Here is a 144,179-nt window from a genome sequence, read left to right on the forward strand (position 1 = left end):
GAGGTCTAACACAAAAGCGGCATACAGTTGCCGACAGAGAGACAGGTGGAGGAACACAAAAATCTTGCGAAAATAGCGCATTGAAGCAGTCCATTACCTCATAACTTTGATTAAGTTTTAATATTTAGGAATAGCTTCGTTCTAACTACATAAGGAGTCCTGAAATAATTTCCACCGATTTCATCTCAACCCTGCATTCTATAGCTTACTTGACGAACTACTGGTAAAGCAAACGCATCAGTGCATTAACTCCTTCATGAAAAGCTGCCAGAATCCCATTTGTTATTTGAACATAAGGTTCTACATATCGGGTTTGTACAAAGCATTTTATTAGCATTTTCAGTTACAAGAAAACAATGATATTGTACATGGGTTTTCTTAATGTGGTGTCCGCTACCTAAACTTAGTTATTTTGAAATAAAACTAGAAGTAGTTCTACACGGCTCAGGTTCCTCTACTTGAGGTTTGAAAAATAATTCACCACAATTAGCAAATTTCAGATCAATTAACAGGGGACAAACATTTGGGTTCAGACACATTTCCTGCTGTAAAGCTCAGTACTTAATAAAAGGTGCGCGCATAAATGGGCCAAACACTTCTTAGGCTGAACGAAAATGCACATGTAAATGAATGCATTATTTCCACAAAAAAATTTGACGTCATCTAATCAAAAAAAGGCACTTCTGTAATATTTATCTATAGAAATGTAACTAGCCCAAATCAGACCTTAGAAAGCAGGAGTAACTATGTAGAACCAATTATTTCATTGTTTGCTTTATGAAGTCAACCATAAAAGATAGCCCTTGAAGTGATTTTTGTAAATTTGTGAAGCACCTAAATAATCTTTAGATTGTAAACACATCGATTTAAAATAAACCATAATATAAACTACAATCAAATCTTACACAATGTTTTGTTTGCTACTGTAAACACTCAAATGTTTCCACATGTCAGAATTTGTTTGTTTTCATCATGTAATTCAGAAGTTTGGGTACAGTATACTAAAGATTGTTTCAACTTGGATTAAATGTGAATCAAAGCAATCAAAGAACAACTTCCAGAAATTTTCCCCAATCTTGCATTTATCTAATGTATATTATGTACACAGATATAAGATCGCTACACATTCAGATTTACCAAAAGAGGAATAGAAAACAAGGGGGGGAAATTAAAAAGTTTTGAGACTTTACTTCCTAAGCCAAGGTGTGACATTGTAATCACTTAACTCAAAGACGTGGACACAGTTCTGGCGTTTAAGCAAAAACAAAATTACTGAACTTGTTAAATTCTAGTAATAATGACATTTATGAATTGGCATTTGGAAGGCAATGGTGCAATCTGGAATAAATCTGAGTCAAGTTCTTTAAAAAAAATGCAGGTGTACAAAGCAATGCAAGCACACAGAACTAATATGGTTGAGATATTTCAAGTCACTGAAACAAAGTGGAATTATGCTTATGTTTATACTGAGAAGAGGAAGAAATTAGGACTCTGCAAAACAACTATACGTTTAAACATACTTTCTAAACACACGTAAATGTTGCAGCTCTCTATCTACCCTCAGAAGTAAAGTTGCTAATTAAATGAAGGTTGCTATTTAACCTGACATCGAAGAGGAGGCAGTTAAAGCTCATGGCTAAAAGTATCAGGGAATATTGGGAGAAGGCAGGATTAGGGTTTTGAACTTGACAAACAGCCATCAAAATGAAGAATGGCAAAACAGACTTGAGGGGGTTGAATGACCTATTCTGGCTTCTATCTTCAGCTAGTGTAGGAAATGAGCCTACGCTACTGGCATCACTATGCATCACAAACCAGCCATCCAGTCAACTATCCAAACCAGCCCCCACAACGAAATTTTAGCTACAATAAATCATTTGACAGAATATTTAGGTTTTAGTTCAAATAGTATGCATGACAGCTGCAGATTTAAAATACCGTTCACCCAAAAGATTTTGCTCACTGCTAATGTTTCAAGGGAAGATTTTCCTTCAGTCTACATCATAGTGCAGAACATAATGAACTGGAAATTAAAGATGAGAGATAATGGGAACTGCAGATGCTGGAGAATTCCAAGATAATAAAATGTGAGGCTGGATGAACACAGCAGGCCAAGCAGCATCTCAGGAGCACAATGAACTGGAAAATTTTATGAACTGGAAATTAAGACTGGGGCAGATTATAAAAGAAACAAATTTTATGACTGTCAATAGGCAAGGACAAGCTGAAATTAAAACAGAAATCAGCGATTAGGTCATTATTGAAAATGTCTTTTGAAAACAAGTCCTAATTTTCTGGACTTAGAAGTAGACACATGGGCTTGCATATTCTAGTCTTCGGAGAAAGCAATTATCACCGTTCAAATATGAAACATACTGTAAAGCCCTTTGGAGATGTCCTGTGAATATAAGACACACTACATAAATGCAAGTTGCTTTGCTTTAGAATAAACAATGCACAGAAAGTGGTACATTCTGAAATGCAGCAATTCCCATCCATTCTATTCTGCCCTTCAATCTGAAGCAGATAATTGTCTTATACACCATTATTGGACTGCATTTACCAAAATTTAAACTTTTAGATTCAAGATCAATGTAGAAACTAGTGTGTACCATTGGAGTGATTGTGCTGTTCTCAATATGCAATTGCAAAGATTAATTAACAATTAGGTTAGTCAAACAGATATCATGTCAACTGTCAGGAAAAATCCACCTCTTTCACTAATGTCATTTAGGGAAGGAATCTACCATCCTTACCTGGTCTGGCCTACACGTGACTCCAGACCCACAGCAATGTGGCTGATCTTAAGTGCTCTCCGGGCAATTAGGGATGGGAATAAATGCCGGCCCGGCCAGTATGGCCCTTGCCCCGCGGATAAATTTTTAAAAATCCGTTTTTACTTAGGTGACAAAAACAGAAAAAACATTGAAACCTATAATAAAGGAGCTATTTTAATACTGGTGGTTAAAGTACCATTACTGAAAAGTTTGGTTATTTTTGTTCCATGTACTCCAGTACAAAGTCTCATCAGCATACTATTATGGTTTAAAAGCAAATTATGCATGTACCACAATGAGTATTAATGCCAGCTCAATTCTTAAACATTGAGATCAAAGGCATACATCACTGAACGAACCATCTCATTATGTTATCTGGAACCCTCTCCACTGGGCTTGGGTCAGTAAGCCCAATACTACAGATGGGAAAGCTCACTATAGAAAATCTCACTATTCCCTCTGTAAAGTTGAGGCCAGAAGACCAAATAGTTCAATGACTAGCCCGAATAACAATACGCAGATTGTTCAACATTACTATCTTCAGTTGTCAAACCAGACTGTAGTTAGATTAGAGGTTCCAATTCTTGGACAGAAAATTATTCCTGTAAACCATCATGCCAAGCAACCAATTGTGAACAGTCCTTGCACCAAACAGCCAGACTGAAAGGCCTTGAATCTTTCCTCCATATTTTCTGTAAGACCACCATGGGAACCATGTTTAATATCAAAAAGGAAAAAAAAAGGATGACAGCCTCATATCTAAACTGAACTCAGAGGCCTCCCTAATGTCAAAACCGACAGCTCGTTATTACCGCATGCCAGAATGACTTTCATAACAAGAATTAAGGCTGGTGAAATTAAATTGTTTTAGATGAGAAGTTTGCGATCAGATTAACACAGACATTGAGATATGAAGAGAAGAGAAAGATTACCACTGTGACCAGTTCATATTTGTTTCTTAACTTTTAAAATCATTGATATCTTCCAGTATTTTTCGACCAATTGACAATTGAAACTGACGACTCACGGTTACATCATAACCAGAAGGAGTATGCTGAATTGCCCCTCTGCTAATGTGGCTTGTAGGTAAAACAGGGTAATAGATAACATGACTCTGTACCATAGTCTTATTGGAGGATAAACCCCCTACACAGGCAGTGAAATGTTACAACGGATAAGTGTCATTACAAGGGTTTGGACACCGATAGATCCCAAATAGATTACAAATCTAACCTGAAACAAGTGGTTCACCTCTCATTGCTCACAGGGGGATAGGTATTATCTAAATTGCACAATTGTGAGGAAGCTGCCAACTGATTATTAAATTTCCTCTGCCAGAATCATGAGAAACAAACATGCTCCAGTGCTCTAAAACATCAGAATTTGGGTCATCTAATACTTGGCCAGTTAAACATCTGTACTGTAGATTGATCATACATGTTTGGGGGCGGGTGATTCTGAGGGTAGAGCCAACAAGGAAGTGTTTGGTGTGAACTTTCCGATGATGATGGTCGGAGCATTGCATCTTTCAAAATCCTGGCAGTAAATTCTGCACTCCTGCACCAACTTTAATAGTGCACAAAGTAAACTTTTAAACAGTTCAGATTTGTAGTTTCCACAGCAAGAAACAGTTGGATTTTGCATTATGATCCAGAAGACCATGGCAGAAACCTCATAAAAGGCCAATTTTGTCTTAGTCACAGTAGACCTTAACCATAGCCGAGATTGGTCTCAGTACCCAAAGCTATATATAGTACATAAAAGTAACCAAACTATTGTACACTAGAAATTCACAAGCTGATCTTATTTGGATATGCTGTACCAGTCATTAAATTAAATCAGCTTCCTTCAATACACCAGCCTTAGGAGTCTGGGGAACTACAAGCTACTTCTCTGCATTAGTATCCTTGAAGGCTGGGGGTTTACTGAACTTGGCAAGCATTCCAGGCTTGATGGAACAATGTTTTAAAATGCTCAGTATTTATATGGTGAATATTAACAGTGAATTGACAGCATACTTGGCAAAATTGGGACACTGTAACTGAACTTCATTTTGCTCTCAACTAACATACACAGGTAGAATTTCAGTCAGGAGTCAGCTGATAGGAATCAGGGCAAGAAATCAGGTCAAGTGTCTCTGCCACCTAAACTCATCTGGACAATCCCAGCTGGCTGCCTTGGCTTTGAGAAGTTACCTCACAGAGACCAAAATTGGCACTTGGAGCATAAAGCCTCAGTGAAAGCACACCAGCCCAGTATGATCAGTTAAACAAATATCTAGGTTTGTTATAAGCAATGCTGCAAAACGCAGGGTTTACATAAACAGCTGGCAGCTACCTGTTCTCTTCAGACCCTTCTCTCCAGCATGGCATTTCTCTTTTTGTTTCAAAAAAGGACACTTTACATTTTGATGCTGCTGCAAAGTCAAACCGAACAATTTATTTTTGTTGGATGAACGGAAAATTATAGTTGCGGTTGCTCCCTTTTATACAGTGTACCAGTTTATATTATTGAAGCTTTCATTACAGCCAAGAACTTGCCCTCTCCGCAGCCTGTCCCTTAACTACCAAGCAATACAGAATTATTTGGCTACAATTGCATTATATCTAGGTAACTGGAAAGGATTCCATCTCAGTTAGCAGATTACACCACAATGCATCTGTTCAAAAACACAGTTACTTGTATTTTCAGTCACATCTTCAAACCCTAAGAAAACCGATTTGGCAGCAAATAAAAACTATTTGTTCTTTCAACATGGTACTTGAATTTGCAGGATTCACCAACATTTCAGCTGATGATTTCTAGTCATCACAAGCAGATATTTTACAGCAGGCAACATTCGCTCAAAATCAGCACAGCACACACCAGTTCGCTTGCCTAAATTATTTACCATCTACAAAGCCCACAGACATTAAAACCTAAGTTTACAGATTACATCAAAAATGGTTGATTGCTGGATTGAAATATGAAATGTTACTGATATTTCCTGTTGCCACAAGCCAAATCCATAATAAATTTGTTAATTAAACTCGGAAATGATCCTTGCCAAAATGGTTCTGATTTGCCAAAACTGGTTTTGCTGGGAAATAAAAGCAGTCTCAGCACTTGGCAGAAATTCAATACTGAATCTGTATTAAGCTTATATGCTATTTATTTGGATACAAATCATACCACCTGTAGACATTAGATTTAGTGATGGTGTTTGACAAGTCTGAATATTTCCCCTAAAACTCCATTGCCACTTTGTTCCAAAATGTAGTGCTAATTCTGTAAATGCTTGGCAAAACCCAACAAGACACAAAAGCATTAACACTGAAGCATAAACACAGCCTAGAAAAACAAGACACATCATGCTTGCAAGTACTGCAAAATTTGTAATGAAAATCATTGAAAGGTCTTCTTGTATAAGTGTGTGCGTGTGTTTTGTTTTACGAATCTGTGGAATGAAGCTTTGGAACCATCAGGACATTCAATCGTGTACTGTTATCACCAAATGGATGTGGCAGATATTTGAAGCAACAAGATGAAGGTTGTGTATGAGGTTCCAGTCAACACTGACAAAATGCAGTAAAATTAGTGTTGTGGACAAACAACACCGGCTGCCCTCCAGACAAACATTTACAACACAGTTAGCGGTGAAGCCTATATAATCTCAGTGCAAATAATTCAAATCCAAAAGATGCCAGTTAAGCCTTTGGCTTCAGTAAACTGCTTTAGGTCATCAGTCCACTCCGGGTGCCGTTGCTTCACAGCACGTGCGCTTTATGGTGGAGGCGGCGCAGGAGGATATGCTGAAGGCTGGGGATGGGCTGGCTGGGAAGTTGCACACTGAAGTGCTGGCTGGACTGGAGGTGGTGGCGGTGGCGGCAGTTGAACCACTGTCTGTGTGTTTGGGGAGGGCGGAGGTGTCGGACGTTTGAATTTGTCAGGGCTGTTGCTTCTTCTCGGGGAAGGCCTCTGCAAAACAAACAGACACATATAAGCTTAAGGACGTGGGGTTAGAACCGTACAGATCAAAAAACTTTTCCCAAAGTCACTTCAAACAGAATGCTGAGCTGGACGGACACAGCAGGTCAGAGGTCGGAGACATCAGAGAAGCTGACATTTCGGGTCAGGACCCTTCTTCTCCTTGACCCCATTTCTGAAGCAGGATCCCGACTCGAAACGTCAGCTTTTCTCCTCCTCTGATGCTGCCTGGCCTGCTGTGTTCGTCCAGCTCTACACTTACTTCAGGCTCCAGCCTCAGCAGTTCATACTATCTCTCACTTCAAACAGAATCTACCCTGCTGCCCAGAATTACTTACAAAAGAACAGCTCTCTGAAACTGAGAGGGGTTAAACCACAGGGATGTGTTGCAAATGATGCCACATGAACAAAAACATCTGAAAAGGTAAACAATTTCACTTCTTTTTCCATTAAAGTTAACTGCTGAATCTGCAAAAGCAAAGTGTACAGTTCCAGTATTAGTGAAGTAGAAGGTGAAGATTCTAAGAAAGGAAATTACTAATGGGAAGGCTAAGGCCATGAAAAACAATTGAAAGCAAAGGGAAAATATTTTGAAGTTCAAGGCTTGCTTGACCAGGAACTAGTGCAGATTAGCAAGTAAGGAGGCAGATATTTACATCACCTCGAGAATGTGTAAATACGGTGAGAGACACTGTGTGCAGTGAGAATGAGCGGTCAGCCAAAAGAATGTTGGCATCATCAAATCTGGAGGCTATAAACACAGAACTGAAGCTTTTGTCAGCGAACTTATGTTTGGGGGTGAGTGGCAATGTTGCAGAGACAGAAAGAGAAAATAGATAAATAATTGACCTTTGCAATAATGTAGATGGGTGGAAATAAGCTTATTAGAGGGTCAAATATCAAACCAAGGTTGCAAACAGCATGGTTCAATCTTAGGCAATTGCTAAAGAAAAGGACGGATTAATGGTATAGGAAGAGAGTCTGTGACAGGGACTGAAAAGATCCTTTCTTTATAATACTGAATTGGTGGAATGTTTTACTTTTCCAAATGCTGAGCATCAGACAAGCAGATAGAGCATGCGGGGAAGGGGTTAAGGAGCATGCATTATAACTAGGTCTAATCTTATATTCACTCAGAACAATACACACATTGCAAAAACATTTATCACAAAGCAACAGTGAAAATCCCAGTTTACACATCTTTCTGTCCAACTCCAAAATCTCCCTGCATAAACAATGTTAAACCTCTCTCCTCACATGAGCGCAACTCTCTACCAAAGCATATTGTTCATTCTTATCCATTAAACCCACTATCGTGTTAAAAACCACTGTTCCACCTCTTGGCCTTTGTGTTTCAGTGGAAATAACCCCAACTGTCATGTCTTGAAGCAGTTGCAAGACTATGAAGAGGCCTGTGTGGAACACAATCCAAGGAAACTCTCAACTCAGTGTTAAGCATATTGGTCAGGTTGATGAAAGCAGTGGAGACTCTAGTTTTGAGACTGACATTTTCCTTGGATTTGTATGGCAACAAAGACAATGTCAGATGCTCTTTCAACAAGGTCCGTAGCAGATGCTGCACCTCTGGATGGATTTCCTTAGCCATAGCAGAATTTGTGCTGTTTAGGGCAAGAGTGCGATGTTCCAATCCCTCCCACAGGATGACTGCAGGGTCTTCTGTTGAGCAAACCCTGACTAGCGTCGAAAATCTCAGCTGAAATACCAGAGACATGGACTTTGTTGTTTTTCATCTGTCCAATTGTTTGAAGCAGCTCTGATTTATGGTGGTTCAACCATTGGTTCTACTACAGGATAGCAGAGATAGCTTGGAGAGCATCAACTGCCATTGCGGTATTACAGGTTGAGTTCATGAGTCCACATGTTCTTGTCCTTCCTGAAGCCAGCTCCACAAGCATTCAAACAAACTCTGACAAAATCAATTATAATTAACAGGACACAGGATGGAAGTAAAGCACCTCTCTCGCTAGGTCCAGTTTTCTCAAGTCTCAAACAGCACCGTTCCGCAGGAAGGACAAAGAAAACGGCAGAGCCACAGACTCTCCATGTGCAGCAATACTTTAGTGAGGGGAGCTTGCTATCAATTGCTCAAAACGGTGACAAGGTACATCACACAGAATCCTAACGCCTCAACAAGACCAAGCTTTGGCAGGGAAAAAAAGCAAGTCTGCACTCTAGGTCTGAAGAAGGGTCACTGGACCCAAAATATTAACTATGCTTTCTCTCCACCAATACTGCCAGGCCTGAACTTTTCCCACAATTTCTATTTTTGTTCCTGCACTCTGGGTCTCTTGAGATATCCTGTCCGTGTACCCAAAGATCTAAGGATCAAGTATCAGCCTAATCAGCTACATGAAGAAACGTACAGACAACATCCTCAAACTCAAGCAGAGTCAAGCTGACATCACCACCATCATCATAGACTGAAATTGTAGATTCACTATCTTCGAGTAAATCGCAATCCATGTCCTTATTCCTGGATTTTTCTAAGCAATATTATGAAACATTATCAATCACCTTTTGAATATCCATTTCAGTCTTGTGACGTACCTGATCAGTCACCTCTTCAAAAACATTAATTTTTCAAACAAGACAAACATTTCAACAAAGCTGTCCTCACTCGCCTAAATGCAAGCATGTCAAAGTGCCCTCAGATTTTGAATACGAAAATACCAAATGAAAACCTGCTTATCCTCCCTCTTTTTCACAGGTACGTCAACAAATCTGTTCAAGTTCAATGCCGCGATGTATATGTTTGAGAACTAAAATAAACCAACATTGTAGTCAAAGTTTCTGCCATCTCCTCCCTAAAAGCATAACAATAAAGCTCTGACTTTGTTTCAAAAGAATGAATTCTTCTGAGTCAACTCAAAAATTTTCCGTATCCTTCTACATTTTCACCTCTTACTTAAAAAAAAAACTGACTTAATATTTAATATTCTACTCTCATCTTCCACAATTGTATTCCATTCTAGTGGTCTTTGTTTTAAATGCTTTTAGAAGTACATCCTTTTATATTTGCTAGCCTTGTATTTTATTTCTTCTAAGCCCAAAATTCTCATCTCCATAATACAACCTTTATATTCATGATAGCTTTTTCATTATGTTTGATTAAACATCATAGCTTGCATCCATTTACCTCAATCCCTTGCAGAGCCCCCTAATCACTTTATGGGGTGTTGTGTTTTGTTCTCAATCCATTTAACATTAATAGAAATTTATAAGAATTATTGCTACAATGAATTAGCTGTATGGAACAAAGAGGCCACTCTTTCCTCAATTATTCATCTGTGTCACATCATTTATTAAACTTTCATTGCATTTCCCAAAACTACAGACAGCCTTTCTGGATAACAAGCAGACTAATCTCAGGAGCAATTCTGAAAGCATTACACAAACTTTCCCTATGGAAACTATTGTTTCCATACTTAGAGAAGGTTACAAATGCATGAGAAGGAGAGCAGAGGGGTTCAGTCAGCTGATTCCTGGGGTTATGCAGAATGGTTGGACACGTTAAGCCTGCATCCACTGGAGTTTAGAAGAATGAGATGCGATCTCATAGAATCAAAAGATTCTGAGGCGACTTGACAGCACTGATGATGAAAGGATGTTTACCCTTAAGGGAGATACAGTAAATGAGGCAGTTTAAATATAAAAAGGGTCCCCCATTTAAGACTGATGAGGAGAAATTCTCTTCTTTGAAATTTAGTCTGTGGAATGTTTCTCCCAAAACAGCAGTGAAGGTAGCGTCATTTAATGTTTTTTAAGATTGAGCTAGATAGATTCTTGACCGACGATGAATGGAAGAGCACCTTTCTTTGAGGAGGAAAGGGAACAAATGATATCTAATTGGTCATAATGATAATTGGTCACATGGAAAATCTACCCCTCTTGGTCCAGAAACACCTCAGTGGATCTCTCTCCCACTGCAACCCACTGGTGACTTCCTCCACCCTGAAGTATATTGCCTCTTCATAGGATATGTGGAACAGTCCCTCTTCCACTGTTCCACTTAGACCATCCCTCACCTCTTCCCTCACGACATCAATGGCTGTATCGCGCTCCCCTGAGGAGCTTGAACAGTTTATGAAGTTTACCAACACCTTTCACCCCAACCTGAAATTCACCTGGACCATCTCGGATACCTCCCTCCTCTTCCTGGACACCTGTTTCCATCTCTAGTAACCATCACAACAACGACGTCTATTTCAAACCCACCAACTCTCAGAGCAACCTGGATTGTATCTCCTCTTACCCACCTACCTGCAAGAATTTGATTCCTGAACTCCCCAATTCCTCTACCACATCTGCTCCCAAGATGGAGTTTTCCACTCCCAGACATCCCCCTATTTCAAGGACTGTAACTCGCCCCTTCCAGTGATCAAAAATGCCCTTAACTGCATCTTTTATATGAGCTGCACCTCTGCTCCTGAACCCCCATCCCCCAACAAAAAAAAGAGAGTCTCTCTCACTGGTCCTTCACATACCACTTCACCAACATCCGCATCCAGTATATCATCCTTCACCACTTCCACCACCTGCAATTCAACCCCAGAGAGATATTTCCCTCCTGACCCTAATTTGTCTTTCATAGAGACCACTCACTCCATGACTCCCTCACCCACTTCCACACTCTCCATTAACCCCACCACACCTGGCACCTTTCCCTGCACTGCAGTTGGTACTACATCTGCCCCTACACCTCCCTCCAAGGCCCAAAATAAATTTTCCACGTCCAACAGGGGTTCATCTGTACATCCTCCAACCTAGTCTACTGTACCCATTGCTCCCAATGTGGCCTCGCGCAGACTCGGGGACTGATTCATGGAGCACGTGCACTCAGCATGCGACACCACCTCTCGGTCACTAACCATTTTAACTCTCAATCCCTGGGTGACATGTCCATCCGGGGCCTCCTCCAGTGTCACAATGACGCCACTCGCAAACTGGAGGAGCAGTACCTCATTCTGCCTCGGAAGCTACAGCCTGCTGGCCTGAACATAGTATTTACCAGTTTCAAAATTGCATCACCCCCACCGGCCTCATTCCACGTCCAACCCTCCCGCTCATCCCTGCCTCCTTGACCTGACGTAACCTGCCCATCTTCCTCCCCACCTATCCACCCCACCCTTCCCACTGAACAATCCCCACTAACCCTTACCCGCATCCACCCATCATCACCCCACCAACCTTCCCCCAGCCTCACCCCCTCCATATCCCGAGACTGCGACTCCTTGTCCAAGACACCACTGCCAGGAGACCAGCACCCTTAGATCCAGTTTGTCCAGCCGTGTCAGAACTTTATTTCGATGAGATTTGTTGTGAACCTTTCAGTCATCCCCGGAATCTCTCTGGTGAATCTTCATTATACTCCATCTATGAATTTCTCTAATATTTTGTTATATTACTCCATGTGAACTTGCCAGACCCTTATCCTTTCCTATCCTCCCCACCTCCTTGATTTAATTGATCAATTAAATATTAAATAGCTGCATTCCACAAATCAGCTTTGTTCAGTTTTCAAGCAAATCTATTTCCAAGCAGAGTTGATACCTTTTCCTTACTATTTAATTTTGCACCCTTTCACAAGCACTGTCCTTCAAGAATCAAGATACTAACGTAAATAAGCTTGCCCTAAAATAAGCATTTCCCTTAATATTGTTGGACAAGGTGGTTATGGTTTATTTGAGGTCAGTGTTCTTGGTCCCAGTACATCATTGGAGGATTTTCTCACGCTGGTGTCTTGGGATAATGGGATTTTCAATTCCTTTGTCAGTGATCCGCTCGCCATCACAAAATCAGAAATGGTGATATTTGCTAGTGATTAGATGCTCAGCCTCGTCACAACTCCTCAGACAGAAGTAATTGCCACACACAGCGAGACCAGTACAATATTCTGACTTGGGCTGATATGCAGCAACTGCATCACGCAAATGGTAGAATCTATTTTGAAGAAGAGAACTTAACCATCACTTCCTGTTATTCAACGGCATTACCTTCGTTGTATCACCCATGAACACCACCCGATACATTCCCAATGACCAGAAACTGAGCTGAACTGGACCAGCCATACAAATAATGCAGCTACAAATCTGCTTGGGAATTTTGGTGACTCACTGAAAAACTCCCCAAAGCCTGCCCACAGGCTGCGACGCACAAGTCTGGAGTGTGACGGAGTTGCCGACACTAGCCTGGATGGGTACGGCTCCAACACCACTCAAGAAGCTTGATGCCATTCAGGGCAAAGCCTGCTTGAGTAACACCAGCCTAAACATCCAATCCCTTGATCACCACCTTCAAAAACTCTCTACAGCAAATCATCAAGCCTCTTTCAACAGCATCTTCCAAACCTACAATTTCTATCAGCTAGAAGCTAAGGGCTTAAGTTGCATGGGAACACCATCACATACAATTTCTCCAAGTCATTCATCAGACTGACTATAATCACTGTTCCTCCCTTCTTATCGAGTCAAAATCACAGAGCCCTTTCAGGACTGCACTGGGCTACAGCTACTTTAACACTGATTGCAGCTTTTCAAGAAAGCAGCCCTCCAAACCTAAAAGCAATTAGGAACGGGCAATAAATGCTGGTCTTGCCTTTGACGCCCATATTTCACGCAAGGATTTAAAAAAACTCTAGTTTTGTATGAACTGCTCCGGTGATTAGTTAGTTATCCCTCTGCCATGCAGAAAACTATATACAAGCAGACCTAATTCACTAATTTCTTAACTCACCGCAATGCCATGTGAAGTTCCCATATGCTGTACATGAAGACCAGGTGATGTGTAATAGGACATTCCAGCACGAGTCAAAGTAGTAGGTGGAGTGAAACCAACACTGTGGCTTGCATAAGATAGTCCTAGAAAGTATTCACACACAGCTCTGGTTATTTTCCATTAACTGCTTTGAGCTGAAATACAATCCAAATTTTATTTGCAGAAATGTTATTAACTTCACAAACACAACAGGTACAGCGGATGCAGTATACCACATTGGGAGATGTGCACAAGCATTGCTATTTTGGAATGCCTTTTCTAACATTACGATTAAAACAGCAAAAGGCTCTGTGGTAGTGAGAAGTGGGTACCAACTATTTATAATTTACAGCAATATCTTGCATGAAGGGATAAAATGCTTGTATTTAAATTTGCTGATGATACAAAGGTACCTAAAAATGAGGTGACAATCTGCTGAAACGACCAAACAGGACTTGCACACCAAACAGCGAAAGCAGTGATAGACGGAGCTAAGTGACTCCACGCCAATGGATCTGATCTAAGCTCTGCAGTCCTACCACAACCAGCCATGAATGTTGGTGGATATTTAAACAACTCACCAGGAAGGGAAGGCTCCATAAATATCCCCATCCTCAATGATGGAAAATCCCAACACTCTCCACATGAGCTTCATGACTAAATACTTTTCTCTCATTCTTTGCCTGTAATCCTGCACATTATTTCTAAATAAACTTATGAGGAAAGGCTGAGGGACTTGAGGCTGTTTTCATTAGAGAGAAGGTTGAGAGGTGACTTAATTGAGACATATAAAATAATCAGAGGGTTAGATAGGGTGGATAGGGAGAGCCTTTTTCCTAGGATGGTGACGGCGAGCACGAGGGGGCATAGCTTTAAATTGAGGGGTGAAACATATGGGACAGATGTCAGAGGTAGTTTCTTTACTCAGAGTAGTAAGGGAATGGAACACTTTGCCTGCAATGGTAGTAGATTCGCCAACTTTAGGTACATTTAAGTCATCACTGGACAAGCATATGGACGTACATGGAATAGTGTAGGTTAGATGGGCTTGAGATCGGTATGACAGGTCGGCACAACATCGAGGGCCGAAGGGCCTGTACTGTGCTGTAATGTTCTATGTTCTATGTTCTAAACAGCATAAAGCCATTTTTGCGCACTCCGCTTTGAATGCAGAATGAAGTGGCTTCTAGCTCCCTCTGGTGTCATAATGCTTTAAAGACAAGTTAAAAAACGTACCGCTTAAACCAGCAAAACTCAACTGAACAATGTTGCACAAGGTACGATATCAAGTAGAATTCAAATTCAGCCCCTCCCAAACACAAACATCAGTTTACTATTGCAACTGTCATGAACATCACTTTACAATGTAATCAGTGTGTGAGAATCCTTTTGTTAAAGAGGAAAAGTTCTCCCTCAATACAAAACGAATCCTCTTAGGAAAGTGATTACAAATATTACGAGTAAATATGATACACTATTTAATTCCAAAAATTGTTAATTCTGCTGCCTCACCACCCTCGCCCACCCCCCAACAATCCCAGGGGTTCCACTGTTACTCGCAGTCCACTGACAGCCTGCCAAATGTGAACTAAACTGCATCAACAGATTGTTATTATAGTAAACTCTGGTCATTAACCAAAATCAGGAACTGTTGATTGATGTCAATTCCAGTACTGAAGAGTCACTGGACTCAAAGTCAACCGTTTTCTTCCCAGATATGCTGCTAGGCCAGTGTTATCACCACTCTCTGTTCAGATTACTGCAAATTGTTAGTCTATTTCCCACTAATGAGTATGAATATCAACTCAGAATCCCTAGCCACCAGGAATTATGCATGACATCTTTTCTGCACAGCTCAGGCGTTACAAGACAACTCCCCTGGCCACTCGGCCACCTGGAATCTTTTCTCTTTGAACTTTTAGATGGATACTATTCTCTGCTTGTCTAGAAGAATGCATTATTGGGAGTCAAGAACAGTTAAAAATTCTTAGTTCAAGTAACTGTATCAAGTTTAATACATACCAGGAGATATTGGCCTGCTGGAACTTGGAGATGGCGTGTAAGGAATAGGGCTGGATACAGTGCGAGGTCTAAGTCCCTGTGCAGACATCTCATTAAAATATCTGGAAAAACATGAAAACTGACTAAGCCACCACATATTACACAAAAATCAGAAGTATTAAAGTGGCTCAGTGGTTAGCACTGCAGCCTCACCAGCACCAGGGACCCGGGTTCGATTCCATACTCGGGTGACTGTCTTTGTGGAGTTTGCACATTCTCGCCGTGTCTGCGTGGGTTTCCTCCGGGTGTTCCGGTTTCCTCCCACAGTCCAAAGATGTGCAGGCTAGGTGGATTGGCCATGCTAAATTGCCTGTTGTGTTCAGGGGTGTGCGCTATAGGGGGATGCTTCAAGGGGCCGTGTGGACTTGTTGGGCCGAAGGGCCTGTTTCCACACTGTAGGGAATCTAATCTAAAGACTCGGCCTACAGAAATGATCAAAATGTCTCATTTACTGTCAAATTCCTCGAACAAAATGTTCAGTAAATTTGCATCTTGATTTTGAAACTGATAATAATGTGAGTTATTGCACATCATTAACCACCACAAAAACAGCAAGCTGCACATCTGGGACCTGGCGTGAAGAATCAACAGCGTGCACCACATCTTACCAAACAATGCATGAAGTACATGGCAGTTCTTTCATAATGGTTCAGAGACATACAATCCATCTGCTTATACGCAAAAAAGCATATTGCTACAACTGCACACGGGAAATTCCACTTCAGGTTTTTTTTGGGAGATATTGAACTTTTTGCTGTAATGTGCAACACCAGAATAGGCTCATGTTTTATTGAATGCTTGTTATCTCAAGTCACCCGTTAATAAAATCAAGGCTATCTTGCATAAATATTACATAAGAATGATGCAACCAACTGATTCCTTTTTATCCATCCCTGAAACACCTGTCACTGAACCAGCAAAAGAATCAGCAAATCCTGTGGTTATTTGAACATCTCAGTCTAATTCTCTATAAATCCGAGGCTGCGTTCAGCCATTCATTTATGCAGCTCTTACATGATAAATAAATTTTGGAGGAAGACTGCCATATATGATGCAGGGAGGAGGAAATTTAATTCAGTCTGCATTTGTACTCAAAGCTTGCCAATTCTGAAGGGGTTGAAGTTGTTTCAGAGATAGTAGGAACTGCAGATGCTGGAGAATCCGAGATAACATGGTGTTGAGCTGGATGAACACAGCAGACCAAGCAGCATCACAGGAGCGGGAAAGCTAACATTTCGGGCCTAGACAAGAAGGGTTTAGGCCCGAAACATCAGCTTCCTGCTCCTGTGCTGCTGCTTGGCCTGCTGTGTTCATCCAGATCTACACCTTGTTATCTATTGCTAATTTTGAACCTTTGTTTCTGCCCACAATGATAGCACTTCAAAAGTGGTTCCTTTACTCAAGTGCTTTAATGTCTCATTCTGTTCCTGCAGTATAACAAGCACATTTACATCTAAAATTTAGACATGTCAACATGATAAAAATCATTTTAACATCTTTCCCTTTCAATGATAGGTTCCAATAGCTCTAGGATTGCATAGGTTGCCAAAGTAGTGTAGATTCAGCCAGGCAGACCAGGAAGTTCCTTGCTTCAACTGCAACACATGCGGTTTAAAAAACTGAATTAAAATTGACCAGGAATTTTTGTTTTTGTTGTCCCATTGCATGTTAACTTTAATAAAAAAGAAATCTGAAAAGAAGCACAAACCTTTCATCATCCATTTCTAAGCTAGATTCGCTTTCTGACAACTGTCTGCAAAGGGCTTCTCTCCTTTCCATTTCTCTTTGTAGTTTTCGCTGGAGCCTCAGATTCTCTTCCCTCATGTGACGTTCCTCTTCTAAATACTGCGCCATTTTCTCCGTATCTGTAAATTTTGAAGTTAGTATCAGCTGAAGGTTGCACAAGGTTTGCGATTGAGAAAAGCAAAATAGGTTGGCATAACATCTCAAACTAAATTGTTTTCATTCTGACAGTTTTGCAGAGTCAAGAGAAATATCATGCACATGACAAATTGAAACTGCTAATGCAGAGGTGCAGGCAAGTGAGAGATTTAGAGATCCAGTGCACAATATAGAAACCATGTGAAAATTACTCAAGAACATCAGTACAAAGAAAAACTGATAAATTGCAATAAAGGCACATAAATAAGTGAACAAAATATCAAGTTCAAAGACACAAAAGGTGTTGGTTTGAAGCAGGACTGTGACAGGAACTACAGCTAAGCATGCACACAGCAATTTCCTGTAACACCAAGGTGATGTAGCACTGGTCAGTGTCCACCTCACTAAGAGGTTCTTCCGAAATGAGAAAAGAGCAGGTTTCTCAAGAGTCCTTATGGATTTGAACTGAATCATCTATTCTGACAACAGCGATCAGAATCTCTGATCTTTCAGAATAAAATCAACGGCTGATGCCTTGAAGGAACTTTGGAAAACAAAGGTGGTTGCCATTTTCATCCATTCGAGTGATAATGTTAGTCCGAACTGGGCAAATCGATTCCAGTTCCATTCCATTCCCTAGCTTTTTGCTGGTAGTACATGAAAAGTATTTTTTTCTCTATTATTTAGTGGAACATGGGCATTCTTGGACAAGATCAGCATTTGTCACCCATCCTCAATTGCTATTCAACTTTTAGCTGCCCTCTGAAGTGACCCAAGTAAGCTAGAGTCAACTACAATGCTGTGGATCTAGAATCCCATGCAGAATCCCAAACTATATTACTGAACCAGACAACTGACAATGGGTACATCATCACCATTAGACAAGGTGTTAATTCAAGATTTATTAAATGAATTCAAATTTCACTATTTGCAATGGATTCAAACTCATGTTCCCACAGCATTAATCAGGATCTCTGGGTTGCCAGTCCAGACACAATGCCACTCCACCACCCACAATTCAAACGGATCTTCATTTGTTAGAACCCACCAAGGGGCTGGGTTTGTTTTAATATTCAACAAACATAGGGCAGGGGAATTAATGAATTAAGAACTGCACCAAAATTTCATTCCATTCAGGTTTTGTGCTCAAGCGAATGGAACAAATGTCATTTCAGGCACCCTAGTGCTAAAATTGAGTATTAATAAGGCAAACAATTAGCCATAGAGCAAGGAACTCTTTCAATTTAGTGACAGCCCCAAAGAACACTTTTCCCAGATCATGACTCAAGAGATACTGGATGTGAGTTTGCTCGCTGAGCTGGAAGGTTAGTTTTTCAGACGTTTTGTCACCATTCGAGGTAACATCATCAGTGAGCCTCCGACGAAGCGGTGGTGTTATGTCCCGCTTTCTATTTATCTGTTTAGGTTTCCTTGGGCTGGTGATGTCATTTCCTGTTCTTTTTCTCAGAGGGTGGTAGATGGACTCCAAATCAATGTGTTTGTTGATGGAGTTCCGGTTGGAATGCCATGCTTCTAGGAATTCTCGTGCATGTCTCTGTTTGGCTTGTCCTAGGAGCTCCATCAACAAACACATTGGCTCCAAATCCATCTACCATCCCCTGAGAAAAAGAACAGGAAATGACATCACCAACCCAAGGAAACCTAAACAGAAATAGAAAGCGGGACATAACACCAGCGCTTCGGAGGCTCACTGATGTTACCTAGAATGGTGACGAAACGTCTGCAAACTAACCTTCCAGCTCAGCGAGCAAATCCGCATCCAGAACCTCAACCTGAGCTACAAATCTTGTCAAAACTCGAGAGTTACTGTTAAATTAGTGGCACGTTTATGCTACAAAGCCTATGTGACATCTAAGTAATGGCTGAAATGGCTTTGAATCCAGTGCGTGAAGGGGGCTAACCAAGCTTCTGCACCAACCAATTCCTGAAAACACATTCTTCTTTCTATATCAGTGAGACACAGTTTAACAAACAGTACATAGAACATAGAACAGTACAGCACAGAACAGGCCCTTCAGCCCACAATGTTGTGCCGACCATTGATCCTCATGTATGCACCCTCAAATTTCTGTGACCATATGCATGTCCAGCAGTCTCTTAAATGACCCCAATGACCTTGCTTCCACAACTGCTGCTGGCAACGCATTCCATGCTCTCACAAGTCTCTGCGTAAAGAACCTGCCTCTGACATCCCCTCTATACTTTCCACCAACCAGCTTAAAACTATGACCCCTCGTGCTAGCCATTTCTGCCCTGGGAAATAGTCTCTGGCTATCAACTCTATCTATGCCTCTCATTATCTTGTATACCTCAATTAGGTCCCCTCTCCTCCTCCTTTTCTCCAATGAAAAGAGACCGAGCTCAGTCAACCTCTCTTCATAAGATAAGCCCTCCAGTCCAGGCAGCATCCTGGTAAACCTCCTCTGAACCCTCTCCAAAGCATCCACATCTTTCCTATAATAGGGCGCCCAGAACTGGACGCAGTATTCCAAGTGCGGTCTAACCAAAGTTTTATAGAGCTGCAACAAGATTTCACGACTCTTAAACTCAATCCCCCTGTTAATGAAAGCCAAAACACCATATGCTTTCTTAACAATCCTGTCCACTTGGGAGGCCATTTTAAGGGATCTATGTATCTGCACACCAAGATCCCTCTGTTCCTCCACGCTGCCAAGAATCCTATCCTTAATCCTGTACTCAGCTTTCAAATTCGACCTTCCAAAATGCATCACCTCGCATTTATCCAGGTTGAACTCCATCTGCCACCTCTCAGCCCATCTCTGCATCCTGTCAATGTCCCGCTGCAGCCTACAACAGCCCTCTACACTGTCAACGACACCTCCGACCTTTGTGTCGTCTGCAAACTTGCTGACCCATCCTTCAATTCCCTCGTCCAAGTCATTGATAAAAATTACAAACAGTAGAGGCCCAAGGACAGAGCCCTGTGGAACTCCACTCATCACTGACTTCCAGGCAGAATATTTTCCTTCTACTACCACTCGCTGTCTTCTGTTGGCCAGCCAATTCTGTATCCAAGCAGCTAAGTTCCCCTGTATCCCATTCCTCCTGACCTTCTGAATGAGCCTACCATGGGGAACCTTATCACATCCTCAGTGTCAATTTCATGACTAGGTATAACCTTGCCATCAATCCAGTAAATGCCTGCATATGGAAGATGTCCCCAGTTAGCAAGGTGCCACCCATCAGCTCAACAGGAAGTTATTTTAATCAGATCAGTACAACAGGAGAGTTTAGTTCAATCCCCTAACAATGACTAAGGATCTGGCTATGCAAGAAGTGATTATGAAATTCAAAGGGATATTTACCAAGCATAAACATGACTGTGGGCATATATAGGAAGAGGTGATACCCGATAATTGAGGGACCAGACTCGAAACTGCAAAGACAACACCGTTTCCCCAGACAGATAGCAGGGGAGGTAGCCACGGTGATTGACAGTCTTTTATAATTAGGAGTGCTGCAACCTGTAGCCTCCCCTAATAATGCTCCAATTTGGCCTGTGGCATTTAACTATTGACTACCAGGAACTCAGTAAAGTCAACTCACTACACCAACAGTAGGCACTAACCCAGCTACAATAATGAAGCAAGCCCCGCCAGCAAAATACTTCACAGTACTTGATATTAGTAACAGTTTCTGGTCCATACCCTTACATCAGTCCTATCAGTATAAATATGCATTTACATTCAATTTTAAAGTATCACCTGACAGCAACAGAAACAGGTTGTTTCTTTCTGCGTCAATCATGACATTTCAACTTAAGGTAGAACTTACGCTGCAACTGGGCAGCTCGGAGTTGTTTCTTTAGCCTCTCCACCTCATTTTTTAAAAATCTGATATGTCGCATCATGTTCTCTGGCGAGTCTATTTCCATGGAAATGTCCCTTGGAGACGGTGGAGCCGACACAGGCTGATCTAGTTTCTCCTGTAAAATACTAAAATTAAGAAATACTTAGAAATTAAGCCACAACAAAACAACAGATTTGTATTCCAAAATATATTACATCAAGCTTTCTTTAAGCAGGCAGAAAAAGACAAATCAGGTGTGCAGATTTTCATGGACAAGATACACAATTGAGACAACTTTTCTTAAAGTTAATAATATTCAAATGACTGCAACATCCAAAATATGCCTAACATCTGAGAGGAGACTGTGCGCCCTGTAAGGTTCTTCAAAGCGAGGCATTTTATTAAAACTTGTTCGCAAGGTGAGGGTGTCACTGGACAGACCAGAATTTATCACCCATCCCTAACTGCCCAGAGGGCAGCTGAGTTAACCACTTTGCTGCGGGTGTGAAGTCACATGTAGGCCAGACTAAGTGAGGATGGCAGATTTCCTTCCCTGAAAGGAATTAGAACCAGATGGGTTTTTACAACAATGATTTCATGGTTATCAGTAGATTCTTAGTTCCAATTTTTTTTTAAAATTCAGTTCAAATTCCACCATCTGCCTTGACAGGATTTGAAACCAGGACCACAATATATTAACTGAGATGCTGGATTAACAGAATGGCAATAATACAACTAGTCTATTGCCTCCTGGCTCGTTGAAGATACCATGAAACAGTTGAAAATGTAATGTCATTGCAGGGGCGATCACATGGTCATCGGACCCTGAATAAAGCTTCCACAACCTATATCAACTTGACAGTTTACTTGGACCTGAAATTGTTGTGAATTAAACACTAACCTGGCCCTCACCCTTCCCAATTAACACCTTTCCATGGATTTTATAAAAAAACCCAAAGAACTGCAGGCGCTGGAAATCCAAACCAAATACAGAAATTGTTGGAGAAACTCAGCAGGTCTGGCTGCATCAGTGGACAGAAAGCAGAGTGAACATTTCAGGCCCAGTGACTCAAAACTGAAAGCCGTTCTCAACTGGAGTCACTGGACCCAAAGCAATAACTGCTTTGTCTCCCGCAAATGCTGCCAGACCTGCTAGATGGCTAACAATTTCTGTTCTTGTCTCATCTTCCCACAGGGATTAGGTTAAGTTGCAGAGGAAGCATATATATTTGCATGTAAGGCAACCCCGCGAAGTAATCAACCTTTCTTCATTTCTCATCTTTCAAAATGAAGGATAATGGTTTTCAAAATTCTATATTTTTTGGGAGGGGTGGGAGGAGAAGGATAAATAAATCTCCCTGACCACCAAAAACTACTTTTGCAAATACGTGACAGCATTAGTTATCACTGTGGGTCTGGTAACAGCTCTCCACTCTAGAACATCTGGAACAATCTAGTTTTGGCTTGATCAGCTATTGCCCTGGTGGAGGAACATGTATACACACAGTTAAAACAAGTTGAACAGTTAAGAGTCAAGAAACTTACCGCTTCTCTGCTTCCAGTTTGTCCATCCGCTTCCACAATCGATTTACTAATGCTTCTTGTTCTTGTTCCAAAGTGTTCTCAAGGTCAATTTTTTCACGTCTCAGCTACGATAAAATTAGAGACTTTAAATAAATATTTTACTCAGTGAAATGCAAACTATTAACATGATAAATTCATACAATAACTATGTCAAGAGGAAGTACACAAAAAAACAGTATATTCTACCCAAATCTTTTGAAGACCACCCAACTTCTAACCTCGCAATGCCCAAATGCCCCAAACATTCTTTATTATACAGTGCTTGTGAAAAATCATGGAAGAACACGCTACCATGGGCCGTTTTATTAAAAAAAAGGATATTGTTGGTCAAATAAATTGAGACAGGACATCCCAATGTCCAGTAGCCAATGTAATGTTTTAAATTTCTATCCCTACATTCATTATCTTGGTTAAGCATCCTTGCAGATACCTAACCTTAACCATTCATTGCGACTGACAGCAAAGGCCAAAACATTTTGGTTTAACAACAGCACATCTGAACTCTTTCAACTCCACGCTCGAAGAAATTCTCTCTTCTCTCCCAACTAACTGGTTACTGGAGAGTGAGAAGAATTTCGATGCAAACCTCCATTCGCTAGTTGATAGGCGTGCCTGCCTAGCAAATGATAAAAGTTGAAGCATACTATTCACAACCTTGGGGCCAGATTTGACACATGCATTTGACGCTTGGGTTGCTGCCACTTCTCTTCCAGGCATGCCCCGCCTTCAAGAAGTTCTGCTCTTCTTGCTAATGAGATTTTTATTTTAATCTTCAGCTCACTTTCTTCAATGCTTTGCATTTCCCTTCTAGTGTTTACTAAAGGCTTTGCCAGCCACATCTTCATCCCCAGTAACTGTCTCCAGCTTAGTCTTACCCACATGGATTCTAACTAAAGATCCATCCATTGTGCTGTGAATCCACCCTGGATTACATGCAGCTTAGACATGCAAAGCTCCTTACGCTGTTCTCTCTGCATGTTGAAATTCACACTCATTGCCATCTCACAGTCTCTCTCTCTCTCTAGCTTCACGTTTTCTCAAATTCTGGTCCCTGGTTCATTTAATTCTTCACCTCATTTGATGCTTTACCAATCAACCTTTTCCTTTCAGATGTTAAGTAACTCCAGCTTTCAAAATCTAAGTTCCAAAGGAGCATAACAGACTTCAAATATTACTCAATTCTTTTTCCAAAGGTGGTGTATCCATCATCATCCTTTACTTGATGCAGATGAGCTTCTGATCAGATATCAATGATATCAAAAAGCACTTGTTTCCACTTCCATAACACCAACCAACTCTGCCTTTGATTCATCTGTGCTTTTATTACCTCTAGACTTGACCATTTCAATGCACTCCTTATGGGCCTCTCACATTTTAAGCTCATCTAAAACTCTGTTGACAGTGTCCCGATGCCCAGCAGGACCAGGGATTTGGTTCTCGTTGTCTCCAGTTTAAAACCATCTCTTCCACATTTTCCTTAAAGGCATACTTGAAAACCTACAACCCTGACCAAAGTAAGCTTGTCGTCAAACGTTTTCAATAATATTCCTATTGGCCACCATGGATATTTTAACCAGGTTAAAATCAGCGATGTTAATACAAGTTACTGCTGTTTCTCAGGTTCTGAAGCCTTCTTCCCTGGACAATGCTAAAAGGTCTTTGTGGTCAGCGGTTGGGCAAGGAGTAGAAAAGTGTGGCACAACAGCAAAAGATTGCCTAATCGGAAAACAGTCCTCCGGGATGCAGGTTTGGGGCATAGCTGCTTATTCATCCTCTTAGGGAGGAGAATCTCCAGTGTTCCGTTGCAGGAACCCAAGAGTAGGGAGACTAACTGGCTCTGCTATAGGATTAGAGTTTGAACTTGAGCTCAAGGAAACACTGCAACAATCAATTAAACAAGCAAAATGGTGCTTCTCTCAGCAGCCCTGCAGGCACAGTGGAACCTCAGCTGGTGTTTCAGACATGAAATCAAACAGCCAGAAGCTACTACAGTTACTACATTCACTGAACGTCTGGCCTGTACAAAAGAAAAATTTGCAGGTCAACAGGGAAAAAGTAGGGGAGCAAGACTGATTAGTTTTTATAAAGTAAGGACTTGGGCACAGAGGTAATAGGAGCCTCATTTTCTGCCTATGAATTGATTTTAGGGTGCAACTGCCGAAGGTACTGGAATGGGAGACAATTTGGTTACAAGGATCTTTCGAGCCACAATCCTGCAAGGCTGACACAGGGAAAGACAGCATAATTCTAACAGCTCTTCAGGTAGAACTGAGCATTGGGTTCTGAAGCAACTACCACTACCATGCGGTAAAGTTAAAGCACAGATTTGCATTTTTTACAAAGCTGCAAATCCCAAGTCAGAAAAGGTTCTGAAATCATGGCCGCAAACTGATTACAAACTATTGTGCTAAAATGGTTTAAAAGGTTACCTGTTCAAGTGTAAATTGTTTGGAAAGAGTATCATTCTCCAGCTTCTTGATCTTCTTCATCAACTTGTTTACTTGAAACTCCTGTTCCTGCTCTAGTGTCTGTTCCAGTTCAGCCTTTTCATGCTGCAACTAAAACAGGAAAGAGCAATGCAAGTGGGAAACAATAATAAACAAACTTTTTTCCAAAATGGGCAGCTATTTAGCAGCCAGGTTATAAGCTAACATGCCAAACATAAAACTGCTGCCTGCCAAGATTTACAGGAGGAACTATGGTTAAAGAGTCACAAGGCTAAAATTGATGCTTTTAAAGCTTTAATGAATGAATGGCCAGCAAAAAGGAAACACCTTCAATTTCTCTGCAACCCAATCTTAATTGACTGCATTGATACAAGGTACTGGGTTTCAACATATTTGAATAACCAGATTGGAAATTGATTAGGTAGAAAGTAAGGGGAGCAAGTTACAGCACTGACGATTAATCTAATAGATGGAGGAAATACCAACTCAAAGACTGGGTGCAATTCCTGATTCAGTAAAGGCTGCAGTTTTGCAGAAGAGGTATGCAATAATTAACAGCTCAATAATAAAACAGATTTGGACACATGGTTAAGACAACAGTACACTGACTTTCTAAGGGAAACCGATCAAAAATTCTGATGTGCATGTGCTACTGTGGACAGTCTGGATGCTGAACAGGCTTTTCAAACTACTGGAAAGAATATGTTCATTGACAATTGGTGCCTTATTCTGTCAAGGAATATGTATTTACTGCTGGGAAATTAAGAAGTGGACATGCTTAACTAGGTGAGATACAAGCACCTCCATGACTTTAGCTATGATTTAATCACAAACACTCAGACCTGATTTTTAAAAAGCCGGCTAAGAGAAATTTCTTTTGCTTAAGGTAAAGATGCTTGAAGGTTCTGATTCTAGAGTGACTGAAATGCATTTAAGTGCACTCTATGCAGTAATTTAGTTCAATAAAAACTTTGACCATTTTAGTTTATTGAAAATTTTGATTTACATAAAAAAAGACAGCTAGTGTATTTCAAAGCATGAGGCACTAAAACATTCATATGCCTACCTGCATCAGTTTGCGGGAGAGCTCATTGGTGAGAAATTCTTCTTCCTTCTCATAATTTACAGCCAGTGTTTCTTTTTCTTTTTGCAAAGCTTGAATCTTCTTAAACAATGTATTACTAATGAACTCTTCCTCCTGTTCAGCTCTTGCTTGCTGTAGAATAATGATAAACAATTTGAAAACTTGTGATTTATTTCAGGACGTTTGAGCTAAGCGATTATGGCCGAGCACCTTTTCGTCCTCAAGTCTTTGGCTTCGCGTATTTCAATTAAACTTGGAGCCGATTTAGTCGACCTTTACCTTATTAGAATCTCGACTGCCATAGGTACAAAGGAGATCCACTATGTCAGAGCACTATCGTTTTCCATTTGCCTAGTCATTCTCTCCTCCAAAAGTGTGGTTAAACTCTGCTGCCTATATCCTGACTTGCATCAAGACCTGTTCACCCCAGCTGTTATAGCCTATCTAACCTACACGGGTTCCTACTAAAGCACTGTCTTCACTTCTCATCCTTCTTCAAATTCCTCTATGGTTTCACCCCTTCCACCTTTGTAATCTCTCCTAGCCGCGTGACATTTGTGATACCTGCACTTCGACTGACTGATGTTGAGAACCCCCAATTCAAAGTGCACTTATTGCCATGCCTTGAGCTGCTTAGACGCTGAACTTCCTTATCTCTATCAGTCTTACATCCTTTCAGATATTCATTAAAGCCTCTCATTGACTAAGCTTTTGGCCATCTACCTGAAATTCACCTCACGTATATCAGTACTGGATTTAAGTTTTGCTTTAAAGCATGCCTGTAAATCCAAGCTTTTTTTTAAAAAAACTGACTTAAAGTTGTAAACCTAAATGTGCAAAATAGAGAAGGCCTGCACCTTTTATGACCTCAGGATCTTCCAATGCTTTTCATAGGTGATTACTGTGGTTACTGTTGTAAGGCAGGAACATTATACAGATCACCAAATAAAATCGATTTTGCCGGTGAAATTAACAAGGAAATAACTGCTGACCAGGGCACAAGGACAGCTCCTCTGCTCTTCTCAAAATAGTTCAAATCCTGTAGGTCTCATCCCAAAGACAGCATCTGCAACATTGCAGCACTGTTTCTGCATGTCACTCAAGTTTCAGCCCAAACTGAGCATTCAGGTGTTTGAAGGGGATTTTAACTCCATATTCTAACTCCGGCAACAGCGCAAGTAAAATAGGGATCTAATGTTGTTCTTGGATTACACCGGCCTATTTGGTCTCCAGGACTATGCACCTTTTTCCAACTGGGCTTCCTAAGTGCCTGGCATGTGGTAACTTTTAAAAAAAATTTCAAACAAATTCAAGCCTTCCCTTTGCATTTAATACTGTCACCCAACTACTTTTCAACTTTCAGGCTTAAAGACAACTATATTAAGAATAGAGAATTAACAGGTTAGACAGGAATCCTTTGTGGGTCAAATTTTATGTTTGAATATCAAGTAAAATTCATGGGCTGAACATCAACTTGTTCCATACTTGACATTTTCTAAGCAAGTGTTTTGTCACAGTAACTCAGTGACCTAGTTCTCGTCTTGGTCCACAAAGACAAATATAGCATCACACTGTTTCAGAAGACAACTATTTGCATCACAATCATGTGCTAAAACATTTACCTTCAGCATAACTGTAATTGCTTTCTTTCGATAGTTTTGCTTCAGTTAGCACACCAAGCTACTAGATGAATGTGTTCCTTATTCAAACACCACCCAACTTAGTTTCCTAGATTTTCAGCTAAATTTAAATTAACCAATCTGTTACATAACTAGTTATGCAAACAAGTTAAACTCAATGTACTGACTGGAAAGACGATCAAAGAATTACAGATTGCATACAATGCACAAAATGCCCAGCCACAACGACATAGACCTCGCACTGCCAGAAAATCCAATCCACTGTTATTTTCATTGTGAATTTTACACTTGTAATCAAAATTGTCTCTATTATACAACATGATATTTCACTGAAGTCCAAAATATCTGTCAAAAGCGACTGGCAACTATTGCATAGTCCTATTCGATCATGGCCATGAGAACTTGCTGGTTGCCTGGCCAACATTCATCCCTCAACCAATACCGTCAAAAATGCATCAACTGACCCTATATCTCACTGACTGCAAGAGCGTGCTATCTGAAAATATTTTCTCCAGAGCTAATCTGCAAAGTGCTCAGAATGAAAAGCATTAAGTAAAAATTCTTTTTGCCTCTTTGCTATTTTAATTTTAGCTTGCACTTTTCTTTGATCATATTTGCCATTTCTCTCCTCATTGCTTTACAAATTCCGTTTGATTTCGGAAACAGACAGAATGAGACAGGGGCAAAACTATCGGCACATGCTACAATGCAACTGGAAAGTAGGGAAACAACAAACCCGAGACTGACGAAAGGGAGGCAAGCAAGAAAATGCCAGAGAAAAATGAGTAATCAAAAGGAAAATCTCGCTGCAAAGTATATAACATTACAATAACTATTTCTATCCCAGCAAAAGAGAGCACATCTCCAGCTTTTGCAGGCAATAAAGCATACACTAAAATACGTGGAATATTCTGTGTGTTGAAACAATATTGGACTTAGAAGCATATTCTGGCTATTGCTGAAATTAATACAATTTCATCAACAAGTGTGAGGTTAGCACTTTAGCAGAAAGAACAGAGGCAGTGATTATTTTCTAAACAGGAAAACTGAAGCACAAAGGCTCTCGGGAGTCCTTGTTCAGGGTGCCCCTAAGATTAACATGTAGGTTCAGCTGGCAGTCAGGAAGGCATGTGCAATGTTAGCATTCATTTCAAATTAGGCTAGAATACAAGAGCAGCAACGTACTGCTAAAGCTGTATAAGGCTCTGGTCAGACTACATTTGGATGACTGAGCGCAGTTTTGGGCCCCATATCTAAAAAGAAAGATGCACTGGTGTTGGAGGGGGTCCACAGGAGGTTCACAAGAATGATCTGGGGGTTGAAGGGCTTGTCAAATGAACAGTGGTTGAAGAATTCAGGTCTACACTCAATGGAGTTTAGAAGTATGAGGGAGCGATCTGATTGAAACCTACAGGGAACTGACAGCATTGATAAATTGGACACGGGGAAGATGTTTCCATTAGTAGGACGGAATAGGACCTGAGGTCACAGCCTCAGTGCGAAGAGACACCCCTTTAGAACTGAAATGAGGAGGAATTTCTTCAGTCAGAGGGATATTGAAAAAATGTTAGTTTACTGTAAGAGAAGTAATAGCACAGCATTTTGAAATATATAGCAGTCAAAGTCAGTTTGACGTCAAGAGAGCATCATGCCCAAGAGTTATTCAGATTCTTGGAGAAAATAAAAGTTAGTTAGATAGGGAGGAAGCAGTGGATACAATATATGTGGATTTACAGAAGGCATACAATAAAGTGCCAAAGATTAGACTAGGTAGGTAGTAGGCACTAAGCATTGACAGCGGTTTGCCTCACTAATAGACGACAGATTGGGATAAGGTGTATTTTGTGATGGCATCCTGTAACTAGTGGAGGGCCATATAGATTAGCACAATTACTTACAAAATATACTACTGGCTTGGATAAGCAAAGTCCACGCACTATCAGCATGTTTGAAGACAACAAATTAGGTGGAAGGCAAATGGTGGGGATGACAGTCTGCTGAAGGATATAGACAGGTTAAGCAAGTGGGCAAAAGCTTAGCAGATGAAATATACTCTGGGAAAATGTTAAGTTACTCACTTTGCAGGAATAAGAGAAGCTGAATACTATTATATGGAGAAGGACTGTAGAAACCAATGCAGCAAAGGGATTTGGGACTCATCCACAAAAAGCTAGCATACAAATTCAGCATGTAATATGAAAGGTCAATGGATATGTTGATTTTTATTTCAAGGATAGAGAATAGAAGTAGGGACATTTTGCTAAAACTACACAAAACGCTAGTCAGATCATAACTGGAATACTGTGAACAGTTGCAATCCCCTTATTTAAGCAAAGATGCACTAGTTTCGGAAGCAATCCAGAGAAAGTTCACTATTTTATCCCAAGTGTAAAGGGGCTGCCTTATGAAGAGGCATTCAGCTGGTTGGGCCTGTACTCACTTGAGTTTAGCAGAATTAGAATTGACATTATTGAAACATACAAGATCGTTAGGAGGGCTCAACCACGGTAGGTATGGAAAGGCTACTTCCACTTGGCCAGAGGCATAATCTCTGAATGAAGGGTCACCCATATAAGATGGAGAAGAGGAGAAATTTCTTCTCCCCGGATAGTGCACCTGAGGTTCTTTACCTCAGTGGGCTGTTAAGGTGGGTCATTAAGTGTGTTTAAGGCAGTGATTAACAGGTTTTTAATGAGTAAGGGAATCAAAGGGGAAAGGCAAGGAAGGTGGAGTTGAGGATCATCAGATCAGCCATGATGTCACTGAATGGCAGAGCAGACTTAAATGAACTGAATAGCCTACTTCTCCGAAGTCTTAAGATCATTTGATTACAGTTGTAAACCCATACATTCATATGGGCTTAACATTAATAATTCAAACAAGGGTCAGGAAATCTCTTTCGTGATTGCGCACCAGCAAGGTGTTTCAAGATTGTTAGCATTTCCAAATCAACAAAAAGCAACATTCACTTATGTTCTAAGGTTCATTTTGCCTGACCTTCAAAAGCAAACCAAACAGAAAATTACAGAAACATTGACAACCTCCTCTCACAAAAAAACATGTAATTTAGAAAGGCAAAAGGTGGGGGGGGGGGGGGGATGTTTTTAAAGAAAATACATCCTGTTAAATTTATAACTATCAGAAAGAGGTAACTACCACTGAATGCAGCTGGAATAAAACAGCTTAATAACATACTCATCACTTCCTCATAACAAAAATCACAGGCATCTATAAATCTCCCTTCAATTACAAACTGACAAGAATTTATTACAAGGCTTGCTATATGACGATGCCTGTAGTAATTTGAAAAAAGTTGTTTGTCGCTCACAATTGAAGTCTGCACCTAATAATGGAAGCCTGGGAAAGGACACTGACAATGTTTCAGTCGGCAACTTCAAAATGTAAACGTGACAACACTGAAGCAGGTGGACTGGAACCTGGGCTTCCTGACCCAGAGGCAAGGATTCTACCTCTGTGCCAAAGAACGCTTGATTCAATGAATTTGGATTGCCATAATTAGAAGTTTCAGTTACTTCTACAACAGAAATATTGGATTTAAAATAAATTGAGTTTAGTACAGTATCAGCATTAAACACACAGCTACAACAAACCACCTTCGGAAGCCATACTAATGCTGCAGCTTAACATTTGAAGTTAATTCCATGAATTAGACATCTTGGGCATAGTATTGATACGAAGGTGTGAGATTAACTCAGATACAATTCTCTCACCCATTTTTCCAAAGAGCTATTTTGGGAACTTGGTCAATAAAATTGAATACTGCGTGTTTTATGAATTTGCAATTGTCGCTCTAAGGATTGAAAAACCTTCTCCATGAATATTTAATACTCGTTTCGGCAAGAGTCAACTATTTTCCTACAATATGAATAACACACTCAGTCCAGTGATATTTATTGCAAGTCATACAACTGATCAAGTTACTGGTGAGAGCCGATAAAACAACCTGCAAAACAATGACTCTTCCCTAAATCTGTGCACATAGCAAGTTCCCAAAATGCATGGTACCAAGACCAGTTTTATATTGAAAAAAAATCTCGTCACAGCACCGACAGGTATATCAGAAATGGCAAATTTGGACACAAAGTACTTACAAATTTCAAAGCATCCTGAAACGGCCTCGCATTTTTAAAAAAATTAATAAAAGGTATTTGACATACAAAGTACACATGCCACTTGCTCATGTTTAACTGTGTCGCATCTTATATTTCCCAAACATCTACACCATGCAAAATACTCCACACGATGCCTGGAGCATCAAAGCCACCTATCATGCTCACAAAGTCACAAAAGTGAAGAATTCTTTCCTCATGAGCTCTGAAAAAAAAACTATTTACAAGTTTTAGGAGCCTCATCCAAAGATAAATCTGGAGCAAACAGTGGTGGCAAAGGGGAATTTGTGAATGGACATTGTAATGGAATACACTGTGGCTAGCAAGCATTGGTTATCAGCAAAATAATTTTCAAACCTACTTTGGTCACAAATTGGAATCATGAAATAATGAAAAGGTAGCAATGTTGCTGAAAATGTACAAATTTTCCTGTTCTGAAAGTAAACTTGGTTCATGCAATTCACTCTCTGGATGGTAGTTAAAAAAATTGATGTACATAACGGAAGTAATAAGATTGTAAAGTGCCACATAACAAATATTTCTCAAGGACTCTGCACTCACTAACCTCTAATGTGCTTCCTTTTCACCGTCATTCATAATATTTTACTGGGCACTTAAAAATGACGCAATGTAAACATTCCTCCTTCATTATTGATCCCCACAACCACACCCATATCAAAGAATGGTGCAGAACGGCATGCCCAAGACATCAACAGGCCTTTTTTTTTTGGGAAGAGTGTGAGCTATCATCATGGTGAAACTCCAAGACAGAGTTACTTGAATGCCAAACAGCAGAAGCATCATACAACAGACAGGACTAAGTAATCCCATGACCAATGGATCAGGTCCAAATTGTGCAGTCCAGCATAATGAATGGTGCTGGATAATTAAGACAGTAACAGGAGGCGGAGGTTTTACAAATATCTCCAACCTCAACTATGGAGGACTCCAGCACATCATGGCAAAAAACCAGGCTCAAGTACTTACATCCAACTTCAACCATAAATGCCGTAGATGTTCCATCTCAGGCTCTTACCATGGTTGTCAGCATCACATGTTTCAGTTCAAACAATTTGATTCACTCTGCATGACAGAAACTGAAGGCACTTCATGACAACATTCCAGTAACAGAACAGAAGGCCTGCACTCCAGACATAATGGGAACTGCAGATGCTGAAGAATCCGAGATAACAAAGTGTGGAGCTGGATGAACACAGCGAGCCAAGCAGCATCTCAGGAACACAAAAGCTGACGTTTTGGGCCTAGACCCTTCATCAGAAAAGGGGGATGGGAGAGGATTCTGAAATAAATAGGGAGAGGGGGGGCAGCGGATCGAAGGTGGATAGGAGACAGACAAGTTAAAGGGGCGGGGATGGAGCCTGTAGAGGAGAGTATAGGTGGGCAGGTAGGGAGGGGATAGGTCAGTCCGGGGAGGACGGACAGGTCAAGGGGGCGGGATGAGGTCAGGAGGTGCGGCTTGAGGTGGGAGGAGGGGATAGGTGAGAGGAAGAACAGGTTAGGGAGGCGGGGACGAGCTGGGCTGGTTTTGGGATGCAGTGGGGAGAGGGGAGATTTTGAAGCTTGTGAAATCCACATTGATACCATTGAGCTGCAGGGTTCCTAAGCTCAATGAGCTGCTGTTCCTACAACCTTCGGATGGCATTGTTGTGGCACTGCAGTAGGCCCATGATGGACACGTCATCTAAGGAATGGGAGGGCGAGTTGAAACGGTTCGCGACAGGGAGGTGCAGTTGTTTGTTGCAAACCGAGCATAGGTGTTCTGCAAAGCAGTCCCCAAGCCTCCACTTGGTTTCCCCAATGTAGAGGTAGCCACAAAGGGCACAGCGGATGTAGTATACCACACTGGCGGATGTGCAGGTGAACATCTGCTCGATGTGGAAAGTCATCTTGGGGCCTGGGATGTGGGGGAGCGAGGTGGTGTGGGGGCAAGTGCAGTGCAGTACAAGTATTTTGCAGAACACCTACGCTAGGTTCGCAACAAACAACAGCACCTCCCAGTCGCGAACCATTTCAACTCATTTGCATTCCTTCGATGACATGTCCATCCTGGGCCTACTGCAGTGCCACAACAAGGCCAAAGCAACGCAAAGCTTTACCTGGTGATCGGAGGGGGCTGGCAGCATTGTCAGCAGCAACAAGACCTCCAACAAAAGGAGGTCTAAAATTATAATAAAGACGGGGAAAATGAAGTATAAGGGCTAACTAGACAGGAACATTAAAAACTGACAATAAGAGCTCCTTTAAATATCTAAAAGGGAAGGGGAGGGTCAAAGTGAACCCTTGGAAGATGAATATGTGGAGCGGTTATGAGGAACAAGGTAATGATAAAGGGCTTAAGCAAATATTTTGCATCATTCCTTATGGTGCAAGATACTTCAAACATTCCATTTATACTAAAGAATGAGGGGCCATCAATAAAAAAACAATATTTAGATAAACTAATAGGGTTAAAAACCGATAAGTTCCCTGGCCTTGATGGCTTGCATCCTAAAATCCTAAAAGAAATAGCTCCAGAGATAATGGAGACATTGATCATAATTTTCTAAAAATAACTGGACTCTGATGTAGAGTTTGCGCTCGCACGTGTGCGTGGCGGGGTGCAAAAATCAGGTAACTATAGGCCAAACAGCCGAATATCCGTTGTTGGAAAACTATTGGAGTCAATTATGAAGGCAATAGCAACATTTGGAAAATCAGTCTAATCAAGTAAAATTAATGAAAGGAAAACTGGGTTTGACTAATTTAGAGTATTTCAAGCAGTGTCCACTTGAATGGGTAGAGGGGAGCCAGTATATGGTGTACTTGGAACTTCCAGATGCATTTGACAAGTACCTCAAGACTAGGATCAGTGTTGTTGCGGGTAGTATATTGCCTCATTTGGCATGGTTATTTAACAAGTGGGGATAAGAGGTTCTTTCTCAGGATGGCAACCTATAACCACTGGTGTTCCACACAGTTCAGTGATGGGACCGCAACTGTTCTATTAATAACTTGGAGGAGGGAATGAATGCACTGTAGCCAAATTTTCATTTGACAAAAAAATAGATGGAAAGGCAGGCTAGAAAAAGGGACACAAACTAACAGTATATAGAGAGGCATCGATCGGTTAAGTAAGTTGTCAAGAAGTTGGCAAATTGAATAGAATACAGGAAAATGTGAAGTCATTCATTTTGAGACAACATGTAGACACTTGGTTTAAATGGAGAAAAGTGCAGGAAGCTACAACACAAAAATGAGATCACAAGTGTAGAGCTAGATGAACACAGCAGGCCAAGCAACATCAGAGGACCAGCAAAGCTGATGTTTCAGGTCTAGACCCTTCTTCAGAATTTCTGGAGGGGGGGGGGGGGCGGTCTAGGCCTGAAACGTCAGCTTTCCTGCTCGGCTTGCTGTGATCATCCAGCTCTACACCTTGTTTTCTCAAATTCTCCAGCAACTGCAGTTCCTATTATCTCTAACACAAAAGTAACTTGGGGGCACCTGTGCACAAAATACAGAAAGCTAGCACACTGGTGCAGCAGGTAATCAGGAAGGCTCATGGAACGTTGGCCCTTGTAACAAGGGAGTTGGAGTACAAGAGTCAGGAAATCTTATTGCAACTGAACAAGGTGCTAGTGAAAACACATCTGTAGTAAGAAAAGACGTCATATGAGGCAGAAAAGGTTCATTAGAATGATCCCTAGTATTGAGGGGCTGCTTTAAGAGCAAAGGCTAAACAGGCTGGTAAGTTACTCACTGGAGCTTAGAAGAACGAGAGGTGATCTCATTGAAACATATGGGCTTGGTAGGGTAAATGCTGAGGGGATGTACCTCTCATAGGTACCAGAGTGCTTTGTCTCAGAATAAAGGGGTACCAATTTAAGACTCATAAGGAGACAATTCCTTAGAGGGCTGATTGTCTTTGGAACCAAATCCCACAGCCCTCTGTGGCAAGGAATCCTTTTGTATATACAAAGCTGAAATAGATTCTTGATGAGGAGGCAAATCTAGGGTTACAGGGAAAAGGCAAGAAACTGGGTGTGAGAAACGTCAGATCAGCTACGATCCTATTTAACAGGCTAAACAGCCAATCCTTATGGTCAAGTTCTAGCAGAACTGAACTCTATGGTTATCAGGGAACTCTCCACAGATTGGGATTATGCCCAACACAAACAAAGATCAAAGATCATTGTGACTGTCGGATACCTCTGCAGGAGTTTTTCAGGGTAGTGTCCTAGGCCCACACAAACTGCTCCTCCATCACAAAGATAGAATTGGGATGCATGTTGATGATTGCACAATGCTCAACTCCATTCTCAACACTTTAAATGCTTAATACTGTCCACCTACAAATGCAGCAACACCTAGGTGACATCGATGCTTGAGCTGGTAAGGTGCAATTAACATTTACGTGAAAAATGCTGATCAATGACCATCTCCGCTAAGAAAAATAAGTCTAACCAGTGTTCACTGAAAATTAACAGCACCATCACCGAAGCCCCCAATGAGTCAACATGCCAGAGCTACTACTGACAAAAAGTTGAACTGGAGCAACAAATAAATGCAATAGCTACAAGAGCCAGTCAGAGAAACTCAACCATCTCCCAAAATAATTTCCTTAATTAAAGTCAGGAAGGTGACAGAATACTCTCCATTGCCTGGATGAATGCAGCTCCAACAGTCCTGAACAGCTTGACACTATCCAGGACAAAGTAATCTACTTTCTTGACATCTCATCCACCACCTCCGACACAAAGTCCCTTCACCACCTCAATGGCAACAACACGCACCACGCGCGAAATGTCCGACAGTAATACACAAAGGGTCCTTCAACAGCAGCTTCCAAATCCACCAACTTTTTCTTCTAGAAAAGTAGCAGATTCATGTCAACACCATCAGCTGCAAGTTTTCCTCCCAGTCACACACCACTCTGACCTGGAATTCACTGTCGCTGGGACAAAATTCTGGAATTCCCTTCTTAACCATACTGTGGCTATCTCCACACCGCATGAATTGCAGTGGTTCAAAGAAACAGCGCATCACCTTCTCCAAGACAAGTGGGGGTCAGACAATAAGTGCTTGTCTAGTCAGCAATGCCTAAGAAAGATCAACAAATAGAACCACCATTACTGGCCACGATTTTTGGCAAGGAACACTACTGGAGGTTAAGCCACAATATAACACAGTGAAGCTGAGGTGCTTTTTCATCAATCTCATAAGGAATGCCTGGATTACAAAAGAAAATAGAAAATTGAACTGCAACAAAGGAAATTCGAGTTAGATGCAAACATTGCCAATGTGCAACAGACCACCTGCTACAGAATGGTTGTGAGGAATCTCAAGAATACTGATGGGCATTACAAGGTATTTGCCCAGGCCACGTGGACACAGACAAAGCAGCCCGAGTGCACACTTTTATCCAAAGTCTAAGCTGAAAGTAGTTAGTAATGGCCAATATCCCCCGCATTTCCCCCCCCCCCCCCACCCCCCCCCCAATGTACTGGCTGCTATACAGCAGTGCACACATGGCAACTTAATGGGAGTAAATTGCGCAGGGCCTGCACTGGGACTTGAGTGTTGCTGCAGTCTGATGGGCATTGAGACACTGACATGGTCTTGGCCAAGTCCAAGCTCAGATGCACTCAACAATGGCGAGGAAATGGAGACTTTGCTGGAAATCACTCCATGCGAAGTGATATGGCACAAGTTATAAAGTTCGAGTTGCTAAGTGAAGTTTCAGGACCTTGTGCCAGTTAGAAATTCCACCCAAATTAGGGTCAGCTTATTTTACAGTGCAAGGCGCGTTAAGTTTCCAGCTGGATACTATAACAGTCAGTCGTTCTCTCCAAACACGATCTTCTTACCAGCAATTTAATCCAGAGGCTGGAAACCTACTTCAGACTAGATCCTCTATACAGTGCATACACAATGACAACATATGAAGAATTTTAGGCACAAGTCTTAGATTAATTTAAAATCTTGTCTTCACCTTACTGTAATAGTTCTAGAAAGAGCTAAAACTTTAGAATTCTCACGAACAGAAAATATTTGTAACTGCACAGAATACAGAAAATGTTATGGATCAAAGTTTGATTTTGTAAATTTTCTTAACTTATCCATCCTGTTAAAAGCCACATTTCCAATACAAGTAAAGACTCCTACACAACTAGCACCTTTCAGGTCTTCAGATGTTCAAGGCACTTTATAGAAAATTAAGCATTCAAGTGTTATCACTGTTCCTCTGCTACTCTGTTCAGGATGGCACATCAAAAGAGGACTTCAAAAGACTAAGAATTCTAAATGATGTTCCCCCCCACTTTTAAAAAAGTTACTACTAAAGTCTACGAATCAAGATTATTTTTGAACTTCAGTCCAGTTTGCCAAATTTTCACTCAAAAATGTGAGCTGATCATTCATGTACCAATGGAAAACTGAAATTCCAGGTGTGGAGGTGGTATTTGGAGGCTGCCTGTAGGTTGTGATACCTGAAGCTCTGGTCCAGGTGCTCCTCCGTTAAGTCTCCAAAAGCGTATGCTGAATTTATGCAGAAGTCCCCAATGACAACTGCAGGTGCTCAGTGCATCATAATGTCAGACTAACACCTGCCTGAATGGTTCAAACTTTATCTTTTTGGCCTTCAAAAACCAAAACTCATTGGCTAAAATGGTTTTTCATTGCCTGGCATGTATACACACGTGTCTGTGTGTTCAAAAGGCTGAACTTAGAGCCCTGGTTTCAGCGCAATTCAAGTTATTTATTCACAGGTGCTATCGATTTCAGTTATAGTTCTGAATACTGACCACACAAACTGCATTCTTTCCTTAACTGATGGTAACTCTTAATCCACACATCACCTATCAAGCCATCCAATCACTGTCAAGGACACGCACAAAACTTTGGCAGAGAATCTGATTTTCAGTATGGGTTCTCTGTTTGAAAATTACCATGGGCTTAAAGTCCGTTCTATAGAACACGCAGGCTAGTAACATCATGAATCTCGTCTTCTCCATTGAAATGTTTACAAACCATTTCAGTTTGCAGTTCGGTTGCTGAGTATGTCAAAATTCAAAAGGTGTTTTACCCATGTTGCTAATGTAATATAATAGATACCCGGCTTTTTTTGACATTGCCTAATAAATCACTTGAAAACTAGCTACTTTGGCATCCATGTTCTTTGGTACTTTGACCAATTTTGGTATTCTGCCAAAACACTGCTGTTGTCGAAAACAGCCACTCCAAGTAGCTGCTACTCTGAAACCTTTGACAAACTCCAGTTTGATTTGGGACACAAGTACATACACAGGCAAGGGTATTCCTGGTGACAATGCAACCATCCTAACAATTTGTAAAAAAAACTAGCTTCAAATCAGATCAGTGGTTATCACTTGTTCTCAGAGCATTTGCTCTCAGGCAGCCTCTTCAGGATAGATTCCTCCATTTTTGAGTCAAGTTTTCAGCCCCACAGATTTCCCCTGCTGTATCATGGTTATTTAATGCATCATGCAAATTTTACACCTGAAATCTGTTGTCAGAGATATTCTTTTTGACCATTCATGTTTGCATATTGGTCACCCAGTGACATCTAAAGTACCCATGCATCATCTTTGGAACAAGGCCTGTATTGCCTGCTTGATTCCATACATAGCTTAGTGGTGAATAATACCTGCATTTTGATCTGAAAAACTGAAGTTACCTCATGGCAACATGGAATTTATCAATTTATTAACAGAAAGTGAGGAGAGGACTACCTTAACTTTCACAGTCCTACACGAGTTTTAACACCAAAAAAAATGTCAACTTACACATCCAGATAAATTACATGCCACAATATGTAGTGGTTGCTTTAGGACAAACTTTATTGAAGTAGGATTATGAACTAAGAATGAAAAATAAAATGTTTGGGCCTGGGTTTACTAGTTTCTTAATAGTGCTCATATCAAAATAGCATGTTTTTATCCCTAATTTCACAAAGTCCCCTGAAATCACTGGCATTATTCTTAGGCATTCATAATTTGTAGCCTCTCAATTGGCTACAAAAAATGTAAAATTCTTTCTAATCTGAACAGGTTAATTTAGAAAACTCAAGACTTCCAGTTAATGTTTTAAATCAATTTTTGTTTACATTCTGCACACACTAGATAAGCTTGTTTTTGCTTCTTTCCTTAAACCTACAATTAATTTTTGAAGACCCTTCTGGGTTAACTGAGTCAACAATTAAGCAACAAACTCAAAAAACGTTTTGGTTCAAGTCACTATTCTGTAATGATCTAGCTATTTCAATCAGACTGGCCTCCATCTTTCTGAACCCAGGAGGACAGGGAAGACGGAGCTACAACTGGCCAAGATGTCTGTCCCTCCAATGCTGCTGGAAATATCTAAGTTTGGATGTTGAACAAAATCAGGGCTGAATTCAATGGCATCCACAATCTCATACTACAGTCTTATCAAGGCTCACAAATGAAAACCAGGTTGGTGTAGCGACAAGGGCACAGGTAGTTGAAATTGTCAGACAAATAAGGATTCAGATGAGAAAGGCTGCTTCAGTAACCTAAGAGAGACAAATCATGGCCTGCTACTTATTTGGCATGTTAACAAAGTTAGGCAAGAACATGAAATTAGGAATAATTATGTTAACTCTTGTACAAGTTTCAAATCAAGACTGCACCAATAACATGGAAGCATAGTGTTGCCTCAAAGCAAGTAGGAGTTGACAGTATGAATCTCATAATAAAGATTGAGACTTAGGAGTCAAGAAGCAACATGAACTGAGAGATTACTATGAACCAGAGGAATGGAGTTTTCTCAGACCGCCAAAAGTGGAAAGTAGCATTGAGATCACAACTGTTCATCATTAAAATTATTCGGACCCAGAAAGAGGGGGGCAGTGTGTTGCAATTTGCCAATACTATCGACCTGCTTTTTCGAAAATATTTACTCAAGGGATATAAACTTCACTGGCTAGGTCACTGTTTATTGGCCATCCCTAACTGCACCCACAGTACCATTCAGAATGAAATTCAATGACTTTAACCCAATCACAATGAAGGAACAGCAATATAATCCAGTCACAATGGTGAGAGACTTGGAGAACTCACTGGAAGTGGTTTTCCCATGCAGCTGACCTTGACTGTCTAACTGGAGAGCGTGCACATATGGAAGGAACAAAGGTGAGGGGCATAGCTAAAAACATGGAAGACGATACCAAAATTCAGGAGTACGAACAAATTTCTTTTGGGCCAATGGCAGATTACACTTAATATTGCCATGTATGAGCTGGTACATTCTGATTAGAGAAATAAGCAGCTCACACTTTTTTTTGAAAGGTCAGTATAAATAGAGACAAGGGAACAAAGAGAGGTCTAGGAAAACTGATATATAAAACATGCAGTGAAACTGATCAGCTGGATCCAATGTTCACGATATTAATTCCACTGACCACAGGTGAGATGAGTAGATCAATTTAAAATATCTTGCATCGATCACTGCGCTGACTAGATATTAGATCATTCTTTCACATTTACTGATTCCCAAATACTGTTGTCAAACAACTACCTTTGCTCTTCGAACAATCAACGCAACCAAAATAAACTGCAACTATGTATAATGCTCAGTGCAGTACTCAGACAGCTGAAGTTTTCATGACTGAGCTGTTATCCAAAGCTGGAATGAAAAGACAAGTCACCCTGTTTCCATCTGTATAACATTCTGTTCTTTTATTTTTCCTGCCAAAGTACATAACTTCATTTCTCCCCCCCCACATTATATTCTATCTGCCAAATTCTTGTTCACACTCAGCCAGTTTATATCCTTCTGCATATTCACCAACTGCCTTCTCAGCTATTTTTGTGGAATGGCAAACTTGATAATGGTACATACAGCTCTCCTTAATCCCAGTCACTCAAACTGTAAATATTTACAGCCCCAGCACTAATCCCTGTAGGATTCAATAGCTAGACTGCTATCCTCAAAATGCCCCCCTTATCCCAACTTGTCTTCTATTAATTCGCAAGTCATGTATCCACGCTAATATACTCCCTGGAAGGCCAGAGTTCTTCAACGCTTCTTTCTGGAAATTCAAACATCTTACATCTACTACTTCCCCTTTATCAATCCTACATGTTACCTCCTCATTAGAGTTCTAATAAAATGAACATTATTTTTTCACCTTCTGTGGAGATCTGCTTTAGTATGTATTATATGCATCTGATTATAGTATGTATTTCTAAATGCTCTACCATTAGATCCTTTACCACAGGCTAACAATTTTTTTTTACGATGATAGATGTCAAGCTAACTGGCCTTAAGTGATTACTTTTTGTCTCACTCTGTTTTTGAATGCAAGTCTTTACACTAATCCTCCAGGGCATTTCCACAATCTAAGGATTCTGAGATGAGAACGATCAGTCCATCCATCTCTGAAGGCAGTTCCTCTAATAGGATCAGAAGCAGAAGTTGCTGGAAGTGCTCAGCAGGTCTAGCAGCACCTACGAAGAGAAATCAGAGTTAACAGCGTAGAACATTGTCCACTGGCCCCTCTTCAGAACCAGACCTGAATTGTCAACTCTGATTTCTCTTCACAGTTGCTGCCAGATCTGCTGGGCACTTCCAGCAACTTCTGTTTTTTGTTTCTGATTTACAGCATCCGCAGTTCTTGCATTTTTTTATTTGGTATTTCCTCTAATAGGATGTAACCCATGAAGGGCAGAAAATTCAGTGGCCTTGAGCCCCATTATTATTCCCAAGTACCCCCAAGCCACTTTTTTTCTCCTTGAAACTCTAGTATTATTTTGGAATGCTAACAGTGCGTTGAACTGTGAAGACTGTTGTAGTATTTATTCAATGCAACAATTTACTAGTTCCCTATCATTACTTCCCCAGTCTCATTCTAAGAAGCTCTGAAAGAGTCAACAACTCTGACTCACTGTAATTGAGCATTTTTTGCTTTCAGTGCAGATTCCAGCATCTGCAGTAATTTCATTTTTCATCACTCTCGAAGAGTTCACTTTTGCCTCTCTTTTCCTCCTCACACATTTTAAAAAAGGGGCAGCACAGTGGCTCAATGATTAGGACTGTTGCGTCACAACACAAGGACCCAGGGTCAATTCCAACCACAGGTGACTGCGTGAAGTTTATATATTTTCCCTGCGTCTGCATGGGTTTCCTCCCAACAGTCTAAAGACGCACAGGTTAAGTGGATTGGCCATACTAAAATCTCCTATGGTGTCTAGGGGCGTACAGGCCAGATGGATTAGCCATGGGAATGCAGGGTTATTGAGGGTGGGGAGGCTGCTCTTCAGAGGATCAGTGGGGATTCAATGGGCCACACGACCTGTTTCCACACTGTAGGAATTCTATGATTCAGACTGTCTATTTTAATATTACCTGCTAGTTTACATTCAAAGTTTATTTCCTGCCTCAATTTTACATTTGGTAATCTTTCATTAGCCTTTAAAATCTGTCTCAATCCTCTGGCTAATCACTAATTTTGATATTATGGGGCAAAGATTAAAGGAAAAAAACATAATTCTTAAACTTACTTGGTAAATCATGGTTGGTTTATCCCCTTAGAATCCTTCATCCTGACTAGGATTAATCCATATTATTCCATGGATACATTGAGGGGCATAAACTATTTTCTTTAATTTATACTACTGTTCAATCATCTTTTCAGCTAAACTCCATTCCTAGTCCATTCCAGTCAATTTGACCTTTATCCCTTTATAATGACCCTTGTTTAAATTTAGCACAGTTGTTTCTGACCCAAGCTTCTCACGCTCAATCTGAATACTAATTTAAGATTTCTTTTCATAAGGAATCTTTAACTGAAATCACTTACTAAACCTGCCTCAACAGACATTAGCTGATCCAAAACAGCCTGATCCTTGGTTGGATTCATAACATTGGAGTCATAGTTCCCTCGAACAATGAATCTTTCTTGTTGTTACCTCTGCCACTTATTTTCCTAATCTGCAAGATTACAGTCAATGATTAACTACAGCCTTTTCACATCCCTCAATAGCTTGATTTATTCTGTCCTACAGTGTGTCTCCTGTTAGAGGGCCTACGGACAACTCCACCAGTATCTTTCTTACGGAGCCTTTGCCTTCTGATCAGAGGTCATTTCTCCCATCATTTATTCGATCTTGTAATGCAAAACTATACAACAATTGTGTTTATCCAGGACATTACAGGGCTCTGGAGTGGGTTTGAGATAGAAACAGAATGTAGGCTTGTGGGAGTGAGAGGAGAGGAAAATGGTTTAGGCATGACAGTGTACGCTTAGCTTCGTGAATCAGCTCACTTTGTTTAAGGTCAACAATTTTGTATATCTGTTATCAGGAGCACTTTCCAGACATCTTGTATATGTGTGTGACAACAGTCAGTTTGATTCAACATTCAGTATCATTGATTGTGTAAGGGTGTGATGAATCAATAACTTATGCTTCACCTTCAACATACAAGTTAAGCTGACTATTCAACAGAGAACTATGGAATTGATGACTTCCTATTAGACCATCTAGTGTTTAAATTCACATTTCAACAAGTTGAAGTGTAACTGATCATCTTTTTTACAATTTCTCTCTCTCTACTGGGCTCACCAATATCACCTGTGACTGGATTTGTAAAGCATTAGCAGCAAATAGTTTTGAGACACCCTGGTGAAATGCTACATTCCGAGGTCATCATGTCAGCTTGACTTCAACAGTCATGCTAAGCACAACCTAAGCTACAATGTTCAGAAGGCAGATAGTCAAAAATATCCTGCACAGTCATTGTCATTATATGACCAAAGGCATATTTGTGAATCACTTTCCATATAAATGGAACATATTGATGTGGATAACAGATAGACATTATAGTAATCAATCTCAACTCAAGTCAGGAAATTACTATGACCTCAGGCCCTCAAACAAAGCTGCGCAGTAGCCGAAAAAATGTGATGAGATCCTACGATTAGATCCTCAAATATCATCTAAATGTACATGTACTCATTTCACAACACGATGTGGCATTTTCCAATTTTAATAGTTTTACTAAGCTTTTAACAACTTTGCAAAACATTTAGCGAGTTTTGAGAAGATTTGTAGCTCAGGTTGAGGCTCTGGATGTGAGTTTGCTCGCTGAGCTGGAAGGTTAGTTTTTAGACGTTTCGTCACCATTCTAGGTAACATCAGTGAGCCTCCGACGAAGCGCTGGTGTTATGTCCCGCTTTCTATTTATCTAGTTAGGTTTCCTTGGGTTGGTGATGTCATTTGCAAAACATTTATTACATCAATCTGGTTGCAAACAACCAAATGTAATTTATTTTTAAAAAATAACATTTTCACTTGTTAATTGATGACCTAAAATCTTTATAAATTATGTTTTATGGTGTGACGCAGATCTAACCTGATACTCTGCAAATTGTTGCAAATAAAGGTTTCAATTCTGCAACAAAACTGAAATTTTCCTGTGGGAACTCAACTGCTTGTCAAATATTTAATGTTACTGAAATCAACGATTCATGCTAACAATGAAAAGTCAAGCCAAAGTGATAACTGGCCTTAAAATGTTTCCTTTGTCCATTCTGCACTTACAATATAGCAAGTGAAAAGTCAAAGCAACAAAAATCAAATTCAAAGTTGATCCAAAATGTCACTGGATTCACAGAACCCAAAATTCATTTTTTAACTCATGCTGTTATAATAGATTGCATAAACATTTTACATATCGCTATTTGTTAAACCTTGCTACATAGAAATTTACTGCCACCTCCAGTAAAGCGGTTTATAAAGTGCTAGCAAATGAATTGACCTGTAATTACACCATGAAGACCTGTAATCCTGATGTGAGTACTATTTCTGAATAAAACACCCTGAGGAAAAGGGGAGGGGGGCTGTTTCCTTTCTCATTTTCCCCGACCAGCACCTGTGTGTTCTGACTGGCACAGCCTCCAACTTGTCTGTTTGATGGTATTCTGGGAGGTTTGCTTCATCACTCAGTCTGTGGCTGCTCTGTGCCATTGACCTGTCTGGACCGAATGGCCAGCTCCTGTTTAAAATCGAACACAGCCTGCTGTTCCAGCATCTCTCATCGCTGCTTTCCCCAACACGGGTTGTTGGAGAGTTTATGTCTGTCTCAATCAGCAGAGAGATTCTGTCCACTGTTTCCTTGTGGCTCTGGTGTATAATGGGTTAGAAAGAGGACAGCATCTCATAATAATGAATTGACAGCCTCCGTTGGTAACTGTCATTGCACTGATCCACAACAACTTAGATTCTGCCTCTGTTCCTCCATGCTGCCCTTAGTTGAACAGTAGTTGAGGTGCTAAGTTGGTCCCACCAACTCTGCATATTTCAAGGAAGGCTTGGCCAATTCAGTTCATGACTGAAATGTCTGTTTGTGCTTCTGGATATGCCTGTGGTTCCATCGGTGTGTGGGAGGACTTGGCTCGTCTCTACCATTTAAACAAGTTCCAAATATTGACTGGGAACACTATAGTTCGAGTACTATAGATGGGTCAGTTTTTCTCCAGAGTGTGCAGGAGGGCTTCCTGACACAGTATGTAGACAGGCCAACAAGGGGCGAAGACACATTAGATTTGGTACTGGGTAATGAGCCCGGCCAGGTGTTAGATCTGGAAGTAGGTGAGCACTTTGGTGATAGCGATCACAATTATGTTCTGTTTACTTCAGTGATGGAAAGGGATAGGTGTATACCACTGGGCAAGAGTTATAGCTGGGGGAAAGGCAATTACGATGAGATTAGGCAAGATTTAGGGAGCATAGGATGGGGAAGGAAACTGCAGGGGATGGGCACATTGGAAATGTGGAGCTTATTCAAGGAAAAGCTCCTGTGTGTCCTAGATAAGTATGTACCTGTCAGGCAGGGTGGAAGTTGTAGAGCGCGGGAGCCGTGGTTTACGAGGGAAGTGGAATCTCTGGTCAAGAGGAAGAAGGAGGCTTATGTTAGGATGAGATGTGAAGGCTCAGTTAGGGCGCTTGAGGGCTACGAGGTAGCCAGGAAAGACCTAAAGAGAGAGCTCAGCAGAGCCAGGAGGAGGCATGAGAAGTTGTTGGCGGAGAGGATCAGGGTAAACCATAAGGCTTTCTATAGGTATTTAAGGAATAAAAGAATGACGAAAGAAAGATTAGGGCCAATCAAGGATAGTAGTGGGAAGTTGTGTGTGGAGTCAGAGGAAATAGGGGAAGCACTGAATGAATATTTTTCAATAGTATTCACTCTAGAAAACGACACTGTTGTCGGGGAGAATACTGAGATACAGGCTACTAGACTAGGTGGAATTGAGGTTCACAAGGAAGAGGTATTAGAAATCCTACAGAGGGTGAAGATAGATAAGTCCCCTGGGCCAGATGGGATTTATCCTAGGATCCTCTGGGAAGCCAGGGAGGAGATTGCCAAGCCTTTGGCATTGATCTTTAACTCGTCATTGTCTACAGGAATAGTGCCAGACAACTGGAGGATAGCAAATGTGGTTCCCCTGTTCAAGAAGGGGAGTAGAGACAACCCTGGTAATTATACACTAGTGAGCCTTACCTCAGTTGTTGGTAAAGTGTTGGAAAAGGTTATAAGAGATAGGATTTATAATAATCTAGAAAAGAACAAATTAAATTAGGGATAGTCAGCACAGTTTTTTGTGAAGGGAAGGTCATGCCTCAGAAACCTTATTGAGTTGTTTGAGAAGGTGACCAAACAGGTAGATGAGAGTAAACCGGTTGATGTGGTGTATATGGATTTCAGCAAGGTGTTCGATAAAGTTCCCCACAATAGGCTATTGTACAAAATGCGGAGGAATGGGATTGTGGGAGATATAGCAGTTTGGATCGGAAATTGGCTTGCTGAAAGAAGACAGAGGGTGGTGGTTGATGGGAAATGTTCATCCTGGAGACCAGTTACTAGTGGTGTACCGCAAGGGTCGGTGTTGGGTCCACTGCTGTTTGTCATTTTTATAAATGACCTGGATGAGGGTGTAGAAGGATGAGTTAGTAAATTTGCAGATGACACTAAGGTCGGTGGAGTTGTGGATAGTGACGAAGGATGCTGTAGGTTGCAGAGAGACATAGATAAGCTGCAGAGCTGGGCTGAGAGGTGACAAATGGCGTTTAATGCAGACAAGTGTGAGGTGATGCACTTTGGTAGGAGTAACCAGAATGCAAAGTACGAGACTAATGGTAAGATTCTTGGTAGTGTAGATGAGCAGAGAGATCTCGGTGTCCACGTACACAGATCCTTGAAAGTTTCCACCCAGGTTGACAGGGCTGTTAAGAAGGCATAAGCATGTTTTAGCTTTTATTAATACAGGGATTGAGTTCTGGAACCAAGAGGTCATGCTGCAGCTGTACAAAACTCTGGTGCAGCTGCACATGGAGTATTGCGTACAGTTCTGGTCACCACATTATAAGAAGGATGTGGAAGCTTTGGAAAGGGTGCAGAGGAGATTTACTAGGATGTTGCCTGGTATGGAGGGAAGGTCTTACGAGGAAAGGCTGAGGGACTTGAGGCTGTTTTCGTTAGAGAGAAGAAGGTTGAGAGGTGACTTAATTGAGACATATAAAATATTCAGAGGGTTAGATAGGGAGAGCCTTTTTCCTAGGATGGTGACAGCGAGCACGAGGGGGCATAGCTTTAAATTGAGGGGTGAAAGATATAGGACAGATGTCAGAGGTAGTTTCTTTACTCAGAGTAGTAAGGGCATGGAACGCTTTGCGTGCAACGGTAGTAGATTCGCCAACTTTAAGTACATTTAAGTCATCATTGGACAAGCATATGGACGTACATGGAATAGTGTAGGTTAGATGGGCTTGAGATCGGTATGACAGGTCGGCACAACATTGAGGGCCGAAGGGCCTGTACTGTGCTGTCATGTTCTATGTACATTTCCTACATCATAATCCAACAAACAAGAAACCACTGGCTGTGAAGCTTTTTGCAACATCCCTCGATACATGACATTTTGCAGACTTAATTAAGGAAGCAATTGATCCTTGTACCATTGCTGCAAAAGAATCTGGAATTAAGAGTCTAATGATGACCATGCAACCACTACACAGATTGTCATATAAACCTATCTGGTTCACTAATGTCCTTTAGGGGAGTAAACTGCTGTCCTTGCCTGGTCTGGCCTACAAGTGACTTCACATCCATAGTGATATGACTGAATTTTAACTGCCCTCTGGGCAATTAAAGATAGGCAATAAATGCTGGCCTAGCCAGTAATACCCACATCCCATGAATGAGTAAAAACTCTCTAATTTACTCTTTTCTACTTCTTCCTGCTACATTCCATTTGACTCAATTAAAAAAAACACCTAGCAGTCTCCAACAGTCATCACTCACCTTCAACAAAATATATTTTGCTCTAACTCTTCCAGAGGCCAAAGGACCCTGTCCAAATGATGGAAGTCTCACTTTCTCAGTTAGGACATGCACGAGAGTCAGAAAGATGAAGGAGCTCCATGTTGAGCCTCAGTACAGCACTGTTTTGACTTTGAAAGTTCACTCTCCCACAGACTGCTTCTTGGCCGCCTGGCACTCTTAGTACCTGTAACAGAATATTCACACAAATGGCTCAGGGATCCCACACCCTTCCCTTGGCATCTGGTCTAAACATTCTCTAGATCCACCATCCCCATGTTGCACTGTCTTTCTACAATTTCACCAAGAGTCAGTGATGCCTTCCCTAGGCACGAATCCAGACTGGCCTTCATGAATATCAACCATTTTTCTCAGCTCTGACCAATGGCATCAAAGCTGTTAGTCCAAGGGCATGAAGGCATTCTCACTTAACCTAACACAATGAGTGGCTCATTCAGGGTCAGGATTCTAAAACGTAACCAGGCAGATCTAGAATTCTACCGTTTGCTTACTTGGTAGTACTTTAGTTCTTTTTGCCCTGCCCTAAGCAAAGGGCACAAACTCACCAGAATTGTTTCAAGCCAGCTGAGCCTTCTCACTCCAAGGGATTCAAGCAACTTTGTAAGTACATAAACATGTATCTAAGAGTGTGGATTGGTAGTCAATTTTCTTAGGCATTAGACAGGCAAGACTGAATTGCAATGACAGGAGGCCTTTTTGCTGGGATAACCCTGAAAGAGTGATCCCAATAGGAGATTTGCTGCAGCTACAGGTTAAAAAGCCACACACCAATACAGTAAGGTATTGGGGAACATGCTAGTGCAAAGTAGATAGTTTGGGATAGAAATGATTTGGCGTGCAGGTAATGATGAGAGAAGCTCAGTGAGGTTTACAGCAGAATGCGAAAGGCAGTGAATCGTAAACAAACTGGATTTGAAACAAGATAAAGTGTGGAGCTGGATGAACACAGCAGGCCAAGCTGCATCTCAGGAGCACAAAAGCTGATGTTTCGGGCCTAGACCCTACAGAGAGGGGGATAGGGAGAAGAAACTGGAATAAATAGGGAGAGGGGGGGGAAGCGGACCGAAGATGGAGAGAAAACAAGATAGGTAGAGAGGAGAGTATAGGTGAGGAGGTAGGGAGGGGATAGGTCAGTCTGGGGAAGACGGACAGGTCAAGGAGGTGGGATGAGGTGGTAGGTAGGAAATGGAGGTGCGGTTTGAGGTGGGACGAAGGGATGGGTGAGAGGAAGAACAGGTTAGGGAAGCAGAGACAGGCTGAGCTGGTTTTGGGATGCATGGGGGGAGAAGAAGAACTGGGCTGGTTTTGGGATGCAGTGGCGGAAGGAGATTTTGAAGCTTGTGAAGTCCACATTGATACCATTGGGCTGCAGGGTTCCCAAGCGGAATATGAGTTGCTGTTCTTGCAACCTTCGGGTGGCATCATTGTGGCACTGCAGGAGGCCCATGGTGAACATGTTGTCTGAGGAATGGGAGGGGGAGCTGAAATGGTTCGCGATTGGGAGGTGCAGCATCACTTCAGTCCGCCTCCCCCTCTCTCCCTATTTACTCCAGTTCCCTCTCCCCATTCCCCCTCTCTGGAGGGGGGTCTAGGCCCAGAACGTCAGCCTTTGTGGTCCTAAGATGCTGCTTGGCCTGCTGTGTTCATCCAGCTCCACACTTTATTATCTTGGATTCTCCAGCATCTGCAGTTCCCATTATCATGGATTTGAAACAAGATTGGAGATTTAAAATCACTGATATAGCCAAAATAACAAACTGAAGCTCTTTGCAGGAGAATCAGGACTGAGACAAAGTTGGATATAAAGCTTTCAACAAGAAAGCAATTAGATGGGAAGGGAAGTTGGACTGCCTGTAAGAATCATAAAATGAAAGCAATCTAAACCAGAGAACCAGTTCGTGAAGTCCTTTTTTGGATTTAGCAGAATGTTGGAGATTGGTCACATTACTAGCAGTAGGCTAACTAATGGACAGGTAAACTTGAAGATTACATTTCAAAGTAGACAGGACCGCATTATATAGTCATTGAGCACAAACATTCCTTGGTCCAACTCATCCACACCGACCAGATATCTCAATCTGACGTCCAATTTAACCACATTTGGCCATTATCCCTCTAAACCCTTTCTACTCATACCCATCCAGATGGTTTTAAGTGGTGTACTAATGGTTTCCATCACTTTCTCTGGCAGCTCATTCCGTACACCCACCACCTTCTCTCTCAGGTCCCTTTTGAATTTATCCACTTTCACCTTAAACCTATATCCTCCTGTTCTGGACTCCCCATCCTAGGAAAAAGACTTTGACTATTCACCCTATCCAAGTCCCTTACAATTTTGTAAACCTCCGTAAGATCACACCTCAGCCTCCAACGCTCCAGAGTGAAAAAAGACCTAGCCTATTCAGTTTTTCCATATAATCAAACCCTTCGGTCCCAGCAACCTTCTTGTAATTTTTTTCTGCACCCTCAAGTTTAACAACATCCTTCCCTCTGGAAGGCCAACCAGGGTTACATGCAGTATTCCAGAAGTGGCCTCACCAATGTCCTGTATTGCCACAACATGATGTCTCAAGTCCAATACTTAATCTTCTGGCCAATGAAGGCAAGCATGCCAAATGCCTTCTTCATCACCCTTCTACCTATGACTCAGCTTTCAAGGAACTACGCACGAGTACTCCAGGTCTCTTTTCAGCATTACAATGAAATAAGTTTGCAAGTTACTTTCTACATAAAAAGAACATATAGAGGGGGATAACAAACATGAAAGTAACCCGGTTCTTTCAAAGGATCACCAGACCTGAAAGGTTAACTCTGATTTCTCTTCACTGACGCTGATTGACCTGCTGACCATCTGCTGAGCTTTTCCAGCAATTTATGTTTTTGTTTCCAACCTGCTCAACCTCTCCTCATTGACAGTCCCCCCACAACAGGTACCAACTGAGGTACCAGTGTGCCAACTTCCTTGTGAAGCCTGTCTTCCAAGTATTCTGAACTACAAAAGGATGATGAAGTTCCGCACTAGCAGACACTGTGGGGCATGAGGCAGGGCTTGATGATGGCAATGAAAATATTCACTGGAGGATATCAGGGTGGAGATGAAGGCTAAATAAAAACTTGCCCTTCAGTGGCTTTTAAAAAATTCAGTCCGAATGGGCACTGCCTTATTGCTCAACCCTAACTGCATTTCAGAGGGTTGCAGCGAGTGGTCTTCTTGAACTGCTGTAATCAATGTGGTGCAGGATAGGAGCTCCATGATTCTGACCCGGGGGAATGAAAGAGCAGTGATGCAGTCCAATTCTCATGACAGTTGCTGCTGTGTTAATTAATTGGCAATTTTGAAAGTATGCCCCTTTGCTCTATAGAACCCTCACAAGGGAAACAGTTTTGAAATAACAAAGTTAAATTTAATACAAGATGAACAAGAGGTCAATTTGTAAGGGCAATGGACTGAGAAGCACAGAACAGAAAGGGAGTTGTGGGTCGGGGGTGGGGGGGGGGCTCATGGGTGAGCACACACAGGCTAGACAACATGGCACAGCAGCCAGGTCAAGGAATTAACAAAAAGAGATCAAATAGAACAGAAAACAGAAGTTTGGAAAGCACATGAGCATCAAACTGAAAATCTACAAGATCTTGCAAAGCAAAATCTGATTTCTACATGTTCCAAATCTCACAAAATGGATTTATGCTAGTAACAAGATAGGACCGTTCAGCGTGTTTCATCATTCAATTTCAACGTGGCTGACCTGAATATCCACGTAAATACAAAAACAGGAATTACTGGAAAACTCAGATCTGGTAGCATCCGTGGAGAAAAGAAAGAAGGAAAGGAGAGCGCGAGAAGTGAAACTTCAGAAGTGAAACAATTTGGGAATGTGTGTTATTACTGCTGCAGACAGAGGGTAAGGAGGCTTAAGTGGTAAGTATTGCAATGGTGGTCAGAGCTAAAGACAAAGCTCCCATGCAAACATTTCGGTTCTGGGCCCACTACGGTGTTCCAACGAAGCACGAGACTAGAGGTACGACATTCATTTTACAACTGGCTACCTTACAGCCTCTAGCATTCAGTATTAAAAACTTGACCACTTCAGAGCCTGGACCTCTCCTCCATTTTTTCCAATATCCTCCAAGTCACAAACCACACCACACTCACGCCACGGTCACATCTGGTTCACTTTGCTCAGAAGAGATCAATTTTGCCCCTTTCACACCTTCATTTTCTTCTGGACTTGCGTCTATGGTTCCGAGAACTCTTACACAGTCTGTTCCACTTGTTCCTCGACACCCTCTCTATCAGCATGAATACCACCATTTTCCAATCCCTTTCGCTTCTGACGTGACTTGAAATATTAACTCTTTCATAGGAGCTGCCAGATTGGAGTGGCTCCAGCACTGCTTTTATTTCAGATTTCCACATCCAGGTATTTTGCTTTTATTTAACTATATCCACGCATTTGGCTCTCGAATCATTAATAGCTTTGTCCATGAAGAATTAATCACTTTCAATTTTGAAAACTAGTTAAAAGCCCATGTGTATTCCTCAAAGGATAGGGTGGCTGTTGTAGTGCAGTGGCAGGGTACCTACTTCCGGGCAAGGCGGCCCAAGTTCCAAAAGTGTCATAACATGTCTGAACAGGTTGATTTAAAAATACTTATGCTTCCCAAGGCGCAGAACTGATCGCAGTACTCTAGGTGAGGTCAAACCAGAGCTCAGTACAGCTGCAACTTCCACCTCTTTGTATTCCAGCCATCTTGATAAAAGGCCAACATTCCATTGGGTTTTCATCATTTTCTGTACCTGCCCACTTGCTTTCAGAGATTTCTCTACTTGAAGCTCCAAATCTTCTGCTAACCCAGGTTTTCCAGCTTATCATTTAGAAAATGCTTGGGTCTGGACCTTTCAAGAAAAAAAGTGACAGCAAATGACTCCACACATTCCCACTTTGAACTCCATCTGCCACAATGTTCCTTTTGCAACTTCCTCTCCATTTTACACTATTTACTATTCTATCTCCAAGACAGTGTCATTAGAATGTCAGATATCCAAGTTTTCTATTTCCTTTGTCCAAGTCATTCATAAATATAGTGAAACGTTGAGGTTCCAACATCTTCCTGGGAGATGTGTTGAGTGCGACAATTTGTACCCATACCCAAGCCTGTATTAAATTAAAAACACTGTTAACATGTGTTCAGGAAAGAATGCAGTGTTATAGCACTGTGCCATGTAAACAGAAGTACTGTATATCAATGAGAAAAGTGTAGAGTTCAGTTGATTGATGTTCATCGGAGGTCAGAGCAAGCAACATTAATCATTTGCCCACCTACAGGCACAATATAATTAGAATGTTGCAACTGTTCACCAGTAAATAAAAGATTGATAGCTCTCATTAATGAGCAGGTTTGCACATGTTTGTGCCCAACCAATGACCTCAACTTCTGTTTCAAAACTGCCTTTTTATTGTTTGAAATGCAGCAACACCAGCTGGTTACTGTATCAACATAAGGTGCAGGGTTTACTAGCGTTCTCCAGAAAAACAGAAATACAATGTTGCAATTTTCAACTAACGTAAAATGAAGGCAATTTCAACAGTCATGTTTTTCACAGGAGATATAATATAATGTCATTTTAAACAAAGAACAGAACACCGAATTATCAGGGCAATTCACTAGGGACAACTAGAACCAGTAAGCTGCTTAAAATGACCAATTAATTTAGACAATGAACCATGTTATAGTGTTTTCAAATGATAACATAGGAATAGGGAGATGTTAATCAGCCCCTTGAGCCTGTTCCGTCATTCTATTAGATCTCTGATCTATACCTCAACTCCATTTACAATGCTTTTGATCCATATTCCCTAGACACCCTTACCCAACAAAATTGCTGAATCTTGAAAACTTGAGATTGACATTGAGCACTGATATCTTCTTGGGAAAGAGTATAAGATTGCTATGATACCTCTTCATTGCACTCTGTGGCCTGGCCCTAATTCAAAGATTGTGTCCGTGGAGAAATATTCTCTCCGTATCTACCCTGGTAAACTCCATTATCAATTTAAAAATCTCAGTTAGACTATATCTTAAATCTTCCAATCTCTCAGGAATACTCAATTTAACTGTTTAAACTCCAATATCCTTCTAGTAAGAATTGGTACTGATCGCCAATCCACTCATTATAATCAAACTGCTTAGATACGTTATAATATCTTGACTACACGTGGGACTTGAGCCCAGAACTCCTTACCCAGAGCTACTTCTGTGCCACACATCCTTCCAAGGCCAATATACCTCTGAGGTTCAGTCCTGGTATACTGATTACAGTATCCCACAAGAGGTTGAACAAAAGCTTTGTTTAAATGCTCGTTATGAATTCTTTTAGATAGTCAATTATATGTTAGTCTTTCTCATTATGATTCTACCTGCACACAAGTCGATGTCTGTACATCTGAAATGCAAAATCCTTGACCCTTGCTTAGGACGTCAGCTCTTACCACCTAGAAAATATGCCAGTTTGTGTCAAACCCAAATTGGATGGCCTCACACATACACCCAAATACCTCACTTTTGGTGAGTCAATTTGTACTGCCCCTTTAAAACTCCTATACAAATTATATTTCTCAATGTACTGCTACATGCAAACTTAAATATATATGCAAACATAGGAAATTGGAGATGTAGACCATTCAGCCCAACAGCTTTTCCACCTTTTCAGAAGATCATGGGTGATCTGTTTCTTTTAAATTCTATACTTGTCTTTCTATGCCAACCCTCAATTCCCTTGTCTAACAAGAATCTGGTCACCTATGCCTTAAAAATGTTCAATGATTCCCACCTTCAGTGTTTTCTGAGGCAGAATTCCAAAGTCACAAACCCTCAAATTTTTCATCTGCCCTTGAAGGATAACAGCTAATTTTAAAACAGTGCCCTCCATTCAGGAACAAAAACAAAGTTGTTGGAAAAGCTCAGCAGGTTTGGCAGTGTCTGCGAAGGAGAAAACAGAGTTAGTGTTTCGGTCCAGTGACCTTTCCTCAGAACTGATGGTGGCTGGGAAAACATCAGTTTATACGCAGAAAATAGGGAGGTGGGTGAGGTAGAGAGTAAATGATAGGATAGAGCCCAAAGAGAGAGAAAAACACTTGGACAAAGGAGTTGTTAACGATCAGGCTAGGAGGGTGAATAGCTGTTAATGCAGACTGTTAGTGACTAACAACAGGGGGTGTGTACTGGCAAGCTATGTGGTTAGAAGGTCTGGTGTGTGGGGTTGGGGTATGGGGCTTGGGAGATTTTAGGCCCTAAAATTATCAAACTCAATAAATCAACTCCAGAGGGCTGCAGGGCCCCCAAGCAGAAAATGAGGTGTTGTTCCTATAGGTTGTGTTGGGCTTCACTGGAACACTATAGCAAGCCAGAGACAGATGCTGGCCAGGGAGCAGGGTGGTGCATTGAAGTGGCAGGCAACAGGTAGTTCAGAGTCTTTTTGGCAAGCAGAACATAGATGTTCTGTGAAGTGGTCGCCAAGTCACCCCAAGTTGAGGATGGACTAAGAAATGGAAACTGCAAACTTTCCATAATAAAACTTTTTCCCTTAGGTAATTCTTAACAAATGTCAAAAAAAACTAAAAACATAGCAATTCCTTTGTAACTCTAGCTGTTGCATCTTGCAATCAGAGAAGCCTCAGTTTGTTTCTACTGTTGCCTGCATCCCAATCAGTAAGCCACCTAGGACACAAAGTTACCTCTAACTCAACACAAATTCAATTTTGGCTAATCTCATGTAAACACTTGTAAAATCCATATGAATAACAGTCATTATGCTTCCCTGTCCACCATGAGACTATTTGGTGATTTACTCACTGTATTCAACACACATACTCAACACCAGTAAGCTGCTTAAAATGGCCAATTAATTTAGACAACAAACACCGTTATAGTGTTTTACAAATGATAACATAGGAATAAGGAGATGTTAATTAGCCCCTTGAGCATCTTTCATCATTCTATTAGATGTCTGATCTATACCTTAATTCCATTTACAATGCTTTTGATCTATATCCCTTGGATATGGATTTAAATAATGACTCCCTTCCATTGGTCAAAGTTTTGTTTCGCTTGGATAATGCTACAGATTCCAATAGCTGCGCTCCAGCCCATGTTGAACTGACAGGTTTCTGTTTTTATGGGTTTTCCGCAGAACAGAGGGGTATTTAGATTTTTAAAAACCAAAAGACACCATGAGTCTGGAGGACTTTACAAATTAACAGCAAATACACCTGAATTTCCTTACTTTTTAATTATTTCATGGGGTGAGAGTATTGCTAGCAAGGAATTTGTTGCCCATCTCCAATCACCATAGGACATTATTAGTGCGTTAACTTCTTGAACCACTACAGTCCATGAGGGGAGGTACAGTGAGGTCAGGGAAGGAGTTCCAAGATTTTGCAAAGTGGCAGGGAAGAAATGGCAATATGTTTAAAGGTCAGGACATTGTGGGATTTGAAAGGAAACTTGCAGGTGACGGTACTCCAAACGAACATGCTGCTTTTGATCTTCTAGATGAGTGAGTTTCAGGGTTAGGAAGATAATAATAAAGGAGCTTAGGTGAATTTAGCATTCTGCAGGCTGAAGTTTTCCAGATGGCACCTAGCCAGGGTATTGAACAGAGGCAGTGCTGGAATATTTTGTAATCTGTTATCCTAGTTAATAAATCCAGGCAGTGCTCATTCTGGCAATAGCTTTGAGGCACTGGTGGTCAGCCTTCAATGACAACACCTTCATTATCCTTTGCTAAGCTGCAGCTTTGAGTACAAAACTTTAAATGGCTTGCACAGGCTTGGCTTTAGTTGCGCCCAACTACATCTTCCTTCTTGAAAAAAAACTGGTAAGTGCCCATTTTTCTACTTCATCAATATCTGCCTGTAACACAAAGTCCTTACTTATAGCTGCAATTGTCTTTGTTGTTGTCTAATTTCATGTTTTCTCCTCTGCCTGAAAAAAAACAGTAACTTATTATTCAATTGAATTTGTGTGAAAGGAGGGGGAAATAAAAGATTTACAGACATGAATTAAGAGAAACACTAGCTTAACTACCAGGATTTCTTATATAGACACCTATTTAAATTACTAAGTAAGATGTGCTATAACTGACAGAGATTGGATGATTTTAAAAAAAGGAAAAAGTGTGAAACGGATGCCAATAATGTGATGAATTTTAGAAACTGGGACAACATGGCACTCCTGAATACACATTACACCAAACATCACTGCTATGCGATGAATTTAAGTCATTGACCTTTGCAGTGTGCTGTATTTTTAAGGTTATGAATACCAAAGTACAACCACAATTTCTACAACACATGAAGCGCAGAGTTTAAAACACAGTAGCTGTATTTCAAGCAATACCAATTGAACAGTGCCTTAATTCAGAAATTAGATCTAGTAAAGTAAGCTTCTTTAACTATTTACCAAGATACACATCAACCTAGAAGATATTCAAATTACCTAGCTTCTCATATTCTTGAGCTATACTTTGCACCTACTTGCACATCATAAAATCTTAGATGCTAATGATAGACTATGACAACAACTTACACCTGATCACCTCTGACTTGTAGCTTGAACCCATAACATTATTGTTCAAGTTTTTACTTTCTTCCCAGGACAAGCTACATAGTTACAACACTAGGAGACAAATCTACAAAATACACGTGACATCTTTGATCATAATCCAAATGGAAGCCAGTTATTTCACATTTTTGAGATGCAGTTGGAAGCTTTTTTATTCAAATGATGAACAAGTGCTTTACAAATGACAGTCACTATTCACTTTGCACAACATGACGAAATGTTTCAATATATTATGCTGTCATTCTTCAATGAGAACCTATTCTGAGCAAACTTTAATAGTTTGATTTCTATAAAGATACTGCAAATGATGAATTTGATGACCAGTTTTTGAGGCCCAGAATCTTTCAAATCAAAATGACACATTTTAAGGGTACTTAAACATCTTCAGCGTAAGGAATGTTAGTGTTGGAGACAGTGCAATTGGCTTCTAAATTATCTGAAGTCAACCAAATTCTGACATCAGACCTAAAATGGGCTGGATGGCAAGTAAAACCTATTTTACACTGGTTCCCACAGGTCAATGCAACATCGCAAGATTAACCAACTCCCTCCAAAATCCAACGATCAGAACCTTTGCACTTTCTAAGTCAAACCAATTGTAGCCAATTCAGCTTTGTGCTGTACCCATACTCAAGGCTGAAAACACACCAACTGATTTTACCTACAATCCCTCAAGTTAGAAAGAGACTTATTCAGTCAAGAGACTCAAACACATCTCTTTACCAAATGACATATATTGAGAAACATTAACCTGAAGGGTGAAGGAAGAAGGGAAAGACAGCATGAACAGTAACAGTTAGGAATTGCAGGAGGAGATACAGGAATGTAACAGTAAGCTGGGACTACCTTCATGGATACACTTGAGGGTCTTCTTTTAGATAACATTACAACTTGGACACACTATCCTAAATTTGTTTGCAATGTTAAAAATCAGCTTCCAAATTACACTTGCACCTTATAAATGCAGTTGCAATCCACAAGGCAATGACTCTGATTACAGACCATACACTGGAGATTACTAAGTGGTCAATCACACTGCTGCCGAACAGAAAATTGTAAGCAACCCAATCAGACCAGTACAGTCCATTTGTTAACAAAGGGACTGGCACAGAAGCACTAATAGCAAAAAAAAGTTAATAATGTTATTATTTAATTTGCACAGCATGCGAAATATTTAGAGAACTACTGAATCCTTAAAAATTGTGAACAAATTGCTGATGAACTGGTTCGAAGGAGGAATGCCAAGATACCCCTCTTGGCCACTGCAACTGACATTGGTGACACATGGCAGCTCAGTATCGCACATGCCCATGACCATGACCAAGCTACATTCTTATCATTTCTTTAAAACCCAGGCCAGCCAGTGTGAAACTCCAAGGGACATTTCCCCAAGCCTGACATTAAGCATTTCCACCACTTAATGTAGAAAATTTGAAAACAGTAGGATCATAGTTACATAGACTTGCATTTGATTGATACCCAGCCACAACAGAACATGCATTCTTACTGTGGTGAGACACAAAGTTGCATACATTAACATTTGAAAATAATTAACATTTGAAAATAATGAACATCAGCAAAGCAGTTACTCATTGGGGTGGAATAGCGATCATTTATAACTTCTTCTCCCCAGTGCCAAGAGAACAATGTCACACATGTTGTTAAAAAAATTAAATCTGCATTATGTAAAATGCATTGTATAACATTGTGTACACTTTCATATAGGATGGGAATCTGCTTCCATTACACCGTACATCTCAACTTTTCATCATTTGTTCTTTTTCCCCTAGATTAGGCAGTGGGGGTTCACTTCAACACTACTGGTTTTGTGACACCAGACAATCATACACTTAAGTCACGAAAAGATTAACCATGACAAGCTATAAGATACTCAGTCAGAAGAAATGGAATGCAACAGCCGAGTCATAAACACAGAATTAACCAATATTGCAGATAAGGCAGATCCTACTGTAATTGGTGACAGCTATTATGTTGTCAATGTACTTAGAACAGCAACACTGGTATGATGATAAAGTCATTCTTGACATCAGTCCTATTTTAGCTCCACATCTCATTACAAACACATCTATTTTAGTTTGCAAACTGATTCTTGCCCTACAAACGGAATTTTTACAGCATACCATTCCACCATATATAACAGCTAATAAGAACATAAAGAATTGCCATTTTTGTTTAGAAACTTGGCCTAAGGCTGGGATAGGTCATTCTGCATTTTGATCTGGAGACACGCAGAAGAATATTCCTTTCTGATTTTCCACTCTACTTCTGTGTTTTCTTTTAAAATATTTGCTCTACAGTATGGCCAACAAACGCAAATGCATGCAAGTCCAGCAACTACACACACTCTCACTTTCACTGACTAGGCACCCCGGCGGTGGTGTGAACCATTCCTGGATCATTTCTTTTTTTAAAAAAAAAAAATCAGCCTGTTCAGAAAGGTTATGACACACTTCTGGAGCAAATGGAATGCAGCCCAGGCTTCCTGGCTCGAAGGTATGGATACTACTGCCATACAATAGAGACGCTCCCATTCTTAATTTTAAAATTTCAATATGTTTAAGCTAACTCCAAGATCTGCGGAATCTTTATTATGTGCGGCCATACATGGAGAGCAGCAGAGGTTTGCAAATTCTTTGGGGATGAGTCCAAAAGGAAAGAACTTTAAAAGGTTTTTAAAGAACTTGACAGGGAAGTTGAAGCAACTATTTCAATTAGGATAGTCCAGCACAAAGGGTATAAAATTTAAATTAGCACGAGGCTGTTCAGTAGCGATTTTGGGATGCATTTCTTCAAACAATAGTGTCATAAAAACCTGGAACCCTCTTCAAACAAGCTTTGGAGCTAGACTGACTTAAAACGTATGAATTTTATTTGAAATTTGCGTTAGGGAAGGGTGTTAAGGCTGACCACTCCAAAGCATGTAAATGGAGTTCAGAGCCAGCTGTGTCACTGTTTGATTGAAGCACAAACGTGAGGGGCTGAATGGTCTTAGCCTCTTGAGCTGCTACCATTTACATCCTGTGTAAATGAACTTGCCCTCTGTACCCCAAATAATTTTCACATTAAATGAGCAAAATTACTCTTCCTATTCAACATAATTCAGTCCACCACTGAATTATACATTCCATCAACTGATTACCTCTTGTAGTATTCATTGTTTCTTAATTCAACATACCTCCTTCTCTAATAGCTGCAAACTTGCCACTCTTTACTGCACTCATGATTGATAGTCAGCAAAAAGGGTCATTTTTACAGCAGTTTTTAAACTATTTAATACCAGACATCTAATGCTCCAACAGTCTGCTGGATGGTAACTTATCAAAGGATTCCCCCCACCCCCGTCAATCCCTTCAAGACATATTGACACACGATCTCATTCTTAAATCTGTGAAATTGATCATAGTGAGACTAGAGGTCCAGGGGTGTAGGCAAAGGATTAAGTTAGAAAGAACAAAGCAGTCCTTTCTACACAGGGTTATCCCACAATCAAACAAAAAGTATTCCTATAATGCATTGGTAGCCCTTTATTTCAGGTTAGTCAATGGACATAGAATTAATAAAAACAAACTTGCTTAAAAAAGTCCAACTTCTTTTAATATACAAAACCCCACAGCGTACATTCCATGCTTGGCCATATACTAAGGGAGTTGCCAAATCATTCAATTCAAATACAAGTAGCTTGTGGATTGTATTCATGTCTGTGGTCCTTGTGAGTTTAATGGTTAAAATTCAGCACAAAGAAAATTAGCGAACATTGCTTAGCATTGTTTAAACGGATAGCATACTTGTAACCTCCAAGGTAGTAGATAAGTCAGACTACACAGCAACTGTTAACATTTCAACAATTCAGAATCCAATTTACCTGAACAACACGGCTGAGTTTTAAAAAGACCTTTAAGGAGGAATAGTTGGCAAACTGGTGTAGAGATACAGGATGTCCTTGTTCCTGTTTATCAATCCTTTTATTTGACATTTACTTATATTGTATGATTGTATGATACCACAAAAATGCTTAGAATAAATACTCCACAAGTTACAAACTATATGAGAACACAACAAAACTAAAAAGACAAAAATCCAAAATTTTTCTTGTCTCAAAGTCATCACAAAATTATCAATATATTGCATAGGTAATGGCACAGACTTGTCATTATAGGAAGCAAGTGCTTGCTGACAGGAGCGTTCCAAGATATTGAAAATACATCCACAGTCACCATTTCATTTCTTTTAGCAAAGTCTGAGAAAAACACTGCCAAGTATTCATACAGCATAATTCTTTAAAAACAAAATGTCGAAGTGAACATTTTCAATTCCTGTTGGTAATTGGTGGTTGGCATATAAACAGATTGGAAATGGTACACCTCAGCTATTTATCTTAGCAAACGACAGTTTTCATTGACCAGCTGAAATTAACCAGTAATTCAGTTTCTTTTCTTACAATTCTTTATTCACCCAAGTGTGGTTCCAGGGTTCAAAGTTCACTGTTCCATGATACAGTTCTCCTTTAGGATTCCCAGAATGATTAATTGAAATAAATGGAACTAGCTAAGTGATTTATTTACATTTTTCACATCAAGATCAACTGCACTGGACAGAAAATGAATCCAAACTTTTACCACAAATTGCCCATAACTGTTACTGGTTTAAATAAAACCTTTAAAAAACTGAAGATTAATTAAAACTGCGAAGAAAATCAGGCAGCTACCAGCTTTCTTCAAAAGACAGTTTCACACTAGAACAGGACTTTATCACTGTTCCCTTCTCAACTTAAGGAAGCTTTACAATGGGTAGATGAGATAGTTTGAGGAACACACATGCCAACACTGGAAACAAAAGGCCCTGGGTCAGGATATTTTCTAATCAACCTGTTCAGCAATGCAGTTATATACCTCCAGAAGCAGATAGGAATTGAACCCAGACAACTTGACAGAGGAAAGAAAACCACTGCACCATAAGAAATGTTAAGGCTATGATTCTGGATTGCTCAGTCCAATGAGATTTAATCTGTATCTTATCAACACCAGCCATTCTACCCATAGTTCCTCCTAGTTTACAGCAGTACAAAGGGCAAATTTAAAACAGAATGACTGATGTGGGTGACAGTGGAGGGGCTGTTAACACTGAATTTCTTCACAGAATCAGAATTCCTACAATGTAGAAGCAAACCATTCAGCCCATAGAGTTCACACTACCCTTCCAAAGAGCAGCCCCCCCCCTAACCTGTCTCTAATTCCCATGGCCAATCCACCAAACTTGCTTATCTTTGGACTGCGGGAAGGCACTGATGCAGGTACGGGGAGAACATGCAAACTCCACACAGACAGTTGTGCCAGGCTGAAATCAAACCTGGGTCTCTGGGGCTGTGACACAGCAGTGCTAACCACTGCATTTTCCAGGAGTCCATATGACTCACACTATTGGAAACAAAAACATAGAATTTGATTCTGTTCAAAATACTTCCTTTTCCAGGTTAGGAAGTGACTTTAAGACTGTCAACATAGAGTGCCAACAGTACTCTCCTTGACATGGCTCTCCAATGTCATTTTTTATAGGGAATTACTTTTGTGTATCTAGACAGACTGAAGTGCAAACACAGTACGTAACTGCCCAACATTAGGAAACCACTCTCAGGCAACGAGTCATTCCATGTTTCTACCTGAAGGAGTATTCCACTGTCTTTCCATGCCAAATGTACACAAACATTCACAAACAATAATACCTGAATATAAGAAATAAAGGAAAGTTGATATTGCTTATTTTCTCATTCCTCCAAACAAAATTACACTGTTAACTTTGGTGAAATCAACTTTGCAGAACCAACCCTGTCCCCAACCCATTCATAACAATGAGTCAGTGCAGAATAGTCACTAATTCTTTGGGGCACAGTTAGGCAATTAAAAATCAAACTCAAAGAAACCTGGAGTATAACTTTCTCACAATACTTCTACTTAAACAAACCATATCACAAAACAATTTTACAACCCATAGAAAGTGATATGTCCAAAGTCGCTGGTCTAACTAGCAACTTTGCACAATTAGACAGGGTAGTCAAGGGGCGGTGTTTGGCACATTTGTCTTCACTAGTCAGTGCATTGAGTGTAGAAGTTGGGACATCAGGTTGCAGCTGTACAGGTCATTGGTCAGCCACTTTCAGAATACCATGTTCAATTCTGGTCTCCCTGCTTGGAAAGACATTGTTAAACTTGAAAGGTTTCAGAAAAGATTTGTAAGGATATCGTGAGGATTGGTAGATTTGAACTACTGGGAGAGGCCGCAGAGGCTTGGGTTTTTTTTTCCTGGAATGGAGGCTGAGGGGTGACCTTAAAAAAGTTTATAAAATCATGAGGGGCATGCAGAGGGTGGACACCCAAGGCCTTTTTCCTAGGTAGGAGAGTCCACAACTACAGGAATAGGTTTAAGATGAGGGGGGCAAGATTTAAGAGAGATCTAAGGGGCAACATTATCATGTAGAAGTTGGTGCATATATGGAATGAGCTGCTGGTGGTAGTGGTGGGCAAAGGTACAATTGTAACAGTTACAAACGGATATATAAATAGGAAGGGTGAAGTGGGATGTGGGCCAAATGCTGGCAAATAAGACTAGATCAGTTTAGGATATCTGGTCGACACAGTTGAGTTGGATCAAAGGGTCTGTTTCTGTACTGTATAACTCCGACTCCGTGACCTAATGTTTGCTATTGCCCCCCTTTTCCCTACTTTCCAGCTTCATTAGCAAGTCGCACAGAAATTCTTTTGGTCTACAAATTATCAAGCCTAGCAAACTATAAAAAAATTGGTTATTTCAGGAGTAGAAAGAAGCTCCTGCCAGGCAGTGATGGAAATAAAAGCAGACATCCAAATTTTTGGAAATCCTATCAAGAACACACAGTTCAAGCCAAATTTTACAGCAGCATAAATTTCATTCAGGCGACAAATAAATGCTGCTGTATCAGTATTTGCATTGTTCAAGTCAGACATGACCATTCTTTTGCAGAATACCAAGATTATTCCAGTATTTAATAGCTTCCCTGCACACCCAGCTTTTCTATTCCAATAAAAATAATTCTTTCCAAGACTTGACAATAGTTGGACTAGGACAGATTAATTTTCCATCCATCTGATCTTGATTGCAATCTGCATGAAAATGCAATGGATCTCACTTCATCTGAAAAGCTCAAAGTTAAATGGAGATGGAGAAGGACTAAAACAAATTTCTAGAGCATGGTCCATTGTCCTTCGATTACATCCATTAAAAATTCTTAGGAGTTGTTTACTCTAACAAAGCAAGATTCCAATAGGCCTCAGTCTGTCATGTTCACAAGTAGCTGTCAAAGAACGATAATCCCTCTGGTCGCTCTTTTTGTGTTTCAATATTTCAATTCGTAACATTTCCCTTGCAAGTTTACTTCAGCTCACTTCTGTTGAAGAGTGCAGACTTAAAGAACTATCAGTGGTGGAGAATCAGACATGGGAGTTAATTCAGAGTTCCAACCCCTAATCCCCATGCAAGGGTATCCTGGTATTATCCAATGTACTGCCCTCCCCCGAGCCCACAAGTGACCTGGGCAACTTTGGCTACCTGCAATGCCAAGTGAAAATCCCAATTGATGCAGCTACAAGGCCTTAACAAGCCCTTTAGTTAAATCTGTTTGGATTCAACCAGCTCCCTGCTGCTTGCTGGTGGGCTGCCGATCAACCTTAAGGAGCACTCTTGAAATGGCTCAGGAATGTGTTAAGCAAGTAGTCAGTAACATTTTCTAGTCCAAGCACTGTTCAAAACACTACCATAAAAAAGGGACATGCTGGTAACATTAGATCAGTGTTTGGCAAACTTTACATCTCACATTTAAGCAACAAAATTGCAAATATGATTCTTCAAATGACAGGGAATGAAGCAGGTGGAAGTAGAGGGAGGGGCAGGGAGACTGGCTCTGAACACAGGTGCCCGTTACAGTAGGTGCCCAGATGTTCGGGTTTCGGCTGTCTGGAAACCATTGCTGCATCAGAACTTGCAATCTTAAAGCTGAAGTTTTGGGAAGCTCCAATTAGATGAAGGAGAAGGAAGAGTTCCATGAAGTGCAGCAGAGACTAGTTGGACAAAATAACCTATCCCAGCAAAAATGTTTCTCAACAGTTTGTCATTTTGCCCTTTTGAATGCCAGAATTACAATTAACTTGAATGGGAATCTACCAGCACACATTTATGAATAGCAAAAACTATCCCAACTTGTGTCAACTGGGTAAACATCAGGTTTGATGTATTGTTCTTGTCTGACCTATCAAGTTCTTGATACAGTTCATAGATTTGAGATATATTCAACTCAACTGTCTATTTGCAAACATCAGCACTGTACTTCAGTACTGTAAGCAATGAATTGCTGCAAACTGAAAAATGATTCACCAAAACATGCAAACTTCAATCACCTTTCTGTATAAAAATACCAATGGAGAGTCATAAGCTAATGCTGCCCATCCCTCAAACACCATGCCTCTTTAAAAATTAAAGATTTCACTGTCTCAATTTAATCTTTCTAGTCCAAAGAGAATGACTCGTTTGAAACCAGGAATGGCAGAATGTGATCTGAAACACAGTGCAGAGGACTGGGCAGAAGGTGTGCGGAAAAATGCAGCTAGATTTTGACCACAACAAAAAAAAACATGGAGGCCCCGACAAATCAAACCCAATGCTTCAAATGGTGAATTATATCTCCATCATTCCAAACCTGCAGTTATGATTTCACACAACAGGAACAAAGGAACACTGTTTACAGGCACCACCCCTCAGAATTACAGATTTTTGGGAGCTAATTACTTTAAAAATCAATGCAATCACTGCCTGCTTCTTTTCGAAAAAAAAGAGGAAACATTTGCAAGCGGCAGCCACCGTTTACTGCAACGTGACAGTCGGGCTATTTAGTCGTCGAGATGGCATGTCAGAAGCACTTGGAGGCAAACCAGAACGTTATTTTTGGATTCCCACAGCCCCGAAAACATGCCACAAAACACACCGAATCCTGGGAGCACCTGTTGCAGGTTTTGTTTCCTACAGCGTGGGTTAAAAGCAGGCTCATCCATCGAATTCGGATAGAGCATCAGCCGGGAAACAAAGTGTGGGATTTGCTTTAACAAAATAAAAGAGGCAGGTACGGATGAGTTAATAGCAAACCAGTGCAAGCTTTCCATTCGCTCTTAGGTTTGCAGAATCACTGCTTCACCCGCCACCCAGAGCACTGAAGGTGCTGGATCTCCTTCGTACCATACTCCCCAAGCCTTGCCTTGCCCAAACCAGCCCCTACGCCCCGGGCCCAACCCCAGCCTCAACTGTGTGGCCTAGCCCTCAATGGTCAGCCAGCAGCCGACTCCAGGTGGGGCCGGGCAGGGCTGTGCTGGGCTGGTCTGGGAAGGAGGCCCCGCAGACAGGGAGAGCAAGAGTGTCCGGGAACCCGCGGCCCAGGGCCTCGGGCTCACTTACGATGGTAACGCTGGCCTTGCGCAGGTCGCGGTTCTCCTCCTGCAGGGCCTTGCACTTGAGCTTGTAGGTCTCCAGCTCGATCTTCAGCACCTTGTTCTCCTGCTGCAGCGAGGCTAGCCGGTTGCTCAGCTCCTCCAGCTTGGAGGCCGAGATCACGATACCAGCCTTGGAGGCGGCCGACGAGTTGGCGGGCGGCAACGCCGATGAACTGCCCGCCGCATCCGTGTCACTCTCACTGGCGCTGTCCGCCATGTTGGAGCCCACTCGCTGCCTGATCCTGGGCTTGTGGAGGGTGTGCGGAGCAGGGCGGGGCCTAAGGGGGCGGTGTTCCACGATGGGCTGTGCCAACGCGAAGGGCAGCCCCCGGGCAGGGGGCGGGACTATAGCACGAGAACAGGGGCGGGGCGGAGCATAGGGAGAGGGCGGGGTAATTATGGGCGGGTGAGGCCCATTGCGGGGCGGGGAGATTGCCGGCGCTGGTGCACTGATAGGGGCGTGGCACGGTGAAGACGGCGCCTAAAGCCCACTGCAGCGGAAAGCGGTGGGCGGGGCACAAGCATGGTGGCGGGGCCAATGATGAAACTGGGCGGCTTGGAAAGCGGTGGGCTGTCCTGTCCTATGGAGTCGTGGCTTGGAGGGAACGCGAGGCAATTAGTGGGACGGAGGGCTTGTTCTGTAGGGGCGGGACTTGAGTGGTGGGGGCTTTGGGGTTGAGGGGCGGGGCCTATCCGTTAGGAGGAGTGTGCGCTTTGGGGCGGGGCTTGTGTCGCGGGTCCTCCGTTGTAGAGGCGGGGCTTGTGTGCAGTGCGGGACTTTCGGTTGGGGCGGGGCTTGCTTGCAGGGGCGGGGCTTGTGAGGGGAGATTTCTGGATGCGCAGAAAGGTGGAGGCCTAGGTGGACAGGGCAGTGAAGAAGGAATGTGGTATAGGTGTGAGGCTGGAAAAGCACAGCAGGTCCGACAGCATCCAAGGAGCAGGAGAGTCAACATTTCAGGCTGAGACCCTTCGTAAGGGCATTTGGACTGAAACGTTGACTTACCTGTTCCTCAGATGCTATCTGACCTGCCGTGCTTTTCCAACCTCACACCTGTACCACATTCCTTCCTCACTGTTCTATCTACCTGCTGTGCTTTTCCAACCTCACACCTGTAGACTCTGGCTTCCAACACCTGCAGTCCTTATGGTCTTCAAGGAACTTAGTATGCTCACCAATGCATTGAGTATAGGTGTTGGGAGATCATGATGTGCCTGTAGTGGACATTGGTCAGGCCAGTTTTGGAACACGTTTGGGCTGAATGTCCTAATGAAATGTTTTGGCCTGAAACATTGACTTTTTGCTCCTCGGATACTGTCTGATCTGCTGTGCTTTTCCAGGCTCACAATTCTGATCTCCCTGCTATAGGAAGGACGTTGTGAAACTTGAAAGGGTGCAGAAAAGATTTACAAGGATGTTTCCAAGGTTTGAGGGTTTGAGCAATGGAGCAAGGGTGGCTGAATTACCTGGGGCTATTTTCCCTTGAGCATCGGAGGCTGAGGGCTAAACTTATGGATGTTCATAAAATCATGAGAGATACGGATAGGGTAAATAGATAAAGTCTTTTCCCTGGGGAAAAATTAAAGGGCATAGATTTATGGTGAGAGGGGAAAGATTTAAAAGGGACCTAAAGAGCAACTTTTTCACACAGAGGTTGGTGCGCGTATAAAATGAGCTGCCAGAGGAAGTGGTGGAGGCTGGTACAGTTACAACATTTAAAAGACATCTGGATGGGTATATGAATAGGAAGAGTTAAGACGGATATGGCCCAAATGCTGGCAAATGGGACAGAATTTATCTAGGATGTCCAGTCAGCATGGACAAGTTGGACCAAAGGGTATGTTTCCACATTGTACATCTCGAGGACCCTATGACTCTAGCTGGATTACTGTTTCCTCCCAGTTCCAGGTGAACTGAGGGTTATAGATAGTTTAAGTGAGTGGGCAAAGGTCTGGCAGATGGAGAGCAATGTTGATAAATATGAAGCCATCCATTTTGATGGGAATAACCATAAGAAGGGCTATTATTTGAATGGTAAAAAATATTGCAGCATGCTGCTTTGCAGAGGGACCTGGGTGTCCTTGCGCCTGAATAGCAGAAGGTCGGTTTGTAGGTGCATCTGGTAATTAAGAAGGCAAATGAAATTTTGTCCTTCATTACGACAGGGATTGAGTTTAAAAGCAGGGAGTTTATGTTGCAGCTGTATAGCACACTGGTGAGGCTGCACCTGGAGTACAACGTGTAGTTTTCATCTTCTTACTTGAGAAAAAACATACTGACACTGGAGGAGTTGCGGAGGAGATTCAGTAAATTGATTCCAGAGTTAACATGGTTGGTTTATGAGGAGACACTGAGTAGATTGGGATTATTTTCACTGGAATTTAGATAAATGAGCAGGGCTGGTCTTATAGAAACATATAAAATTATGAGGGGAATAGGAGCAGGGAAGATGGTTCCACTGGCAGATGACTCTAGAACGAGGGGGTTCAGCCTCAAAATTGAGGAGGAACTTCTTCATCCAAAGCGTTGTGAATCTTTGGAATTCCCTCCCCAGTAAAGTAGTTGAGGCTTCCTCATTGAATGTTTTTAAAGCTAAAATAGATAATTTTTTGAACAGTAAAGGAATTAAGGGTTATAGTGAGTGGATGGTGAGTGGAGCTGAGGTCACGAAAAGATCAGCCATGATCTTATTGATTCTGGATGTGAGTTTGCTCGCTGAGCTGAAAGGTTCGTTCCCAGACGTTTTGTCACTTTTTTTTTAAATTTGAAAAAATATACTTTATTCATAGAATGTACAAAAAATAAAACATTTATACATCTACCCAGTCATGCTAGCCACTCCGGGTTACCCAGGGGGTACGTACACCAACTAAAGGAAAAAACAAAACAGAAAAAAAAACAAAGCAAAGAAACCACACCGGCAGTCGTCACCCCGCACAGTCCCAGTTGGCCCCCTGACCAGTTGGGGAAGGTGCCAGCTGGGCCCAGTTACCAGATAGGGTTCTTTTTTCTATTCTGGACGAGGGGTTTCATATGGTGGTCTTTCCCCACCGCGCCTTGGCGGCGGCTGCCCCAAGCTTTAGCGCGTCCCTCAGCATGTAGTCCTGGACCTTGGAGTGCGCCAGTCTGCAACACTCGGTCGGGGTCAGTTCTTTCAGCTGGCAGACCAGCAAGTTGCGGGCAGACCAAAGAGCGTCTTTAACCACATCGATGGTCCTCCAGGCGCAGTTGATGTTGGTCTCGGTGTGCGTCCCCGGAAACAACCCGGAGAGCACGGAGTCCCGCGTCACGGAACTGCTCGGGACGAACCTCGACAAATACCACTGCATCCCCCTCCAGACCTCCTGCGCATAGGCACACTCCAGAAGGAGGTGATCAACAGTCTCGCCCCCCCGCAGCCACCTCGAGGGCAGCGTGCAGTGGCGCAGAGATTCCGGGCATGCATAAAGGATCTCACTGGCAGAGCCCCTCTCACCGCCAGCCAAGCAATGTCCTTGTGCTTGTTTGAAAGTTCTGGCGATGAGGCATTCTGCCAAACGAGTTTGGCAGTCTGCGTGGGGAACCACACGACGGGATCCACCCTCTCCTTTTCCCGAAGGGTCCCGAGGATACTACGTGCTGACCACTGCCTGATGGCCTTATGGTCAAAGGTGTTTCCTTTCAAAAATTTCTCCACGAAGGACAGGTGGTACGGAACGGTCCAACTACTCAGCGTTCCACGGCAACGAGGCCAGGCCCATCCTTCGCAACACCGGGGACAGGTAGAACCTCAGGAAGTAGTGACACTTGGTGTTTGCGTACTGAGGATCTATGCACAGCTTGATGCAGCCGCACACAAAGGTAGCCGTCAGAGCGAGGGTGGCATTCGGTATGCCCTTTCCCCCATTTGCCAGGTCTTTGTACATGGTGTCCCTGCGGACCCGGTCCATCCTCGACCCCCAAATGAAGTGGAAGATGGCCCGGGTGACTGCAGCGGCGCAGGTCCAGGGAATAGGCCAGGCCGGCGCCACATACAACAGTACCGAAAGCCCCTCGCACCTGACAACCAGGTTCTTACCCGTGATGGAGAGGGACCGGAGCGTCCACCTGCCCAGCTTCTGCTTCAATTTGGTGATACACTCCTCCCAAGTCTTAGTGCACGCTCCAGCTCCACCAAACCAAACACCCAGCACCTTCAGGTAGTCTGTCCTGACGGTGAAGGGGATGAAGGAGCGGTCGTCCCAGTTCCCGAAGAACAAGGCCTCGCTCTTACCCCTATTGACTTTGGCACCCGAGGCCAGTTCAAACTGGCCGCAGACGTCTAACAGCCTACTCACCGACCGACGATCGGTGCAGAAGACGGCAACATCGTCCATGTACAGGGAGGTCTTGACCTGAAGGTCTCCGCTGCCTGGGATAGTCACGCCCTTCAGGCTCACGTCCTTCCTGATGGAGGCGGCGAAGGGCTCCACACAGCACACGAACAAGGCAGGAGAGAGCGGGCAGCCCTGCCTGACTCCAGATCTAACAGGAAAACTGTCTGATTCCCACCCGTTGATCGAGACTGCACTAACGATGTTGGCGTAGAGCAGCCGGATCCAATTGCGGATGCCCTCCCCGAACCCCAATTTGGAGAGGACGTCCCTCGTGTAAGCATGAGAGACCCTGTCGAAGGCCTTCTCCTGGACCAGGCTGACGAGGCAGGTGTCCACCCGCCTGTCCTGTACGTAGGCGATCGTATCCCTGATGAGCGCGAGGCTCTCAGCGATCTTCCTGCCCGGCACAGCACAGGTTTGGTCAGGGTGAATCACTGACTCCAGGACAGACCTGACCCGGTTGGCTATGACCTTGGCCAGGATTTTGTAGTCCACGTTCAAAAGTGAAATGGGACGCCAATTCTTAATTTCTTCCTTCTCCCCTTCCTCTTGTAAATGAGGGTGATGATGCCCCTCCTCATGGACTTGCACATTTCCCCTGCCCGAAGCGCACTATCGTACACTTCCAGCAGGTCCTGGCCGACCAGGTCCCACAGAGCGGAATACAGCTCGACCGGTAAGCCGTCACTTCCGGGAGTCCTATTCCTCTCCAAGGACTTGAGGGCTCTGGTCAGCTCGTCCAGGGATATCGGCCGGTCCAGCCACTCCCTCGTGCCATCGTCTAAGACCTCCGTGATAGACGACAGGAACGACGCGGAGGCCGTGCTGTCCGTGGGCTTCGTGTCATACAGTCTGGCATAGAAGGATCTGCTGATCCTCAAAATGTCGGGCCGAGACGACGTCACTGAGCCGTCGTCCTCCTTCAGCCGGCTAAGCACAGAGCTCTCTTTGTGCACCTTCTGAAAGAAGAAACGCGAGTACGTCTCGTCCTGCTCCACCGAGCGGACCCTGGACCGGAAGATTATCCTGGAGGCCTCCGCGGCGAAGAGCGAGGCTTGCTGGCCCCTCACCTCGCGGAGGTCCTCCGTGACATTGACCCCCATCAACTGCAGAAGGAGCAGGTTCTGCACCCTTTTCTGGAGTCGCGACAGCTTTCCCCGCCTCTCTCTTGCCTCCTGAACACCCTTGAGGACAAAGAACCTCTTGATGTTCTCCTTCACCGTCTCCCACCAGTCGCCTGGAGACTCAAAGAGGGGTTTCACGGTTCTCCAACCGGCGTACTCCCTCTTAAGCTCCTCGACGTTCTCTGGGGTCAACAGAGTCGTGTTGAGCTTCCACGTCCCCTTGCCGGCCGGCTGGTCGTCCTGTAAGTGACAGTCGGCCAGCAGGAGGCAGTGTTCAGAGAAGACCACCGGCTCGACGCCGGTGGACATGACCGAGAACGTCCGTGACACAAACAGGAAGTCTATCCTTGAGCGGATAGACCCGTCTGGCCGCGACCAGGTATACCTCTGCTGCGCTCCACCTGCAGGGGTGCTGAAGATGTCGAGCAGCTTGGCGTCCTTCACCGTGCCCATCAGGAATCGGGACGTGACGTCCAGTTGACTCCCCCCACCCGCTGTCCCCACGCCGGATCTTCCATCTGCATCAATAATGCAGTTGAAGTCTCCGCCTAGGATGACCGGCCTGGACGTAGCCAGCAGGGGTGGAAGCCGCTGCAGGACGGCCAACCGCTCACTCCGTACCGCTGGGACGTACACATTGATCAGCCTCAGGGGAGCGTTCCTGTAGGTGACGTCAGCCACAAGGAGGTGCCCCCCCCAAGTCCAAGGTCCAGCCCCGCTATCTGTCCCTTCATGCCCATTGCTCGGGCTAACTGCTGGACGCTCTCCGGGCTCCGGAAACCATCCGTACTGCCTTCCGGGTGGCATCCCCCCGCCAGGGGTGTGGAGGCAGGAGGGTCCGGCTCTGGGTCAGGCTGGGGATGCGCCGTTTCCTCCTTCCCGCCTGGAAGTTCCGGGGTCCCTCCAGTGCTCCAGCGGCACTTGACTGGGTGTCGGAGGGAGCCTCAGGACGCCTCCCGTCACCTGGAAGCGGGGTGCTGCTTTCCTTCCCCCTCGAGATCTTTAACTTCTGCTTCGGGCGGGCCCTCTCCGAATCCCCTCATCAGAGGAGCTCTTATAGCCCCCCTGTAGCTGCCTCTTCCTGCCTGATGGTTGCGGTTCCTGGGCCCGTCGACGCACCTTCCTCCTCGCTTTCCGGACTGTTGTCCACTCCCCTGGGTCGCCTGTCACCGCCTCCATCGACTCTGGGTTGTCGGGGGGGATCGGAGCCTGCAGGGGTGCTTTGCTGGCCTCGGGCCCATCCTGCGGGGCTGGGCCCTCCTGCACGGCCTGGCCCTCCTGCACATTAGTGGGGTCCTTGCTGGGCCCTGGTGCCTTCCTCTCCTCCGGAGGGGCTGGCCCCACATTGCCCCTGCCGGTGACCTGGGCGTAGGTGGTCCCCCGCCGCGGGCATGCCCTATAGAGGTGGCCCGCTTCCCCGCAAAGGTTGCAGCTTCTCTCTCGTGGGCAATCCTTTGCAAGGTGTCCCTCCTCCCTGCAGTTCCTGCAGATGGTGGCTTTGCAGTCGGCCGCCACGTGACCTGACCTACCACAGGCATGGCAGACTTTAGGTTGCCCTACATAGGTCAGGTAGCCCTTGCTCCCGCCGATCGCGAAGCTGGACGGTGGGTGTACGACACTCCCGTCCGCGCCCATCCTCAGCGTCACCCTGACCTGCCTCTTACTTGTCCAGATGCCAAAGGGGTCCATGATGTCAGTTAGGTCCCCTTCCACCTTCACATACCTTCCGAGGAAGGTCAGGACATCAACTGCTGACACATGCAAGTTATACATGTGTACAGTCACCATACGGCTCCTCTGCGCTGGCATCACAAACAGTGGGACAGCGGTCAATACAGAGAGGGGGCCCTCACCTCCTTTCTCCTTGAAAACCTCCAGGAAGCGCTCGCAAAGCTTGGCACTCCGGAAGGTCACATCGTAAAAACCTCCTCTGGGGAACTCCTGCAGGCAGTAAATGTCCGCAGCACCGAACCCACAACAGTCCAACAGGACCCTATTCACAAAGAAGGTGCGGTCCACAGGTGCACCTTCATCCACCTTCTTTACAGAAACACGGATGGTGTTCCGGACCCCCTGACCTGGGGCACGAGCACTTGTCGCAGCTATCGTTGCAGGTTGGCTGCTCCCCTGAACCAGAGTTAGGCCGAAGCCAGCATTAAGATCCACTGGTCACAAGGGTGCACAGCCAACCCGACATCCTCCTTTCACCTCCAAGACAGCACTCTCCTTCTCTCGGTCCACAAGAGAGTGGGTCTCTATTTTGTTCCGGATGTAAGCTGGTTCACTGAGCTGTAAGGTTTGTTCCCAGATGTTTTGTCACCATTCTAGGTAACATCATCAGTGAGCCTCCAATGAAGCGCTGGTGTTATGTCCCGCTTTCTATTTATCTGGTTAGGTTTCCTTGGGTTGGTGATGTCATTTCCTGTTCCATCACCAATGCAGGAAATGACATCACCAACCCAAGGAAACCTGACCAGATAAATAGAAAGCAGGATGTAACACCAGTGCTTTGTCGGAGGCTCACTGATGATGTTACTTAGAATGGTGATGAAATGTCTGAAAACGAACCTTCCAGCTCAGCGAGCAAACTCACATCCAGAGCCTCAACCTGAGCTACAAATCTTCTCAAAACTCGCTATCTTATTGATTGTCAGAGTGGGCTTGAAGGGCCAGCTGGCATACTGCTGCTCCTGGTTCTTATGTGCCTATGTTAGGGCAGTTGAGGAATAGCTTGGGCAAGGAGGTCGTTTCAAAAGAGTTTCGTAAAGGAGTTGTGAGGTGTGGGGCAGTTTAGAGAGTAAGTCCTGGAACTTCAAATCATAGTGCAGCCCCCAACGTTGTGGTGTGATACCAATTGGAAATGTTCCAGAAACCAGAATTGCAGGAGCACAACTATATCAGAGTGCAGTCGGGCTAATGGAGATGACGACAAATATTTGAAAACGGGAATGATGACTAGCCACTGGACCTGTCAAGACCTGCCGAATTTCTCTGGCAATTTCTGCTTCTGTTTCAGGTCTCCATCATCCGCAGTTTTATTTTAATGAGAATCTCTTTCAAATTTGTGATTTTAAATTTTAGGTCAGTGTTGGACAGCAAGCACAAGGGTGATGTGAGCATGAGACTTGGTGTGAGTAAGGACTCAGGCAGCAGAGTTTTGGGTGGGTAGAATGTTGGTGAGGAGTTGTGCTGGATGTTATTACAAAGATGGAGATAGTCCTCATGATGGGTGTAAGTATGCAGTCAGAAGAGGATCAGCACTCCCACTAGGCGAACCAGACACTCACCATTTTTTATTCAATCACTCACAGGATGACAGCATTGCTGGCCTGGCAGCATTTATTGCTAATCCCTAATTGCCCAGAGGGCAGATAAGAGTCTGCCACAAGAGTCACATGTAGGCCAGACCAGGTCAGGATGGCAGTTTCCTTCCCTAAAAGGGATTTGTGAACCAGATGGGTTTTACCCCAACAATGATTCATGGTCATCATTAGACTCTTAATTACAGACTTTCCTTCATACTGAATTCAAATTCTCCCATCGACCATGGTGGGATTTGAACCCAGGTCCCCAGAACATTAGCTGTGGCTCTGCATTAACTGTTCTGTGACAACACCGCTAGGTCATTGCCTTCTGTTAGCCCTCCTGTCCACCTAGTACAACAGAATTTGAGGAGGATTGGTGTGACAAAAAAAACCTGGCAGACTTGGAAAGAATCAGAGCTAAAACCTATTGTTTTAATCAAATAAACCCCATAATTGTTTAATAGAAACGAAGGGGCAAGAAACTCCAAGTCCCATCAACACAAGGGTATATTCACATGGTGACATCCAGAACACTGTCAGCCAACCAAATCCAAGCTTCCTTACGCTGGGAAAAGCCAGGTGGATTCCAATTGATTGGCATTTTGGTGGGCAGCGACGTTATTGGAGGGGTTTGAAATTCTTCAAGGGATTAGTTGTGAGCAGTGAGCAATTGTCAAACTCTGAGTGTCAGTGAGTATTTAGATCACTCTGTTTGGTCAGTGATTTCTTTTTGAGGTTTTCTGCAAATGGTCTCACATTCTTTCTGTGACTGGAAGTTTAATATCAGAGTTTGAACCGACAGCCCATTCGGGTATATTCATACAGCATGCAGTTTGAGGTCCATCCATGGAGGCAGTGAATCTACATACGAACTTCTTAAGCTGTCCCTTTCAAGGTTTATGAGGTGAATAGCCAAGGCCTTTTCCCCATGGTGGGGGGAGTCCAAAACCAGAGGACATAGGGTTAAGTGAGAGGAAAATATTTAAAAGGGACCCAAGGGGCAACTTTTTCACGCAGAGGATGGTGCGTGTCTGGAATGAGTTGCCAGAGGAAGATGTGGAGGCTGGTATAATTTAAAAGACATTTGGACAAGTACATGGATAGGAATGGTTCAGAGGGATGTGGGTCAAACACAGGCAAGTGGGACTAGTTCAGTTTTAGGATATGTGGTTGACAGGCACAAGTCGGGCCGAAGGGTTCGTTTCAATGTTATATGACTCCAAGCTGACGATTCGCCTGGGAGGCACGAAACTTGGTCGGTAGCTCATTGTAGGGTAAAACAAGACAATCTCCCCTTCCCCTACTGCATCCCAAAACCAGCTCAGCTCGTCCCTGCCTCCCTAACCTGTTCTTCCTCTCACCTTTACCCTCCTCCCACCTCTAGCTGCACCTCCAATTCCTACCTACTAACCTCATCCCACCCCCTTGACCTGTCCATCCTCCCCGGACTGTCCTATCCCCTCCCTACCTGCCCACCTACACTCACCTCTACTGGCTCCATCCCCGCCTCTTTAACTTGTCTATCTCCTCTCACCCTATCTTCTCCTCTATCCACCTTCGATCCACCTCCCCTCTCTCCCTATTTATTTCAGAACCCTCTCCTCCTCCCCCTTTTCTGATGAAGGATCTAGGCCCGAAACGTCAGCTCTTGTGCTCCTGAGATGCTGCTTGGCCCACTGTGTTCATCCAGCTCTACACTGTGTTATCTCACATGACATTGAGTCTGGTTTCACCTCAGATTGTTGCCAGGGAGAAGGGTGGTTTGGCGAATGGGGAATGGAGGTTGTGCGTATCAATGATAGTCGTTTCAGTATTCTTGATACTTAATTGAAGGAAAAATTGTTTCTTTTCACCAAACGTCATCTTTTGCAGAATTTGGCAGTTCATGCATTGAGCAAGATTTCAGTGTAGCTGACATTTGAAAGGGAGCTGGACAGGCCATTTGAGATGCCTGACATTGGAGCTCGTGGCTGGGTACTGTGTGTCAATTGATTGCTGAGCTCAAGTCCTCTGATCACATGTTCAAATCACATCCAGGATCCGAGAGGCATTTCCACATTTTCTTTTCCATGGTTTGCCGAGGATTTTTTTCTCATTGTAGGGCAGAGACGGGCACTGTCTGGATCAGTCGCAACATTGTGGTACATGACAGGTTTAAGGACCAACTAATCCTTTGGGTGTCTATCTTAATCCACCTACACAAATGTGTAGAAAACATGAGAACTCAATGGGAATTCAATGGGAAACCAAACAATTAAAAATCTTGCAAAGAAAGAAAGGAAAGAAGAAAGAACTAGTATTTGTATCTTAGATCATCCACAAGTATTTTACTTGGTTGGCAGATCAATATACAACCCAACTGGGAAACTAAAAATCACCCTTAATGTGCATTGCTCCCCTCCTAGTCCAATGCGTGGCTGATTAACTGCAGTGGTTACAGCAGACGTGCTCCAGACACCAACTTGTTATTCAAGAGTGATTATGACATTCTCAGTCCCAGTGTGTGGAGTACCCCTGTGGAGAAAAGCCACCACAAATGACACTCTCACTGAGTTAAATAACAAGGCTTCATTTTTGCTCACTCCCCACATCATGAATTCCTGGCCTGCAACTTGGAAAAGCTGGTAACTTTAAAGGCAGAGTTGTCTCCCCAGTCAGAAAATTAGGAAAGCTATCTGTCAGAACATGCCACTTATTGGTTCCATTCTAATTGGAGCTTCCTGCTGAAAGACAGTACTGCTGAAAAAAGTACCATTACAGACCGCTGTAAAAATTGATCTGATGTAAATATCAACTCTTGATTTTTGGTGTTCAAAATTATAATTGTTCATGTATATCATATTAAATTCTAGTTTGCTTCTTTTAAAATAGAGCAAAATCCAAAAAATTTATCACAAAGCTACAATCCCTGAAAATTATTCATTATTTGATTCCAGTGTAAATCTAAAAATAAGAGTAAATAAATGCTTAAGCATTTATGATCTTTTTCATTTATTTAAATAAGTGAGCTTATCAAATCAGAAACAATAAAGCTTGTTTCAGAGATAGCAGGAACTGCAGATGCTGGAGTATCTGAGATAACAAGGTGTAGAGCTGGATGAACACAGCAGGCCAAGGAACATCAGAGGAGCAGGAAAGCAGTTAAGGCAGTTAATAAACCACTGCAGTTAATCAGCCACGCCATTGGACTAGGAAGGGGAGCAATGCACATTAAGGATGATTTTTAGTTTTCCATTAGGACTGTATATTGATCAACCAACCAAGTAAAATACTTGTGGATGACCTAAGATACTAACACAAATACTAGTTCTTTCTTCATTCTGAAGAAGGGTCTCGGCCCGAAAAGTGAGCCTTCCTGCTCCTCTGATGCTGCTTGGCCTGCTGTGTTCGTCCAGCTCTACACCTTGTTATCTCACACTAAAGCTTGTTGTGGATTATCAATCAATTTACTAGTTGCTATAGTTCATTCATTTCAGGGCATGTTTGCAAACTTAGGATTTCAGCCAATTGACAAGCTTTTATAGCCAATGAAGGGGTGGCTGAAATTTCGGTTACCAATCATGAAGATGCCTTCAAAAAAGAATAACAAGCTCAATTTAAAATGGACATTGGAACATTAGCCAAATAGGTACATTATGGTGCAGCATCAACAGTGTTTGATGTTTCTGGGAAATAGATTAAAAAAATGGAGTATGATATCCAAAGAGGAAGACCAAGTAATGACCTCACCCAGAGAGGAAAGTGACAGAATAGTGTAACGAGTATCAAAGAAATGGTGGTTTTCCCAATGACCAGAGAGTTACAGTCTAAGGAATACGGCATAGACACTAGGCCATTTAGGACTGGGATGAGAAGAAGCCTCTTTACCTAGAGAGTGGTCAACCTGTGGAGTGTTCTACCACAGAAAGCGGTTGAGGCTAAAATGGTGATTGTTTTCAGGAAGGAGATATAGTTCTAGCTAGAGGAAGAAAGCAAGAACGGAGTACAGAATTGAATGATCAGCCATGATCATGCTGAATGGCAGAGCAGGTTTCGAATGGCCAAACACCCTACCCCTGCTCCTATTTGCTACGTTTCTTACGATTTCAAACTCACCGCTGTTCAACTGCATGCCTTTTAGAGAAGTGAAGGAAGGTGATATTGAAGACTTTGATGTGATATTGAAGGGCATGATCTGATGTCCAATCAGGAAGTCAAAATTCCATAGCACCTGACACCTGAACACAATGACAAATTTACCAAACTCCATCGATTTGCCATGCTGAGCAAAGAATTACAACAACACCAATGAATTTACAACATGTCAAGAAACGAGGCCATTGGCAACATTGAGAAACAATTATTATAAGGATCACCAGCCCACAAGAAGATGCAGTTCCCAGTGGTTCACTGTACACAAAATTAAAGTCCGGGGTGATACTCAAGCAAAAGCCTCCAGCCAAAGAGAAACTTCAGAAAAACGTTGTCTTCCACATGCATTAGAGAGGCTGGATGGATGAAGGCGGTCATGAGAAATGGATCAAATATGCAAGGAATTTGAAACCAGGAAGACTATGCAAAGAACAAACATTTTTCTTATCTGGAGAAGCCATTATTTGCACACTGAGTGGTCAGGAATGTGTGGTGGAGGCAGATTCATTCATAGCTTTCACAAGGAAGTTAGAATGTTATCTGACAGGGAAATAATGTGCGGGAGAAGTTCCGGGCACTTGAATAAGCAAAAGTGATTTTGGAGCACAGCTACAAGGCAATAAAGCATTCCCAAGGATGGAGAGAGATTTACAGTTGGAGAGACATTATGCAATAGCTCTGTAAGGCAAAGTATTTCCTTTACAAAACAGAAGAAGGAAAAATTGTCAATCTACATTGTGAAAGTGGCGGTTAGAAATCAGATCAAACTGTGTAGTAATTCAGATCAGACTGTGATTTTGCCACATCTAATACAGCAGTCCTAGTAGAATGCATAACTCAACCTAGCATGATGTCGACTTTGATTTCCATGAATCTTACTCGGAAGTATATTCCTTTATAAGTATGAATCTACCTCTAAATTAAGAATGGACATGCCCAAGCCATGATTTTTTAGTTGATCACATTTGAACAACCTGGCAGACTTCTGTTGGGGTGATATGGATAATATTACGCAGCGGGCTCCATTTGGCCAACAGGGTAGGGAAGCAATTGTCGGAGCTACATTTGTGAAAAACAGTGTCACCATTCTGGGGTTTTAAAGAATCTGTCTGTCAGCGGTTGTACCAGGTTCTCGTCAAGTGAGCCTCATTTCTCATACTGACACCAATGCTGGCCCAGGCTCTGATGCCCATGAATGAATCAAAGAAACTTGCCTCATTTGCTGTTTGCCTGATCAGAAAAAATAAGACCTGCATTTATATAGCACTTGCAGGATGTTTCAAGTCTGTTTACAGCTACCGGAGCGCATTAGATGGTCAGTCCCTGTTGTAGGATATTTAGCAGTATTTTGTTGGGAGGCACTGGGTAATGTCACTGGACACATAATCCATATTCCAGGCACGGGTTCAAGCCATAGCATGATGGATGTTGAAATTTGAAATCAATAAAATTTGGAATTTAAAAATAATATTAGTGGTGGCTATGGCAATTGTGTTAAAACTGTCTCTGCTTCAGTAATGTTCTTCGGGAAGGGAACTCCTTACTCAGTCTGGTCTACATCTGATTCCAGAGCGACAGCAATGTGGGCAACTCTTAACAACCCTCTGAAAGAGTTTAGCAAACCATTTAGCTGCATCAAACTGCAGCAAAGTGTGTAGGAAGAAATGGATTTGGATGAGCCACTAGGCATCAGCCTAGGCACTAGAAATGATAACAGCATAAACAAAGCTCTGTTGGGGCGGCACGGTGGCTCAGTGGTTAGCACTGCAGCCTCACAGCGCCAGGGACCCAGGTTCGATTCCAACCTCAGGTGGCTGTGTGGAGTTTGCGCATTCTCCCCGTGTCTGCATGGGTTTCCTCCGGGTGCTCCGGTTTCCTCCCACAGTCAAAAGATGTGCAGGCTAGGTGGATTGGCCATGCTAAATTGCCCGTAGTGTTCAGGGATGTCTGGATTATAGGGGAATGAGTCTGGGTGGGATGATCCAAGGGGCAGTGTGGACTTGTAGGGCCGAAGGGCCTGTTTCCACACTGTCGGGAATCTAATCATATAACCTAATCAAACACCACAAAGTGTTACCAAGATCTTTCCCATTTTTTGAAATTCATTCACAGGATGTGGGCATTGCTGGCTAGGCAGCATTTATTGCCCATCTCATTAGTGCCCAGGGGTCAGTTCAGAGCCAACCACATTGCTGCGAATCTGGAGTCACATGTAGGCCAGACAATGTAAGGATGGCAGCTTCCCTCCCTGAAGACATGAGCAAACTTTTTTTTCTGAAAACTGACAATGAATTCATGGTCATTAGACTCTCCTAATTCCAAATGTTTTTCAAAGGCTGTTTTCAAATTCCACCATCTGCTGTGGTGGGATTCGAACCCGGGGTCCTTAGAACTTTACCAGCTGAAAGAAGTGCGGATGCTGGAAATCAGAAAGAAAAACAGAAATTGCTGGGAAACTCAGCAGGTCTGGCAGCATCTACGGAGAGAAGAGGTCAAGAGTGTGCAAATGATGATGCATGGCCGCAAGTGTGGATCTCAGGATGTTGTGTGTGGAACATTGAGATGCCTATGATTGTGATTGGATTTGAAACACGAAGGACAAACTTTCAGTTACAATCCAATTAGTTCCAAGGAAGGGTCACTGGACCTGAAAAATTAATCTGATTTCTCTCCACGGGTGCCACCAAACCTGCTGAGCTTTTCCAGCAATTTCTATTTTTGTTTTCTCACAACATTACTTGGGTCTCTGGATTAACAGTCCACCAGGCTGCCACTTCTCACCTCTGGGGTTCTGTGCCAAAGCCACCAGACAGACTAGTCAAGCAACAGCCTGGCATAATCATACTCATGGAATCATACAGACCATCTGCCAGATACCACCACTGCCATTCACGGTCAGAGCAGACCCAGCAGAGGTCGCAGCACAGCGGTAAACATTTTGGACAGAGTTATCCTGGGAGTTCTTAGCATTGACTCCGGACCTCATGAAATCTCACATCAACAGGCCAAACATGGTCAAGGAGACCTCCTGCTGATTGTCACCAAGTGAACCCCTAAGCTTGGTCAGTTCTCCTTTAAGTTGAATACCACTTAGAGGAAGCACTGAGGGTGGAAAGGACACCAAATGGATGGGAACTTCAGTGCTCATGGCCAAAGGCTAATAATCACCCACCCCCTCCCCCCAAAAGCTGGCTGAACCTTAAAGGTTAATAGCTGCTAGACTAGGTCTGCAGAAATTAGCAGAGCAACCGATAAATGGGAAAAATATATTTGACCAAATTCTTACTAATCTATCTGTGACTGTATTAGTTGAGAGTGACCACTGCACAGTTGTTGTGGAGTCGTATTCCTGTTTTCACATCGAGGATACTCTCCAGAACATTGTGTGGCACTATCAGCGTGCTAAATGGGACAGACATCAATCGGATCTAGCCACTCAAAACTGGAAGCCATGAGACACAGTGGATCATTGGCAGCAGCAGAATTTAATTCAACTGCAATTTGTAACCTCATGGCCCAGTATATTCCGCACTCCCCCATTACCATCAAAACAGGAGATCAGCTCTGGCTCAATGGAGAATGCAGGAAGTAAGGAGCAGCATCGAGGCATATCTGTAATTGATGTGCCAACTTCATGAAACTGCAGTGTAGGATTACTTGCATTCCAGACAGCATCAGCAGTAAGTGATAAATAGAAGCAAGCGATTCCAAACCAAAGGGCCAAATCTAAGCTCTGCAGCCCTGCAACGTCCAGTGATGAATGGTGGTGGACAATTAAACTGCTAACAGGAGATGAAGGGTCCAAAGGTATCCTCATTCTGAATGATAGGCAAGCCGGGTACATCAGTGTAAAAGAAAATGCTAATGTTTTTGCTTCCATCTTAGCCAGAGACACTAAATGGATGATCCATCTCAGCCTCCATTTGAGGCCCCCAGTCTCACAGATGCCAGTCTTCAACCAATTTGATTAATTCCATGTGATACCAAGAAATGGTTGGAGGCGCATGATATTGCAAAGGCTATGAGCCCTGGCAACATTCCGGCAATAGTACCGAAGGCTTGTGCTCCAGAATTTTCTGTGCCTCTAGCCGAGCTGTTCCAGTCCAGCTACAACACTGGAATCCACATGATAATGTTGAAAATTGCCCACTTACGTCCTGTACATAAAAAGCAGGACAAATCAGACTCAGCCAATTACCGCTGTAACCATCAACTCTGGTTTGTGATAAAATGGGCCATCGATGATGTTATAAAGAGGCACTTCATAGAATTTCTACAGTGTGGAAACAGACCATTTGGCTCATCGAGTCCACACCAACCCTTTGAAGATCACCCCACCCTGACTTGCCCCCTTACCCTTGCATTTCCCATGGCTAACTCACCTAGCCTGCACATTCCTGGACACAACAGGCAATTTAGTATGGGCGATCCACCTAACCTGCACATCTTTGGACTGTGGGAGGAGACCAGAGCACATGGAGGAAACCCACATAGACATGGGGAGAATGCACAAACTCCACACAAACAGTCACACAGCTATGGAATCAAACCTGGATCCTTACGCTATGAGGCAGCAGTGTTAACTGGTGAGCCACCGTGTTTCTACTTGAAATGCGTAAAGTGATGCTCTGTTTGGGTTCTATCAGGGCCACTCAGCTGCTGACCTCATTACAAACATGGACAATAAAAAAGAGCTTCAGAGGTGACTGTCCTTGACATTAAGGCAACATTTAACAGAATATTACATCAAGGAGTCCAAACAAAACTTTGCACAGGGTGGAGTCAAACCAGCCACAAACAAAGATGGTTGTGATTGTCGGAGATGTGTCAATTCCTTAGGGTAGTGACCCATCTTCAACTGATTCATTAATGACCTCCCTTCTACATGTTCAGCACCATTCACCACTCCTGAAGTACCAAAGCCGCCTACGACCAAATGCAGCTAGACCTAGATAACATCCAAAATACCAAGCAACATCCATGCCACACACACGTCAGGCAATGATCATGTCCAACAAAACAGAATCTAACCATTAACTCTGGACATTTAATGGCATTAACTTTGCTGAATCCCCCACTATCAGCATGCTTGGTTTACCACGACCAGAAACCAATCTTGATCTGTCATATAAATGCAATCACTACAAGACAAGGCCAGAGGCTAGGAAGACTGGGATGAGTAACTTATCTCCTGACCCCTGAAGCTTGTCCAGCATCTATACATGTCAGGAGTGTGTTGGAATACTCCCCATTTATTTGGATGAGTGTAGCACCAACAACACTCAAGGCTTGACACCATCCAGGACAAAGAGCCATTTTTTTTTAATGGCACTCCATTCGCCATCTTCAACTTGCAGTACCTTCAGCATTGACTAATAGCACACAATGCTGCCACTGTCTCCAGTCCCTCAGCAAAACTAATTGGTCAGAAATTTCCAAATGCATAAACTCTACTATTAAGAACAAGGACAACAGATGCATGGGAATAACCTCTTCAAGGCACACACCACCCTGACTTGGAACTGTATCACCATTCCTTTACTGTCACTGAATTAAAATCCTGGAATTCCATTCCTGGCAGCGCTGCAGCTCAGTACCACTTTCTTTAAGGCAATAACACCAGCAAGCCACGATCTAATTAAAAAGATCGCTTCACCAGATTCTCACTATCATTCGTCAATCCAGAAAGCTGAAGGATCCCCACATAAAATCTGATTTTATTGTTTTAGATTATAATATTTCATACTGTTGGAATCATTAACAGTGGCAAAGAATCAGACAAATTGTTTTGGCACAAATTTTTCTGCACTACTTCAAATAACTCCTTCATGACATTCTCAAAATGACATCGTGCTACAACTAATTTAGAGATGCTGGACTACCTCCCTTCTTAACTCTATTCACGAGTAGGTTACAATAGAAACAAAAACAGAAATTGCTGGAGAAATTCTGGGTCTGGCAGAATCTATGCAGAATAAAAGCAGAGTTCATGTTTTGAGTCCAGTGACCCTTCTTCAGATTGGGTTTCAACAGAGTTTGAATCTAAAAGGATATTGTGTTCAATTCTGGTCTCCCTGCTAAAGGAAGGATGTTTTTAAACTTGAAAGGGCGCAAAAACAGATTTACAAGGATGTTGCCGGGTTGGAGGGATTGAGCTACAGGGAGAAGCTGAATAAGTTAGGACAATTTTCCCTGTAGTGTCAGAGGTTGAGGGGTGACCTTGTAGAGGTTTATAAAATCATGAGGGACATGGATAAAGTCTTTCTCCCAGGATAGGGGGGTCCAAAACCAATGGGCATAGCTTTAAGGTGAGAGAGGAAAAGCTTAAAAGGGACTTTTTCACACAGAGAGTGGAAGTGACCTGCCAGAGGAAGTGGTGGGGGCTGGTACAATTACAACAGTTAAAAGGCATCTGGATGGGTTTATGAATTGGAAGAGTTTAAAGAGATATGGGCCAAATTCTGGTAAATGGGAGTAGATTTATTTAGGATAAGTTGATTCTGATAAAGCGCGATAGTGGTGTTCCTGTGCAACATCGTGTTATAGAAAATTGCGCTATAGAAATAATGTGGCCTATGGGAAAAGCAGGATTAGGGGGCAGGACACAAAAAACATTACTCAAGATTGCTTAAAAATGACTCAAAAGCCTAACACAAAGGGTAACCTAGTTTGTATAATTTTAATTTGCAAAAGTAAATTTAACACCTTGATGGGGGAGGAGGTTTTGACGGTGATCTGTTGTTAATGCTGGGGCTGAGAGTTGTCATCGTCACCCCGTTCAGGTGCAGTTTTGTTTGCAGGGTTAGGGAAAAAATACTTAATCCAGAAGTGGATGGCTGCAGTTCATTGTCTTCTGACTGTTTCTCGGGGGTTGGCTGAAAAAAGACATCCAGTTTCATGAAGAACCTGTTCATAGGGAGCCAAATGAGATCTTGTTCCACAAACTGCTACCCTGTTGCGTTCTGCATTGTAATCATTGTCCTCTAACAGCTGCAACTGCTTCTTAATTTCCCTCAGGATAGAAGGCAAAACAGAAGTGGGAAGTTCTCGTGGTGCTGCATCCTGAACTTCATCTTCTTCATCTCCAGCTTCCACTCGCCCCTCAGTGACACGTTGTTGTAGATCAGCTGTAGAGAGGCCTTCACAGTGAAGAGCAACTCTTCAACATCCTCACTCCACTTCTTCAAATCCAACTTGCTTTGCAAGAGCAATACAATGTTCTATGATTCTTAGGAGCATCTCTGATGGATCAAAGCCTTTAAAATCTTGAAAAAAACCTGGGAGAAGCTTCCACCAAGCTACATGCAAAAAGGCCTCACGGACATCACCCCAGGCCTCCACAATAATGTCAATTGCATTCCTGGTGTTAAAGCTCTTCCAAAATTGAAGAACACTGTCCTTACCCCACACCCGCTCAGTGGCTACAATCATCATCTTAAATCTGTGCCTTAAATAATAAGCTTTAAAAGCTGTTATTGCACGCTGGTCCATGGGTTGAAGGAGAAAGGTTGTGTTTGGGGCGACAAATAACACTTTGATGTTTTCAGACAGCTCACCAATGGTGGGATAATTTTGAAATCCAAATTTCTTTTCCTGCAATACTTCAAAAACATCTTCCAAAACATCAACAATAAGGTCAGAAAAAATTGTCCCATCATCCAACTTCTTTTGCTTGACTTTAAATAGACACCTGGAGTAGACTTAAGGTAACCTTTCAAGGCTCGCAAGTTGGCAGAGTGGCACACCGCCACTGGCTTAAGCTTTAAGTCTTCACTGGCATTGGCATCTAGCAGTACATTGATACAATCCTTTACATCTTGAAACCTGGACTGTGTGCTTCATTCATAGAAATGTAGGTTCTTGATGGCATTCGCTTCCAGTACAAACCTGCCTCATCCAACATGAAAATTTGATCTAAGTTGTAGCCTTCTTCGTCAATTAATTTTTTTTTACTTTGGGAGGAAATGCCATCACATGCTCCTCGTCTGCACCAGCAGCTTTGCCACATAACTCTATGTTATGACTCTTTCAGTGCTAACATTGCATATGCTCAGGGCAAAGCAAGCGAAATGGTCATATGATGTCAACTTGTACTCCTCTGTGCACCGATGGAATTGTGTTACAGCCGATAGAAGTTTGTGTTTTAGAAATAGCATTTGTCAGTTGCATTAACAGCCAATTTGCATTGCCGGAACACGCATTATAGCAGAACTGACTGTGTCTGGTTGGCATGGACAAGTTTGACCAAAGGGCCTGTTTCCATGTTGTACTACTTTATGACATGATAACTCTGAGACGATCTTGCCAAATCAATGAATATGGATTTCACCATGTGTAGCTTGGTGTTAGAAACAAGCCAGTGAGGTTCATGAGTTAAGAAGTAAAGCAAAGCTGCACTAATTATTAACAAAAGGTTTGAATTGTACAAAGCAACTATAAACAACATACTCGATTCCACCTCTCCCCTTGATGAATTGGCCAGAGACTTGTTTACAGTTGGATGGCCATCTATAGAAATGGCAGATACTGAACTTTCTCACTGGAGCAGTCACCCTGCAGTTGGGCTGGGACAAATCCTTGTTTTCCTGAAGACAACGGTGTTAACTGGAATCTCCCTTAGAACTCACAGTAACTGAGGAAGTATAACAGAAGTTTCTGCAAAAGCTCAGCAGATATGGCAGCATCTGTGGAGAGAAAATCAGAGTTAATGTTTTGGGTCCGGTAACCCTTCCCAGAGGTTCTCAGTTCTGAGCAAGGGTCGCTGGACCTGAAACGTTATCTCTGATTTCTTTTCTTCACAGATGCTGCCAGATCTGCTGGCCTTTTCCAGCAACTTCTGTTTTTGCTCTTGACTTACAGCATCCACAATTCTTTTGGTTTTTAAATAAGGAACCATGTTGGGTCTTCTCACGACAACGATGAGAGAGGTTTCATCCAAAAAATAAGAAAGAGGTTTAAGGCTGTTGCCCCTTTTGTCTTGTAGTTTTCTCTCTGTCTGGTAGTTCCAAATTCAGTATCTTTTTTACACACCATCAGCATGGTAACATGAACTCTCCCTGAGAGCTTTGTGGATTCCAAGTTTCCCAGAAAGCAGTTTGTGTCCTTCACAGATGCCACATCTTAGCTGCTGTGGGACAGTGTCATTTTCTTTAAAAGCTTCTCTTCAAAAAGTCCATGATACATACAGATATCCAGCTAATGATAAATGTAGAAATTAATACATCCAGTAAATTACACCTTAAATTGATACAAGACAAACTGTCCATTCATGCAACCCAGTGCATCGGCTATAGTAAGAACTGGAGTCTAAGGTAACGCAGTGTGGAGCTGGAGAAACACAGCAGGCCAGGCAGCATCAGAGGAGCAGGAAAGCTAATATTTGCGGTCAGGACCCTTCTTCAGAAAAGAATGCATCAGCTACTGGGTCAGAACTGCTTCCATCGACATTTCCATGTGACTTTATTCAGTAATTCATTTGAAGACTGAGCTGTTAATTGAAGGAAAATAACATTGAATCTTTTAATAATTTTAAAACCACTTCATGGGATGCTAATTAGAGAGAAAACTCGTCTCTGGAATCTGCTTCCACATGTAAATTCTAATTAATACTGATGATGAAACAACAATTAAGACATATTTTTGATTGATATTACCTGGTTAACAAAATATGTCAGCAACACAACCAACATCACACTAAACTATTAGCTTTAAAGGACACTGGGGTGCACATTTCTGAGGACGTGATCTATTTATGTTAACTGTGATGAACACAAGAGAACCTATGAAAGGTAAGTATTAGCCTGGACAGGAAGAATATAGCACTTCACATCATTAGCCTTCATAAATCTTACATATAAGTTTCTGAGTAATTATTCAGGATGGTAAGATTCAAAGGCACTGCTTGCTTTCATTGGAATTAAGCACACAATGCAATTATTATGAAGAATTTTCCTTAGTTCTCTCTGTCCCTGGAGACAAAGCACATTATTAAATTAGCAAAGAACTGCAAACGTTGGAAATCTGAAACAAAAGCAGAAATTGCTGGAGAAAACCATCAGGCGTGGCAGCTCCTGTGAAGAGAAAACAGGGTTACTCTTTCCAGTCCGGTGACATCCTTCTAGAATTGATAGTGTCTGGGAAAAGTGGCGTTCATGTTGATGACAAGGGGCAGGGGGAAAGGAGTGAGCAGACAGATGGAAACAGAGCCCAGAGAGGAAAAAGTGTAGGCAGACAACAGGATGGCCAATAGACAGCTGGGGAGGAAGGAAAATGAGAAAGGTGATAATGGAGTCTGTGTATGCGTGAGAATGTGTTGGCTGTGCTGAAAACAACCCCACGTCATGACCAAGAGATGTTCAGGTTTTAAAATTATTAAATTCAATACTGAGTCCTGAAACACTTCCTTACATCTGTTTGCCCACTGAGCTTCTTTTTCCCCCTGGAACAGGTTGTCAGTGTGTTACCTGAGGCAATAGCTTGGAGCCACCACTCCACATCAGGCATGGCTGACCAAGAAGCACTCCTGCTCTTACCATCTACCATCAGTGGGTTAGAAAGCATGGAGTGGAACGGAGTGGCCCAAACTGCAACAGGCTGGCGTCCTGGAGCAGAGCAGGGTAGGGGTATGCAGTGGAGTGGAGCGGGTACGGTTGTTGGGCTGGGGACCAGTGTGCACAGTCAGTAGATTTCAAACCTGATCAGACCATGTGTAGAAGCCTCTGTGCTGATCGACTACAACGTCAGGTTTATGTGTAATCTGTTTATCTGACTGTTTGTACTTTTAAATTTATTTCTTATTTTCTAACTTATACAATGATTCACTAAAAGGTAACAAAACCTATTTTTGATAATTTCTCCATTTTGTGTCTAAGATTTGTGTTTATGAATATTATACCTAACATGGCAACTTGAGAGGTGACATTGTACACTTTTCGCTGTACTCCTATGCTTCTGTACTTGAGTACACATGACAATAAACTTAATTCTAAATCCAGTAATTCTAAGAAGAGTTTGCAGATTGATAATCAGCCTGTCTGGCTGTAATATTAATTGGCTGTCATGTCCTGGAGTGAAACTCAAACGAGAATCTCTGGCTCAAAGGCAATGACACTACCCAACACATGATAAGACTTCCTAATTGAATAACTATCATTTACAACTTCCTTACAACAGTGTACAGCATTAGCAAATTACATTTATATAGTGCCTTTCATGTAATGAAACATCCCAGGATGCTTGACAGGCGCATTAAAAACAAAATATGGCACATGAGGAGATACTAGGTCAGATGGTCAACAACTTTGTCAAAGAGAAATATCTTAAAGTTTTATGGCAATCCTGCCTCTGAATCCAATGCTCCAAACTTCAAATCCTCCTCTGATACTAGGCTACAAAAATCCAGGGTGATGCTCCAGAGCAGTGCTGAGGAAATGGGAAATGAGAAGTACTGCCAGAGATGCTGCTGTTCAGATGAGACGTGGATTCGAATATATGATGCAATCAGAATTCACTGTTTTGGCTGACATACAGAGAGAGACCTGACTGTAACACTTTGCATCAAGCTTCTGGCTTCATTTTTCGTTTCATTAAGTTCCTCTGGTTGCAATGCAGAACTCCTTCACAGGCTGTAGTTGTGAAAAACATTCCCATTAATTGCATGTCAACATAATACTGCAAGAATACTGGAAGGCCAGAGAACCCAAAGCATTTCACAGAAAGTGCTGACATGTCAGTAGAGTTTTGAAATTGAAAACCAGAAAATGCCAGAGAAGCATTTGCTGGCTACACCTGTGGGGAGAGAGAAGCGGCATTAATATTTCAGGCTCAGTGGCTTTGTTTCAGAGCTGAAAGGAAGCAGAATATGATGTGGAGGTGCTGGTGTTGGACTGGGGCGGGCAAACTCAGAAGTCACATGACACGAGCTTTTAGCCCAATATGTGAACTGATGAAGGGGCAATGCTATGAAAGTTTATGATGTCAAATAAATCCATTGGACTATAACTTGGCGTGTTGTGACTACGGACTGGAAAATGATAGTTTTTATATTGTTCGAATAAGAGGGGGAGGAGTAGGAAGAACAGGGCATCCAGAACAAAAAGAGTGTAAATAGTGGTAAATGAGGGATAGAAATGCATAATAGGTGTTAATGATAGGTGCATAAAGGATCAAATGGGTCCACTGTACTGAGTGCAAAGCCAACAAGACACAAGTAAGATATGGGAGGGGGATTGTAATCAAAATAGAGAACAGAGATCATGCTCTGAATTTGCTGAGCTCAATATTGAGAGCTAAAGAGGCTGTAAAATATGTAAGTGAAAATTGAGATGGTGTTGCTCCAGCTTGTGTTGAACTTCGTTAGAACATTTGCAGCAGGCCAGTGGCCGGGACTAAAGTGGCTGATTGAAATGGCAAATTCTCAGTACCCAACGCATGATAAGACTTCCTAATTGAATAACTATCATTTACAACTTCTAAATCATCTTACAGACATATTCTGCAAATTGGTGACCAAGTGTGTACTTGGTCTTGCCGGCGAACAAGAGACTGCATTGTGAGCAGTGAATAGACTAGACTAGATCGAAAGAATTATGAGTAAAATGTTGCTTCACCTGAAAGATGTGTTTTGATCCTTTGACACTGAGGAAACAGGAGTTGAAAGGGCATTGGTGAGGCATCTCCTGAAGTATCGTGTCCAGTTCTGGTCACCCAGTTCTTGGAAGCATATTATCAAGCTAGAGAGGGTTCAGAAGAAATTTATCAAGATGTTGCAAGATATGGAAGATTTGAATTATAAAGAAAGTCTGGGACTTTTTTTACTGGAGTGTAGGAGGCTGAGAGGTGACCTTATAGAAATTTATAAAATCATGGGGGTATAGGTAGGGTTAATAATAAGCTTTTTTTTCCTGGGACTAGGAGACGTAATTTTAAGGTGAGAGGAGAGAGAATTAAAAAAAAGAGGCGCACATTTTCTACACAGAGGATAGTTTGCTTGTAGAATGAATTCCCCAAGGAAATAGTGGATGTGGGCACAGTTAAGAAGTCACTTTGATAGGCACATGAACAGGAAAGGTTTGGAAAGAGACAGTAGGAACTGCCGACGCTAGAGAGTCGGCGATAACACGGTGTGAAGCTGGATGAACGCAGCAGGTCAAGCATCATCAGAGCAGCAAGAATGTTTGACATTTTGGGTTGAGACCATTCTTCAGAAGGTTTAGTGGGATATGGCCAGGAGCAGGCAGGCAGGATTAGCTTAGTTTGAGATTATATTCGGCATGGACTGGTTGGACCAAAGGATCTGTTTCCATGCTGTATGACTCTATGACTGCTTTTGTACTTTTTGGAATTTAATGGGAAGGTGGCATGAAAAGATTTTCTGACATTAATACCAATCCATAAAAATTGGAGCTTTATACTTCCTCGATAGAACCAAGCGCCCACAAAATGACCCAATCAAATCTTGTTTTACTCATTTGTACCAATGAGTGGGAGCAAATGCTTTTCCTGCTGGAACACAGCAAACCTCATGAATAGCCCGCATCTCAGCTGAATACTGCTGCCATGTTAGAAGGGGTGATTTGTTGTATTGATAAAATGTAGAGGTAGAGAAGCACAGCAGGCCAGACAGCCTCAGAGGACCAGGAAAGTCAATGTTTTGGGTCTGGACCCTTCTTCAGGACTAGGGATCGGGGAAGGGAGCTCGGGAATAAATACGGGCTGAGGTACGGGTAGGTGCGATGGTGATTGGTGGGTGCAGGAAGGGGGTTGTAGAGATTGGTCAGTGGGATGGGTGGGTCAGATAGGTAAAAAAGAGGTGGACACTTGGTGATAGGTCCAGGAGGTGGGGATGAGAAGGAAGACTAGCTATGGGATGAGATCCGGGGTTGGGGGGGGTGGTGTTGGGGAGACTTTGAAGCTGGTGAACTCTATATTGAGGCCATTGGGCTGTAAGCTCCAGAGGCAGGATATAAGGTGTTGTTCCTCAAATTTATGTGTGGGCTCATTGTGATGTTAGAGGAGGTTCAGGATGGAGATGTTGCCAAGGCAGTGGGAGGGGGGAGTTGAAATGGTTGGCAACAAAAAGCTGGTGTTGGTTGGAGCATACAGAGCGTGGGTGCTTTGTGAATCTGTCACCGAGCCTGCGCTTGGTCTCACCGATGTAAAGGAGACCACATCAAAAGCAACGGATGCAGACACCAGGTTAGAAAATGTACAGGTTTGGAATTTGCTGGATTTGGAATAATTGTCTGGGGCCTTGGACAAGGGTGAGGGTGGATGTGGAGGTGTAGGAGCAGTTGGAGCATTTCCTGCGGTTGCGGGGAAAGGTGCTGGGGATGTTGGGGATAGTGGGGAGTGGGGAGTGGGGAGCAGATGAGGCAGTTGCAGAGTGAGTGGTCCCTACAGAAAGCAGGTATGGGTGGGAAGGAACTATCTCTTTGGTGGTGGGGTCTGATTGCAGGAGGTGAAAATGGCGGAGGATGATTTGGAGATTGGTTGGGTGGTATGTGAGGACCAGGGGTCTCTATCCTTAGAGGAGGGGGTTTGAGGACAGATATGTGGGAAACGCAGGAGATGTGGTTGAGGTCATCATGAATCACAGGAGAGGGGAAATTACGATTCTTGAAGTAGGAGGACATCTCCGATGTCCAGGAATGGAATGCTTCATCCTGGGAGCAGATGGGGTGAAGGTGGAGGAATATGGGATCACATTTTTGCAGGAGGGTGGGTGAGAGGAGATGTAGTTGGAGTAGCTTTGGGAGTTGGTGAGCTTGAAATGGATGTCGGTGATAAGTCAATTGCTGGAGATGGAGGTTAAGAGGTCCAGGAAGGAAAGGGAGGTGTTGGAGTTGGTCCAGTTGAATTCGACTTTCCGGTGAAAGGTGTTGGTGAAGTGGATGAACTGTTTGAGCACCTCATGCTACTTCCACTTCCACCCACGTGACCGTTCTCACACACACACCCACTCCAGAGGCAGTCTCTATCCCCCACTCCAAACACCAGCTTAATCCTAACAACCCCAGGCCAAAGCCCTGCTGTGCATTTACCATCCCCCCAGACCTCCCTCTCACTGAAGACAGTCAGTCAGTCCTCTGCAGAGGACTCACCTTCATTTCCCTGAGCCCACACAGCAGTGAAATCTGTACAAGCCTAGATGTCAAAAGCTTTCTCCGCTGCCTCTGCCTCCATGTCCATTCCTTTGAAATGGAGTCCGACACACTCTCTGCAGCCCCGTTCTCCCACCTCCAACAAACCCCATCCTCCTGGACACCACCCCCTGACCTCCTACCCTCTGTCAACCTCTTCATCTCCAACTGCTGTCGGGGCATCAATCACCTGAATCTCTCCACCCCTCTCACTCACTCCAACCTCTCTCCATCAGAATGCACAGCCCTCTGCTCCCTCCACTCCAACCACAACCTCACTATGCTGACAAGGTGGGGCGCAGTGGTAGTATGGCGCATTGACCTCTACATCACTGAGACCAGACACTTACTCTCTGACACCTCCTCCTACTGTCTCCTTGATTATCACCCCACCCCGATCACCAAACCACCATCTCCCAGATAATCACTAACCTCATTATCTCAGGAGACCTCCCACCCACAGTCTCCAATCTCATCACTCCCCAACCCTGAACCGCCTATTTCTTGACCATCACCTCCCTCAGTAGATGCCAGGATCTCTCCCACAGATTGGGTAAGGAGCCGATCCTAGACCAATCCCCATATGTTTTGTGCCAGGAGTTACAGATGGGAAAGGTAAAGGGTCCCTTCCTTTCTCTCACATAGCTGAGCAGGAGTTACCTCTGCTCAAACAACCCCCTCCTCTAAAGATAGAGACCCCTGATCCTCACATACCACCCAACCAGTCTCCAAATCATCCTCCGCCATTTTCATCTCCTGCAATCAGACCCCACCACCAAAGAGATATTTCCTCCCAACCATACCTGCTTTCTGTAGGGACCGCTCCTACCCAAAATCTACAAGCCTGCAGGCCCCAGTCAACCCATTGTCTCTGCCTGCTCCTGCCTCATTGAACACATCTCCTCCTATTTTAACTCTATTTCTTCCCTCCAGGCCAGGCCCCCCCCCCCCCCCCCCCCCCACCACCACCACCGCCAACCTATGTTCGGGACACTACCCTTGACTTCCACCTTCTCAAAGACTTTCAATTACCTAGTACCCAATGCCTCATCTTCACCTAGGACATTCAGACTCTCTACACCTGCATCCCCATAAAGAGGGCCTGAAAGCCTTCCATTTCTCCCTCTCCCTCAGGTCCAACCAGTCATCCGCCACTGACACTCTCATTCGCGTCAGCAGTGCCAATTCTCACCGTCAAAAAATTTTCCTTTAACTCCTCCCATTTCCTACCAACCAAAGGAGCGGCCGTGGACCCCCACATGGGTCCAAGCTAAGCCTGCCCCTTAGTAGGATATGGGGAACAGTCCCTCTTCCGCAGTTACACTGGCACTAACCCCCACCTCTTCCTCCACTACATTGATGACTGTATTGGTGCCGCCTTGTTTTCCCACGAGGAGCTTGAACAGTTCGTCTAATCCACCAACACCTTTCACCCCCAACCTCAAATTCACCTGGACCATTTCTGACGCCTCCCTCCTGGATCTCTCCCTCTCCATCTTGGGCAACGATCTTGGCACTTACATCTGTTTCAAACCTACTGACTCCCCCAATTGCCTCAACTACACCTCCTCTCACACACACCCTCCTGCAAAAATGCGATCGCATATTCTCAATTCCTCCGCCTCCACCCCATCTGCTCCCAGGATGAAGTTTTCTACTCCTGGACATTCCAGATGTCTATTTCAAGGACCGTAATTTCCCTTCTCTCGTAATTTATAATGCCCTCAACCACATCTCCTCCATTTCCTGCATACCTATTGTCAAAACCCCTCCTCACAACAACAACAAGGATAGAGACCCCTGGCACTCACATACCACCCAACCAATCTCCAAATCCAACGTATCATCCTCCACCATTTTTTCCTGCTGCAATCAGACCCCACCACCAAAGAGATATTTCCTTCCCCACCCATACCTGCTTTCTGTAGGGACTGCTTACTCCCTGATCTGCTCCACACTCCCCACCAGCCCTTCCACCACACCCAGCACCTTTCCCTACTACACTGCCTACACACACACCTTCTCACCTCTATTCAATGCCCAAAACAAACATTCCAGCAGATATTCACCTGTACGTCATCTAACCTGGTCTACTGCATCCATTGTTTCCAATGTGGTTTCCTCCATATCGGAGAGACCAAGCGCAGACTTGGTGACAGATTCACGGGGCACCCATGCTCTGTATGCTCCAACTAACATGACCTTTTGGTCGCCAACCATTTCAACTCTCCCTCCCACTGCCTTGGCGACATGTCACTCCTGGGCCTCCTCCAGTGTCAAAATGAGGCCACACATAAACTAGAGGATGAACACCTCATATCTGCTTTGGGAGCTTACAGCCCAATGGTGTCAACATAGAGTTGACCAGCTTCAAAGTCTCCCCAACCACACACCCCCATGGCCTCATCCCATGTCTAGCGCTCCCTCTCATCGCTGCGTCATTCACCTGACACAACCTATCCACCTTACTTCTCACCTATCCGCCCCACCCTTCATCTGCCCCACCCTTCCCACTGACCAATTTCTACAACCCCCGATCTCCATCCACGTATCACCATCCCATCTGCTTTTCTCCCAGCCCCACCTCCCTTCCCTGTATTTATTTCTGAGCTCCCTTCCCCCTCCCCAGCCCTGATGAAGGACCCAGACCCGAAAAGATTAACTATCTTGCTCTTCTGGTGCTTCTGGTGCTTCTCCACCTCGACATTTTATTGACTAACTTCCAGCATCTGTGTTCCTTACAATCTCCTAACTAACTGTATTGGTCACATTATACCAAGCAAGTGTGAAATAGTTTGTATGTTTACTTTAATCAATGTAATCATCGTAATGGTTGAATAAATATCATAACAATAAGTACTTCATGTTTAATTGCATCAAAATTTAATTTTATTTCAATTATTTGATTCTTGAGCATTTATAACATCTACATAAAACATTCTATAGGCAGATCTGCTTCACTGACTGAAAGATTTGTTCACAAGATGGTCCAGGGCTTAAACCTTGGGTCTGAGATTCTCTTTCTAAGCATCTCCAAGTTTGTATCCTCCCTTCCTCTTCAGTTCTCTGCCCACTGGCAAATCCAACTGAAATCCTTTATTTATTCACAGGATGAGAGCATCACTGGCTGGGCAGCATTTATTACCCACAGCGCATTTCAGTGTCAATCACATTTACTACGGGTCTGGAGTCACATGTGGGCCAGACCAGGTAAGGAAGGCAGTTTCCTCCCCTAAAGGGCATTTGTGAACCAGAGGATTCACTAGATTCTTAATTCCAGCTATTTATTGAATTCAAATTTCACTGTCTGCTGTGGCAGGATTTGAACCCGGGTACCTGGAAGGTTATCCAGGTCTCTGAATTAACAGTCCAGCGATAATACTGCATGACCATCACCTCCCTCAGTAGGTGCAGGATCTCTCCCACAGAGTGGGTAAGGAGGCCAATCCTAAACCAATCCCCATGTGTTTTGTGCCAGGAGCTACAGATGGGAAAGGCAAAGGGTCCCGTTCCTTTCTCTCATACAGCTGAGCAGGAGTTACCTCTGCTCAAACAGCCTCCCATTGGTGTATATTGAAAAGATTCACTGGTTGATGTTGATACTGTTTGATTCTGCTATGGATGGCCCTTCTTTGGTCATCCTCTTCTAAGACATTTCTTCAAACTCTCTGAGAAAGTTTGAGCTCACCAGTCCGAATATGCCTATATTCAGTTTGTGTCAATTTTTTTGTTTGATAATGCTCCTGTACTGTCGCACTTTGGGATGTTTTATCACAGCAGAGATGTAATATAATTGTTATTCTAGAGGGAAGAAATGGAATCAATGAACAACTGAGATTGAAAACTGAAAGAACTGCAGATGCTGTAAATCAGGAACAAGCACCAAAGTTGCTAGAAAAGCTCAGCAGGTCTGGCAGTATCTGTGACCCTCCCTCAGAACTCAAAAAGATTGTCCTACTTTTTTTTGTCCCACCAGCTCTCAGTGCTTTGACATTTCCCTGTACGATGTTGCTTAGTGACGTCAGGGAAGTTGGGAATGTCTATATGGATGCTGTAAAGTTGTATTCTGCAGTTGTAACAAACCCCTGTTAATGGCACTCTGGGAAGCATCTCTGTCACACTTCCTTCACAATTACTAGATTTCTTTATTTCATCCTGAACACCCAATACCTTCCTCATCCCGATGATTCATTTCAGAAAATCTGAAGCAACAAAATAAAGTCAAACTGGCTTCCCCATCCCAGTAATGACCCAGGCTCAGTGCCCCACTTCCACCATCCATGAGGCATTTTACCCTCTTCTGGAGTGTAGCCAGTGATGCAGAATTTGCTTTTATTGGGCTGAGGCTATGGAATTCCTGGCCTTGGCATCCCACACCCTGGCTCTAATCCCTTACTGTTAATGGCCTCTTAAGAAGCAAGTAATGTTTCTGCCTCTTAAAAGGCACCATGGAATTTTCCAAGTTAGGGCCGGGGGTACTCAGGTCCTGAAGGGGCACTTGTGTTGGCGAGTTGGTGCAATTGGTGTGTGAAACCACCAGATTGGCCAACAAGGTTTCATCCTGTTACATTTGTTTCCTGGGTTACAGCTATCAAACACTACTAGGGTCAACTACATTGCCGGTGTACATGAACGTGTGGCACATTCAGTTGAAATTCCTTAGATTGCCAGAGTCTGCTAAAACATCAGTGAAAGGAACAACACAAAATACTGTTACAGTCTGATGTCTGGCAATGCAATTTCACCCCACTGGTGTCTCCCTGCCTCATTGGCCTCAACATGCTTCCAATCACAATAGTGAGCTCATCCTTCTTTCTCCTTCAGTTGCTGCTGTATTTAGGATTGGCTGATTGAACTAAAACAATTGTTATGGACTGCCCATCAAAAGTTACATTGTCTGTCTTGTGAGAGGGGTAACATTTTCTGCTATGTTCTATTCTCCATTCAGACAATGGCTTAAGTGATTGAACGCCGTTGCTTAAAACTAGCTCAATGTATCAGGAGTTGATATGGTGTAACATGCCAAATCTTTACTTCGCACATAGCATCAATAACAGACAATGTCCTGTAATCCCACCCCATAATAGTCAAGAACTATTTGAAATTCATTAAGTGGAACCTATACTCACACCACTGATTCGATGAGTAAAGGAAAAAGAGCCAGGCAAGAATTACAGATGGTTGCCCATGAGCAAGCGAACAATTGTATATTTTGCAAGATCATTAACAAACTTTCTCTGGATGCCTGATAGAATCAATGTTGCCTCCCAGTTGTTCTTGAATGATGCAACATTATTAAATTTGAGGTGGATCTTTGGATTGAGTAAAGTTGTTTCTGGAGCTTGTGCCTCATTCCTATGCAGGCAATTTTCACGATATATTAAGTCTTTCGAAATAAGAGAGGTAACGTGTGCACAAGAATAAATTGGATAAAAATAACTCCGAGCGGATGATGTGTCTGAATTGGACTAGGTACAAGTATCAATTTCTATGCTTAAAAGCCAAAGAAATTAGAAACGATTATTGAAAGCTTTGTCCAGATCGACTCTTGAAAGAGTTCCTAAGGGATTTCAAGACTCATGTCTCTGCAGTGAGCGCAGGTATTTGCTCTCAAATTGGCATGAACTGGCTTGGATGGCATTGAGAGAGATTCATTCTGGGACGAAACTGATACAGGAAACAAAATGGACATTCTTCATACATTTGAAGTGTGGCAGGCACTACGAGACTGCTGGCAAACATGTTGCATAACATTGGAGCAAAGCCAAAATTTGTTGGCTTCACATGTTGAAGCCCATAATGAAATGCCCAGATAAGCAGATGAATACTTGCAACTGTTTGCATTACATTGGTCTGCCTACAGTTTTAGAAGTAGTGCTAACTCATTTAAAATAACAGCATCAACATCAGTTAACATTTCCAATAAATAACAGGGGATTGACAGATGAATGGGTTATGAGATCACCTGCTGTGTAAGCAGTTATTTCTAAGCTTAAATTACTCACCAACAAAATACAGTGGCCTAGAAATGATTGCAGTGCCCTTCCTGTATTTGAAGTTGGTGGAGGGGTGTGGAGGGGTGTGGAAGGGAGGGGGAGACTGGAGCAGGGTATTAACCATGCCCCTGAAAAGTGACTTCTTCCAACATTGGGCCTTTGACTTTTCATTTTCATTAAACAGATGCATTGCAAAGTGTCATGGATGTTGATTACAGATAACAGGTTATAGTTTGCAGACTTCACCTATGACAAGGATCCTTAATGTTGAGGAGAAAATGAAATGTATTTGATTTCCAGAGGCTGCACAGGCCATGACATTTCCAAACTAGAGAACCAGGTGCAGGGGAAATCACACGCGGAAATTGTTTGAATAATTTGTTTCATTGGTATCAAAGAGAGAAAATACAATTGTCGGCTAGTTAAAATTTCATGAATGGAAATAGAGGCAATATCACCATTAAAAACTCCCGAAGATTTAACTAAAGCACCTCTCCTCAGACATTTTACACTCTTTCATTTTTAATTTTTCTCAAAATAATAAGTCCTCCTGAATTGCCTCGGGTGAAAAACATGCTCATACTCGTTTCAGGGTAGCTGTTAGTTAAATGAATAAATTACACAATAGCTAGAATAACATATGTACGAACTTGTGAGATGAGAATAATTCTTAATAGCAAGGCGTAGAGCTGGATGAACACAACCGGCCAAGCAGCATCAGAGGAGCAGGAAGGCTGCTGTTTCGGGCCTAGAGCCTTCTTCTAGGCCATTTTCTGAAGAAGGGTCTAGGCCCGAAATGTCAGCCTTCCTACTCCTCTGATGCTGCTTGGCCTGCTGTGTTCATCCAGCTCTACACCTTGTTATCTCAAAAGAGAGAAGAACTTGGAATAACTTAGTTAAACTGAAAAACCCAAACAGCATAATAGATACAGAGACTATTACTAACTAACTGTTCCAATGAAGTGACATCCCCTAAACACAGCCTTGGCAAAAAGACAAATTCAGCAAACAGTTTGTCTCACATGCAGTTCTCCAGGAGGAAAGAGCATTATGGGAGGTGGTGTAGCAGCCAGAAGAGATTCACTGCTTTCCAACCGTGGTGGAACCCCAGCAACAACTGCTGAAAACGAAACTAAAAACCCTGGTTTTGTGGGTGTTTGGCCACATGCACTCAAGCTGCTTCTAATGTTCCAACTTAAAAATACCTCAAGGCCTCACAAGTTGTTTATCTTTCCATAGACTGTTCTTCACCTGTCCTCCAGTCTGTCTCTAAAAGAAACCAGGACAAAACGTACCTCTTAATGGCACAGTACTGTCACACAAAGCACAAGTCAGGAGTGTGGTAGAACACTCCCCACTTGAATGGGTGTAGCTCCAACAAGAAGATTGAAACAATCCAGGACAAAGAAGTCCATTTGATTGGCAACATCTACAACTCTCTAGAATTTACTCCCTTCACCACAAACACACAGTGGTAGCAGTTGGACCATCTGAAACATACACTGTTCCTTGACTGCATCTTCCAAACCCATATCCTCCAACATCTAGAAGGACAAGGGCAGCAAGTACAAATACACCTCCTGCAAGTTCCTCTCCAAGCCACTCAGCATCCCGACTTGGAAATAAATCACCGTTCCTTCACAGCCTCATGGTAAGAGTCTCAGTGCTTCTTCCCTACAGCACTGTGAATATACTGAGCCCTCCAGTCCTCAACCAGATGGCAGCTCACCATCAGCTGCTCCAGTGCAGTTACCAATAGGCAATATATGCCTGGCTGGCCAGTGGCACCCAGGTCCAGAGAACAAACATTAAATAAACATAATCACAAAGACAGTTCTGTTTAGGGACTAATGTGCAGGTGGCTCACGCCTAGTGAGTTCCAATTCTTTTTGCTTTATTCTGGTCTCTGCGGTGTCAAGGCTTACTGGAGTGAGCTTTCTCAGTGATAATTGCTGCCTTTTGCTGCCTTTAGCAGATTGAAGGTGACTGGGGGCCTCCTCTGAATTGACGCTGTCTGTGACAAGAGCTCGTCTGAAATTACAGCGTTTTCAGGCAACTGAACTTTTAAGGATTTGCAGATAAAACTATTTTTCTAATGTACTTATGATATACTATTCACGTTCCCAGTACTCTCCAATACTCTCACATACGTTTTCACACACACAATTTTCGTCTCTCTTCATACTCCCACAGCAATGGCACAAAGTTCTGGTTTGATTTGATTTATTATTGCCACACATGTACCTAGGTACAGTGAGAAGTCTTGCATTCAGGACAGGGAGATGATACCATACAAAGTACATCAGGGTGATAGAACAGAGCGAAGAATACAATGTTACAGCTGCAGAGAAGGTGCACAAAGAGTGAGATCAACATTAAATTTAAAATTTGTGAGGTCTATTCGGAAGTCTAACAGCAGTAGCAAAGTGACCAGTGACTGATTCCAGAGGGGACAACCTACCACAGACCAGGAGGAGTAGGACAGCCTCAGAGGAGATTACTGGAAATAGGAAAACTGACTCCAAACCATCTCAAATCTACCTGCTTCTGGTTTAAATGGAGATGGTTAGAGTCACAAGGGAATGCTCCTGATGTACTGCGATAAGGTGTGATTTAGATTTGACATCTCCCGTGCAGATTTTGGGAAATCAACCAGCTAAAGAGGGGGAGATGTTGCCAGATCCAACAGGTAAGTGTCGTTCTCACACTCCGTGTGGATCAGGAGAAACTGGAGTGCCCCTCACTGCCCCTGTCAGGTTCACTCGCCTAAACGCAGTGTTCATTCCCTCTCACAGTCTGACACGTTTAGTCATGTGTCAAATTCTTCGACACCTTCCAGTCCTCCACTCACATTCTCGCTCAGACAGAATCAGTGCAGTTTTGACAGTCTGACTCTGAGGAGAAGGACATCAGGACCCAAAGATTTAAGTAGAAGTTAGTCTTGTGGCTTTTTAACTGGGCCATGGATTTAGCAATTCACCTCCAGGTTTTCTGACAAATTGGAGCAGCTGGATGTGATGGTGGCCTACACCTGATAGTTGAAGCTTCTCTCTTTAAAGGGACCCTTCAATGGTCAAAATGGAACACTTGCCAATTGAGAGATGGTGTCTCAATGAGTGAAGACCACTCTATAGTTCTCTAATGAATCCTTAGACATCAGGTGTAGAGCATGAAAATCTGGCAGGGAGATTCTTTCAGAGCTGTATCACTCTGCGGCACTGTGTCAGAAGATCTTCAATATCCATACAAAGTACAGGCCCTTCATTCTGACTTCAACACCCTTCTCCTGCATGGCACACCTCAGATCAACAGGGGCAACAATTCCTCTTTTCTGAGGTATCTCCTCACCTGACTGGCCACCACTCACCCTCAACCTCTACACATTCGCTCATCTCACATTTCAATTGGTAGCACCCCCATGCTTCGGGATCACAATGATGTGGGTTTGGTTGGACACGAAAATCCAGGTAGGCATTCCAGCAAAGTTCCTGAAGGAGCGCTGCACTATCATCTTCTGGATCCTCCTGCCTGCAAACACCAACCCTGACCCCGGTGGATATAAAAGATCGTATGCCACTATTTCAAAGAACAGATGGCAAAGTATTACCAGCGCTGAAGCAATATTTATCCTTAAGTCAACATCGCAGAAACAGATGATCTGGTCATTGCCCCATTGCTTGTGGGAGATCGCTGTGTGCAAATTAGCCCCACATTCTCAATTCCAACAAAGAACAACAAAGTACAGTACAGCACAGGAACAGGCCCTTCGGCCCTCAAAATCTGTGCCGACAAACGTTGCCCTTCCATATTAAAACTGCCTTCACATACAGGATCCCTATCCCTCTATTCCCTTTCTGTTCATGTGCTCCTTAAATGCTGCTATTGTGTCTGCTTCCACCACCTCCTCTGGCAATGCATTCCAGGCACTCCAGGCATTCCTTTGTGTAAAAAATGTGTCTTGCGCATCTCTTTTAAACTTCCCCCTACCCCCTGCACCTTGAACCTGTGTCCCCTAGTAATTGACCCCTCCACCTTGGGAAACAGTCTCATACTTTCCACTCTATCCATGCCATTTACAATCTTACACAGTTCTATCAGATCACCCCTCAACCTCCTGCCTTCAGTGAAAACAAACCCAGTGTATCCAACCTTTCCTCATAGCTACAATCCCCCCATACCAGGCAACACATCCTGGTAAACCTTTCCTGTACCCTCTCCAAAGCACCCACATCCTTCTGACAGTGTGGGGGCCAGAACAGTACGCGATATTCCAAGAGTAGCCGAACTAAAGTTCTATGAAGCTGCAGCATAGCTTGTCTATGCTTATACTTAATGCCCCTTCCAATGAAGGCAAGCATGCTATAGGCCTTTTTTTTACTACTTTAACCTACCTGTGCCGCCACATTCAATGAGCTGTGGACCTGCACACCCAGATCCCTCTGCACATCAATACTCCTATAGGTTCTGCCATTCACTGTATGATTTCCACTTATACTTGACCTTCCAAAACGTATCACCTCACATTTGCCTGGATTAAACTCCATCTGCCATTTTTCTGCTCATGCCTCCAACTCATATCCAACTATATCCTGCTGTATCCTCTGACAATCCTCCTCACTATTTGCAACTCCACCAATCTTTGTATCATCCGTTACACTTCAGAAGAATTCCCTTGACTATAAAGCACTTTGGAAAATCAGTTGTTAGTGCTATATAAATGCAATATAATTATTTTTAATCCCTTGCAGAGATCATCCACAAAAGCCTCCCTTCCATCCCTCCAAAGAGGAGCGGGAAGTCTTTCGCATTGTCAATTCCAATTGATACCTCTCATCTTCCACATTTAGTATCATTTAAGAGCTAGTGCCAGAGGATAGAGAAGACTCTTCAAGGGAACTTGCCCTCTCAGAGCAATCATTATTCCAGGACTCAGCCACACCTTCCATCAGCCCTGACACACATATTCTCAAGCAGCTTTCAGGACAGGCAGCTGAGAGGGCACATGATGGGCTGTACTTCCCTAATAGTGGGAGCTATGTACTTATGTGCTGCCCTGAACATTGGCCTATGCACTCAGTCTGTCAAGTTAAAAAGAGCAGAAGGAAGCCTGATGCTGGCCATTCAGCTGACGTGCAGCAAAGTGCTCACCAGCTCTTGGTGAGCAGAGATGTACAAGTGATCCACAAGATGTTAAAAAAAAGGTGGAAGTGGGGAAGCTGCTGAAACAGTTTCCATTCCTGATCTTTTTGTCAATTGTGGTTGACTCATGCAGGCGGAAAGCATTGTTTGGGTCATTACTTGTACACAGATAAAGGGAGGAACCATGTGGTGTACACTGGCAGTCTTAAACCTTCGCTGACCTGCGAGCACTGGGACATAATCTTAACTCACACACTGACACACACACAACACACACACACACACACACACACACACACACACACACACACACACACACACACACACACACACACACACACACACACAATAGCATACACACAAATATTTTATTCTAATTTTTGTCTGCTTTGTTTGAAAGGTTGATTTTTACTACAATGTCCCATTAACAGCCTGTTGCTCTCTCGCTTCATTTGGTCTAATTTATTTCATTTGGTTAAATTACTTTAACAAAAATTAAAAGTTGATCTACTTTGATTAACTTTGTTATGTGATTACATTCATAAGTCCTCTCACTTTAAGATGTGGCCAACTTGATAACCAGGTAACTTGATTTTCAAAAGAATATGAAGAGACATTAGGGTGAGAGTTCACCAGACCCCAAACATTAACTCTGTTTCTCCTTCATAGATACTGCCAGACCTGCTGAGCATTTCCAGCAACTTTGTTTTTGTTCCTGATTTACAGCAGCCGCAGTTCTTTCGGTCTTTTTTATTTATGAGCTGTATGCTTGTCATCTTCCAATTGGCATGAATCTAATCTGTGTAAAGATTGACTCCTGGTTTCGTTTTTCACCAACAAACTTTGAAGAGTTTCATGCAGTAGCGGAGAATGACTGCCCAAAAGTGATATTTGGAAAACAAGAAGAATACATTTTCTTTTGAGGATTACAATCAAAATAGCTTATGTGAGGAACAGCAACAAGTAAGTCTAAGGGCATAGAACCCCAACAGTGTAGAAGCCGGTTTATTTGGCCCACCAAGTCCACACTCGCCATCTGAAGGGCATCCCATCCACACATACACCCCTAAAATATCCCTGTAACCTTGCATTTCCCATGGCTAACCCACCTAGTCTGCACACTACAGGGAAATTTAGCATGGCCTAGCAATCTAACCTGCTCATCTTTGGATGGTGGGAGGAAACCAGAGCACCCAGAGAAAACCCACGCAGACATGGGGAGAATACGCAAACTCCACGCAGACAGATAGCCGAGGATGGAATTGAACCCCATCTCCCTGGCACTGAGGCAGCAGTGCTAACCACTGAGCTATGGTGCTGCCCCTTTTTAAGTTGTCAGGTTATATTCTCAAAGTTCAAACTTTTTGAGAAAAACAAAGTAGGTATCTGGACACACATTGTGTCTCCACCAGAGAGAAAGCAAGCTATGACCTTGGGATTGTTGTTTCCTGAACAAAGTAAATCAAAAACAAAGCATTTTATGAGCTGTGTGCTCATTAATTGGACATTGAAGAAGGTTTGATTCATGAATGAAATTTACAGAAAAAGGTGATGTTTTTAAGGATACCCATGAGACACAGTCAGACTTTGGTAGATCTTGAAAAAAACATCATGTGGCTATTCCATAGAAAGCTATGTCATGGGCTGAACAGACACCAGATAAGATTGAAGAAATTCAACAGATTTAGTGGTACCAATCCAAATTACCAGATCTTGTGAAGGAGCCCCAGTGTACAGGTCCCTGGTTCTAACTGGGGCTCAGGTCATGGGAACCAGTTAGATCAAATGCTAGCTGGTCATTTATGTAGAGATTGTGTGCTGAAGCTATGGCTCTAAGAGGCTATTTTGTCCATTTTTTGTAAAACAAGAGACTGAGGAACAGGTATGAGACCGGTCTATGAGGATATAAATAACTTGTGAAGTCTTGGGTTTTTTAAAGTTGGAACAATAGAAGCAGCCTGAGTGGGTGTGGTCAAACTCTTATAGAACCAGAATTTTTGGTTTAGCTTTAAACAGTTGCTGTTAGAGTCTTGAGAAGTGAAAGCTTTTTTTCCCTCTCTCAGTTACAGCCAAAAGCTGTAGATTCTCTGCCTGCTATGGGAGGTGTATGTGAGACAATCTATGTTCTGAATTTGCCTTTTGCCAAGGGTGTGTCTTTTGGATGTTACTATATTAGAACAGATAATTAGTAATAGCTAATATGGCTCTTATTCTGTTAAGTTTTCCAAAAGAGTTATTCAAGTATTTGAATAAATTGTGTTTTGCTTAATGTTGAGTAGTTTGACTAACTGAATTGCATCTGAAACACAGCACCTCACATTTACCTTTATAGTAAGAAAATGTTAGGGGTTGGGCTACCTTCTTAATATATTTCAACTGTGTCTACTCTGGTCCATAACAATTATAATGTAGTCAGCCAAGTGGACCCCATAGGGTATGAGTTCCCCGATTGGGGCTATTAATTTGGTCCAATCAGGGAGCCCTGGCTGACAGATACAAGCAGGAATGTCCGGCGTCTTGTTCACTCTGAGAGTTTCCTCTGAAGGAGCTGGATCAGTGTCGAGAGCTCTCTGCATGTAAGTAAAGTCGGACTTGGTACATTGGCCTCTGTGGAGTTATTTCAATTTCCAATCGTCTTGATGAGACGAGTGGAACATTCAATAGTGTTACTAAGAATTGAGGACTTCATGATTTTGAGATTGTCCTGATGCCTGATTCAATGTAGAACATAGAACAGTAGAGAACAGTACAGGCCCTTCGGCCCATGATATTGTTCCGACCTGTTATCCTACTAAGATCAAAGAATATCTAGAATGAGGATGAGAGAACTTTAGCAGGTTCAGATATCACAGTGCAAGGCAGGTTTGGAACAGCAATAATAGGCAAATGAACCCTAGGAATGCCTTGGAAACGAATAATCGGTATTTCAGGTGTAACACACTCAAAGTTGAAGAGACACAACAGAGTGAATTCTGAGGCTGATGAGGATGATGATGGTCAATTTGGAATAACTATACATGACAAAAGGAGTTTTAATTTGCATTGGCCATGGATCTATTCAACATTGCTGTGTTTGTGTTTGTACCACAGCAATGTATGAGACACATTGCTTATAATGATGTCTCTCATTGTGGATCAATGAAAGGCTAAGGAGCATGTAAATTTGGTTTGATGATGACAGCACATTGAGCTCACTATAAAGAATGGTGTTTCAATGCAACAATAGCTGGAGCGAACCACTTTATCAGCGCTTACAAAGCCAAGTATCCCAGATGCTTTCCTAACCTTAACTCAATGTTCCTATCTGGATTAAATTGTATTTTTTTAAATAATTCTTTCATGGGGATGGAACCAGCATTTGCTATCCCTCCCCAATTGCCCCTAATGCTTGCTAGGCCATTTCGGAGGGTAGCTAAGCATCAACCACATTGTGGTGGGCCTGGAGTCACATGTACTCCAGATTGGGTACAGATGGCAGAGCTCCATCCCTAAAAAGCATTAGTGAATTTGATGAGTTTCTAAACAATCAACCAAAACTTCACAGTCACCATTGCCAAGTTTAGCTTTCAATTTTGAGGTTTCTAAATTGAAATTCCACCAGCTACCGTAGTGGCATTTGAACCCCCACCCAAACAGCACTAGCCTTAATCTATAGATTACCAGTGCAGTAACATCGCCACCACACTACTGTCTTTTTTCCAAAATCTATCACTTCACACTCGTCCACATTCAACTGCAATGTAGACATCTGCTATCATTAGGCACACAGTCCACCGTGCTTCATGTGGTTTTCAAGTTTTGGAACTGTGCTCAAACATAACAAGAAAACAGTGATCTTAATACGAGCAACTGAGAAACAGAAACTGCTGGAAACATTCAGCAGGCCTGGCAGCATCTGTGGAGAGAAATTAGAGTCAATGTTTTGAGTCAAGTGACCCTTCCTCAGAACTGAGTCACTCGACCCAAAACATTAACTCTGATTCCTCTCCGCAGGTGCTGCCAGGCCTGCTGAGCTTTTCCAGCAAGTTCTGTTTTTTTGTTTCTGATTTACAGCATCTGCAGTTCTTTTTGTCCTAATCCTAGCTGCTGGCGGAATCCCCACTTTGTACTACTCGTCAGTTAGAAAAGAACAGCCACTCTTTTTTACTCTCTGCCTTCTATCCCTCATCATCAAACTTATCTAAGCTTCTACACTGTCATATATGTTTCCACTTTCCGAATATGCTCTGTTTTGTGCCATTTATCAAATGTCTTTTGAATGTCCATATCCAACATCCCCTGCCTCGTGTCAGACAACTCTCTGCTTTAACCACCAATTGAATGAGAATAATCGCATTTTTGTAGTAGTTTTTAATGCTGGTGGACAATCTTTCACTACCACAAGATTAAAGTACTGCAGGAATTTTGAGATAGACCAAGGTGCTGGAAATACACAGCCGATTAGACGGCACCCTGCGGAGACAGAAGCAGCATTTAAGATGGATATCCTTAAGCATTTTGAAAAAGGGTGAACATAAATATCACCTCTATGTGTGGGTGTGTATCTCTCAGTCTTTTAGCTGCTACGTGACTCGAGAGCTAGTTTTTGTTCCTGTATCATCTTGATGTTGGAGGTTTAAAGACAAGTGTCAACAAACATATGGAGAATTTCTGAGTCGCATTTTTAAGTGTTCAACCATAGTTAACATTTATTCCCAAAATTGAGGGCTTCACCTAAGCAGTAAGTGCAGCCAGCATATTGGCTCGCTGTCTGGGAGTAGGCAGAAGTGTCTGGTTAGTGGCACCTTGCTAAAGTTTCCCTTTGGATGTGCAGTGGGACTAGGAGGCCAAGCAAAGTAGCAGGAGAGAGGGCAGAATGGGAATGGTGGACCCTGATTTCAGTGCACCTCCCTCCGGGTGTTTTACTTGTCGTGACAATGCCTTGTTAGCTCCTGTGGTACAAGAAAGTGGGCGTGGATATCATGGTACTGAAGAAGCCAACAGTAATTCATTATAGAGATAATAGGAACTGCCGATGCTGGAGGATCTGAGATAACACGGTGTGAAGCTGGATGAACACAGCAGGCCAAGCAGCATCAGAGGAGCAGGAAAGCTTGACGTTTTGGGTGAGGACCCTTCTTCAGAAAATTCCGACCCGAAACGTCAAGCTTTCCTGCTCCTCTAATGCTGCTTGGCTGCTGTGTTCATCCAGCTCCACACCGTGTTATCTTAAGTGTCAGCCTTTCTGCATAACTGGGTGTGCGATGAGCTCACATGTACTATTCAAAAATACAGCATTGAAACAGTCATTGGTAAAGGGATCTTGTTGTGATGTCCTTACCTCTGGGTCAGAAGGCCTGGATTCAAGTTCTACCTGCTTTAGAGGCGTGTCTGAACGTGTCTGAACACGATGTTTAAAAATATCTCAACATCTAAGTGCTAAACCTGTACGTGTCTGGTTTCACACCTCCAGACAAATTTTAATAATGCAATTAAGACAAAAACTGCATGCTAAGACCAGACTTGAAGAAAACAGGAGATAACATGGCGTAGAGCTGGATGAACACAGTAGGCCAAGCAGCATCAGAGGAGCAGGAAAGCTGACATTGTGGGTCGAGGCCCTCCTTCAGAAATGGGGGAGGGGAAGGGGATTATCTCAGATCGGCAGTTCCTACTATCTCTTGAAGAAAACATGTTTTATTCTCACAATGCCCACCTTTTACTGAAATAAGGCCCTGAGGCTCAACAAACCCTGGAATATCAACAACAGTCACCTGTCATTATAAAGCACCTTCAACATAATAAACTGTCCCAAGAAGGTTGATTGAGGTATTATAGAACAAACTATGACTGTAAGCACAAAGCAGCATTTAAGGCAGGTGATTGAAAATTTGGTCAAAGCATTTGGTTTTAAGAAGGGTCTTAAAAGTGTTTCCAGATCAAAATTGTACCCAGCAGTGGTGGAACAATTAAAATTGAGGGGCACCAAAAGTAGATGAAGGCAGATATCTTTGAGGGTGATAGGACCTGAGGAGATTAAAGAGTGGAGAAGAGATTACAAAGGTAGGCGGGGCAAGGACATAGTGAGGTTTGAAAACAAGGATGCCATGTTTTAAAGATAATAGGAACTGCACATGCTAGAGAATCCAAGATAACAAGCTGTTGAGCTGGATGAATTAAGCAGGCCAAGCAGCATCATAAGAGCAGGAAAGCTGACGTTTCGGGCCTAGACCCTTCTTCAGAAGTGGGGGAGAGGAAGGGGACTCTGAAATAAATAGGGAGGAATGGAGAGGTGGATAGAAGATGGGTAGGGGAGAATGGCCTGCTGTGTTCATCCAGCTCTCCACTTTGTTATCTCAGATTCTCCAGCATCTGCAGTTCCTATTATCTCTGATACAATGTTAACGTCACTGCGAAGCCTCTTCCAAGGATGCCTACCCTGAAGAAGTTACCCTCCTCCCTCCGGACAAACCTCAGGGGATCGCTGTCCCACTGCAACTCTCTCGTGATCTCTTCAGCCTTGAAACTGCTCGACCATGTCCTGAAGCAAACGAGGTACTCCCCGTCTCTTTGACTTGTCTGTCTCCTCTCCACCTATCTTCTCCTCTATCCATCTTTGATCTGCCTCCCCCTCTCTCCCTAGTTATTTCAGAGCCCCCTTCCCCTCCCCCATTTCTAAAGAAGGGTCTCAGCCCGAAACGTCAGCCTTCCTGCTCCTATGATGCTGCTTGGCCTGCTGTGTTCATCCAGCTCTACACTTTGTTGTCTCTGCCATGTTTTAAACTCAAGAAGTTGATTAGTCAGGACTCAGTGTATATTAATGGGCACAGGAATGGTTTTCAATGATTTATGGAATTAGTACAGGAACAAGTAGCAGAAATTTGGATGGTCTCATGTTTACGGAAGCCATGTGTGAGGCTGGCCAGGAGTATCTTAGAATAGTCAAAACTGAAGGTAAAAGGTGTGTCAATGTTGTGGCTTTTAAGAGATAATTTTATCCTGGTGTTTTCAAAGAGAAATTGTGAGGCAGACATGCTGAGCTGCCTGGAAGTAAACAATTTGTTAAGCCTTGGGTTTTTTTAAGCTGGAACAATGGAAGCGGCCTAGATGTGGCCAGCTCTCACAGACCAGGTTTTCGAGTTGTTTTTTGTAGTTTTTTAAATTTAGCTTTAAGCAGAAGCTATTGGGGTCTCAAAAGATCTGGGAGCTTCAATGAAAGTCTCCTAGCTGCTACTCTCTCTGAATTTTTTCTTTGTGTGTTTTCCTCCTGGATTGGAGAACTGCACGTGAGAATTTGTGCCTGAATTTTCCTCCTTCCCCAAGGGGTGCGCTTATAGGATGTTACTATATTGGAACAGTTAATTAGCAATAGTTACAGCACCTATTATTCAACTTCATCTCCCAATAGAATGACGTTATTCAAAATTCCTCATTCTTTATTTTAAATAAATTGTGTTTAGCTCAACATCAAGTAGTTTGACCAGTCACATTGCATCTGGAACAGATGAAATTGGCTAATGTTTTCAAAGGTGGTAATAGGCATTCTTAGTGATGGCACAGATGGTTGGTTGAAGACTCATCTCATGGTTAAATATGACAGAAAAGTTGTGAATAGTTTGGTTTGACCTCAGGTAGTTGTCAGAGAGAGGGACGGAATTGGTAGTGAGGGAGTGGAGTTTACCATAATGGCTGAGAGCAAGGGCTCTAATCTTCCTACCACTTAATTACAAAATAATTCTACTTTTCTGACAGGAAACCATATAAGCACAGACAATTCCACGATAATGGCGGAGTCGAGGTCTGGAGAGGAATGCGCACTTGGGCGGTAGCATCGAGGGGTAGCAAGCAGATGAGGATAAGAGGATACCAAGAACAGATGAGGTGGCTCAGTGGTTAGCACTGCTGCCTCACGGTGCCAGGGACCCGGGTTCGATTCCAGCCTCAGGCAACTGTCTATGTGGGCTTTCTCCGGTTTTCTCCCACAGTCCAAAGATGTGCAGGTTAGGTGGACTGGCCATGCTAAATTGCCCGTAGTATTCAGGTAGGTGCAGGCTGGGTGGGTTAACCATGGGAAATGTGGGGATTTTAGGAACAGAGTGGGGGGTTGGGGGTGTGGCATGAGTGGGATGCTCTTCGCAGGGTTAGCATGGGCTCGATGGCCTGCTGCCACACTGTTGGGATTCTATGATTCTAATTAGATCTGTAGGAAAGTCATGAGGAAATAACTATGCAAGGAGAAGAACATAGATCACTGGTAAATTCTCTAGCTATGATTAAATTGTTCAGAATGAAACCAGATGATGGTCAAAGTGTTGGAGGAAGATAACATAAACACTGTGCCAAATGCCGTAGATAGGTGCCGAAGAATGAGAAGGCATATTTTACTTTGTCTCACAGTCATATAGAACTTCTTTTGTGATTTTAATGTCAAATAATATATCTGCCATGGACTGCTACAGTATCTGGGGAGTTACAAATTGTGCTGAACATTGTCCAATCATCAGCAGACATGCGGGCTTCTGACCTTGTGTTGTGAAGAAAGTTACTGATGAAGCAGCTGAAAATAGCTGGGCCCACAGCACTACCGTGAGGACCTCCTGCAGAGATGATCTGGAACTGGAGTGCAGGGTTTCGAACCACCGAAACCATCATGTTGGTCTGAAATCAGACAGTGGAGAATATTGCCCTTAATTCTCATTTTGACTTGTGTTTAGTTCAATCTCCTCGATAACACAGTCCATTAATTTGTCCTTTGATAGCAATCACTCTCACCTCACTTGTGCTGTTCAGCTCTTTTGTTTAATGAAAACCGAAAGAACTGTGGACGCTGTAAATCAGGAACAAAAACAAAGTTGCTGGAAAAGCTCAGCAGGTCTGGCAGCGTCTATGAAGGAAAAAAACTGTTAATGTTTCAGGTCCGGTGAACCTTCCACGGAACAGTTCTGAGGAAGGGTCACCGGACCCAAAACGTTAACTCTGTTTTTTTCCCTTCACAGATACTGCCAGACCTGCTGAGCTTCTCCAGCAACTTTGTTTTTGTTCTTTTGTTTAATGTTCTGACAAAGGCTCTGACTGGATGTGTTGCTGAGTGGCCCTTCTAAGTTTTTGCTCTGTGTAGCTCACTTTGTCAACAGCACCTTTCAATTCAATGGGGAGTCGTGACACTGAAGCATTTTCTAATGGTGAACATTCTAGCTGGCATTGAATCAAGTGACCTTAGTAGGTGAGAGATAAGTAAGCTGCAATATGGGGACAGCCCTGCCTCAGGCAACAATAACCGCTAATGCTATTCTGCTTTTTATACAATTTCTTAAATAATTCACCAAGATTAAATACTCCAATCAGAACAACTCCCAGCCTGGAAGAAAGAAGGGCAGAGGTATGATTCAGTTGGTGATTGGAAAGAGGTGAGGGATAAGCAGTAGGATGGACACCTTGGTAAGCGTAAGCATTACTTGGATCATAAGAAATAGGAGTAGCAATACAGCATTAAGCCCATCAGCCTACTTCCCAGTTTTATGAATAGCTGCACTCCTTTGAAGTTTAAATCTACATGTCTAATTGTTCACCACAATCTGAGCCTGCATCAATTTGTTGTAAGTTGCAAAAGAGACAGAAACAATTATGCCGGCTTTGTTTTTATTTATAGACAGATAAATGAGGCTAACCTGTTGCTTATTGCGGACACTCTGTTCATTAAACGGTAAAACAATACGACAATGTATGGACCTAAAATGAATATTCGGCCAGTTTCTTTTCATTTTTCCATTGCCAATGACTTTGGAGGCAGCAAACTGAACCTGTGGGCTCTCCTTTATTATATAGAACATACAGCACAGACATGGACCATTCAGTTCTATTTATCGTCTACACAAGTCTCCTTCCACTCAGCTTCGTTTCTTTTTACATATTCTGTTCAAATACATTTCAACACATGGGAAAATCTCCAATATTTTATTATACTCAAAGATTTACATTCAGACAGCCACTATCAGGGTGTTCCATTGTGCTATTCTTTCAAGCTTTTGTTTTAGTCAAGGCAGTGCTACACAGCAAACTCATACAAACAGCAATGTGACAATACCAGACAATACATGTTGCTGATGTTAGTTAAATACTACATAGGTCTTTAGGAAGAACTTGCCAGTTCTTCTCCTGAGTACTGCCATGGTGGGAACTTTACATCCATCCAGGAGGACAGACCGTTTCACATTTCAGCTAAAGGACTGCATCAGCGGCAGTGTAACATGCCATCAGTGCTGTACTGGAGTGTAAGTTTGGACCCTGTGCCAAGTGGGAGGCAGAGGGAACTGTAATAGGCCAATACATCTATTAATTGGGAGATAGCAATGCTGGAGTCAGAGACTACACAGTGTAGAGCTAGAGAAACACAGCAGGCCAGGCAGCAATAGAGGAGCAGGGAGGTCGACATTTCCGGTCAGGATCCTTTTTCAGAAAATCTGTCGATTAATTAGTGCAGATTAAGGCTCGAGTAGCAGAACAGCAGTGGTGGTAGTGAATACAGCTAGAACTTGGGTTGTACTCGATGCTTCCAATGTCACTGTCCAATCACTTTTGCTTCGATTTTATTGACTGGAATCCAGAGTTCTAGGACAGTGATAACACATGACCTGAGGTTCCTGAAGTGGATAAATTTGAGCAAACACTTCACTTGATGCCCAAGTTTTAGAATCCAAGATTTGTAAACTCAAAGGCAATCCCATTTGACAAATAAGTTCAACAACAAATTATATATCACCTCTACCATAGAAGACATCCTCATGGTACTTGACACTTCATTTTCCTTCATTCATATTACATGGGCATCACTGGTTCAGTCAATGTTTGCTGCTCATTCCTAATTGCGCTGAAACTGAGTGGCTTGCTGGGGCAGGGAAGAGTCAAACACATTGCTGTCAAATGGAGGCCAGGCTGGGCAAGGAGATTTTTTTCCCTAAAGGACATTAGCCAATCACATGGGATTTTGCAGCAATCAAAAATAGTCAATGATGCCTTTAGATTAGATTTTAATTCCAGACTTTGTAAAAATAGGATTCAAGTACCTGCATGTGCCCTGGTGGGTTTCAAACTCACGTCTGCACAGAACTGCCTGGATTACTAGTTCAATGACATTACCACTAGGCCACCGTGTCCAGGCACTGAGCTACATCAGGGCTTCTGCTGAAAATCTTGACAGTGAAGCTTTGTCTCAAGCAATATTCAGTGGAGGGAATTCCAGAGCTTAGGGCCTAGGTAGTAGAATGCATGGTCATCATGACGGTGACCAAGTGGGGAATTGCTTAAAATCTGGGAAGCTCAAGACATCAAAAGTGGCAGTGCACAGAGATCCCAGGAGGTTGTAAAGCTGGAAGAGAATAGAGATAGGGAAGGGAAAAGGGGTTAGCAGGGAGGAGAATTTTAAAATCAAGATGTTGCCGAATCAGAAGCTAATGTAGGTCAGCGAGCATACAGGTAGAGGTAATGGGTGAATCAGACAGAGTTTTTAAGAATCACAGAATCCCTGCAGTGCCGATAGAGGCCAGTTGGCCCATCAAGTTTGCACCAACCCTCCGATGAGCACCCTATCCCCCAAACACCACACCATGTTATATGTCTTTATGGCTGTACCACAGTTAACACGCCTGACTTGCACATGCCCTGGACACTATAAGGCTATTTATCATGGCCAATGGCACCTAACTTGCACATCTTCGGGCTGTGGGAGGAAAGGTGAGCACCCAGAGGAAGCCTGCACAGACGGTAGGGGCAGAATGTGCAAACTCCACACAGGCAGTTGCCCGAAGGTGGAATCAAAGCTGGTTCCCTGGTGCGGTGAGGTAGCAGTGCTAACCGCTGAGCCACCCAAATTTCCGATTGAATACAGAAATATAAAAAATGGCTCCTGAATAGCCACATACTTTTTTTAGATTTTGTACAGTGGCTTTTAAGTTTTATTTACAGTAAACCTCCATTAGAAAGGTCCTATTGTTTACCTCTGATGACTATTTTCCTAACACAGATTAAGACAGGTCTACCGAGAAATATTCGTTTCTATGAACATGAAAACGTAGTCCAGAAAATGCTCAAATTGTGATTTGTTTCCTGATCTGACTATACAGCTTAGATCACGGTGTTAATTGTGCTTCTATTTCAGGAAACGGTCTCCTGTCAGTCAAAGCTATTGACAGGAATGGAAAGGCTGCCATATGGTTACAGGTAATAATTAGCAATAAAAGTTCAAGTATTGAAATGCCAGACTTAACTGTGTACAACTGAGGAGTACTGGATTTGAGATGTGGACAGCCGTGGCAATGAGATAGGCAAACTGATCCTGAATGGAATCTTACGGTGCAGTCAACACCAGGATTTTGGATTCCTGAGTGGAAGAGGGCCGAAAATCTCAGACTGGATCTCAGAGATGGCACATTCTCTTACCTTGAATGCATGGCCTGGCAAAGGGTGCATAATTTTGAAGCTGGTCGCTTGTACCGAGGCCACTGTGACTATCAAACTGAAGTAATCTTGACAAGACAAAGAGAAAATAAGGTTTTGAATAAAAGGGAATGTGAACATTGCTGCCTGGGTTGAGGCATTCATTGCCCATCCATAATTACCCTTGACAAGCTGGTGGCGAGCTGCCTTCTTGAACCACTGCAGTCCACGGGATGCTGTTAGGTTGGGCTTTCCAGGAATTTGACCCAGCGGCAAGGAGGAAACAGTCAAATCGTTCCAAGTCATGGTGTTGTGTGGCTCAGAGGGGAACTTGCAGGAAGTGGTGTTCCGCTGCCCTTGTCCTTCTGGATGGTAGAGGTCACCAGTTTGGAAGGCATTGTTGAAGGAGCGTTGGTGATGAAGGTTGCAACTTAACACTAGAATCAGATTTGCTGAACAAAATGCACAAATGCTAGTGATTGAACACAATTTATTTTTGCTTGAATAATCAATTGGATCATTCAGTGGAGTTTTGTTGTTTTCATACATAGTTATAAGAGCTATCTTCAGTGACTGCTTAATGTTTTCATATGAATATAATCAACAAAGGAGAGTAATTCACCAAATTCAAATGTAGAACGCCCTTTTAACCACAGCAGGTCTTAATAACCTATTATTACACTGCTAAAAAAGATTACAGATGATCGGCTTATGGAAAGACTTCTACATCTTATCGCCAATACACATGATACAGTAATAATTTTACACCGTGTTGCAAGTCTACAAGCATGTACATCCTTATTGTCTCAACTCAGTTTGTCAATACTGTGCCTGCAAGAGAATTAGTTCAACTACTGCATTGCAAGCAATAAACCCTTCTAGAAGCAAGTACTTGAAACACCTCCCCTTTGCATAATGTATGGCATCTTTTAAGATTGTTTAGTTATTTCATAAAAAAAAGCAAGAAAAAATAAAAGGGAATCGTGTGATAAATCCTGTGTTAAATTCCGACACCAAGTCTGCAGACTGCAGGGGCAAAGAAAATTTAATTAAAATGAGGGACACATGCATTGGAATATTGGTACTTCGAAGAAATCTCGGTTTTTAAGAATACTTTTTTGTATGTAGATTTACACATTTTTCCCCATGTTTTTGAAAATCATTTTAAACTGTGCAGTGTAGTCTGAAAGAAAGCTATCTTAGTTAAAATGAAGCCAGTGTTTTTGCATATACAAAGATTATACCTTTTCTATTAATTGTACAAGAAATTGAGGAGTCACACTCAAAACATTTTAAGTAGGTGGAATCAATTTCTAAATCATGAATCAGACACTAAAACAGTTGAGGTGCTGTCAGTGCGTTTGCATTCTTCCAGAAATGCCACCTGATCAGAATTATTTTTATTGTTTTTTACAGAGTTCTTTATGTACAGCAAAACCATTTTTTTGTTTTTTTAAAATTTTTTTTAAATAAGCAAGTAGATTTGTTTAATACCCTGAAACCATGGGTTCAAGAAAATTATAAGGCTAGATGTTGTGTGTAATTAGTGATTTGTACACTCCTTGCTGGAATCTCAACATGTTGTGGACACATCCTCAGTCACAGGAAATGTATCAAAAGCGCTAAATTGAAAAAAAAACTCCTCAGCTCAGTTTGAAGAGTTGCTCGTACCATTGTTGTGCACCAAGTGCCCATGGAGCACCAATCACACCCTCTTCAGATCAACGAACGAAAAGTGATTTCCCATGCGGTTTTAAAGTTGCTCATGCTAAATTAAAATATCCTCTTGTATCTAAACCATGCTTTAATGTGTGAAAGCAGCAGGCAGACACTTCATGTGCAGTCCCCTCGGCCTCTGCTCCAGCCATCTCCTTCCTGAACACTGGCAGTAGTAAAATGCTTTTCTGTAAAAACAAAACAGGCATTTACATTTATATCAGCCCTGCTCCACACAGGATACCCCGCAAAGTATTTACTGCAGGAAATGTGGTAGCCAACTTGCGCAGACTTAAGTTTGACAAACAATGGAAAAATAAATCAAAGAACTGCGGGTGCTGGAGATCTCAATCCCAAACAGAAATTGCTGGACAAACTCAGCAAATCTGGCAGCATCTGTGGAGAGAGGTGTAAAGTTAATGTTTCAGGTCCAGAACTCTAAGTACTGGAAATGCTTATTCGGTTTCTTTCTCCAAAGATGCTGACAGATCTGCTGAGTTTCTTCAGCAATTTCTGCTTTCGGTTTCTGACAAACACTGTATATTGTCAGTTTTCATTACGTTGGTTGAAGGATAAATATTGGCCGAGGAGGGAACTCCCCTGCTCTTCCTCAAAATAGTTTAGTTTAAAGGGCACGCCTCCGTTTAATGTCTGATGTGGAAGTGGTCTTTCCATCATTACAATATGAAAAGAGGGTCAGTGTGAGTAATGTCCACAAGTCCCCAGAATGGAGCAAGAGCCCCCAACTCAAGGATGAGAGTGCAACCACTGAGCCCAAGCTGACACCGAAAATCCAGAGTAGTACAAATACAGTCCTCCTGAAGCCATCTTACAAAGTGTAACACACTGGATTTTCAATCATTGGCAATAAAAGGGCCATGTTTTTAAACAGGGAGTATTATCACACAATCTCATTCCAAAACAGGGTACCTACCCCTTTCAATAATCTTTATCGTCCATTATCTTATCTTTAGACCGGCAAATTTCTCTCTGTTATTTGAATCTAATACAACAAGGAATGATGTCCACTTTTATAGAGGGTACTGAAGTAAGGCAACAGTCTAAGTATGAAAGAAACTGCAAGGTAACAGTGGATCAATGGGTACAAATGTGGCAGATAGAATTCAAGGTCACAAAAAGTGAACTGGTATGTTTTTGCGAAAAGAGAGTCTATACATTGGTGAAAAGCAGAAAGACAAGGTCTGATGGTTGGTTCACTGCCTCAAATGAAGGTGGTCATAAAACAACGAATTGCATGTTGCATTTTATGCCAAGAGTTGTGGAATATATAAGTGGCAATGTTATAAAGACCATGTATTTCTATTTCTGTACTTTTTAAAAAATTCTGGGGAGTAAAACAAGAAAAAACTGTTTTAAAACTCAACTTTTAAAGGATTATTACTGATTTTGAAAAGCAAATAACCAGACACTAATGGCAAGCATTACGTAAACAATTGTTTGAATGAGCAACAATGGAAGTGGATGCCAATGTATCGGAGCTGGGGGGTTTCCACGTACAAATGTAAGATGACGGCAGCAAGGCATTGATTGGTCTCGCTGGAGCATCCCAAGGCCAAAGGTGGCACAAGATGGCTGCCCATCGATTTTTTTTTGTTGGCATAAATCTGGCGGAAAAAGAATTTTAGCTGCATTAACCACTGAATTCAGAATTGAAGTGAGATCGTATGTTAGGACAATGGTAGCTTACCAGACAGAACAAAGAACCTGACAAATTAAAATACAGGAAGTTCTGTACAAACTCACAATGGCAGATATCTGTAAGAGGCAGCTTGATAAGAGATGTTCGGGAACTGACAGTTTGTAGTTTAGCAAGATTTGAAAGAAACATATGATACCACAATAACGTAAACTCTTTGGCTTATTCAGTATTGAGAAATTATGAAACGCAATCTACACCAAACATAAAGAGATTTTGTTGAATTCCTTTAAAACGAAGGGCTACAGATAGTGGAGAGAGGCCCCATCACATTGGCATGGAGGAACTGAATGACAAGTGGGAAAGTAAAGCAAATGGGAAAAGGGCAGCAGCTTGAATTTGAGAAGATAAACAATGATAGTTTCCCAAACTAAATAATTATTCTTATATTTGAGGATCAAGGGGGTAAGGACAGATATTGGGCAAAACCTGAGGAATTCAGACAAGATTCTCGAGCTGGGTAAGTGATTGAGTTTCAGTCTTATTAATGGAATTTGAATAGATGCTGTTTCATTACACGAAATAGTTATTGTAGAAATTTTTGGATTAGAGACTGTAAATTTCACCTTAGAAACAATCTCCTGTTTAAAACCCACTTACAGACAGTATGTAAATGGAAGGAGTTATAATTGCAGCTACAAGATACATCGGCAGTATTTGTTTCACATTCCAAGCTCAGGTCGGACAGAAGCTGCACACAATTTGTTGGCTAAAGGATTCTAACATTAGGTGTAACCATATGACATTTTATATAATTAATTCTGTGATAAAACTGATCTTTTGAATTTTATAGCAATTAGCAGGAATTAGCATTTTTTGTATCTCCTGCAATTGGGATTGTAGGAAATATAAGAATAGTAACAGAACTTGATAAGGACAGCAATAAGTACAATGAAGTCGAACACTTCTTAGAGATAAGCAAGTCTGGCAAATGTCTGAGAAAGAGTACAACCAGGAACATTAGAATGTAAATTAATACGATACTTTGTAAGACCCCAAGACCCGATGATAATGATATCTGGTAAACTTCACAATGTCATGGGGAACCTAAGGTTGACCATGAAGTTGTCCACCATTGATTGTGTATTCACAGAATTGGATGTGTAGGTCAGAGGTGATATGGCAAGCACTAATGTCATTGTCGTTGCATGTAACCACTGTAACACAGCATGTATAAATACCCTGTACTTTACTGGGAAAGGTAGAGTGTCACTGACCTCCGATCTGCACTGTACTTAAGAGGGCATTTGGGTCCCACGTGAAAGCCAGGCTTGGAACAGTCTCTGGGCTCTCCCCCACATGCAGTAAAAGATCTCTGAATAAAGATCGGTTATACTGCTGAGCACAGAACTCAAGACTCCTCTTGAAATCTCTCTAACAGTCCGTGGATGAGTACGATAAAATCCTTTGCCTGCCACAACTATGTGATTGGTTTGCAGGTGACCAAACAGCTTGGGGTTGGGAACAAGATACAGAGATGTGTTTTGATTTCCATCGGCAGAGAAGCAGTCTCTCTGTTCTCTGCAGTCAAAGTCCATTTTAAATCTGAGGAAAACCAGGCCAGCAGTTGTTGTGAATTATGATTTTGAAGTGACAAGTCAGAGACCTTTCATAAGTGATCCAGTCACCCTGCATCTCTTGCAAACCAACAGAAGTATCTGAAGATTCTGTGGAAGACAACTGAAAAGCAACATTCTAACCAGCATTATCTGCATCTCAACAAGCTATGAATAGGAATCAATGCACTGCCTAACCAGTTTTCCTCCACTCACTACCAACATTTCCCTGTGCGTGTGCATGGAGGTTACTTTGTCGTTTTATATGCCGATGGTTTATGACTGTTTCTTGTTGTCACAGTCTATTCAGGTGTAACAAACAGTAATTCTTGTTCAGTCCAGAAACCTGGAATGTGCTTTCTATCAACCTGGCTCTGAAAATACTGTCCATTGGGGAATTTTGTGTACATTTTGTGTACAGTGGCTCAGTGGTCAGCACTGCAGCCTCACAGCGCCAGGGACCTGGGTTTCAGACCACCCTCAGGCGACTGTCTGTGTGGAGTTTGCACATTCTCCCTGTGTCTGCGTGGGTTTCCTCCGGGTGCTCTGGTTTCGTCCCACAGTCCAAAGATGTGCAGGCTAGGTGGGTTGGTCAGGCTAAATTGCGCAGTATCCAGGGTTGTGTACGTTGGGTAGGTTAGATACGGGAAATGCAGGGGCACAGGGATAGGGTCAGGATATGGTGCTGGGTGGGATGCTCTTTAGAGGTATGGTGTGGACTCGATGGGCCAAATGGCCTGTTTCCATACTGTAGCGATTCTATGATATTTTACACGTCTTTGTGATGACTATGAAAACAGCAGGGCTCAATTTCCAGTGCATTCCTCAGTGAGTCATGAAACATACCCAACATCCCAGGACAACGACACTGTCAGATGGACATCAGGATAGTACTGTGCAGATTCAATGAGATGTTGCGTGGTATGAAAGAAACACAAAGAAAGCCCTTGGGACAAAAAATGGGGTTGCTTCCATTAAAACAGAAATGAATAGGAGTAATTTGATGAAAGTGTTTAACACAGTCAAGGGAAGGGGGAAGAAGGGACACATTGAAACAGGCTGGTTCCAGTGGATGAATGATAAAGCATCCTTACGGAGCAAAGTGTGCAAAAGACACTGAAAGTCTGCAGAGGGATATGGATAGTCTAAGTGAGTGGGCAAAGGTCTGGCAGATGGAGTATAATGTTGACAAGTGTGAGGTCATTCATTTTGTTGGAATAACAGCAAAATGGATTATGTTTTAAATGGTTAAAAATTGCAGGACGCTGTTGTGCAGAGAGACTTGGGTGTCCTTGTGCGTGAATCGCTAAAAGTAGGATTGCAGGTGCAGCCGATAATTAAAAAAGCAAATGGAATTTTGTCTGCCATTGCTAGACGGATGGAGTTTAAAAACAGCGAGGCTATGTTGCAGCTGTATAGGGTCCTGGTGAGGCCACACCTGGAGTACTGTGTACAGTTTTGGTCTCCTTACTTGAGAAGAGATATACTAGCACTGGTGCGGGTGCAGAGGAGATTCACTCAGTTGATTCCAGAGTTGAGAGGGTTGGATTATGAAGACAGACTGAGTAGACTGGGATTATACTCATTGGAATTCAGAAGAATGAGGGGTGATTTTATGGAAATATACAAGATTATGAAGGGAATAGATAAAGTGGAGGCAGGGAGGTTGTTTCTGCTAGCAGGTGAAACTAGGGCAATGGCTCAAAATAAAGGGAAGCAGATGTAGGACCGAGGTCAGGAGGAACTTCTTCACCCAAGGGGTTGTGAATCTGTGGAATTCCCTGCCCAGTGAAGCGGTTGAAGCTACTCGTCGAATGTGTTTAAGGCAAGGCTAGATAAACTTTTGAACAGTAAAGGAATTAAGGGTTATGGTGAGTGGGCGGGTAAGTGGAGCTGATGATCAGCCATGATCTTATTAAATGGCAGGGCAGGCTCAACGGGCCAGATGGCCTATTCCTGCTCCTAGTTCATATGTTCTTAAAAAATTAAACATTGGAGATTTTGGATGCAGAATGACAGGAATGTATTGAACAGAGCCTATTGAAAGTCCAACTGGAGTTTATGACAGGAGGAAAGAGAGGGTTTGAGTCAAAGGAGAGGCTGGGTAGCTTGAGGCTATTTTCACTGGAGCGTAAGAGGTCGAGGGGTGGTCATATTAGTGGTTGATAACATCATGAGAGATACAGATAAGCTGAATGCCTGGTGTCTACTCCCCAGCGTGGGGGATTTCAACAATAGGGGGCACATTTCTTAAGATTAAAAAATGGAGAGAAAGATCTAAAAAAAGCAAGGGGCTTTTTATTTTTACACAGGGTGGTTTGTGTGTGGAATGAACCTCCAGAGAAAGTGGTGGATACATGTACAATTACAGTGTATAAAAGACATTTAGATAAATACATGAATAAGAAATGCTTGGAGGGATATGGGCCAAGTGCGGGCAGGCGGGATGAGTTTAGATTGGGAAATGGTCAGCATTGACTGGTTGGACTGAAGGGTCTCTTACTGTGTTGTATGACTTTATGAAAGAAGGATATTGAGGTATGGGAAAAGTGTAGGCACATGGGATTAATACAACTGCATGTGAGGGACAAACACCAAGGAAGACTGGTTCAGCCAAACTGCATGACCCATTTTGTTATTTTTCTGTGTTTCTAACAGATTCTGACAATTGGATAAAATCGTAAACAGCTGCTATAAGCGATCAATGTATTTTCACTTAACATCATAACTGCTCTTCATCCCCTTAGTTCAGCCAATTCCAAAGTTCTTGTGACGTGATTATTAGATTACCTCGAATGAAGTGGTTAGAATAACACTAATAAATCAACTGGATTTAAATCCTAACCATTTTATTCCCAATAGCCTTTGTTTTATTGTTAAACTCTATGCACATGCTTTTAAAATCATTCACAGCTTCCAATCATTCTTGATCTGGATTATAGATTAGGCCACAAATGCTAACACCCTGACCTGCAGCATGCGCACTAGCAGTTCAAAGTTATGTTAAAAATTGTGAGAACACCTAAAAACATGGAACATAGAACATAGAACATTACAGCACAGTACAGGCCCTTCGGCCCTTGATGTTGTGCTGACCTGTCATACCGATCTCAAGCCCATCTAACCTACACTATTCCATGTACGTCCATGTACATAAAAAAGAAGAAAATGTATATTGATGAAGAGAAAAAAAAGTAAAACAAAGTGGTTTTCTGTTTGCAAATTTAAAAAGAAAATCAGCTCGCAATTGTGCATACATTCTTGGACAGAAGCAGGTTGACGGGAGATTTGAAAGAAGTTTTCAAACATTTCTGGTGTTACTCAGGCAAAGGTCTAACTGAGCTGCTCTGATAGGGAGCCAGTATGGCTGTGTTGAATCAAATGGTCTTCTCCAATACAATGAGCAATTTGTGAAAAGCAGAATAGCCTATTTGAGAGTGTCCTCTCTGCAATTAGCCATGTTGTTAAATTTCGCACCAGTGGCAACTGCAAGTCAGTGACTGCATTACATATGCTTCCACTCAATTTCATCCAAACTTCAAACAACAGGTGGCACTATCACACCACTATTCGCTCGAGATTTCTGTACCTGTGGCCTTTCTTGTGTCTTGTCAGACCATTAATGAGTCTTCTTGTCAGCCTGTCTCGTTTCCTTTTTCACTCTGATAACTTTATAGCCTTCAACCTGCTGAGGAGCAAAGAGAAAAGGAGGTTGATTTATAGAGTAAGAAACAGCCTAAAGAGGTAGGGTAGTCACTCTGCACTTTCACAAGAAACTGCTGCCTTAAATCATTAAAACATCAGTGTAATGAGTAAAGGCTGTTTTAAAAAAAAATTTCCACACTTCAGTCCCCACATACCAGCAGGTGGCAAGGGAGAGTCCTGTAAGAAAAAAATTCATTAGCGAGTCAGAAAAAAATTTCAATGCAAGGACACACCAGCACAGTGTTAGGAGAATCATCACACAAGGAAATCAAAGCATCAATAATAATCAGATTCAGCTTCATTCCTGAAATATTAAATTCAGATGTTATTTTGAATGGGAGGGCATGGGCTCCAAACAAGTGTGAGTAGGTGGCTTGTCAGCTTGTACAAGGCAGAATCGATTACCTGCACCCCAGCATCCATCAGCAAATTCCCAACCTCTCAAGGAACATGAAGGGATTAGGCAGAAACTCCACATTCGAATCAGGCGGATAGCAGCCCTATTGCGGTGCTGGGAATCAACCGAGCTGTCATGACAAAAATCTCGCTGAGCTCATGTGCAAAGCGTAACAAAGCTGGAGGTTTTACGCTGAAGCCAGGCACACTTTTGCTAGACTTGATTTGAGCAGCAGAAGCAGGTAGATCGCAAGATGAAGTGAGCTGACACCCTCATTACAGGAAGCACTTTTAGTCACAGCACATCTCAGCAATCAGTCCACTCCAAACAGCTTGAAAATTGCATGTACAACAGAATTAACAAGTAGCTGCGTGATACTAACAGGACCAGTTCTCAAAATAGAATCATAGAATCCCCAGGGTGTGGAAACAGGCCACTGGGTCAACTGTGACTCTCTCAGCATTCAACCAAGACCCGCTCCCTCTGCCCTATCCCTGTATCTCTCCATCTCCTATGTTTAACCCACCTGGCCTGCATGTCCCTGACACTATGGGACAATTTAGCCAGGCCAATCCACCCTAACCTGCACATCTTTGGACTGTGGGAGGAAACCCATGCAGACACAGGGAGAATGTGCAGACTCCACGTAGACAGTTACCCGAGGGTGGAACTGAACCCAGGTCCCTGGTGCTGTGAGCAGCAGCGCTAACCACTGAGCCACCATTAGTAATATTGCTACCTTTACCAAGACCCCTCCAAACTAATTTTCTGGGCAAATGAATATTATACAAAGACATAAGACACGGGAATAGAGTACTTTCTCCGTGGAAAATCCAAGACTTGAAAGCCTTCACTAAACAGAAGTACTTTCTGTACAAATGCCAGCATTCAATAAAAAACAAAAATCTCACCTTCAGAATATACGTCAAACATCATTGGTTTAAGCTATTAACATGGAACCAAACCAGAATGGCCAGATTCAGCAAGACTCCTGAGTTAATGGTGAGGATCAGTAACATTAACTGGTTAAGTCAGGGCTTCAGATACACTAACAGGTTCACTCACAGATTCTGAAACATTCACCAGTTAACTTGCAGATTCACAAATAACTAATGCCCACCAGCAAATAAGAGAATTGGCAAAATAACTGAGAGGTTCAGCAATCCTAACTAGTTAAGTAAGCGACAAAGCAACGCTAGCTGCTTAAGACCGTAATATACAGGAGCAGAAGTGGGCCATTCAGCCCATCGAGTCTGCTCCACCATTCAACGAAATCATGGCTGACCTGACAATCCTCAACTCTAATCTCCTGCCTTCTCCCCATCGTCCTTGAATCCTTTACCGATTACAAAATGTCAACCTTAGCCTTGAATATAGTTAACGAGCCAGCCTCGACAGCCCTCTGCAGTAAAGAATTCCACCGATTCACTAGCCTCTGAGAGAAGAAAATTCCTCCCCTATTTCTGAAGAAGGGTTCTGACCCGAAACGTCAGCTTCCCTGCCCCTCTGCTGCCTGGCCTGCTGTGCTCCTCCAGCTCCACACTGTGTTAGCTCTGACTCCAGCATCAGCAGTTCTTACTATCTCCTCCTGCACACTACTGCTTAAGTCAGTGATTCAGCAATGCTAATTGGCTGAGAAGTCTTAATCCAGGCAATCTAAATTAGGCAGCTCCAAATTCCTGCATACATGTTTCTTTTTCCTGTAAGACGTGCGTTTTGCAACCTGTAGAATAATTAGCCGATTTCTAATTGATGGGACAGCTTGCTGCTTTGTTTCTAAATACCTGCTGAAGACGAAGGGAACAAAGCTATCAAAAAGATGCAGGGCTGTGCGGAGAAAGCAGGCAAGTGGGGTTTAGTGGTTGAGGGACAACGAGCCGACAGGCTTCTTTTTCAGATCGGTAACTGTCTGCGAAACATTTTTTTTCCACTCTGCCTGCTCAGATATTGATCCAAATAAGGACAATTTTAAAGTTGAGCTTTGGCGTGCCTCAACATCTTCAATCCTGATCCAGATTAAAAGTGCCTTTCAGTTCCGAGAGAACGGTCTCTGGTTCGTGGCAGAAGCGAAGGTGAACAGCTTTTGCACGGACCGCCCCAGCCCCAATTCTGCCCCCAAAGCAGATTGCTCACAGTCACTTCACGGCTAATAATTAATTCTGCCATTGTTCTTTCCCTCAGAATTAGCTGCAAACCTCCGGTCCTACGACACCACTTCCAAAGTAGCCAGCTCCATCCTCCGCACCTCGGCCCAGATCATCATCCTCACGCTCCCTGTCAGGAGACAGCACAAGTCGACTCACCACTGTCCGGGTTACCTTGATGAAGGGCCGGGATTGAAAGGAAGTCGAAAGATTAGAGAAAAGGACGGTTTAAGGGCCAAACCGGCTAACTCAATGAGGAAAATGCATTTTTTTTTAAAAAAAAGCATATAAAGCCGAGCCTGCATTACTTTTCTGGTGACCACATTTCCATCGTCGTCGACGAACTGCTCTTGTGTGACCATCTCTCCAGGAACTTTCTTTGCATCCTCTCCCTAAGGGATGTGAAAACGAAGGTGTCTTTTTAAAAATGGGGAACAACATACCAGTGAGCTCGGCTAGCCATGCACACCCCTGTTGCGAGCCATTCTGATCATTGTTGGGCTTATTCAGTGAATTTAATGCAGCTCTTGTGGACCTGGGTTTACCAACCCTACAAGAGAGGCCTGAAGTGGCCATGAATTAAAACATTGATCCCTAGGATACCACCATCATCAATACTTTTTTAACATTTTTATTAGTTTTAAAACTATTTGGAACTAATTTAAAGTTTTATGCAGAAGCACTGGCCTAGTGATATCATCGCTAGATTATCAGACCAGAAACTCAGCAGATGTCCTGGGGACCTGGGTTTGAATCCCACCGTGGCAGGTGACAGGATTTTAATTCAATTTTAAAAAATGTCTTAAGTTAAGAATCTGCTGATGGCCATTGTTGGTAAAGCCCATCTGACCCAACTAGCAGGGAAGAAAATCTGCCATCCTCACCTGGTCTGGCCTTCGTGTGACTCCAGACCCACAGCAATGCCGTTGGCTCTCGAATGCTCTCTAAATGGCCCAGCAGGCAGCTAGGGATGGGCAACCAATGCTGGCCAGCCAATGATGCCCATGTCTCATGAATGAATTAAAAAATATTCTCTTCTCATTCCCCCTTTCCCAGTGCTGGGAAGCTTTATTGGTCCCATCCCAGATACTGACAGATCATCCCGATCCCCACAAACGGCATCACCATGTTACTTTGAGGAAGTGCAAATTCCATCTCAATCGAGGTTGCATGGAGATTTGCACTGAAGACTGGGCCCTAATGATCCTGGGTCCAGAGCCTTCAACCACCCTCCTGTGTGAGATATTGCAGCTGTGAACTGGAAGGCCAATGGAAATTCAACAGCTTCTTTGTTATGGTTATTGATTAACAGATGGAAGGGATTGATTAGGTATCCGGAGCACATATAAAGAGAGATTGCTGGGACACTGGCCACACAAATAGGAGGCAATGCTGCATTTTGTAAATAAACCAATTTTCAAGAAAATGACTCGTGTTTACTTTCATGCATTCTCATCCAGCTTGGGATCCATTTATCAGTTATTAATGAATAACCTTGTGCTCTGAAGGAAAGAAAGAGCAGTCATTATAAATAAACTCAGCACATCTTTAGAAGATCCAAAACACTTAGTGGGTCATTGTTGCAGTGCACGATGTCAGTAACAACACTGTTAAATGCCATGCGTTAATTCAAACGGTAGACTGGTTCAAAATTTGTTCATTCAAACCAAATATTCACACAAGCTAATACAAAATCAAGTTGTTGCAGACTGCTAACATTTCAAAATGTGCAAAGCATTTTTCTGGAGCAGTTTCATTTGGAACACTGAAAGGTAGGTGCAGAGGGAGATCAGAAGAGGAGCACGAATGGGACAGACACAGAAGTCACCTTCTTCCTCAAGCTTCACTGTTAAGGACTGGCTTAATCCACCTATACCATAGCACCTACCGTCCCTACTCCCACACACGTATACACACACACTTGTACACACAAACACGCTCTATACACACACACTCGTATGCATGCGCAAGCATATACACATGTACACACTTGCACACATTTGTATGTGCGTACACACACACCACACGTACACACATGCCATACATATACAAACACGTACACACATGTATACACACACACGTACATGTACAGAAGCGTGCACACATGTATGTGCATGTGTTTACACACACACATACACACGTGTACATGTACATGCATACACACGTACACAAATGCACGGACACGTGTACACACATGCACGTACACATGAGTCCACACGTGTACACACATACACAAGTCCACACGCACACACATACACAAGTCCACATACACAGGAGTCCACACACACACATGTACACATGTCCACACACACGTAGGTGCACATACACACACATGCACAATTGTACATACACACGTACAGATGTACATACATGCATGCATACACATGTACAAACAGACACGTACACATACACATGGACACACGCCTACAAACACACGTACACATGTGTACACACACACGTACACACGTGTACATATACAGACACGTACACACATCCACACACCAAGACACAGAAACATACGATTCACACACATACACACATTAGTCCACACTCGCACATATGTACACACACACACACGTATGCGTGTGTTCACATACACACATGCACACATACACATGTGTACACACAGGTACACATCTGTACACACATGCACGTATGTACAAACGTACACATATGCATATACACATACGTGTACACACACATGTACACACGCAGACACACACACGTACACATGTATACACACATGTACACGTATGTACACACACGCACACGTATGTACACACACGTACACATGCACACACACGTACACATGTACACACACGTACAGATATGTACACACATGCACACATGTACACACACGCACACACACATGTACACGTATGTACACATATGTATATACACATATATGTGTACACATACACGAGTGTGCGCACACGTGTTTACACACACACGTACACACGTGTACATGTATATGCGTACACACATGCACACACACGGACACGTGTACACACATGCATGTACACGCGTACACACATGCATGTACACGTATACACACACACATATACATGAGTCAACATACACACACGTACAATTGTACATACACACACACGTACAGGTATACATACATGCATACAGATGTACATACAGACACGCCGACATACACACGTACACATGTGTACATACGCCTACATACACATGTACATGTGTACATATACAGACACATAGACACACATACGATTCACACACATACACGTCAGTCCACATTCGCACACATGTACACACACACAAGTATGCGTGTGTTCACACACACACATACAAATGTGTATACAAAAATGTACATATGTGTACACACACACGTACACAGCTGTACACACACAGAGGTACAGGTACACGTGTACACACACGTACACACATGCAGACACACACGCGTACACATGTATACACATGTACACGTATGTACACACACGTACACGTATGTACACATGCGTGCACATATGTACACACATGCGCATATGTACACACACGTACACATGTACACACACATACACATATGTACACACGCGCATGTGTACACATGTACACGCACATACACACGTACACGCACATACACACGTACACGCACATACACACATGTATATACACACATACGTGTACACACACAAAAACACACAGGTACACCCACATATACACACACACACACGTGCACACAGACACACACACACCGGTACACACACACACACATGTACACATAGTCGTATATACAAACACACGTACATACACACACTCGTATACACACACACACACGTAGGTACACAAACTTGTATACACACGCATTCATACACACACACTCTCACATTTGTACGCATGAACACACACTCCCAAATTTGTACATGCACACACACACTTAAACACAGGTTCATACACACACATGTACACGCACTCTCACACTCATACTTACACATACACATGCACACACATGCGCGCACACACACACGTACATGTATACACACACAAACACAAACACACAGACAATACACTGTAACACCCATACTGCCAAATACTTCTATTCCAGCCAAATCAAAGACTTCTACCTTATTGATCAACTTGATCACTTCAAACGCCACTCAACCTGCAACCCCTTTTCCCACGGTCCCAATAGGGTTCCATCTTCAGGGTCTGGGCCCAAAACATCATCCTTCCTTCTCCTCTGATGCTGCTTGGCCTGCTGTGTTCATCCAGCTCTACGCCTTGTTATCTAGGGTTCCACTCACTCTGGTTTACAGTTTACTGCAGTGAGAGCATCCTCTCGCAGTCCCTCACTGTGTGGGGACAATGCACAGCAAAACCCTTTCAAGACACTGCCCAGCGAGAACTAAAAATTTTATCAGTGTAAAGAAGAGACGACATTCTAGGTCAGACAATGCATGTTAAATGTGAGGTCAGTGACTTGAAAGGAATTTGGCGATTTACATCTGCATATTAATCAATTAAAGCCTTCTAACTGATTAAAGATCTAACAGCATCTTAGGTTTGTTTAATGCATCCTCATCAGTGGTGTGACCCTTTGATCTTTTATGTACAAGTCCTGCGGTTGATAGCACCTCACTAACGCCTGAAGAAGGAATGACGTTCTGAAAGCCTGTGTTTTCAAATTCACCTGTTGGACTATAACCTGGTGTTGTGTGATTTCTGACCTTGTCCACCACAGTCCAACACCGGCACCTCTACATCTCACACAGGGGTAGAGCAAGAACCACCATTCTGGACCATGATGCGTCCTGTAATCGAACCCATTGCCTGAACTCATGTTTAAAGAATGACTGGTTGGTTTAGGTCCCAGAAAATGCAGGCCTGAGTCCAAAATCTAGCCGAGGGAAAATAACCATGAGGAAATGGCTAGAAAAGGTTAATAGGAGTTTCATCAGGCACAGTTGAAAAGATAGTCACTATAAACATAGACATCGGTGGACTGTTCATTAATGCATATGAAATTCATCAAACTGATTGAATGCGCAAAAGCCATGCTCAAAATCAGGAAGCCAAAGACACAGAAAACTGGAGAACACCAAGCAGTTACACAGCAAATGTTCTAAAACGTTCTCGAAGCAAGGCTGAACTCAGCAGACCAGGTACCTTCAGAACTACTTTGCGGCGAGTCACCCTGGTCGTGATAATCTCCTCCTCATCCGAACTAGTCTCGCTTTCCCCAAGTTCCTGATTGATGCATTTTAGCACGTCACGTTAGGAGCTGGCATTATAACATGGTATGTGACACTGGCAGATGTGCTTGCTTTCAGCCAGTGGGAACAAGCTGGCATTATCATCACTTACCACTAACATGTCATTAGGTACTGGGTCTTTTGCCCTCCTTTAAATGGGTCCCTTTTACAAGGCTGGCTTTTATACAAAACTGCCAAAATAACGCATCAACTCTCTCAATCACTTGCAAGGTAACGCAATAACTATCTTAAACCTAAACATTTCACAATTTTAACTGTTTCTTTCATTTAAAGTTGCTTTTCTTCTTATTTCTCATCCACCTTCTGCAGATAGAGGACCAATTGTTTTCGTTAGCTAAGGGAGTCTGATCCTTTCCACTCGAAGTGTTAACTGGAATATTGTGTACTCCTCAGATACAGAAAAGAAAACATCGACTTATTTTGGAAGAGAATTTCTGTTTTTTTTTAGCTGGGAGACTAAGATTTAAACACAATTTCACACATTATTGGGTGTAATTTTATTCAGCTTAAACTTTGCACTCATTGAAAGGATAACTTACATATTAAATCGTGTGAGGGGAAGGAATGTGGCCAAAGTGAGGCCATGGAAGTATCTAAATTAAAACCTTTCACATTGTTTCACAGTTTAAGTTGGAGTTATGGGCTCGCTTGAATCTTTGTTAAAGGGAAGACTCACGTGGTTTGTACATCCTGCTCCAAACAGAACCCTGTGTCGCAGAACCAGTGCAGTCCATGATGCCATTGTAAGGAAATCTCATGCCAAGTAATTTCACTTGTCGATGACAGTGAAAAGCATCGGAGAGTAATCCTGCCTTATCATGAACAGATGATCCACCAGTGTGTACCAACTGTCGGTCGGTGTTAGGTCTTTTAATTATCAAAAGACAGGATCTCACTCTGATCTAAGTCCCAAATAATCCTCTGGGACCTCTGTTTAAAAAAAACTACTGACTTTCTGTGGTAATACCCCATCTCTGTTGAGGACACAGATCTGTGAGTGGAGCAAAGAGATTTGACTGAAGGATTGAGATGTGAGGAAATCAGGATATCTTAATGTGTAAATACAGTTCCAGGTTTGAAGTTAATATTTTTCTTAAACTTTATGTCCAAGATACATGACAATGTATTCACCATTTCTGACACATTAAGATCGCTTTCCTTTCACGTTAATTGTGTATCATATCAGTTTTGTCATGGAAAATTAATTTTGCTTCTGGTGGATAATATCTATTAGGTGGGAAGTGAAACTGGGAAGGGAAGGATTGTCTGTTATCGGTGGCGAATAACAAAAATACAAAACCAGCCGTTGGGAAGGAGAAAATGCAGCCAGTGAGCAAGATGAACAAAAGAACTCAGTCATCCAAAAGTTGGATAAATTAATTTACCAAATTAAATACATATCATCACACAGATGAAGGGAAGTTACATCACCTGAGCTTTGTGTTCTGCTGGTGAGGAACCATCATCCCTGAAGTTCGGTCCTGATTTAAGAACCTCTGATGACCAACTTGTTTTCCTCTCGCTTCCGAACAGAGGGCTTACATACTCGTCTACACCCGGCCGCCTCGTCTCTGCCAGGTCTTTCTGCAATTCCGTCACGGGCTCTGCCTGTTCAGTGATTAGCACCGAACGCTTATGGACTTTTCCATTCAGTGTTTTCCTGTCTTGTGGTGTTACAGGCAGATCACCGCCCACCTCCTGAATCAAAGGCCCAGATGGAGCATGGCCTGACTCCCTTTGACGGTCCAACCTATGTATATCATGGTCACCATTTTCCTTAGGCTTTAGAACCTGTCCTTTCATGTGAAACATAACGGATGCAGCCAGATCATTCTTAATTCGCTGTTCTTGGAGGCTGCAAAACATGAGAATAACTGTAAAATATCCTTTAAGCATGGGGCAGTACAACATACACGTTTCTTCAATTCTCAATCCTAATGTCAGACACTGAATCTGAGCTAAATTAAACAAAAACTGGGGATTTGGGTGTCACAGTTCAGGTAAATATTTAATGCCCGTTATTGGAAGCACAGATTAGAGATACTGAACATTCTCCTCTTGGCACTGAGTCACAGCTTAAAACAACTGAGTAGCTTGTGGTACACTTGGGGAAGCAGTTAAGTGTCTAACGTCACAGGTAGATCAGATCAAACAAGGGCAATAGTTTTCCTTCCCTGGGAAACTTCACTGAACTCCCCGTGAGCTGTTATTTAAACATATCCAGTTTGTTTCAAAGCTGAGTTCAGATCCTCAAACTGCCAGGCAGCCCCTGCTCTTTGACATGACCAAACACGTTACTGCCGTTCACATAATTCCCATCACAAAACCAATATGTAAGACTTTGCAAGTGCTATATTCAATTCCTGTCCTTGATAACCAGAGGAACAATCAGTTAGAGATAGAAAGGAAGTGCTGATGCTGGAGTCAGAGATAACACAATATGGAGCTGGAGGAACACAGCAGGCCAGGCAGCATCAAAGCAGCAGGAAAGCTGACGTTTTGGGTCGGGACCTTTCTTCAGTTGAAACATCCGCTTTCCTGCTCCTCTGGTGCTGCCAGGCCTGCTGTGTTCCTCCAGCTCCACACTAAGCAATCAGTTAGCCTCTGATTATGAGTGGAGAAGCGGGGGAAAGGATTGAGTTAAACTGTCCAAGTTTTCAGTCAAAGATACAGATGTCAGTAATTTGGATTCTTTTAAGAAGGTTTTCATGTTTAATACTTTCTGAGGACTTGAGATTTGCAGGATGGTGCAGAAATGGATCGATTTTAAACTCTGCAGATCCTCAAACATTCTCCTTTGATGAAGTATTTGGAGTAAAGGAAAGGGTTCCAGTAAATTGCTGGAGGTCACCTGCCACGGTTTTCTGACTGCCTGAGAGGCGGTTCCTGCTTGAACTGCGCTGCGCTTAGGAGGTAGTTCAAGTTGGTGCCCATTCTGACGAAGGACAAAAACTTGCCAGCTCAGCACTCGTGTTTCTAACAGAAATTGTTTGTTGTGCATCTAGTGTGGTTCCTGGAAAACTGATTGAGTGGCCCTCATCAGAAGCCTCTGAAGGAGTTTGTCCGGATGGTTCCAAAACAAGTGTATTTACAAAAATCTGAGAAAAACACAACATCCTTTCCTGCTTTCAAGAACCAAATCATTATTGGCCAGAGATGTTTGTCTCCAAAGTGGTCTTTTGCTGAGTGTATGTGTGTGTGAACCAGAGGAGTAGGGCAGCAGACGTAGAAATTGAGGGAGAGGTAGGAACCAAGGCAAACATTACCAAACTCAGGCAGGGAAATACTGTTAAAAAGAATAGGGGAGATGGTCTGAAATGCACGTGTTTCAATGCAGGAAGTAGGCAAGGCAGATGGACTCAGAGCATTAGTTACTACTTGGAACGATGACATTACGGCAATTATGAAGACGTGACTGAAAGAAGGACAGGACTGGCAGCTGAATGTCACAGGATTTAGATGGTTCAGGTGTGATAGAAAGGGATGTAAAAGGGGTGGGGGAGTTGTGTTACTGGTAAAGGAGTATCTCACAGCTGTACTGAGGGAGGATGTATGAGAGGACTCATGCAGTGAGGCTGGGTAGAACTCAGGAACAAGAAAAGTGAAATCACAATGTTGGGGGTATACTCCAGACCTCCCAACAGCCAGAGGGAGACAGAGGAGAATATGTAGACAGATTTTAGAAGGATGTGAAAACATCAGGGTTGTTGTGGGGGTGATTGTAACTGCCTCCTGTATTGACTGGAACTCACTTTGTGCCAGGGGCTTGGATGGAGCAGAACGCGGTGCGTGGACAGAGCAGAACACGGTACGTGGGTGGAGCAGAACACAGTACGTGGTCAGAACGCGGTACGTGGATGGAGCAGAACAACTTCCTGACACAGTATGTAAACATTCCAACCAAGGAGGGGGCTGTACCGGATCTAATTTTGGGAAATGAGCCCGGCCAGGTGAATAAAGTTTCAGTGGGGTAATATTTTGGGAGAAGTGACCATAACACCGTGATAGGGACAGCAGCAGTCCTTGGGTGAAGGTGTTAAACTGGGGAAGGCGAACTAAAACAATATTAGGCAGGAATGGACACTGTTGATTGGAGGAGGCTGTTTGAGGGTAAATCCACATCGGACATGTGGGAGCATTTCAAACAGCAGTTGATAAGAGTTCAGGAGCGGCATGTTCCTGTGAGAATGAAGGATAGGTATGGCAAGTTCGATGACCAGGAATATTATGACATTGGTCAAAAAGAAAAAGGAGGCATATGTAAGGTCTAAAAGGATGGGAACTGATGAAGCTATATAAGGAACTATATAAGGAAAGTAGGAAAGAACTTAAGCAAGGAATTAGAAGGGCTAAAAGGGCTCATGAAAAGTCGTTAGCAAACAGGATTAAGGAGAATCATGTATAAAAGCAAGATTGTAGCCAGGGAAAGAGTTGGCTCACTCAAGGACAAAGGACAGAGTCTATGTGCAGAGCTAGAAGAGGTAAGTGTTTTGGTAGTCACCAGAGAGAAGGAATTGGCAGAGGATGATCTCAGGGAAGACAGTGCTGAATTTCGATGCCAAGTTGCTATTAAAAAAGGAAACAGTGTTATGCGTCTTAAAAAGTATTAAGGTAAATAGTTCCCCGGGTCCTGATGGGGTCTATCCCAGAATATCAGGAGTGGCAAGAGAACAAATTGTTGGAACACTAACAGGCATCTTTGTATCCTCATTGGCCACAGGTGAGGTCCCAGAGAACTGAACAGTAGCCAATTCTGTCCCATTGTTTACTGAAGAAGTTGAAACTCTTGTCAAGAGGAAGAGGGAGGCTTATGTAAAGATGAGGCGTGAAAGCTCAGTTAGGGCGCTTGAGAATTACAAGTTTGCCAGGAAAGACCTAAAGAGAGAGCTGAGAAGAGCCAGGAGGGGACATGAGAAGTCTTTGGCAGGTAGCATCAAGGAAAACCCTAAAGCTTTCTATAGTTATGTCAGGAACGAAAGAATGACCAGAGTAAGATTAGGGCCAGTCAAGGACAGTAGTGGGAAGTTGTGCATGGAGTCCGAAGAGATAGGAGAGGTGCTAAATGAATATTTTTCGTCAGTATTCACACAGGAAAAAGACAATGTTGTTGAAGAGAATACGGAGATACAGACTATTAGACAAGATGGGATTGAGGTTCACAAGGAGGAGGTGTTAGCATTTCTGGAAGGTGTGAAAATAGATAAGTCCCCTGGGCCGGATGGGATGTATCCTAGGATTCTCTGGAAAGCTAGGGAGGAGATTGCAGAGCCTTTGGCTTTGGTCTTTATGTCGTCATTGTCTACAGGAATAGTGCCAGAAAACTGGAGGATAGCAAATGTTGTCCACTTGTTCAAGAAAGGGACGAGGGAGAATCCTGGTAATTACACGCCAGTCAGCCTTACTTCGGTTGTGTGTAAAGTGTTGGAGAGGATAATAAAAGATGGGATTTATAATCATCCAGAAAGGAATAATTTGATTAGGGATAGTCAACATGGTTTTGTGAAGGCTAAGTCGTGCCTCACAAAACCTTACTGAGTCCTTTGAGAAGGTGACCAAACAGGTGGATGAGGGTAAAGCGGTTGATGTGGTGTATATGGATTTTAGTAATTTGATAAGATTCCCCATGGTAGGCTACTGCATAAAATACAGAGCCATGGAATTAAGGGTGTTTTAGCGGTTTGGATCAGAAATTGGCTAGCTGTAAGAAGACAGAGGGTGGTGGTTGATGGGAAATGTTCATCCTGGAGTTCAGTTACTAATGGTGTACAGCAAGGATCTGTTTTGGGGCCACTGCTGTTTGTCATTTTTATAAATGACCTGGATGAGGGCGTAGAAGGATGGGTTAGTAAATTTGCAGACGACACTAAAGTCAGTGGAGTTGTGGATAGTGTGGAAGGATGCTGCAGGTTACAGAGAGACATAGATAAGCTGCAGAGATGGGCCGAGAGGTAAATAATGGAGTTTAATGTGGAAAAGTGTGAGGTGATTCACTTTGGAAGGAGTGACAGGAATACAGAGTACTGGGCTAATGGTAAGATTCTTGGTAGTGTGGATGAGCAGAGAGATCTTGGTGCCCATGTACATAGATCCCTGAAAGTTGCCACCCGGGTTGGTAGGGCTGCGAAGAAGGCGTAAGGTGTGTTATGTTTTATTGGTAGAGGGATTGAGTTTCGGAGCCACGAGGTCATGTTGCAGCTGTACAAAACTCTGGTGCGGCCGCACTTGCAGTATTGCGTACAGTTCTGGTCACTGCATTATAAGAAGGATGTGGAAGGACTGGAAAGGGTGCAGACGGGATTTACCAGAATGTTACCTGATACGGAGGGAAGGTCTTATGAGGAAAGGCTGAGGGACTTGTTTTCATTAGAGAGAAGGAGGTTAGGAGGTGACTTAATAGAGACATACAAGAAGATCAGAGGATTAGATAGGGTGGACAGTGAGAGCCTTTTCCTCGGATGGAGATGGCTAGCATGAGGGGACATAGCTTTAAATTGAGGGGGTGATAGATATAGGACAGATGTCACAGGTAGGTAAGGGTGTGGAATGCCCTGCCTGCAACAGCAGTAGACTCACCACGTTTAAGGGCATTTAAATGGTCATTGGATAAACATATGGATAATAGTGGAATAGTGTAGGTTAGATGGACTTCAGTTTGGTTTCACAGGTCAGTGCAACATCGAGGACTGAAAGGCCTGTACTGCGCTGTAATGTTCTATGTTCTATGTTCTAAGGGTAGCAGGGATAATCCAGGAAATTACAAACCTGACAGACTCATGTCAGTGACAGGGAAATTATTGGAAATGATTCATGTATTTAGTAGTGAATGGACTAACTGGTGATACACAGCACGGTTTTGTACAGGGGAGGTCATGCTTCGCTAACTTGACTTTTGAAGAGGTGACAAAGGTGACTGATGAGGAAAAGCTGTTAATGTTGCCTCCATGGACTTCAGTAAAGTCTTTGACAGGTCTCTCATGGCAGATTGGTACAAAAGGTGAAGTCACATGGTGTCAGGGGTGAGCTGGCCGACGGATATAGAACTAGCTTAGTCACAGGAGACAGATGATAGCAGTGGAGGGATGCTTTTCAGAATGGAGGGCTGTGACTCATGGTGTTCCACAGGGATCAGTGCTGGGACTTCTGTTGTTCGTGGTCAATGTAAATGACTTGGAGGAAAACGTGGCTGGTCTAATTAGTAAGTTTGTGGATCATACAAAGATTAGTGGAGTTACGATAGTGAGGAGGATTGTCAGAGGATTCAGTAGGATATAGATCTGTTGGAGGTATGGGCAGAAAAATAGCAAATGGGGTTTAGTCTGGACAAATGTGAGGTTATGCATTTGGAGGGTTAAGTGCAGGTGGAAATTATACAGTGAATGGCAGAACCTACAGGAGTATTGATG

General features: G+C 42.8%; 2 protein-coding genes across 5 annotated transcripts in view; both read right to left on the reverse strand.

The window, feature by feature from the left end:
* Positions 1-312: 312 nt before the first annotated feature.
* Positions 313-68,977, reverse strand: ccdc6b (coiled-coil domain containing 6b). Of its 2 annotated transcripts, none has more exons than XM_059653158.1 (9): positions 68,668-68,977; positions 26,388-26,537; positions 25,304-25,432; positions 22,836-22,939; positions 21,276-21,436; positions 17,287-17,443; positions 15,540-15,640; positions 13,497-13,621; positions 313-6,734 (listed from the first exon to the last, which is right to left on the reverse strand). In XM_059653158.1, the coding sequence occupies exons 1-9, from the start codon at positions 68,917-68,919 to the stop codon at positions 6,540-6,542; spliced, it is 1,374 nt and encodes a 457-aa protein (XP_059509141.1). In that variant the 5' UTR covers positions 68,920-68,977; the 3' UTR covers positions 313-6,539. The 2 variants fall into 2 exon arrangements, with proteins under 2 accessions (XP_059509141.1, XP_059509142.1); XM_059653159.1 differs by lacking the exon at positions 68,668-68,977 and adding an exon at positions 68,204-68,304.
* Positions 68,978-120,774: 51,797 nt separating this feature from the next.
* Positions 120,775-144,179, reverse strand: part of ank3b (ankyrin 3b) — a 372,799-nt gene continuing 349,394 nt past the window's right edge. The window contains exons 44-49 of one of the 3 annotated variants that reach the window (XM_059653155.1): positions 138,208-138,631; positions 136,670-136,750; positions 131,845-131,928; positions 131,588-131,710; positions 128,880-128,978; positions 120,775-122,205 (exon numbers count right to left, since the gene is read on the reverse strand). In XM_059653155.1, the coding sequence (XP_059509138.1) occupies positions 128,910-128,978; positions 131,588-131,710; positions 131,845-131,928; positions 136,670-136,750; positions 138,208-138,631 (781 nt within the window). In that variant the 3' untranslated portion in view covers positions 120,775-122,205; positions 128,880-128,909. The remainder of the gene's footprint in view (positions 122,206-128,879; positions 128,979-131,587; positions 131,711-131,844; positions 131,929-136,669; positions 136,751-138,207; positions 138,632-144,179) is intronic. The other 2 variants (XM_059653157.1, XM_059653156.1) reach the window with 2 other exon arrangements.

Source organism: Stegostoma tigrinum, chromosome 20 (genome assembly GCF_030684315.1).
Source record: "Stegostoma tigrinum isolate sSteTig4 chromosome 20, sSteTig4.hap1, whole genome shotgun sequence".
Taxonomy (NCBI): domain Eukaryota; kingdom Metazoa; phylum Chordata; class Chondrichthyes; order Orectolobiformes; family Stegostomatidae; genus Stegostoma; species Stegostoma tigrinum.

Excerpts from the sequence above, each read along its gene's own strand:
- ccdc6b (XM_059653158.1), bottom strand. The coding sequence starts at position 68,919 with ATGGCGGACAGCGCCAGTGAGAGTGACACGGATGCGGCGGGCAGTTCA. Across the intron at positions 22,940-25,303 it reads AACAATTTACACTTGAACAG|CTGAGACGTGAAAAAATTGA; the intron begins GTAACCTTTTAA and ends ATTTTATCGTAG. Across the intron at positions 6,735-13,496 it reads GAACTTCACATGGCATTGCG|AGGCCTTCCCCGAGAAGAAG; the intron begins GTGAGTTAAGAA and ends TTTGTTTTGCAG.